This window comes from Schistocerca cancellata, chromosome 8 (assembly GCF_023864275.1).
Source record: "Schistocerca cancellata isolate TAMUIC-IGC-003103 chromosome 8, iqSchCanc2.1, whole genome shotgun sequence".
Lineage (NCBI taxonomy): Eukaryota > Metazoa > Arthropoda > Insecta > Orthoptera > Acrididae > Schistocerca > Schistocerca cancellata.
The window spans coordinates 182,705,953-182,850,131 of record NC_064633.1 but is presented as its reverse complement, the minus strand read 5'-3'; the positions used below and the strand labels follow the sequence as shown (position 1 = coordinate 182,850,131).

The 144,179-nt window shown below is 40.8% G+C and overlaps 1 protein-coding gene across 1 annotated transcript; it reads right to left on the bottom strand.

Moving 5' to 3' along the window:
* Nucleotides 1-33,856: 33,856 nt before the first annotated feature.
* Nucleotides 33,857-97,303, bottom strand: LOC126095145 (exosome complex component RRP45-like). Its single transcript, XM_049909865.1, has 9 exons — nucleotides 96,924-97,303; nucleotides 95,358-95,452; nucleotides 95,061-95,283; nucleotides 94,753-94,973; nucleotides 89,862-90,083; nucleotides 69,215-69,390; nucleotides 34,369-34,647; nucleotides 34,199-34,286; nucleotides 33,857-34,074 (listed from the first exon to the last, which is right to left on the bottom strand). Exons 1-9 carry the CDS (start codon nucleotides 96,987-96,989, stop codon nucleotides 34,002-34,004), a joined length of 1,443 nt encoding a protein of 480 aa, XP_049765822.1. The 5' UTR covers nucleotides 96,990-97,303; the 3' UTR covers nucleotides 33,857-34,001.
* Between the last annotated feature and the right edge of the window lie 46,876 nt (nucleotides 97,304-144,179).

The window sequence follows — 144,179 nt, the reverse complement described above, 5'->3', positions numbered from 1 at the left end:
AAGGTAATTGTTTTATTAAGTTTTCATTCCTTTGCTCAATAGTGTTGTGGAACATTCTGTGATACCAAGCAATTGTAAATCAATAAATGGGCTGTCAGAAAATATGATAGGGTGAATTGCTAAATTGTTTGTGATACAAATTCTTGTTGTAACTGTTGTTTTGAAGCTTAGTTACTGTATTAAATTTTTGCATTGTTCTTCTCTCATAAGCATGTACTACAAATTGTTCTGTGTCCTAACAATTACATGGTATCCCATGATAGGAACCAAAACTTAATGATAAGTCATTAATTCTCCAGGAACGGCAACAAATTGTTGAAAGTGTTTGCTTCCGTAACTGTGGTAGTTAAGTGCAAAGCTCATTTGTGATCTTAAAACATATATATTTTCATAACCTTATATAACATTTTGGGTTTCCTATGTTTTTAACAGTAGAATGTGGGTCAGAGTGACAGTGTAGTAAAGTTCTTACTTGAATGCAAAGTAAACACTGCATCACATGTTCAGGGATGTCCACATTTATGAAATTTAATCACTTTTGAGACTTGTTGTTGTTAATGTGTTTTCTTCAATTAATTGTTGAAAGCTTACAAGTAAATTTTTCTTAATTGGTTTGATTGATTTTTTAAGCATATGTTGTTCAATAAATAGTTTGGTCATGAATGATGTTCAACCCTAACTTGGGGTTAGACCTTCCCCTCCTAGACAGCCCCACACAATAGCTGGACACCATTTTAGTAACAGAGTGTGGTTGTCTTAGTGTGTAGGGGATTTGTACAGTACTGGACATCATTCGTACAAGATTTTTTGTGTAATTGATTGTTGTAACTAGGCAAGGTTGTTTTGGGTTTTGGTGCTGCAGATCCACAGCCTTTCAAATAGGGCCTTAAGCAGTGATTGGAATGTGGTGTTTGAGAAAGGAACAGCTACAGTATGAAAGTAAGATCCAAAACCTTTCAGACGATGTGGATGTTTTTGAGCTATCAGCACAACTGCAGGTGGCGGCGGGTGTTGTGGTGCAGGTAACGGCAGAGCTGGTTGGGCAGGTAAGCGTTGTCACACAGCACTGTGTTGCTTCTCTATCCATACTCGAGGAAAACTTGAGCCTTTTAAAAGATAGTGTTCCTTCAGATCATCGGATTTACCACATGCAGGCTCAAATTTTGAACTGGCTGCAGAGATAGAGAATCTTGTCGCGGTTGTTACCGATCCCAACCCATTATCAAGCAACTGCATAGCAAAATAATTAGCTTAAAAACTGATTTGCGTATCTTAGAGTGGGGAGGCAGCCATGTTGGTGGGGAGGTAGATTCTGAGGTTGTTGAAAGGGAGATAGTTCTTCTGGGACCCAGAAGTTGGGAGCTGAAGGATACGCAAATACCCTGCACTAAATTACCTGAACCTTTTTTGCAGGTGTTCCATGGAGTACACTGGCTCAGCATTGATATCCAGGAGGAATTAGTTGAATTTTTGTGGTTTGTTGTGAAGTTAGAGGAGCAAATTAGCATTTTCCAGCTGTCATAGGAAACTGTTTTCTGGTTCCTATATCCATTATGTAAAGAGTGTTTGGGGGAAATCTGTCTGCCAGAGTCAAAAGTGATCTTGTTGATGAACATTTCGATCATGTTCAGGATATCAACAAGAGTTTGGCTAAGTATGTCCAGGAGGTGTGTACTGCTACTGTAGTCTTTCATATGCAACTCGCTGAGCAGGAAATTGTTGCCACTCTCCTGCAAAGAATTAAGCCGGAAAATTTCTCTATAGTTTTGTTTGTAAAGTGCCCAAGGACTTACTGTGATTTGGATTATCTTGTCATGCTTGTGGAAGGAGCTAAGCATGTGGACCAGAGAAGAGACACATGTGAACTCCAATCCAGATGTTGGCTCTTTTAGTAAAATATGCACTGTTAGAGGAAATTGCTACAATTGTGGCCAGCCTGGCCATCTTACCCGAGAGTGCCAGGCAGACATTAGATGAGCTCCAAACAGTTGATGCCAGAGGAGCAGACGACAGGGGTGGGGGTTTCCTCTGTTGTTTCTACTCACTGAAAGTCATTGAAAGCAGTAACTATTAATCTTCTTCCCCTGTGTACCTTGGTCAGTTCAGGTAGTGGTATTTCCTTGATGAGCCAGTGATGGAACATTAGATATTGCCACATTTGTAAGTTTACGGATTTGCATTTGCTGGGTTTTTCTTGCAGAACTGTTAATGGTGAAGCCCTTCCCGTATTGGGGTCTACATTGGTCTTTTGTCATATTGGTTTTTTCTGAAATGTAAAGGTTTTGGTCATGAAGGATCTGAATAGTATTCTTTTACTAGGTTGTGATTTTGTCGGTAAAATGGGGCTTGTACTGAATTATGCACTTAGGAGGTTCTACTTTGGTTTCCATCTGGAGGTCGAGTGCCATCATCCTAAGCAGTGGCATTGTGTAGCAACCATAGTAGTGTGATCAAGGGAGAGAATTCTGATGTGGGGCATTTGGAACCTGAACTGGCTCAGGCTCTCTTTGAGATGTTGTGCGACTTCCCTGAGGTTCTAACTGACAAGCTGGGCGTTACCAACTGTATAGAGTGTAAGATTTTGTTGTCTGATCAGGTTCTGGTTAGGCTGTTGCCTTATCAGTTGTCATCTCCTAGAATGAAAATATTGCTAGAGTTACAGTCAATAATATGCTCACAGAAGGCGTTATAAGGATGTCCACCTTACCGTATATCTCACAAATACTCCTGGTTCCAATCAATTATTTGTGGCTTTAGGGCAATTGTTGATTATTGAGTTCTTAGTCACAAGATGATCTTGGAGTCTGTAGCTTTTCCCAATTTGCATGGGTGTTTCTAGTGGTTCCTGGGGTCCAATTATTTTTAGGTCCTTGACCTTAACCAGGCTTATACTAAAATGTAAACTTTCACGGCCGGAAATATCATGTCCATTATAATTATCCGGGCTGTTATGCCGTGGTCGGTTGATGAATGCTGTGGTGATTCCCAACGTTTCGTCTCCGACTGCGGGAGACATCTTCAAGGGGGTTCGTAGCTTGATGGAAGATCCAACACACACACTGGCTAGCTACTGACTGCCGCTACATTCCGTGTCCGCGCGCCCCCGCGCCGCGGCGTGACGTCACGTGTTTTGAAAACGTCAGTGCAATTGGCCGCTGTCCGTCGCCGTCGATCGCCGTTGCCATCACCCAGTAGTGGACGAGTGGTACACATCTTCTTTAACACCGGCATCCATATACCGTTTAATTTGACGCCCTCCTCCTTTCTGTTGAAATTATTTGGGTGTTTAGCGATTTCGATCGCCTCCCTGTAGAGCCTTTCGTAATATCCGCTCGTGGCCGCTAGTACTTGCGTCTCCTCGAAACGAATATTGTGGTTCCCCGGCTGGAAAGCATGCTCCGCAACAGCTGATCGTTCTGTTTCTCCTCTTCTACAATTTCCCTTGTGCTCTTCCAAACGTTTAGAAACAGTTCTTTTAGTGGTACCCACATAAACATCACCACAGCTGCGTGGGATCCTATACACTCCAGATTTTTCCAATGGTTTGCGAGCGTCCTTGGCAGGCCTAAGGTATTCCTGTATCTTCCTGGTGGGCTTGTAAATTACGGTAATATTCCGCTTCGTCAAGATCCTCCCTATTCTTTCCGTTACATTTTTAACAAACGGCAGGAAAACCTTAGATTTTGCAGTAGCCTGTACGTCAGTATGATTTCTGCGTGGCTGCCTCAACGCACGTTTTATTTCGGCGGACGAATATCCGTTCTTCGTTAGTGCATTGTGGAGATGTTCCATCTCAGCGTCGAGCAACTCAGGTTCACAAATATTTCTAGCTCTGTCCGCTAACGTCTTGATAACACCCCGCTTCTGTTGTGGGTGGTGGTTCGAATCCCGGTGCAAATAACGGTCCGTGTGCGTGGGTTTGCGGTACACTGAGTGGCCCAATCTACCATTTTCGTTTCTAAACACAAGCACATCGAGGAAATGTAGTTTGCCGTCTACCTCCTCCTCCATAGTAAACTGAATTCTTGGGTTTATACTGTTCAGATGTTCGTGGAACCGGCTTAGTTCCTCCCTACCATGTCTCCACAACACAAACGTGTCATCCACGTACCGGAACCATACATTTGGTTTCTTGCTGGCAGTACCTAAGGCCTGTTCTTCGAATTTCTCCATAAAGAAGTTTGCAATTACGGGACTTAGGGGGCTTCCCATAGCCACGCCATCCGTTTGCTCATAAAACTGTTCATTCCACTTGAAGTATGTGGTCGTCAAACAACACTTAAACAGCTCTAAAATATCGGCAGGAAAAATTCGATCCAGCTGTTCCAATACATCATTAAGTGGAACCATGGTAAACAGCGATACCACATCGAAGCTGACCAATATGTCCTCCGGCTGGACCACTATGCCATTCAATCTGCTGATGAAATGTGTCGAATTCTTTATATAAGAGTCCGAACGGCCCACATGTGGTTTTAACAGCGTAGTCAAAAACTTGGCTAACGAGTAGGTGGGCGAACCAATGGCACTTAGTATCGGTCTCCCGCAGTCGGAGACGAAACGTTGGGAATCACCACAGCATTCATCAACCGACCACGGCATAACAGCCCGGATAATTATAATGGACATGATATTTCCGGCCGTGAAAGTTTACATTTTAGTATCAGACGCCTCTACGGGGAAGAGATGTCAAGAGAAGTGCAACGCCTGGAAGGACTCCAGAAGAAGAGAGTGCAGCTTTTGTGTTCCCTCACATTCCTGTCCCGTTGCAGAGCCGTCGGCGTTATACCGAAGTTTCTGAAGATAAAGCGACTGTTCTATTCTGGAAAGGCACAACGCATTTTCAAACGAACTGAGGAGGCCTTACTACGAGAGCGCATTCAGCAGACCCGACGGGACTTGGCAAGCACAAACTGTAAGTTAATGTCTCTCCATATTACGATCAGTAATAAACTGTGCAGCGGTGACTGGGATAAAATTGATAGACTACTGCATGATACCATGGGGAAGCGTATGTTGACGACGTCTAGTAGACAGAAGAAGAAGTTTGATAATTTGCTACCTAATCAGACTGTTCGGCATTTAGACGTTTCCCGGACCGTTATCAATTTGTCCAAACGTTCGTTATCTGACGATGAGACATCTGTGCTTGCCAAGGGAGGAAATTTTGCTGTTAGTCCGCGTTTTGTGCCCACGGAAGAAATTATAGCCAATGTAGAAGCAGGAATTCGCAGTGTAGATTCGGTAACAGCTGAAGAAATCCGTATAGAAACAGTGAGAATATTAGCCAATGCAAAACCGCCGAAAAGTAATATAACTGTGGGTGAGAGAAGAGCTTTAAAACTCCTGAATGACGACGGTAGTATTTTGGTTCTCCCAGCTGACAAAGGAAGCGCAACGGTGGTTATGGATGTGGCCGACTATCAGAGAAAAATTACGGATCTACTGGATCCGCAAGCATATAGGAAGCTGAATAAGGACCCCACTAACAATGTTCTCAGAACTGTGTCGCCGTTAATAAAAAAGTCCTCCATTGAAGAGAGTGTACAGAAAGGTCTTTGCAATTCGGTTGCGCTACCACCGAGGCTTTATGGATTGCCCAAAATTCATAAAGAAAATGTTCCGTTAAGACCGATACTAAGTGCCATTGGTTCGCCCACCTACTCGTTAGCCAAGTTTTTGACTACGCTGTTAAAACCACATGTGGGCCGTTCGGACTCTTATATAAAGAATTCGACACATTTCATCAGCAGATTGAATGGCATAGTGGTCCAGCCGGAGGACATATTGGTCAGCTTCGATGTGGTATCGCTGTTTACCATGGTTCCACTTAATGATGTATTGGAACAGCTGGATCGAATTTTTCCTGCCGATATTTTAGAGCTGTTTAAGTGTTGTTTGACGACCACATACTTCAAGTGGAATGAACAGTTTTATGAGCAAACGGATGGCGTGGCTATGGGAAGCCCCCTAAGTCCCGTAATTGCAAACTTCTTTATGGAGAAATTCGAAGAACAGGCCTTAGGTACTGCCAGCAAGGAACCAAATGTATGGTTCCGGTACGTGGATGACACGTTTGTGTTGTGGAGACATGGTAGGGAGGAACTAAGCCGGTTCCACGAACATCTGAACAGTATAAACCCAAGAATTCAGTTTACTATGGAGGAGGAGGTAGACGGCAAACTACATTTCCTCGATGTGCTTGTGTTTAGAAACGAAAATGGTAGATTGGGCCACTCAGTGTACCGCAAACCCACGCACACGGACCGTTACTTGCACCGGGATTCGAACCACCACCCACAACAGAAGCGGGGTGTTATCAAGACGTTAGTGGACAGAGCTAGAAATATTTGTGAACCTGAGTTGCTCGACGCTGAGATGGAACATCTCCACAATGCACTAACGAAGAACGGATATTCGTCCGCCGAAATAAAACGTGCGTTGAGGCAGCCACGCAGAAATCATACTGACGTACAGGCTACTGCAAAATCTAAGGTTTTCCTGCCGTTTGTTAAAAATGTAACGGAAAGAATAGGGAGGATCTTGACGAAGCGGAATATTACCGTAATTTACAAGCCCACCAGGAAGATACAGGAATACCTTAGGCCTGCCAAGGACGCTCGCAAACCATTGGAAAAATCTGGAGTGTATAGGATCCCATGCAGCTGTGGTGATGTTTATGTGGGTACCACTAAAAGAACTGTTTCTAAACGTTTGGAAGAGCACAAGGGAAATTGTAGAAGAGGAGAAACAGAACGATCAGCTGTTGCGGAGCATGCTTTCCAGCCGGGGAACCACAATATTCGTTTCGAGGAGACGCAAGTACTAGCGGCCACGAGCGGATATTACGAAAGGCTCTACAGGGAGGCGATCGAAATCGCTAAACACCCAAATAATTTCAACAGAAAGGAGGAGGGCGTCAAATTAAACGGTATATGGATGCCGGTGTTAAAGAAGATGTGTACCACTCGTCCACTACTGGGTGATGGCAACGGCGATCGACGGCGACGGACAGCGGCCAATTGCACTGACGTTTTCAAAACACGTGACGTCACGCCGCGGCGCGGGGGCGCGCGGACACGGAATGTAGCGGCAGTCAGTAGCGAGCCAGTGTGTGTGTTGGATCTTCCATCAAGCTACGAACCCCCTTGAAGATGTCTCCCGCAGTCGGAGACGAAACGTTGGGAATCACCACAGCATTCATCAACCGACCACGGCATAACAGCCCGGATAATTATAATGGACTTAACCAGGCTTATTATCAAATTCCCTTAGCTGATAAATCCAAGCCAGCCACTGCCTTTTGCACTGACTGGAACCTGTATGAATTTAATCAGGCTCCATATGGGTTGTCCATCAGGGCAGCAGTCCTGCCAAAGTTACTTGATTTGGAGCTAGGTGATCTTAAGTTCAAATGTGTCTATAATTATTTGGACAATCTTGTTATTTATCATCCCAACTTTGATGATCATGTTCAGCACTTGCATTTGGTTTTTGAATGTTTAAAGCTGACTAAAGTCACTCTAGCTCTAAGGGAGATTTCCTTTCTTGGACATTTGGTTTTGAGGGGGGGGGGGGGGTAGTGTTGGAATAGATTAGTTAAGGCCTTAGGCCATTTATAGCTTTCATCTTCCCAAAACTAAGAAGGATGTGACATGGTTCATCAGGATGACCAACATTTCTGGAAATTGGTATGCAGGTTCGCCAAATTTGCAGCTCCTCTGAATCTTTTGTGCAAGAAAGAAGAGCCATTTGTGTGGATGGGCAGTCAGCAAGCTGCCTTTGACTCTCTCAAGTTTGCCTTAAGTAATACTCACATTTTTGCCATACCCGATTTTGACTGTCCCTTTGTCACTCAGACAGATGCTTCCATCTCTGGGGTGGCTGCCATTCTTTTTTGGGAGCAAGAAGGTGAGTGGTCTATGTTTCCCAATGTTTAACGGCATCACAGAAAAAATATTCTACATATGAGTTGGAGGCACTTGCTATTCTTTTCACCATCCTGAGGTTTAAGTACTATTTGAAACATTGGGAATTTATGCTAGAGACTGATAATCAGGCTCTCAGTTGGGTTTTGGCCCATCCTCATAAAACTGGATGCATTGCTTGTTGGGCAATTAGAATTTGCACCTTTTACTTCAATGTGCAACATGTAAAAGGGTATGATAATGTTGTAACTGTTGCCCTGAGTCACATGTTTGAAGAGCAAGAAGAAGAGGAGTGCTCTGTAGGCATCGCCAAGCCAGTGGAACAGCAGGTTAATTTTGTTCTTACTGATATTCCTGCATTATTTGGTGATTTGGTCAGGCATCAAGAGGAGGACCCAGAGCTGGGGTGTATCAGGAGGCAGTCTTCATCTGGCTAATTGGTCCCCAGGTATGAACTGAGGAGAAACATCTTGTGTCATAGTGAGGGTCAGGGGAAGAAGGCAAAAATCTGCCTTCTGGCCATGTTGATTCCAATAGTATTTAAGTACTATCATAGTTCAGTGGCAAGAAGCCACCTAGGTTTATAAAACTATCCATAAAATCCAGGAATCCCTTACCTGGCCTACACTGTCTGGAGATGTTAGGAGGATGGTTGCTCTGTGTTAGGACTGACAGATAGCCAAACCAAATCCTGATGGCCAAAGGGGGGCTACTTCAATCTACTTGAGCCGAGACACCCATGGAATGCCTCTTCATCAAATACACCAGTCCTCTGCCTCGTACCAGGGTAGGTTTTGATATATTTTTGTTGTAATTGATGGGTTTACCAAGATTAACTGGTTGTTGCATAGTAGGGGTGTTATGGCTGCACAGAATATTAACCATTTGAGAAGAACTTTTGCTTTGTTTGGTCCCTCCAGAGTTAGTGAAACTGCTTGTGCTTTTACTTCTAGGGAGTTTTGTAACTTTTGTTTCTGCTCCAGAGTTAAATATGTCACCACTATGCCCTATTATCACCAGCATCATTTGCAGAATAGGTCAATTGTAATTTAAAATCCTTGCTTATTGCCTTCCACTCTGAAGAAGCTCAAAGTAATTGGGACTGTACCTGGTCCCGGTTAAATTTCGCCTTTAATACTGCTAGGCGTGAAACCCATCAGCCTACTCCCACTTTGCTTATGATTCTCCCTTGGCCAACCTGCGACGCACACAAGATCTGCTCCCAACAACTCCACCATTAAGTCTATCAGGGACGTCTGGCATAGTATAATATTCAGTATGCCCATAGCAGGGAAGCAGCATGGTATGAGGTGTGTTTTTTAAGTAAGTATCATTTTGAATTTAAAAAAAGACGTGCTAAGATATCTCAATAATTTTATTTTTACATGAAAGCCTGTACCTTAATATATGCACTGACGCCATTACAGTCTGATTCTTCCTTGTGTACGTTGTGTACTGAGTGTTTAAGACGCCTCTGATAATCGTGAGTGGTGCGGACTGTGAAGTACGGGCTGTTATAAGATTTCTTAGTGCTAAAGGCCTAAAAGCGATCAATATTCATTGTGAGATCTGTGCAGTTTACGGAGAAAACATTATGAGTGGACAATAAGGTGAGAGAAAACAGACATTTTACAATTTCCTCCTTGCGGGATGACTTTCCTAATGTTTCTCGTGGTGTTTTGTATGGCATTTTGAGCGAGCACTTGAATTACCGAAAATTGTACGCACGTTGGGTACCGAAAATGTTGTTGGATGTGCACAAAACCAAACATTTAGACAGTGCATTGACTTTTCTTGTGCAGTACCATGATGATGGTGATGATTTCTTAAGCCAAACTGTTATGGGTGATGAAACATGGGTGGCCTACATCACACCAGAATCAAAGCAACAGTCCATGGAAGTTGAGCAAGGGCATCGTTTTGCTGCAAGACAATGCCCGTCCGCATGTGGCGAATCACATCAAAGATCTCATCACATATTTTCAATGGGAAACTCTAGATCATCCTCCGTACAGCCCTGATCTTGCGCCCAGTGACTACCATCTGTTCCTGCACTTGAAGAAACACCTGGGCGGTAAGCGTCTTCAAGACAATGATGAAGTCAAAATAGTGGTGATGCAGTGGTTAACAAGTCAGGTGGCAGACTTCTATGAGGCGGGTATTCAAAAACTGGTACAACATTATGACAAGTGCCTCAATATTGATGGAAATTATGTAGAAAAGTAGATTAAGGTACAGGTTTTCATGTAAAAATAAAATTATTGAGATATCTTAGCACGTCTTTTTTTAATTTCAAAACGGTACTTACTTAAAAAACACGCCTTGTACAACAAGGGGCGCCTTCCATGACTACATTCAGGTCAGGGATTTAGTCCTTCTCAAAAATGTTGGGGGCAGGAATTCACGCAGTAAGGTTCCTAGTAAGTTGTCTCCCCATTTTCTGGAACTGTATAGTGTCTTGGAAGTTCCCCATCCAATCCAATCAAACTCAGGGTCAAAAAGGGGGACAATGGAGATAAGCTCAGGATTCATCTGAGTGAAGTCAAATGAGATTAGAAATAGTTGAAGGTTTGTAAACCCTCACCCGGGGTACCAATTTTGGGAGGGGGTAGGGGGATCAACAATACCATGTCGATAGGTCGTAGTACATCTTCTGTGTGCCATCTTTGCCTCTACCGGAGGGCATGCTGTTTCGATGTAAGCAAGTGGCAGTGTGAGGAGTGAGTCAGATAGCAGCAGGCAGTGGAGCAGGAAGGGCTCTTCAGACATGGCATGTTGTAATTTGAGCAGTGCGGTTCATTGTTGGACAACTGGACTTCGGTATTCCGCTAGGGGCCACATGTCTGAGAATACGTTTTCATCCTGGTGGCTCCAGAGGACAAAAATTGGTCAAAACTATTCCTACTGTGGAAGCCTGTGATTGCAGTGTCTTGGTTAAGAGGGAAGCGTGCCATCTTAGAACTATAGTAGGTACCTTACTTGTGTTGAGTGAATTTGGTGACAGCATGACATTTGCAAAATGTCACTTTTTATTATCTTTCTCAGTGCATTACCAACTGCTTATGCCCCTTCACGGTGACTGGAATTCTAAAAATACTGGCTCAATCTACCTAGTCATGGGTACCTTGAGTGTAAGTTCAAGAGGCCTGCACATGTTTGTACCAATTGCTTATTGTACCAGCATACATTTATGATTTTCTGTAATCAAGATATACTGTGTTTTTAGTTTCTTGTATATGATAGCTTTGTGGACTTTGGTCTAAGTTACCTCATTTCTTGCTGTGAGTAGCTTTGATGCTTGCTAGTTAACTTGTTAATTCTGGGAGAAAAGGATTTGTGTCAATTGCTTGGTATTTAAGGCACTGTCTGCTAATATAATCGAAATTCGTTTGCAAACTGTGTTTATCCCCTCAAACCTTGTAAATTTTCTGTCCCCCATGGCAACCCGACTGTGTGTGTGTTGGTTTCTGCCCCATTGTTGCTATATAGGTGTGTGATTACAAGCATAGCCATGCTGTACTCAGTCCCATGATTGAGGAATTAAAGATCATTTATGATTTTATTATTTGTTGAACTTAAAGATCCTTTTTCTTGCCAAGTAATACTAGCACTTACTAGCACCATGTGCAGAATTGTCTCGACTATCCGGGACGTGTCTATATCTTATTTGCACTGAGTAACTAAATGGGTGCAGCTGACTGGATTCAGAGTTCATGGTTTGTGCTGCCTCTTGGTCAGAAGTACTGCCGTGGGCCAAAAACATTGCTTGACGAAACATTGCGCCTGTCTTGGTTTTTTTAATTCTTTTCTTGGTTATGTATTTTTGGAAACGTGTGTGTGCATCTTTTTGGGGAACTGAATGTAAATTTTAAGATCGTCGTTTTAGTACGTTTCCATTTCTTTGCTCAATGGCGTTGTGGAACATTCTGTGATACCAAGCAATTGTATATCAGTAAACAGGCTGTCAAAAAATATGATAAGATGAACTGCTAAATTGTTTGTGACACAAATTCTTATTGTAACCGTCATTTTGAAGGTTAGTTACTATATTAAACTTTTACATCGTTCTTCTGTCACATAAGCTTGTACTAAATATTGTTTTGTGTCCTAATAATTACATGGTATCTCACTATAGGAACTGAAACTCAGTGACAAGTCATTTATTCTCAAGAACTGCAACACATTATTGAAAGTATTTGCTTCCACAGCTGTGGTAGTTAAGCGCAAAGCTCATTTGTTGTCTTTGAATGTAGGTATTTTCATAACCATACATAACATTTTGGGTTTCCTATGTCTTTAACAGTACTATGAGTGCCAGTATGACAGTGTATTAAAGTCTTATTGGAATACAAAGTAAACACCGCAGCACATGTTCAGAGATTCAAACATTTATGAAAGTTAATCACCTCTGAGACATCACGAATGATGTTCAACCCTTACTTGGGCCTAGTCCTCCCCTCCTAGACAACCCCACACAGTAGCTGTGTGCCATGGATGACTAGTTTTGTTTGTTCCTTAGTTAATTGTGTGTGTTTTTTTTAAGACAGTGCAAAGCATTCTGCTTTACTGGTGGTAATGGAGTTTCAAATCTTGACTATTGCTTGTTCTTTGAATTGAGTAGAGCTCTCTGTTCCTAGCACAAGACACTTTAACCTTAATTTTGCTCAGTTTCACCATGATCTGCTTTAGGGGACAGAAAGATTCAAAGTTTTATAGTAACTGGTTTAGGAAATGGTTACATTTTCCAATAATACTGTCTTCTTTATAGGCTTCTCCCCACCACATTGAAATTCACTGAATTTAAAATAAATGGTAAGGTGTAGCTTGTAATGCCAGTGATGCTGCTATAGAGTGTAGCCAAACAATAAACAAGTGTGAGTTTTTTTAAAGCTCCTACACGAAAATTGTTGTAACATTGAATTGTATTTGTAGCATAGTGTGACTTTTTAATGCTGTTGGAGTTATCCAAAGACAACTGGTTAATTACATCATTGGACTAGTTTCGACAGATGCCCAATGATGAACCTTAATAACATACATTCAGGAGAGGCAATTAACTGTTGTGACTCGCCGATCATTCAAAGCGCCGCCGCGCAATTACGCGCGTCCTCTACGTGTGGCGCTGTCTGCCAGCCATGCAGCAGCTGCACCACCTAAGCGGCCAGCCGAGCAGCGGCCGCTAGACTGGGACTCAGTGCTCATTCGAATGCTAACGTGTACACATGTCTTGCTTGTCAACTTACTCTGTGACTTATATGTGTTGTGTCATTCTGAAATATATGTGTTAAACTTGACGTTATAACAATTGGCGACGAGGATGGGATTTTTCCTTTTCACCGTTGACCCACAGGGTTCCATGGCTACTGTCGAGCAACTATTGCAAAATCTCCTTGAACAGCAAACGCTTCTAACAGTGGCGATTCGCGATTTCGTCGCGGCGTCAAATGCGGGGCATTTCTTGTCGTTGGCTACACCTCCTTTTCCTCCTTACGACGAGACGGCAGAAGACTGGTCTGATTATGAAAAATGTCTTCGACAGCACTTCTTGGCATTTCATGTCACGGACGAACAACCATGTAAGTCTCTGTTCCTTTCCTGGATTTCACCTCAAATGTATCGGTTGTTGTCGCAATTGGCTCCTTTGAAGGATCCTGCGTCTTTGTCCTTTGCTGAAATGTGCTCACTTCTGTCTGTCTATTTTCAAAAGCAAACGCATGTGGTAGCCTCTCGTGTTGCCTTTTATCATTGTCAAAAACAGCCACATCAATCCTATCGTGCTTGGGCTGCTGAACTTCATGGCCTCAGTCAAAAGTGTCAATTTGTTACTGACGTTCACAAAGAATCCTATGCCGATTCCATGGTACGGGATGCTATTATCTGGTCGGCGCCCGACAAAGAAGTTCGGCAACGTGCCCTTCAGTTGGCGAATCTGACTCTATATGAAGTTCTCTCCATTGCCCAGTCTTTTGAAATTTCTTGCGCCGCTGGGGCGCAAAAAGAGGCGTGGGGTGATGTCGGGGAAATACAACTTCTGTGCGCTGTTGACGACGCGTGCGGTGCGTCCCCGCCGGCCAACGTGGCCGCAGTGCCTAGCCTAGTCGTAAACAACCCGCTAAGAAACTGCAGCAAAACCCACGGCAACTTCCTTCATGTCCGCAGTGTTTTACGAAACATTCACGCGAGGATTGTCCCCAACGTTGGGCTGTGTGTCACAATTGCAAAAAGAAAGGTCATGTGTCTTCCGTTTGCAAATCCGACCGCATACATGATGTTCATGAACATGATGCTGATTCTGATTCTGTGTTGTCTGTCAATTGCACTTCTTCCCTTTCAGGGAAGTTATTCCTCACTGTCCAAATCCTTGGTCGAGATGTTCGCATGCAAGTGGATACCGGTTCTGCTGCCACTATAATTAATTCTCAGACGTATCTTCAGTTTGGTTCTCCACTCCTGTCACCTGCCACTCGGCAATTACGGATGTACAATAAACAGAAGATTTCTTTCTTGGGACAGTTTAATGCTGAGGAATCTTACAAATCCGTCGTTCACACTGTTCCCATATTGGTGGTTGACCAGAGCAACGCAGAAAATCTTTTTGGTTTCGATGCCTTTCACGTTTTTGGGTTCTCCATAGATGACTCTGTCAATATTGTCTCTGATGCTATTCCTCATGCTCAACTGGATTCCTTGTCGACGACATTTTCGTCCCTTTTTTCTCCTGGGTTAGGCCATGCAAATGACTTTGAAGCTCATATCACGCTCAAACCCACTGCTCGGCCTAAGTTTTTTCGGGCTCGGCCCATTCCTGTGGCCCTTCGTGATCGGGTAAAATGGGAGTTGGATCGTCTCACTACTTCAGGGGTCTTGCTTCTTGTCACTTCCAGTGATTGGTCCTCTCCTGTCATTGTCGTTGCTAAGCCAAATGGTGATATTCATCTCTGTGGCGATTTCAAAGCCACTGTAAATGCTCAATGCCTCAATGACACTTACCCTATGCCCCGTCCTGAAGAACTGTTCACTAAACTTGCTGGAGGCCAGTATTTTTCTAAAATTGACCTGTCAGAAGCTTATCATCAACTTCCTCTCGACACTGCTTCCTGGCAGTTTCTGGTCCTTAACACGCCTTTCGGCCTCTATCAATACCAACGCTTGCCATTCGGGGTTGCTAGCGTCCCTGCTCTCTTTCAGCGATTCTTGGAACAATTATTGCTCCCTGTCCCTGGGTGTATCAATTACATGGACGACATTGTTGTCACTGGCTCCACCACTGAAGAACATGTTCAAAATCTCCGCACACTTTTTCATGTGTTACAGACTGCCGGTCTTAAGTGTAATCTTCAGAAATCACAATTTTTTCAGACATCTATCACGTACTTGGGGTTTCAACTCTCATGGGATGGTATTCGTCCGCTTCAGCAAACTGTCGCTGCGAACGACGCCCTTCCTCGCCCTACATCTGTTAAGGAACAGCAGGCCTTCTTGGAGAAAATAGCATCCTGTCACAAGTTTTTACCGTCTGCGGCTTTTGTAGCTCAGCCGTTGCATCGCCTGTTGCATAAAAACGTGCCTTTTCACTGGTCCGCGTCATGCGAAGCGGCTTTCCAGAAATTGAAGACTATGCTGAAACAGGCCCTGTGCCTGGCTACTTATCGACCTGGCCAACATCTTGTTCTTGCCACAGATGCCTCTCAATACGGGGTCGGTGCAGTCCTTGCGCACCGTTTTTCTGATGTTTCAGAACAACCCATTGCTTATGCCTCCAAAACGCTCACGGATGCCCAACAAAAGTATTCTCAAATTGAGAAAGAAGCTTTGGCCATTATTTATGCTCTTCATAAGTTTGGTGTTTTTCTCTATGGCTCAAAATTTCATCTTGTTACGGATCACAAACCACTTGTTTTCTTGTTTCATCCATCAACGTCACTTTCCGACAAGGCTACACACCGCCTCCAGCGTTGGGCTCTTTACTTGTTGTTTCAATTATGAGATTCATTTCCAGCCAACGGCTCAAAATGCAAATGCTGATGCTCTGTCTCGCCTTCCCATGGGTCCTGATCAGGCATTTGATAGGGACGAACTTTTGTGTTTTCACCTGGATGTTGCCAAGCAGCGGGTTGTGGACGAGTTCCCCATAACTGGGGACAGGCTGGCGGCTGCTACGGGTTCTGACCCTAACCTCTCCCTGGTTGTACGCTGTATTCAGAAGGGTTGGCCATATTGCCCATCCGCTAAGACTTCTGATCTGTTGCGGAACTACTACGCTTTGCGCTACCACCTCACGGCTAGGGATGGTGTTATCCTCCTCTCCACTGACAATGCTTCGCCGCGTGTTGTGGTACCTGCGTCTTTGCGTGCTTCGGTCTTGCGCTTCCTTCACCAAGGGCACTGGGGTGTGTTTCGCACAAGATCTCTGGTGCGCCGTCATGTGTACTGGCCTGGCATCGACTCTGAAATAGCACACATGGTCACTGCCTGTGGCCCTTGTGCGTCACAGGCCGCTGCCCCGAAGTCATCTTTGTCACTGTGGCCTTCGCCTGAGAAGCCCTGGGAGTGCATTCATGCTGACTTTGCGGGACCCTTTTTAGGTACTTATTGGCTCCTCGTAATTGACGCCTACTCTAACTTTCCTTTCATTGTCCGTTGCACGTCGCCTACCACCGCGGCTACCACCAGTGCCCCCGCCCGCATTTTTTCTTGTTACTGATAATGGTCCGCAATTTGCCTCTTCCGAATTTGTGGATTTTTGTGCTCGTCATGGCGTTATGCATGTCACGGCCCTGCCGTTCCATCCACAATCCAACGGTGAGGCTGAATGACTGGTCCGCACATTTAAGGCTCAGATGCGGAAACTTCTGACTTCTTCTGCTGCTGATGATGCGCTTCTCCAGTTTCTGGCGTCTTACCGCTTCATCCCCATTGGCGACCACAGCCCGGCTGAGCTCTTACATGGCCGACAGCCCCACACGCTACTTCATCTTCTGCGGCCTCCCACCTCACGGTCACGGGTGCCTTCACTTGGCCGGTTCACCGCCGACAACCTCGTCTGGGTACGGGGATATGGCAGGCGGCCAAAATGGAGCCCAGGTCGCATCTTAAGACACCGTGGCAGACACCTGTATGAAATCCAGACGGACACGGGTGTTGCAGTGCCTCATTCGGACCAGATTCGGGCTCGTGTGCCAGCAACGCCTGTTCCGAATGCCGCTACACCACCTTTGGCTCTACCTGACACTCGGGATCTTGGCATCTCTCAATACTCACAACGCAGCCCTCTCACCGTCATCGCGATGCCAGCACAAGAACGGACGCCACCAGGAGATGTGCCCATGCAGGAACCGGATGACCATCCTCTGTCAGAGCAAATCTACTCGCCTCCTCCTCCAACGGACGCCGACACATCGCCCATGTCTCCTGTCATATCAACTGGACTTGCTGCAATGGGCAGATTGGTGCATGGGGCCCCAGCAGATTCGACCCCTACGTCTCCTGTCATCTCGAACCGTTATCATCGGGGACACTTCCGTCCGTACGGAAAGCCTCCTCCTCGAGACTTTACGGTGAGTCAAACAACGCCTATGGACGTTAGCCATCTCCAGGACACTCCCATCAAGACCAGTGCAACAATTTCAAAGGGGGGAAAAGTGTTGTGACTCGCCGATCATTCGAAGCGCTGCCGCACAATTACGCGCGTCCTCTACGTGCGGCGCTGTCTGCCAGCCATGCAGCATCTGCGCCACCTAAGCGGCCAGCCGAGCAGCGGCCATTAGACTGGGACTCAGTGCTCATTCGAATGCTAACGTGTACACATGTCTTGCTTGTCAACTTACTCTGTGACTTATATGTGTTGTGTCGTTCTGAAATATATGTGTTAAACTTGACGTTATAACATTAACATACCAACATTACAAAATTGCTTATTGCATTAACAGGATTTTGTAAATTATTTGAAACAATTCTAACTACCCATCTCTCCTTGAATTTAATGAGTATTTCCTATTGAGTCCTGTTGAATGCACTATTGAATTACAAAAGGCAGAGAGTAGGTTCGCCAAATAAATCTGCCAAGGTATTTTATGAACCTCAGAGACTTCACACACCTCACTTTTATTTCCCTCAGGTGTGTTAACAATGTTCCTTATTAATATATCCGCCGTCCGCAGATAGGAAAATCTCAGAGTGTGAGTTGTAGCATTTTTATTTAAACTAAAGTCTTTCTTCAAAATTTACAAAACAATATTCGTGAGGTAGGACTGATACTCCAATCCTACCAATAACTAAATCAGAGATTCTTCCAAACATAAACTGTCTGTAGGAACCATACAACTTCACAGAACCAAGCCCCGGGCGTCTCGTGAAGAGCGGCGGGGAGTCCATGTTGCCGTCACGAGTAGAGGCCCTGCGAGGCTGGCTCTGGTACGCTGGAGGCGGTGGACGATGACGCGGCGGCTACGATGACACCAGTGGGCTCGCTCGGTGTGAACTGCCTCTCCAGGCTCCTGCGCCATCCTAATTACTGCTTGGCCCATGGATATGGCTGGCTCTATTTGCAGTCACATGTCGAGCGGAAGGAAAGAGGTCTGCGGCTGTAGCGACCTCTTGAGGTGCCGTGGACGCCTCCCGGTGGTCTCTGGGAAGCGTCTGTGTTTCCGGGACAACCGGCCAGGTTGACCCCTACTCGGTCCGGGGCCCACTGTACCGGTCTGCTTTGCGGGAAGTGAGAGTTGCAAGTGCTTAGTCTGGACACATTACTTATTGTCAGTGGTTATCCCCAAAAGTTGCATAAAGTTCTTGAAGTGATCCCTAATTGCAATTTGGCCAGATTAAAAATGAAATGTGAACAGATAAAAGCTAAACAAAATGGCTCCTTGGATGGCAACCTAAAATCACTCTAATTTTTTGTTCTTTCCATAAAGTACTGCAGACGTGAATCTGAATGAAGAAAATAAAATAAGAAAGTCATATAAAGAGGGAAGGGGAGGTGTGCAAGAGGGATGGTGTGCTTTACTTACTGGTTCCTGCACTTGCTTATGATGCAGAATTCCTTTGATCTAACACCTTAAATGGCCACTCCTCATCCACATGCATGTCCTAGACTAGGAAACACCATTCATCAGTCCTCAAGTGCACATTATCACTTCGGATAAAATTTTTGTAGTCAACTTTGAAAATAATTTTCAATACACTCTACCATCTGGAAACAGTTTCTTTGTTTCAGCACAATGATCTGGCAATAAAGCATTCAGTTTGCTCTGCTTAACACCTGTCACTGCACCTCCATTCCCATCTCTGCTCTCTCAGTGTGGATCCATGTCAGAAAGTAGTTGCTGAAATGTAAGTCTGCTGACATTTTCTACTGAGCAGCATCTGCAATTTACAGTCGTGAGAAACTTTTTTCCTCAGAAAACTTTTAACTCTTTCATAATGGATATGAATCCACTGTAACATAGAACTGATACAAATGGTTAGACCTCATTACTTGAAAGTATGTAGCATTGAATACTACACTAATGGGTTTGGAGCTAATTAATTCCTCGAGGCAAATTTCAAAATCCACAAAAGTCTCCTCCATTTGTGAAATCTGATGCTTTGAAACCGACGTATTCAAAATTCTGTTTAATTTGTTTTCTTCTGTCTACATGATTCCGTTTCTTTGGAGACAATTGTGATTTGGTTTGGGAGACATAAATGATTTGCTTATTCTGCCTGTTGAATAGTGTAGTCAGCATGGCAATAGTTGCACTGGACTCAGCTAAAATTTGTTTAAAATGGACAATAGGATTGTCATGTGTGCACTTTTATGGTTACATTAGCACTCACAAATGTGATTGTCTGCATTGTTATTTTAAAAGATTTAATTTGCAGAACAATTACTTTGAGAATATAAGTGAAATATATTCTAAAAGTATGGGGGGGTTTGAAAGATCCTATGTTCTTTCTTTGCTTCAGTATTGACCATTTGTACATCTTCAACATCTTACATAATAAAACAGTATCCTAATGTCATTTGCAGTTGAAGCAGTTACCCACATTAAGCCTTTGCCTTCAAACAGATACTTTCTGCCTTGGAGAGCTACATGTTAAAATTAATGGTTAATGTTCTTGCCAGCTAACCATTGCTTCTCCCATCAAAACTCTTTCCCTATATCCTGTTTTATCTCACCCAACTTTTTCACCATTCATATTTCTTAGTTGATACAACTACCTCATATAAATGAAAGGTATGGTACCTTTCACTTATAACTGGGTACCCCACAAGTCACAGTGTTAATGCTGCTGATGCGCGATGTGCTGTAGTTGTCTCTACCGAGTTTTTAGAAAATTTGTGGTAAGGTATTATGGGACCACACTGCTGAGGTCATCAGTCCTTGAGCTTACTCACTACTTAATCTAACTAAACTAACTTAATCTAAGGCCATACACACCCATGCCCATGGGAGGACTTGAACCTCCAATGAGGGGAGCCACCCAGGCTGTGACAAAATGCCTAAGACCGTGCGGCGAGAAATTTAGAAGTGGTCATTGCATCAAATTGTTGATTGCTTTCATTATCTACAAGCGCAGTCAGATGTTAGAAAGAGAACTCTGTCTTACACATATTCTCTTCTCTCTCTTGTAATTATGAACATTTTTTAAATATATTTTTGTGTTTACCACATAACTCTAAAGAATGACTGCCCTGTCAAGCTCTTTTGGTAGGCTGGCTGTTAACAATTTCAACAGACACAGGAAAGCATGACACCTGCCACAATGTGCTTGCTGGTGGCCACACAGACTAACATGTTTAGTACAGTACAAGGGTAAGTGAGTTATTATCCGCAATTTAGTTATATTTTTGTTTATTTTGGTAGTACTGTTGTTTTACATTGATGATGCATGCTTTGTTTATTTGTTGTTATATCTTTGCAATTTTCAAGCTGCTAGGTTAGTTTCATTATCACTGCCATGCTGTTAATCATGGCTGCTCTGCTGTTGATTTGCACCAAAGAAGAGCAACATTCAGTGATCCATTTTTTGTGGTCAGAAGGCGTATCACAGGCCGAAATTCATCAAAGACTTTTACTACAGTACGGGAACAGCCACAATGGAGTGTCTGCAAATGGATTGAAAAATTCCGAAATGGTTGCACACGATGAAGAAAGTGGATGATCAATTACCGCCACAAATGAAGAAACCATTGAGCGTTCACGTGAAATGATTCTTTTAGACAGATGATTAACTATTGACAAATAAGCACATCATTTGCAAATTAGTCACGGTTCTGCCTACGAAATCATCCACAGCAGACTTGGGTTTCATAAGTGTGTGCAACATGGGTCCCAAAACAACACACACAGTTGCATAAACAAATGCGCTTGGAAATCTGAAAAAACCATTTGGATTACTATGGTAACAAAAAGGACAACTTCTTAGACAGGATCATTACTGGTGATGAAACATGGATCCATTATTACGAACTGGAGAGTAAATGGCAGAGTAAGGAATGGAAACATCCAAATTTGCCGTGCAAGAAAAAGTTCAAGACCCTACCGTCCGCAGGAAAATTGAAGCTCACGGTTTTCTGGAACACACAAGGTCCAGTACTGGAACATTATGGAGAAAGGGGCACAACAACAAACAGTGTACTTTACAGTGAGATGCTCACTGTCAGGCTAAAGCCTGCAATTCAAAGCAAATACCGAGGATTGCTGTCAAAAAGTGTCTTGTTGTTGCACGACAATGGCCATCCGCATATTGCTGCTGACACTCCTGAAACACTTCAGAAACTCTAATTTGAAGTACTGGATCATACTCCATATAGCCCTGATCTTGCCCCTTCTGACTATCACTTGTTTGGTCCACCCAACAGGTATTAAGCGGCTGTCGATTTGCCTTGGATGAAGCAGTGAAAGAAGCAGTTCATTCCTGGCTCGCAGCTCAGCCGAGAACCTTCTTTTATGAGGGCATTAGGAAGCTTGTACAGTGATGGACCAAGTGCTTTGAAATGCAGGAAACTATGTCAAAAAATGATGTTCTTACTTTGTGGATAATAATTGACTTACCCTTGTATATAGCACACTACTGTCATTAATTTGTATTTCTTGACTGAGCTGACACTGGTGTACAGAAACAATATCTTGTTCAATGTTTTGAGTTTTGGTTTTTGCAACTTCATCTTCAACAGTGCTTTTTTAATTAATTCCCACAAAATTTCCTCAATCTTCATCCACAATAAAGTTTACTGCTACTTTATATTAAGGTACGAACAGTGAGTTTTGCTTTACCACATAATACAATCATAACTGATTTTAGTTTTAGCTCAAATGGATACCGTACCATCAACCAGTGAGATGGCACGACACTGTAAAATTTGAAAAATGCCTAGTTTCCCTCATGAAGAATTATATTTTGATTTCGGTGATCCAGTATTAACATAGTTTTCTGACACAACTGATGATGACAGCAGTGATAATGACGGCTGTGTTGGTAATGTTGACGGCAATGAACTGGAATAAATCTACAGTAAGTATAATGGGTAAAAGCCGCAACTAAGACCAAAGTTAAGCTGGTAACACTTCATCAACCCAAAACGGTCTCTACAGGGTACATTCATCTACAGTACATGTTTCATCAACAAGTTGCATGTTACTTTGACTATATTACAAACATGTCGTCCAGAGATACTGTACTCAACAGAGTGGAGGCTTGAGGCCACTGACGGACACACAGCATCAGGCGTGACACAGCAGAGTGTCAGGCGGCAGCCTCGTGGCAGTCAACATGTTAACAAGGTCTCTTGTGGTTCAACAAAACTGTGTAACTGAACTTCAGCTGATGCCTGCTAACAAACATTTTGCCTTAAGAACTATCTAATCCACAGTATACATTTATGAGTGATAGTAGTTTTAAGTGGGTTCAATCGTCCTTGCAATCCAAGCAGCCATTATTTTGAGAGTATAGACTACAGAGGTTATGGTGATTGAGGGCCTGGCACCAATGACTGATGCCCAACTTTCAAACCCTGGATTCACCAACAACATGCTGAGTTATATCAACTAGGAAGTTCTGAAATCAATCATGAAGCTTTACCAGTAAGGTGTCTGCATGTGATACAAACATATAATCCTCGAACAAGGCAAGGTTGTCATGAGAAGATCCCTGTATAAACTTCTAGTATATATGCCAGAAAGTCCATGTTCAAAGCACGATCAATATCCGAATAGCAGCTTGGCAATATTTAATTGAGCTCATGCAGCGAACTATAGTTATGAATGATGGTGGTTGAGTCCAGGCTTGCTCTGCAGACCTACATCATGCATTCTCCGACTGTCAAAGAGCATTCAGTAGTGTTTTGATACAGTACTGTGAACGTTGTAGGCAGTGCAAGTATTAAACGTGATCATAGTGAGATACACTATGTTATCAAAAGTACCCGGACAACCCCAAAAACATACATTTTTCATATTAAGCGCATTGTGCTGCCACCTACTCCCCGGTACTCCATATCAATGACCTCCGTAGTCATGAGACATTGTGAGAGAGCAGAATGGGGCGCTCCGCAGAACTCATGGACATCGAATGTGGTCAGGTGATTGGATGTCACTTGTGTCATATGTCTGCATGTGAGATTTCCACACTCCTAAACATCCCTAGGTCCACTGGTTCTGATGTAGTGAAGTGGAAACATGAAGAGAACGTACAGCACAGAAGTGTACAGGCCAACAGCATCTGTTGACTGACAGAGACCGCTGACAGTTGAAGAGGGTCGTAATGTGCAATAGGCAGACATCTATCCAGACCATCACACAGGAATTCAAAACTGCATCAGGATCCACTGCAAGTACTATGATAGTAAAGTGGGAGGTGAGAAAACTTGGATTTCATGGTCAAGCAGCTGCTCATAAGCCACACATCATGCTGGTAAATGCCAAATGACGCCTCGCTTGGTCTAAGGAGTGTAAACATTGGACGATTGAACATTGGAAAAATATTCTGCAGAGTGACAAATCACGGTACACAATGTGGCAATCTGATGGCAGGGTGTGGGTATGGCGAATGCCCAGTGAACGTCATCTGCCAGTGTGTGTAGTGCTAACAGTAAAATTTGGAGGCTGTGTTGTTATGGTGTGATCATGTTTTTCATGGAGGGGGCTTGCACCTGTTGTTGTTTTGTGTAGCACTATCACAGCACAGGCCTACATTGATGTTTTAAGCATCTTCTTGCTTCCCACTGTTGAAGAGCAATATGGGGATGGCGAATGCATATTTCAACATGATTGAGCACCTGTTCATAATGCACGACCTGTGGCTGAGTGGTTACACGATAATAACATCCCCATACTGGACTAGCCAGCTCAGAGTCCTGACCTGAATCCCGTAGGAAAACCTTTGGGATGTTTTGGAATGCCGACTTTGTGCCAGGCCTCATCGACCAACATCGATACCTCTCCTCAGTGCAGCACTCCATGAAGAATGGGCTGCCATTCCCCAAGAAAACATCCAGCACCTGATTGAATGTATGTCCACAAGAGAGGAAGCTGTCATCAAGGCTGAGGATGGGCCAACTCCATATTGAATTCCAGCATTACTGATGGAGGGCACCATGAACTTGTAAGTCATTTTCAGCCATGTGTCCAGATGCTTTTGATCATATAGTGTATTTCTATACCATTTGTTGCAAGTTATCACTGATATTGGTGGCAAGCAACAAATTCTACATCAGCAAGTGAGAGACGTAATTTGCAGGATACATGCTTTCTCCAAGGGAGTACGTGCGTACCACATCTGTCACTTGGAACTGGCATCAAGCTGGGCGAACTGCCATCGTTTGTGAATTGAACTACATACAAGACTGGCTCACAGCTGCTCATTTAGATTTAAGCTGCCATCAGCCTTACCCACGTGACCCTGTGATCACATCTCTGGCACCTTGCAGATGATAGCTGTAGTGCCTTTGATCCACTATTGGTCATGTCCGCAGACAGGGACATTAAATCCAACAATCAGTGGCCTTGCATTTTGTTCATTAGGAGACAGTGTGGGCCTGTCTTGAATGACTGTTGGAAGTCAAGGAACACAGCCACAACCTGGGTGCCACTATCTATTTGGGATCTCATGGGGAAAAAAAGAGCAAGTTGAGTTTCACAAGACCACTGCTTGCAGAATCTATGTTGATTCCATTAGAGCAGATTTTCATTTTCCAAATAGTTCAAAATACACAAGCATTAAAAGTGATATACAATACTACATTTCTTCAATTCACTTATCCACACAGCTGTGATCTGTAAAACTTAACTCAAACGCAACTGATTTCAGGAGTCTTAAATCCCATCCTCAGACACTTTCAGAGGCTACCAGTAACAGAACCCACAAACGCAATCCCTGTCATGACCTCAAGCTTGCTGGTTGGTTTACTGAACACTTGCTGCCATACTTTTGTGACACATGTGGGATTTTGAATTCAATCACTGGCATTCTCTAGAAGATGCTCAATTCTGCTATTCAAGTATCCCAAAATCAATTGCATCAATGGCTGGGCAAGCAAAGTGAATAAACGGAAGTCAATAATCACAACTGTGCTGCTTCCCTCTCATCTTGGTATGGAATCTGCAACACAAAAATTTTACATCACCACAATAGGCCCATAGCTACATGGGTCTGTCTAATGTCCCTTCTTGGAGTCTGCTGTTTTAATGAACTGTTAAAACTGCTGCTGGTAGGGGACTGACTGCTTAAGCACAATTTTGAACAAAATCGTAAAGCTAACCTATCAGGTCCAGTTGCTTTTCTCTGTCACAAAATTTTAGTTGATTTTCTATTCAACACATCATGTTTTACCCCCTTTAACACTTACATTCATACAGATTATTTCATATTCAGAATCTTTACAGCAATAAATATGCTGTCACCATCAACGTCTAGTCCACCTTTGCATTCAGGATGAAGATTCCCCATTCAACCATTCAGATTTATGCTTTCCATGGTTCCCCTATATTTTTTAAGGCAAATGCCAGGATTATTTCTTTGAAAAGCACACAATAAATTTCCTTCCTCATCCCTATCCATCCAGCCAGCCAGCCCCCCCTCTCGCCCCCCCCCCCACTTCCAATGGCCAACATACCAATTGTACTCTAGATGTCCTTAATAGTCTGCCAGTTATTTTCATGAAGGACTCCATTGTCTGTCTCTCAATGACCAACATGCCCACCCCCCTGTGCGTTTAGAACTTTGCAGGAAGATTTGCTTTAGTTCCAACAGGAGAGACACACCGACATATTAGGAGAACTGTGAAGGAAGTACATTTAAATCTACATCATAGTCCGTAAGCCACCTAACAGTGTGTGGCAGAGGGTATTTCTGGTACAACCAACTGAGCCCCCTACCCTGTTTCACTTGTGAGTGGTGCATAGGAAGAATGATCATTGGTAAGCCTCTGTATTAGCTCTCATTTCTTGAATTTTCTGATTGTGGACTTTTTGCACAATGTATGTGAGAAGAAGCAATATGTTGTATTACTTTTTCAGGAAAATGATCTCTTGAAATTTCAGTAGTATGTCTCTCTGTAATGCACAACACTTCTCTTGAAAGTCTGCCACCAGAGTTTCTTGAGCATCTCTGTAAACCCCTTGCGCCGATTAAACAAACCCAAGACAATACATGCTCTTTGATGGAGCCTACCTGTCTCTCTCTCTTGATCTGTACTCAACAATAGGCCAAACAAATGCCTTGGAAGCGACTTCCTTTGTGGATGAGCTGCATTTCCTTGAGATTCTTCCTATGAGTCTCAATCTGGCATCTGTTTTTCCTGCTATTTGTTTTATGTGATCATTCCCTTTAAGGTCGCTCTGTACTCCAAGATATTTTACAGTAGATACTGTTTCCAGCAATTTGCTACCAATAGTGTATTTGTACAGTAGTGGATTTCTTTTCTATGTCTGCACAATACGTTGCAGTTATTTACATTCAGGGCCAACAGCCAGAGCCAGCACCATTCATCAATCCTCGCAGGTCATTCTACAAATCAAAACTGTCTTCTGGCATTGCTACTTTCTACAGACAACCGCTTCATCTGTGAACAGTCTTAAGGAGCTTCCAACACTTTCTACTACATCATTTACATACATTGTTAACAGTAATGATCCTATCACACTTCCTTCGATTACTCCAGAAATTAGTTTTACATCTGCTGATTTTGTTCCATTAAGAGTCACGTGTTGAGTTCTATCTGCAAGGTCTTCAATCAAACTGCAAATCTGGTCTGATATTCAGTAATCTCATATTTTTTTCACTAAGCAGCAGTGCAGGACAGTATCAAATGCCTTCCTGAAGTCAAGGAACATGGCATCAACCTGGGCAGCACTGTCTATAGCATTACAGATCTCATGGAGGAAGAGAGCACAATTTGTATGCAGAATCCTCTCTGTTCTTCCAGTTCGGTGCCACTATGATCACTGAGTGAATGACTATAGGATTTTAACTATTTACTGATTTTATGTAAGACCAAAGCCTCTTAGTGTTTTTACTCAGCTCAGTTGAGAACATTTTACTTCCAAAGTAATTGACAGCTTCTCTTATTAAAAGCTCGTTTTCGCTTCTTTCAGCTTTTGTTTGGTAGCTAGGTTGTGACTTCTCCTGAATCTGTAATGAAGCTCTCTCTGTCTGCGTGGCAGTTTTCTAACACAATTATTGAACCACAGTGGGTCTTTCCCATCCCTTAGGACCTTGCTCGGAGCATACTCATCTAAGGCATACTGAATGATGCTTTTGAATTTTTTTTTTTTTTTTTGTGCTCCACATCTTCATCATCAGCACTGAGTATTTGATGCTGACTACTAAAATGCTATTCAATTTGTATCCCGTCATTCTTGTTAATAAAAATATTTTTCTACCTTTCTTAACGTTTCTTGTAAAATCTGTGGTCATTGTTGCTATCAAAGTCTTATGATCACTGATACCTTCCTCCATATTAACAGATTCGATAAGTTACGGCCTGTTTCCTGCCAGGTGGTCTAAGAAATTACCTTCATGAGTTGGTTCTCTAATTATCTGCTCAAAGTAATTTTCGGACAACACATTCAGAATAATGTCATATGAATTCCTGTCCTTGGCACAAGTTTTTCTACTAAGATTCTTCCAGTCTACACCTGGCAAGCTGAATTCATCCTCTATTAACAACAGCACGATCAGGAGAATTATTAACGATATTCTACATGTTCTCTCTGAAGCACTCTACAACTACAGCTTCCAACCCCGGCAGTCTATATAAACATCTGATTACCATTTTTCACTGACCTTTGATGCTTAACTTTACCCAGATTAATTTACATCTGGAATCCATGATAATGTCACTAGATGTTATTCTTTACTGCAGTAAATATGCCACCACCATTGTCAACTAATCTATTCTTATGATAAATATTCCACTTTTAACTTGGAATTTTGTTGCTATTCACTTCTGATTCCAACCAATTATGTGTTCCTAAAACTATATGGGCATTGTAAACTTCAATAAGTGATACTAACTACGAGTTATGAGATCTTACCTGTGATGCTTCTGCATTTTACTAATATCATATTAAACATTTATATATCCAATCTGCAATTGCAAAATTATGTAACCAGTGACTCATGCACATTAAATGTGCTTTTGTAATCTGTTAGAATAAGTAGGTTCATTTTCATACTTACAGTCAAATCACTGACTCACTTGACAATGGCTGGAAGGTTATCAGTTGAAATCTCAGACAATGAAATAAATATTACCCAGAAATTCACTCAACAACAAAGTGATAAGATATTCCATCTACAGGGAAATAATTAAAAACAACTGAATATTTCATCCACAGGGAAATCCTAAAGAAGGGCAACATATTGCTTCCTCGCAAGTCATCTAGTGAAATGTCAATAATGGGAAAAATCACAAAAATTTGAGCGCATTCAGAGGTGTGTCACACTACTCATGAATATAACATAAATTCTGTTGAGTCCACAGACGTATCAAGGCACTGCACTGAACAGATATTTGAATGTTGTGCAGGGGCAGTTGAATTTAGTGAAACTAAACTTCCAGGTCCCCTAACTCTGACTCCACAGCATTTCTGCTCAAGCTAGAGAGGGCTCTTGATTCACTTTGTAGGAAGTACCAGAAATTAGTTATATGTGGTGACTTCAATATAAATTTTATATATGATGGTGCACAAAAAAGGGTGTTGGTAGATCTCCTAAATTCATATGATCTGATGCAGACGGTTTTTCCAACTAGGGTGCAGGGGTACAGTAGCACAGCCATAGACAATATTTTTATTCATTCTTCATTAATAGATGGGTATTCTGTTAGTAAAAGGATAAATGGCCTTTCAAACGGTGACGCACAAATTTTATCACTAAAAGGCTTTTGTACTCAAACAAATGTCACATTTAATCACAAACTATGTGGGAAAGTTAATCAAACAGCAATAGACAGTTTTCTAAACCTTATTTAGGAACAAGAGTGGCAGGATATTTATAGTGCCGATAACATAGATGACAAACATAATGCTTTCCTTGACACATTTCTCATGCTCTTTGAGAACTGCTTTCCATTAGAACGTTCTAAACGGGGTACTAACAATAATAGGTAGCCCCTGTGGCTAACTAGTAGGATAAGGATATCTTGTAGAACAAAGTGGGAATTAAATCAAAATGTTAGAAGTAGTCACAATCAAGCTACAGTAGCCCATTACAAACAGTACTGTAAGGAGGAAACGTTAGCGACAGCCCCGGACATTTGCACAAGTCCCGCCCATTTACCCCCCTCCACACTTACCCCCCACCACACCAACCAAGAGCGCATCAATATGATCTTTGGTAGTCCTCATCGCTGTCGTGTTTTTGTTCGTCGTTTTTTGTTTTACCGTGTTTGTTCATACTAGCAGTGTTGTGCTGTTAGTACTTCTTAGCAGTTTGTGTAATACTGTCAAAATGAAACATAGATATGCACTCTCAATAAAGTTATCATACACAAGGTACCTAATCTTGACTGTTGTGGCCAACTGATGTCAAAACTGATACCTAATAGACATTAAAGTACGATAAGATGTGTTGGAATGACACTGACGAAATTATGTACATATGTTTAACAATAGGCAGCTCTAAAGCTCTCAAACACTGAAGAAGAATTCAAAATAATCTCGTGTCTGCTATAAGCAAGTACTCATAAGAGTTCACAAGTAAAAATTCACCTATTACACAGGCAAATATTAATGAAGAATGTCACTGTATAAATATCTGACTGCTTGCATTACGCATTTCTACATTATCTCACTCTTATATTCTTTAGTCTTAATGAGGTAATCAGAAATAAACCAAGACATTGACTTTGCCTTGTTTATGCACAACACTGACTTTAGACAATTGAGATAATGGACAGCATCCTTGGCGATACTACCAATTAATATTTCCCAACAGAATTTCTTACACTACGTGATGTGACGGAAATTTGCGCTCACTGCAGTTAACAAATATCGGATTTTTTGATATAGTGCAGATGAAAGCTCATGAAATAAAAAAAGACAGTGTGGATACCATTTTTATTTTTCTTTCTTATTGGTGATTTTTCAACTCGCATATTCAATGAACATATTTCTAATTCTTTTCACAATGGTACTGGAAAAAACTGTATTTCGTACTAACTACTGATTTTCTCCCTTGTTATGACTGGCATATATGTGATACGAACAACTTTGATGTCGGAACATGTGGCAGATCATGGGGAGCTTAGGATATGGATTGGTGTGGAGGGAGGTGATTGGGCGGGACTTGTGCACCGTCCGGGGCTGTTGCTAATGTCACGTCTGTAAGGTGCTTAAAAACGTTATTAGGAAGGCAAAGAGTATGTGGTATGCAATAAGAGTAGCTAATTCACAGGATAAAATTAAAACCATATGGTCAGTTGTGAAGGAAGTGTTGGTCGCCAGCACAAGGTCGACGATATAAAGTCAGTTCGTAGTAAAAATATTTCTGTTACTGATAAATCAGATATATATACAGTATTTAGCAATCATTTTCCGAGCAGTGCTGGTGAATTAAATAAAAATTTAATTTCTACAGGGAATCATATGACTTGGTAGGCAAATGCCTTTCTGCGACTGATGTCTGAAATACTCCTCTTTGATACAGACAAGAGGGAGGCAGGGTCAATAATTAAACCACTGAAGACTAAGGGCTCTCATGGATATGATGGAGTGCCTAGCAGAATATTAAAGTACTGTGCTGCACATGTTAGCCTTGTGTTTAGCCATATTTGTAATTTTTCCTTTAGGAATGGTCGGTTTCCTGAATGATTAAAGTACTTAGTAGTCAAGCCGCTCTGAAAAAGGGGGAAAGGGATAATGTAGACAATTTTAGACCTATTTCTATGCCATCACTGTTTGCAAAAGTTATTGAAAAGGCTGTGTGTGTAAGGATACTTGATCATTTTATGTCACATGATTTGCTATCAAATGTACAGTTCGGCTTGAGAAGTCGTTAACAACTGAAAATGCTATATTCTCTTTTCTCTGTTAGGTACTGGATGGGTTTAACAAAAGGTTTCGAATGCTAGGCATTTTTTTTTTATTTAACTAAGGCATTTGATTGTCTTGATCTCAAAATATTGCTCCAGAAGTTGGACCATTACGAAATACGGGGAGTAGCTCACAATTGGTTCACCACTTACTTCAGCAACAGACAGCAAAAGGTCATTATTTACAATGTTGAGAATGGCTGTGATGTGGGGTCTGAGTGGGGTACGGTCAAATGGGGGGGTGGGTGGGGTGCCACAGGGATCAGTGTTGGGGCCACTCCTGTTCCTTACTTATATAAGTGATATGTCCTCTAGATTAAGGGTAACTCTAAAATATTTCTGTTTGCTGATGACACTAGCTTGGTAGTAAAGAATGTTGTGTGCAACATTGGCTCGGTTTCAAATAGTGCCATTCATGACCTGAGTTCATGGCTTGTAGGAAATAAATTAATGCTAAATCACAGTAAGACTCAGTCTTTACAGTTTCTAACACACAATTAAACAAAATCTAACATTTTAATTTCACAGAATTGGCATACGACTATTGAAGCTGAACAGTTCAAATTTCTAGGTGTTCAGATAGATAGTAAGCTGTCATGGAAAGCCCTGTTCAGGATCTTGTTCAAAGGCAATACTGCCATTTTTACTGTTCGAAAGGTTTCTGAAGCGAATGATCGTTCAACATGAAAATTAGTCTATGTTGCTTATTTTCATTCACTTATGCCATATGGTATTATATTTTGGGGTAACTCTTCCCATTCTAAAAGGATACTATTGGCTCAAAAATGGGTGGTTAAGGCAATAAGTGGTGTAAATTCACGAACCTCTTGTTGACTTCTGTTCACGAGTCTGGGTATTTTGACATTGGCCTGTCAACTGTATATATTCCTTACTGTCATTTCTAGTTAACAATATTAGCTCATTCCCAACAATAAGCAACTTTCACTCAGCTAATACTCAGCAGAAATCAAACCTGCATTTGGACCGGACTTCCTTACCCTTGTGCAGAAAGGTGAGCAGTATACTAATGCAGCCATTTTTAATAAGCTGCCACTCAAATTCAAAAATTTTGGCAGTAATCCACAAGCTTTCAAATCAAAACTGAAGAGTTTCCCCATGGGTCACTCCTATTCTATCAAGGAGTTCCTTGAAAACTTAAGTTGACTCTTGTTGTATTGTTGATTGTGTTTACTTAAACTTATGGACTGATTTTTTCGGGTTCATAAACATTTTATTTTTATCTGTTATTACTTTTATGTTGTAATTTCATGTACTGGCATGTTGCATGACCTTGGAGATTTGCTCCTCAATTTGGACCTACAGAACTTGACGTGTAAATAAATAAATAAAATGAAAGGTTGCTTGTGAAGTTTGGATGGACATCTCCACCCATGCAATTGCTGTGACATTAATACCACAATACCTCAGATAGCCAAGTAAAATTTTATAAATTTGCTTCCTCTGCAGAGCACACTTAATAGGGAAAAATGAAGTCATTGCAAAGTTACTGGGAGGAAAGAGGATCAGTAATCTATCACAAATTTCGTTCTCAAAAGATTTAAATAACGGGATGTACTGAGAATAGTTTGTAATTAGGCATTACTTGCTTTGCTTCAATTTTATACATAAGCACTACTAGTGCATACTTAGTCTTTCATGAAATACACCTGTGTCACTGACTGAGTGAAAAGGTAGCTAAAGATAGAAACTGTCACGTCAAGAGTAGAAATGCCACACTTTGCTGGATATCCATTTGCAGCCACAAGAATTGTAGTCTTCTATTTAATCTCTTTGCTGTTGTGTACTTGAAATGGCTACCTGTTAATTGCACTTGCTGTGTGTGCCTGAATAAATCTTGTGAATTTGTACTTTATTATTTATTTTACTTTTGTCTCTATTATTTCTCCCATTATTACAATCTTATGATGGTCAACTGGTAAAGGTGTTGGATGTGAGATTGTTCAATGTTCTCTGAAGGCAAAAATGTCAGTTCTTTCAGAGCTTGATGTCATATTCAAATCCTGGATGACTTTCTTCTTCACTTTACCCACATCTTCAGAATCTTTCAACTGATGTTATGCTTTATTTCATCTAATGCCTTTAATATGATGCTGTGATTGCATTAGCACATAAACTAAGTTGCGTTGTCAGTATGACTGTAAATTGCACATCCTCTGTTGGCATGTGACAACTGTGCACTAACAAAGATTGAAGCAATTTCTTTCACTTATCTGAAGTGTACCTACTGCTGTGTAAGTATCAAACTAAGAATTATTTACAGTGTCAAAAATTAGACATGCTGAAGCAATATCTTTGAAAATGGCATTTACATGCAGGAGGAGGACAACATAGTATTTTAAATGCTACAAAATTATCTCTCAGTTAGTAAGTATTAATGTGCAAGGCTGGCTAATACACAATAAAAGTTTGTATCTCCCAAAAATCTTTATAACAACGAAGATGAAACATATCTCAGACAAAACGGTCAACATTACAATAAAAAATTTCACATTTTGTACACCGTATGACACTTTTTTGTAGGAAAGATATATTTGCTACCACTTTGGTTTATACCATCCTCTGCTAGGTGTTTCTTTTTCTTCTACTTCTTCATCCTTTACTGCTTTCCTGGAACCAGAAACAATGGATAAGCTATGAGTGTTGTGCAAAACAAACAAACACACACACACACACACACACACACACACACACACACACACACACACACACAAATAATTAGATAAATAATTACCGTGAACTCTTTCCCACTTCTATAACTTCATTAATGTCATCTGCGTGTAGAACACTAGTTTCTTCTTCTTCACTGTCGCCACTCAGTTCTAGCAAAAAGTGAAAATGGGACTCTTCAGAACAGATTGGTAAACAGGTGTAATAGATACAATAAATGTGGAAATGACATACCAATGCTATCAACTATTTTCAGCCTCTCCTCAAAGCTCACTTCCTTGACTACCTCAATGTCTGGTGAATCATCTTTCTCACGTGACTGATCACTGTTAATGCTAACTTCTTCAATACTGCTGCTGCTGGACACCTCCCACTTGCTCGGTCCTCCTGTTCCCACTTCCTCAACCTCTGTCTTTACATTGTTTTGTCTTTTTTCTTCTTTGACTTCCACCAGTTCAGCTGTGCCATTACCCAAGAAAATTACTTTTTCCTCCTTAGTCCTTTCCACTTCACCTGCAAATAAGGTACAAACATAATTAAGTCTTTGTACATTACAATTTCAAAGAAATTTAAAATTTGCTGTATGTCCTTTTTAATATGTCATGGCTTATATATTTTATTATGTCACTTTGCATAATAAGAAAACATCATCAGTCGTACCACACACAATGTTCTTACTCCTCCACAAGTTCTCATCATCTTTGTTTATAATTTTTAGTTTTGAGAAATAGTCTATCACTATTCAGTGACACTCTTCAAAGAGAATGCGCCAAAGGATGTGAAACTGGTAGCTGAGACATGAGCGTACCTCTAGCGCCAACAAATCTAGAGCTAGAGACCAGTCTTAAGACATATTCAATCTGATAGTTATTAAGTACAGTGGTTTTTGCAACCATACCAACCATCAGCTGCCTAACTGCTAAATAAGGAAGCGAACCAGATATTAAAAGAACATAAAAGTCTGTGCTGCAGTGAGGAGCTCTCAGCAACTGGATCGTAGCAGTTGGTTTTTGAGCACTCAATCTTGTTGTCAATAGCATTCTTCTAAATTTGATAATCTCTTAATTGTTAAGGAGCAGGCAAAGACAGTGAAGTAAAAAAATAAGTTTACATAATTAGGAAATTGAAAATCACTATGGATAAAAGTTAATACCACAAATACTGCATAAGTAGTAGCAACCAGTTTTTCTCTCATATCTTTCTTTCAGCATTCAGAGATTAGAGCTGGCCTCACACAATTTTACTGACAGTGTCTAGGGACCGATGACCTCCGCAGTTTGGTCCCATAGGAACTTACCACCAATGACAGTGTCAATGCCTAAATCAAGATGTACTGCTAGCTTTGCCTTGATGCCCACTGCTCAACACACGGACCACACACAGCCAAATCGTGGTGTACTGGTACGCTGGTGTCACAGAAATAATACTATACTGACTCTTCTACAGGCAGTAGGAAGTTACCAGTTTATGAACAATGCCTATATGAATATGAGCTAGAATCCCCTCATTCTGCCCAAGCGACTGGTTGGAGGTACACTATGACTGAGTGTTTGCTTTGGGAATATGGAGTCTATTCTCCACATTTTCAGCCACTCTCTTTTCCACTTCTCAATGACTGACCTTTTCATGAAGACATTCACAAATGTAAGGGGAAGGCACCTACAGCCATTGTACTTTTCTCCGAAGTCTCTTCAGCTACTGCACTTGCCATCCAATTATCATAGATTGCTATATGCCCCAGTACTTCATTGAATAGCTTTCCACTGTGGTTTTGAAGGGAGACAAGGGTGACGAATTTTTTCTATTGGGTACATTCACCAGATGTTCAGAAGAGGAACAGAGAATCGGATGAGAAATTTGTCTGCAATCCACACTGAAAATAAAACTTTAAAGCCATTGTGTCTCTGCTTGAACATGCTAATCTCTAAAAGAACTAGACAAAATCCCATGGAGTTTTCACAGGTAACTTGAGTGCAGCCTGGAACATTAGAAAAAGATATCTTAACTTAAAAGTCTTATCTATAATCATCTGCTCACCTTGGTGGTTCAGATGTTTAGTTATCATGGCATTGTACAGATGGTGCTGTTAGTTCTGAAGTACACCAAAAAACCAATATATATAGCACTGTTAGTTTCTTCTAACTCAGTGACATGTATTTTTGGAAGTTTGCATCAGTGACAGAACTACATGCAGCAATCATAAAAACAAACTAACAAAGAATTTACTTGTCCAGGACACAGAGATTTAGTGTTGCTTCTTTTGATAGGTTTCATTTATATTCTTTCTAGGAAAAACAAATTTCTTAAGTTTGCTTTGTGATTTGGGTGCTTACTCATTACATTTTGATTTTGTTTTGTTTACGAATAAAAATGCCTAGAAATGGTCAAGTCTCTTCAGTATACTGGAACAGCTAAAAGACTGAGGACTGTGTGGTCTCAGGAAACCAACGGAAACTCCTTGCAAAACCAAGGCGAGACTTAACTCTGATCAAGAATGTCATGCATTATCTCTCTCCTCAGAACCTTTCACTCACAGAGGTTTAAAGTTACTTCTCTTCAATCTCACATCATACGAGTTGAAATTCTGATAGCAAGTGGGACATATGAACGAGTTTTTACACCCCAAATCCTGATTATTCCTATCAATTTACCATTTCACTTTAAACGTGTACATATTTCCAGTGAGATTATGTTATGTCATAACCATATCCAAAACACAATGCCAGATACTGTGTTGCAGGCATGGACACCTTAGTGTCAGGTGCTTTTTGAGTTCCCAGCTCTGTGGGGCTCTCTCGTGTTAGTGAAGCAAACGAGCTCGTAATTCACATCCCCAATCATACAACTTCAAACACTGTATACAAAGAAGTTTTACAAGTAACAAATAAATTCCATGCATACAAAATCTTGTGCACAGTTATAAATAAATACCCAGGATACTCTGGGTTTCTCAGCTAGTGCAACAAACAATTTCTTGAGAGCTGCAATGGCTACATACAACTCTGCTAGAAAGACAGTAAAAATTACCTTCATAAATGTATTTTAAGGCAGACTATTAAGACCACTGCTTGGAGCCATCAGCGTAAACCACTGAACAGCCAGTATGCATGTTTAAAATAAAATATATGGGGCATACTGATCAATCATGATAGTAGTTTGTTCCATTTCTGTGTGAGACCCCCATGTCTATTATGCTCAGACTGAACATATGACGCTTCAAAAATGTTCAAATGTGTGTGAAATCTTATGGGACTTAACTGCTAAGGTCATCAGTCCCTAACCTTACACACTACTTAACCTAAATTATCCTAAAGACACACACACACACACACACACACACACACACACACATATGCTCGAGGGAGGACTCGAACCTTCGCCAGGACCAGCCGCACAGTCCATGACTGCAGTGCCTTAGACCGCTCGGCTAATCCCGCATGGCTATGATGCTTCCCTTGGATCCCTAAAAACTATGTATGTTTCCAGATGAACTATGTAGGTTGTAGGTGATTACTTAGTTACTTTATTGGTGGTGAGCAATGGTACTGTAGGAAACTCTGTAGCTGACATGGCCCTAAATGTATGTTTCACTGTACCATGCTGCCACCAGATTGTTAGCTCAAAAGGGTGGAGTTTGTCCTATAAGCCCCATCAAGAAGTCTTTGAATCATGATACACTTCATTTAATATTTTCAAATAAGAAGTTCGTTCCAATCCATAAGTGTTACACTCTTAGTCCACTTGGGAGTGAATGAATGTCCTGTAAAATTGCAGTAAGCTCGATCTGTCAGCATTATAACTTTTCTAATGGAAGCACTCCAGAATATTCATGGCCTTCAATGCTCTCACCTATGGTTGTACAAGGGTGATACCCAGATGAGCTTCACTTGTATATGAAGTCCAGAACCCTGAGAGTTGCTGAAACTGAGAAGGATGTCCTTATATCACAAGTGAGATAAGTTAAATATCCACCGCAAATGGCAGTAATTGACACAAACGTTATCCAGTGGAAAAAATAAAACTTGTTCTTGTAGCGCTCTCCTTATATCTCCAAAACACAAGTTGAAATTTTGATGAGTTGTCACTGTGACAGTATAGGAATAGCGATATTTCATAATATTGTGGCAAACAGCAAGCTTGTCATAGTGCTCTTTATTGTCCTGGTTATGTTATTTAGAGCAAAGAGAAGGGGGCGTAAAACACTACCTTATGCGACACCATTCTACGGAGTAAGTTTATCTGAGATCACGTTTCACACTCAACTTTCAAATAACTATTTTACGAGAAGGGACCTCAATAACAATGATGCACAGCCACAAATTTTCCTTCTTTTAGGTTGGCTCAGGATATTATAGCTTATATAACCTGGCAGAAAATCCAAAGAGATTCTGGTCGTATGCTAGAGGCAAGACACAATCAATGCCTTCTCTGCACGATGGAATGGAAACAGTATCGATGAAAGTGCTGCTAAAGCAGAGGTACTAGACACAGCCTTCCGAAATTCCTCCATCAAAGAAGATGAAGTATATATTCCACAATTCAAATCAAGAAGAGCTGCCAACATGAGTAACTTAGAAGGCCAACATGAGGAATTTAGAAGTAGATATCCTCAGAATACATCACTTAATCAAAGCAAATCTTCCTGTCTAGACTGTATACCAATTAGGTTCCTCTTGGAGTATGCTAATGCAACAGCCCCATACTTAACAATCATACACAACTGCTCGTTCGACAAAAGATCCGTACCCAAAGACTGGAAAGTTATACTGGTCACAGCAATAAACAAGACAAGCAATAGGCGTAATCCACTAAATTACAAGCTCATATCATTAACGCCAATATGCAGCAGGGTTCTGGAACATGTGTTTTCAAACATTATGATTACCTTGAAGAGAAAGATCTGCTGACACACAGACAACATGAATTAAAAAAAACATTGTTCTTGTGAAAGACAACTAGCTCTTTACTGACACTAAGTGTTGAGTGCTAGCGACAAAGGATTTCAAATTGATTCCATATTCCTAGTTTTGCAGAAGGCTTTTGACAACGTACCTCACAAGCAGCTTGTAATCAAATTACCTGCTTATGGAATATCATCTCAGTTATGCGTCTGTATTCGTAATTTCCTGTCAGAGAGGTTACACAGTTCATAGTAACTGGTGGAAAGTCACCGAGTAAAACAGAAGTGATTTCTGGCATTCCCCAAGATAGTGTCATAGCTCCTCTGTTTCTCCTATTTATATAAACAATTCAGGAGGCAATCAGAGCAGCCACCTTAGGTTGTTTCCAGATGGTGCTGTCGTTTATCTTCTAGTATCAGTGATCAGTGATCAGAAGATCGAAACAAACTGCAAAACTATTTAAATAAGATATCTGAATGGCGTGAATATTGTCAACCGACTCTAAATAACAAAAAGTATGAGGCTATACACATGAGTGCTAAAACGAATCCATTAAACTTCAATTACACAATAAATCCATCAAATCTTAAGGCTGTAAATTCAATTAAATACCTAAGAATTACAAATCTGAACAACTTGAGTTGGAAAGAATACAAGGAAAACGTTGTGGGCAAGGTGAACCAAAGAAGATGCAACAGATCTACTACAGAGACTGCCTACACTACGCCTGTCTGTCCTCTTTTGGAGTGCTGTTGCACGGTATCGGATCCTTACTAGATACGGTTAACGGAGTACCACGAGAAAGTTCAAAGAAGACCAGCACATTTTGTATTATCGAGAAATAGGGAAGAGAGTATCATGGACATGATACAGGATTTGGGGTGGATATCATTAAAACAAAAGTATTTCTCATTGCAGCGGGATCTTCTCTCACCAAATTTCAATCACCATCTTTCTTCCCCAAATGCGAAAATATTTTGTTGACACTCACCTACATAAGTAGAAACAATCATCACAATAAAATAAGGTAAATCAGAGCTCGTACAGAAAGATACAGGCATTAGTAGTATCAGAGCACTGTTCAAGAGTGGAATAACAGAGTATTATGAAGATGGATTGATGAACCCTCTGCCAGGCACTTAAGTTCGATTTGCAGAGTAGCCATGTAAATGTAGATGTGGGTGAAGCACATTGTGTCACATGCTTATCCAATATCCCTCTGAGATGTCACTTGTGTCTCTATATAAGCTGCTTCTAGTAGAGTCAAGGCTATCAGGGAGTGAGTCCTGAACTCATTGCAAACAACTGATAAGATTTCATCATTTGAGAATCCAAGTGCAGTACCATTTGATTAATAATTCAACACTCTCTCCTAAGCAGCTGTTGAGGGCAACAATGAAATATCTGCTTGTGGATTCCTAGCTTTAGGCAGGCAGAGAAGATAACATCCCCCGACAAGCTGGGATATACACTGAAGAGCCAAAGAAACTGGCACATCTGCCTAATATCATGTAAGGCCCCTGTCAGCACAAAGAAGTGCCTCAACATTATGTGGCGTGGACTCAACAAATGTCTGAAGTAGTGCTGGAGGGAACTGACATCATGAATTCTGCAGTGCTCTTCATAAATCTGTAAGATTATGAGGGGGTGGAGACCTCTTCTGAACAGCACATTGCAAGGCATTCCAGATGTGCTCCATAAAGTTCATGTCTGGGGAGTTTGGTGACCAGTGGAAGTGTTTAAACTCAGAAGAGTGTTCCTGGAGCCACTCTGTAGCAGTTCTGGATGTGTGGGGTGTTGCATTTTCCTGCTGGAATTGCCGAAGTCCGTCGCAATGCACAATGGACATGAATGGATGCATGTGGTTAGACTGGATGCTTACATACGTATCACCTGTTGTAGTCATATCTAGACATATCAGGGGCCCCATATCACTCCAACTGCACACGCCCCACACCATTACAGAGCCTTCACTGTCTTGAACAATCTCCTGCTGACATGCAGGGTCCACGGATTCATGAGGTTGTCTCCATACCTGTATATGTTCAGCTGCTCAATATAATTTGAAAAGAGACTCGTCCGACCATTCAACATGTTTCCAGTCATCAACAGTCCAATGTCAGTGTTGACGGGCCCAGGTGAAGCATAATGCTTTGTGTCATGCAATCATCAAGGGCACACAAGTGGGCCTTTGACTCCAAAAGACCATATCTATGATGTTTTGTTGAATGGTTCACACGCTGAAACTTGTTGATGACTCAGTACTGAAATCTGCATCAATTTGTGGAAGGGTTGCACTTCTGTCACATTGAACGATTCTCTTCAGTCGTCGTTGGTCCTGTTCTTGCTAGATCTTTTTCTGGTCGCAGCAATTTTGGAGATTAGATGTTTTACCGGATCCCTGATACGCTACACTCGTGAAATGATCATACAGGAAAATCCCCACTTCATCGCTATCTCGGAGATGCTGTGTCTCACTGTTCACGCGCCACCTATAAAACCATGTTCAAATTCACTTATATTTTGACAACCTGCCATTGTAGCAGCAATAATTTATCTAACTACTGCACCCGACACTTGTTGTCTTATATAGGCGGTTCTGATTGCAGTGCCGTATTCTGCTTGTTTACATATCTCTGTATTTGAATATGCATGCTTATACCAGTTTCTTTGGCGCTTCAGTGTAATAACTGTCCCAAAACTGGTTCCAAAGGCTGATGATACCTTGTAAAGTACTGAGTACCATTAGGTACTACAGTTGTAACTTTATCACAGATATGATGGATTCAAGTTCTCAAACAAAGAAGAGTCTTCCATTCTTCTTCATTATTGGAGCTGAGCAGAAGTCCAGATGTCCTCTCTTTACAGCCTCCTTCTAACACAGAAACACAGGCTATTTGCTTATTTCCAGATGTTATATAAAAAACTCCGGCAAGTGTGATAACACTCATGCTCTGAGGCTACCGTACAAAATTAATTATGTATATAAATAACGATAATAATTTCGAGTGGCTCACTGGCCTGGTGCACATCTTTCTGCTGGACACCACTTTGGCAACTTGTATGTCCCTAATCTACTCCAGTTATCCAACCAGGGTAAGGGACCTATAATTTAATGTGAAATCCAAACGACATGTTGTTTCTGATGACTCCTCAGGAAGCTGATAGGAGAAGGCTAGGTTAAAATGAAGACTGAAAAATCCGTATTCTGACAGATTTGATCCCATGACTTCTCTGTTTCTAGGCACTTGCTCTACCACTACACCACCACGCCCAACATGTGTATACAAGTAGACTCGTTCATCTATAGGCTCTGATGAGTGAGTGTGTATCAAAATGTGGCACATATAGCTACATCTTTTGATTGCACTGACTTAAAAGCTTAAATTTTTCACATTGCCAAATGACTTTTGACCTTAATATGTAACATAAATTTCAACTTGATACCTATACCTACTCCTGAGGAAAAGGGGTCTTAACAGATGGGCAACAAATGGGAAAAAAATATTTTTATGTGATATAATTATAAATTAACAATTATTGTATTTTTTTCCTTTACTTGTACTGTGAAACTTTGCTTCTCAAATTTCATGATCCTACATAAATGGGAAGTACTATATAGGTTCTGACGATTGTGAGTATTGAAACATGTGGCAGAAATGGCCATATATCATTGAGCTCCACACCACGTTGTGTGAGTGTTAAAATCTATTAGAGGAAATGGATGAGGAAGTTCTTTGATCAGTTCAATAAGAGCTGAACAGTGGTCAGAGATGGTCTTTTGGGGAGCATGAATAGTAACTGTAACTGGTTGAAAGTTGTTGTGGAGATTGAAGGCACACTGTGGCAAGTGACCTCGATGAACACAGCCATACCATCTTTAGGCTTCTCTGCATCATACATTCATCCTTCATGTGGATGTTGTAGCTTTTTACAAAGAGACACATGGCAATCAGATTTTTGTATTTTTTTTAATTCATAGTATTTTAAGTTCAGAAGTCACCCATAGCAGTTCGATGCCGCCCATAGCAGTTCAATGCAACTCTCAAAAACTCTCATGGAAACTGACTTTGTAGTTACCTGGGCGTCGTTAATGTTGTTGTTGTTGTGGTCTTCAGTCCTGAGACTGGTTTGATGCAGCTCTCCATGCTACTCTATCCTGCACAAGCCTCTTCATCTCCCAGTACCTGCTGCAGCCTACATCCTTCTGAATCTGCTTAGTGTATTCATCTCTTGGTCTCCCTCTACAATTTTTATCCTCCATGCTGCCCTCCAGTACTAAATTGGTGATCCCTTGATGCCTCAAAACATGTCCTACCAACCGATCCCTTCTTCTAGTCAAGTTATGCCACAAACTCCTCTTCTCCCCAATTCTATTCAATGCCTCCTCATTAGTTATGTTATCTACCCATCTAATCTTCAGCATTCTCCTGTAGCACCACATTTCGAAAGCTTCTATTCTCTTCTTGTCCAAACTATTTATCGTCCATGTTTCACTTCCATACATGGCTACACACCATACAAATACTTTCAGAAACGACTTCCTGACACTTAAATCAATACTCGATGTTAACAAATTTCTCTTCTTCAGAAACGCTTTCCTTGCCATTGCCAGTCTACATTTTATATCCTCTCTTCTTCAACCATCAACAGTTATTTTGCTCCCCAAATAGCAAAACTCCTTTACTACTTTAAGTGTCTCATTTCCTAATCTAATTCCCTTAGCATCACCCAACTTAATTCGACTACATTCCATTATCCTCGTTTTGCTTTTGTTGATGTTCATCTTATACCCTCCTTTCAAGACACTGTCCATTCCGTTCAACTGCTCTTCCAAGTCCTTTGCTGTCTCTGACACAATTACAATGTCATCGGCGAACCTCAAAGTTTTTATTTCTTCTCCATGGATTTTAATACCTACTCTGAACTTTTCTTTCGTTTCCTTTACTGCTTGCTCAATATACAGATTGAATAGCATCGGGGAGAGGCTACAACCCTGTCTCATTCCCTTCCCAACCACTGCTTCCCTTTTATGCCCCTCGACTCTCATAACTGCCATCTGGTTTCTGTACAAATTGTAAATAGCCTTTCGCTCCCTGTATTTTACCCCTGCCACCTTCAGAATTTGAAAGAGAGTATTCCAGTCAACATTGTCAAAAGCTTTCTCTAAGTCTACAAATGCTAGAAAAGTAGGTTTGCCTTTCCTTAACCTTTCTTCTAAGATAAGTCGTAGGGTCAGTATTGCCTCGCGTGTTCCAATATTTCTACGGAATCCAAACTGATCTTCCCCGAGGTCGGCTTCTACCAGTTTTTCCATTTGTCTGTAAGTCATTTTCGCATCTGTCAACACCTGCTTTCTTTGGGATTGGAATTATTATATTCTTCTTGAAGTCTGAGGGAATTTTGCCTGTCTCATACATCTTGCTCACCAGACGGTAGCGTTTTGTCAGGACTGGCTCTCCCAAGGCTGTCAGTAGTTCTAATGGAATGTTGTCTACTCCCACGGCCTTGTATAGATTTAGGTCTTTCAGTGCTCTGTCAAACTCTTCATGCAGTATCATATCTCCCATTTCATCTTCATCTACCTCCTCTTCCATTTCCATAATATTGTCCTCAAGAACATCGCCCCTGTATAGACCCTCTATATACTCCTTCCACCTTTCTGCTTTCCCTTCTAGAACTGGGTTTCCATCTGAGCTCTTGATATTCATGCAAATTGTTCTCTTTTGTCCAAATGTCCCTTTAATTTTCCTGTAGGCAGTATCTATCTTACCCCTCATTAGATAAGCCTCTACATCCTTACATTTGTCCTCTAGCCATCCCTGCTTAGCCATTTTGCACTTCCTGTCGATCACATTTTTGAGACGTTTGTATTCCTTTTTGCCTGCTTCACTTGCTGCATTTTTGTATTTTCTCCTTTCATAAATTAAATTCAGTATGTCTTCTGTTACCCAAGGATTTCTACTAGCCCTCGTCTTTTTACCTACTTGATCCTCTGCTGCCTTCACTATTTCATTCCTCAAAGCTACCCATTCTTCTTCTACTGTATTTCTTTCCCCCATTCCTGTCAATTGTTCCCTTATGCTCTCTCTGAAACTCTGTACAACCTCTGGTTCTTTCATTTTATCCAGGTCCCATCTCCTTAAATTCCCACCTTTTTGCAGTTTCTTCAGTTTTAATCTACAGTTCATAACCAATAGATTGTGGTCAGAGTCCACATCTGCCCCTGGAAATGTCTTACAATTTAAAACCTGGTTCCTAAATCGCTGTCTTACCATTATATAATCTATCTGAAACCTTTTATTATCTCCAGGGTTCTTCCATGTATACAACCTTCTTTCATGATTCTTGAACCAAGTGTTAGCTATGATTAAGTTATGCTCTGTGCAAAATTCTACCAGGCGGCTTCCTCTTTCATTTCTTAGCCCCCATCCATATTCACCTACTACATTTCCTTCTCTTCCTTTTCCTACTGTCGAATTCCAATCACCCATGACTATTAAATTTGCATCTCCCTTCACTACCTGAATGATTTGTTTTATCTCATCATACATTTCATCAATTTCTTCATCATCTGCAGAGCTAGTTGGCATATAAACTTGTACTACTGTAGTAGGCGTGGGCTTCGTGTCTATCTTGGCCACAATAATGTGTTCACTATGTTGTTCGTAGTAGCTTACCTGCAATCCTATTTTTTTTTATTCATTATTAAACCTACTCCCGCATTACCCCTATTTGATTTTGTATTTATAACCCTGTACTCACATGACCAATAGTCTTGTTCCTCCTGCCACCGAACTTCACTAATTCCCACTATATCTAACTTTAACCTACCCATTTCCATCTTTAATATAAAATAAAATGAGATCAATTTTTCGAAAGGCAGTGTGGCTCTGAGGCAGAGCGCTCGTATGCCACAAGTGCAGCACAGATTCGAGTCCTCGCAACAAAATTTTTTTAATGAAGTTTCATGTTCTATAGGTATTTCCATGAAGTGAAAAATACATAACAAGAGGGTTATACTTGAGGGGTGGGGGGAGTAGCACTCAAGACCGTTATATCACTGGTTTGAGTCTCGTTTCTGTCATTATTATTATTATTATTATTATTATTATTATTATTATTATTATTATTATTATTATTTCACCTGTTCAGTTCAAATACGTAAATCATTTAAATACAAAATTCATCTAATATATGCTGATTATCTGTCTTTTTATGAAAAATGCATGTCTTCTTATTGCTAATTACACATCATACACAAAAGTCCAGTTTTCATTGCAAATATAAATATTTAATTAGTGATCTTTTATAACAGATTGTTAATAGAAACAGTATAAATAAAAAAGAACATTACAAATTAAATTTTGCCATATTTATATATTTTACTCTTTATGGAAAAGCTCAAGAAACATGCATCTTTGTTTGAAATGTTATGATGGCTAAGAAGAGAACCAGGCTGTCAACATCACTGGCGAGCCATTTTACCAGAGAGCCATGCAGCGCACCGCAAAAATAAATAATATATATATTCCCCACATGGTCTCCTTTTAGCAGTGTGCCATCAGGCAGTTTGAAGTCTATCTCTTGGAGGCATAGACAAACAGATTTGTCAATGTTGCATCCTCAAGGGCCCACTCTACAACATACCTTTGTGCAGTGCTGTGTCACTGGTTGCATAATCAGCAGGTGCAACCAATCTGCAAGACTGACAGTGACTGCTGCCTCAAAAGGGCACCACAGCTGACAGAACTACTTTGCCATGGATTCTGCAGATGCCAATCACTCGCCTGATGGCATCACATTACACAGAGAACCAACAAATATGCAGCTCATCACCCAACCAGCACCAGTCAATCCTGTGGATTGAGTCTACTCCTCTGTGTGATAATACACTCAGCTGCAACAGGCCTCTACAAGTCAATCTAAAGTCAGTCGATGGCATGGTCAGTCCACGGCTGGAGTCTATGCTAAGGAGATAGTGGGCTACCGTCTACAATCATCCTCAATAAGTGGCAGCACTGCTAGTACAGCTCAGGAAATCATCTCAGAATATAACTTAGCAGATAAGTTGTTTGTAATTTAAGAGCCTAAATTTGATCAAAATTTCATTAAAATTTTTTGATTAAACTATAACCCTAAAAATCAATAGATAAAAGTATCTATGTTTTCAAACTACATTAAATGTATCAATGTTTTCTAACTACGTTAACTGTCTTTGACAATCTGTTAAAAGTAAATGAAGTAACAGAGATTGTTTATAGAAACCCAAAGCATAATAATGAATGGTTTTTATAATTATGATGACTGTAATATTCATAGGTTAATTGAAAATACGTAATACTTTTGACAGAACAAAAAAGAAAGTCAGGAATCCATTTTGGGTTTTCAACCTGCTATTGTATGGATGACCTACGCGCTAAGTGACGTGGGTACAATGCAATGGAATGGAATGAAAAAAACAGCAGTTGCAGGTAGGGTAAGCCTGTAGTGCACACATAGCTGTGTCGTGCGGCGATGATAATATTTTTTGAGTGCTAAAATTGTGCATATTCAAGCAAAAGTTGGTTTGAAAGCAGCATTAGTGTCATAAAATCATCTACAGAAATGGTGGTTTTTAGAAAGCAATAATCTCTAACATTAATCTATGATGGAATTTGGAGCCAATGCAACATGAAAAGGAGAATCGCTACCACAAGCAGCATGGTCGTAAAAAATTAATTCCATCTCTCAGCAGATGTGAAAAGGCTAACCCATTATCATTCTGCAACCTACAACTACAGTACAGTAACAGCCATGATAAATAAGGGAAGACTTTTTATTAAATTTAAGTAAACAGAATTGGGCCTGCTAGTCTCCCATCGGGTGCCTCCCCAGGTGGTGGTTAGGGGAATGTTCACCAGATATGGTGGACACCGAAGAAATAAAATACCCGGGGCGGCCCAAAACTAGCAAACTGCTGCCTTGCCTTGGGAGTTGCGCGTTTCCAAAGGCTAAGGGAAGAAAACGCTGAAAAAAGTTAATGTAGGGTTGACAGCCTACTCTGTAAAAAAAATATCTGTCACAAAACTTCAACAAAAAAAAAGCCAAATGGATAAAAGATGATAGACATGGCAAGGACGAGGCTATAGAGGAAAGGCAACCAAATGATGGGAGACAAGAAAAGAAAAGAAAGAAAGAAAAACAATATGAAGCATGAATTGGATTTATTCTTCGGTACTTGGAATGTGAGATCACTATACCGTCCAGGTGCTCTGAAAGTGATACTAGACCAAATAATGAACCTGAAGCAGAGCATCATAGCATTAATAGAAATAAGATCGGGAGTGGAGTCCTAGAAAAGAAAGTAGTAAACATATTTTGTAGCTGTAGTGAAAATAAATATGAGTTCAGGACAAGATTTTGGTTCATCATCAACTTAAGCACTTAGTAACTGGATTCAACCCCGTAAACCCAAGACTACTGACATTTAGGATAAAAGGGAAATTCTTCAATTACCCCATAATTAATGACCATGCACTAACTGAAGAATCAGAGGATAAGGAGAAAGAAGATTTCTATAAATCTCTGGAAATAGCATAGGACGAATGCTCCAGACATAATATAAAAATACTAGCCAGAGACCTAAATGTCCAGGTGGGAAGAGAACAGATCTATAGACGAAGAATCAGCATCTATTGTAAACATGCCATAAGTAAAGACTATGGGACAGGGTTGATATTATTTGCCACATCTAGAAACATGGTGGTAGGCTCAACATTGTTCCCACACAAGGAAATACATAAGGAAACAAGGATAGCACCAGATGGAAATACAATAAATCAGATCGATCATGTACTGCAATGAGGAAATTAAAGGACAAGAAGGCAGCAGAAACAGATGACAGCCCAGCAGAACTTTTCAAACCAGGAGGCTCTGAATTGGAAATGAACATCTCGAAACTGGTTAAACTAATACATGGGAAGAAGAGGAAATGCTCCAAACATAGAAAGGAGTTCTATGCCCTACATATAAGAAATGAAACCAAATAGGATGTGGTAACTTTAGAGGGACCACACTGCTTATCTGGGATATAAAATCCTCTCTAACATGCTGTACAACTGACTCCTTCCTATAATAGTTAGGGAAACGGGGCTGTACCAATGTGCATTTACCCTGGTAAGTCAACTATCGGCCAGATATTTAAACTAAGACAAATTCCGCACAAAACAAAGGAATACAGGGTTGGAACATATCATTTTTTTACTGATTTTAAAACAGTGTATGATAATATAGGCAGAGAGCACTATATCAAGCTCTTGGTGAATAGGGTGTTTCAAAAAAACTGATAAGGATAGTGAGAGAATGAGAGAAATGCAAAGTTGCATAAAAATTGGAGGAATGTTGTCCAATACTTCGGAAATTAAAAATGGAGTATAGCAAGGTGATGTGCTGGCATGCTTCATATTCACTGCTGCCTTGGAGAAGGCGATGAGAGAAGCAAATATCTTTAATAAGGAAACGATTTTTCATATATCTGTGCAGGTACTGGCCTATGCAGACGACATTGACATATTAGCAAGAACTCTGACGGCAATGGAAGGGACATTCACTGCACTCAAAAAGGCCAGCAAGATAGTAGAACAAAATATCAATGAGCAGAAAACAAAACACCAAGCTGCTGGGAAAGCACACAAGGAGAACATGTCAGGCGAAATAATGATGGGTAGTTATACAATTGAAAAAGTCAATCATTTCAAGTAGCTGGGTTCGACTGTAACCACCTTAAATGATATCTCATACAAAATAAAGCACAGACTAATTGCAACCAATAAAGTTTATTTCACCTTAACAAAGTTTCTATCTTTAAGGCTATGGACGAAGAGACAAAACTAACCACTTATAAAACACCGATCAGACTAGTGCTCACACACGCCACTGAGACCTGAGCTGTGACAGCAAAGGATGATGAATCATTGGATGTATTCAAGAGAAGAATACTAGGGAGAATCATTGGCCCAATTTGTGAAAGGGAAAGATGAGGGAGGAGATGCAACTATGAGTTGTATGCCATCTACAAAGACCAGTCCATTAGATTTGTGAAGTCATCTAGGCTGAGGTGGGCTGGACACGTGGCACGGGTGAATGATACAGAAATACCAAAAACGGTATTACAAGGAAAGCCAGGTGGACAGAGAGAACATGTCAACAGAAAACTAGATGAGAGAACAGAATCATACAAGATCTTCAGACGATGGGCTACAGGAACTGGAAAATGTTAGCAAGGGACCGGGATAAATGGAAGGAGATAGTCGAAGAAGCTAAGACTCATCACGAGTTGCAGAACAGCAGAAGAAGAAGAAGAAGAAGAAGAAGAAGAAGGGCAAATACTACAGTCATAAAATTCATATCTAATTATTGAACAGTTTACGTTATTTAAAAGTATGTATTAAATTCATTATCCTACAGTCAGACTGAATTCTAATTTCCTTGTCACTATGGTTAAATTATTTTGGGTACCATCTGACAATAGCAGCTGTGTTATGCTGCTCTTGGTCCCAAGCGACCTAGTGGTTGTCATTATATCTCATGGAGTATTTTATCTGGTTGACAATCATCTTATACTTTTACATCTTACACACATAAAAAAAAAAAAAAAAAAATTTTGCATCACCTTGGTTCAGAGAGTTCCGGAACTTATACATAAAATTGGAATAGAGATTAACATAAACATCATTTCCACCCAGAATGAGAATTCCACACTGCAGTGGAGTGTGTGCTGATATGAAACTTCCTGGCAGATTAAAACTGTGTGCTGGACCAAGGCTCGAACTCGGGACCTTTGCCTTTCGCAGGCAAGTTCTCTACCATCTGAGCTACCCAAGCACGACTCACGCCCCGTCCTCACAGCTCTACTTCTGCCAGTACCTCGTCTCTTACCTTACAAGTTTCACAGAAGCTCTCCTGCGAACCTTGCAGAATAGCACTCCTGGAAGAAAGGATAAGCACTTGCCCACGAAATGCAAAGGGCCCGAGTTTGAGTCTCGGTCCGGCACATAGTTTTAATCTTCCAGGAAGTTTCATCATTTCTGTCCTTTTTATTCTTCATGAAAACTACACATTGCATGATGTACCACCATACAGTAGTCCAGATTAGTGTACACACCGGTACCTCTAATATACAGTAGCATGTCCTCTAGCATTGATGCATGCCTGTATTCATCATGGCATACTATCCACAAGTTCATCAAGGCACTGTTGCTCCGGATTGTCCCACTCCTCAATGGCGATTCGGCGTAGATCCCTCAGAGTAGTTGGTGGGTCACATCATCCATAAACAGCCTGTTTCAATCTATCCCAAGCATGTTTGATAGAGTTCATGTCTGGAGAGCATGCTGGCCACTCAAGTCGAGCAATGAGGATATTCTAAGGAAGTCATTCACAAGATATGCATGATGGGAGTGCGAATTGTCGTCCATGACGACGAATGCTTCGCCAATATGCTGCCGCTATAGTTGCATTATCGGTCAGAGGATGGCATTCCATGACCACCAGCGGCTTACGTCGGCCCCACATAATGCCACCCCAAAACAGCAGGGAACCTCCACCTTGCTCCACTCACTGGGCAGTGTGTCTAAGGCATTTAGCCTGACCAGGTTGCCTCCAAACACGTCTCCAATGATTGTCTGGTTGAAGACATATGCGACACTCATCGGTGAAGAGAACATGATCCCAATCCTGAGCAGTCCATTCGGCATGTTATTGGGCCCATCTGCATGGTGTCGTGGTTGCAAAGGTGGACCTCGCCATGGACGTCAGGAGTGAAGTTACGCAACATGCAGCCTATTGTGCACAGTTTGAGTTGACATGACATCCTGTGGCTGCACGAAAAGCATTATTCAACATGGTGGCATTGCTGTCAGGGTTCCTCCAAGCTATAATCCATAGGTAGCAGTCACCCATTGCAGTAGTAGCCCTTGGACGGCCTCAGCGAGGCATGTCATCGACAGTTCCTGTCTCTCTCTATCTCCTCCAAGTCTGGACAACATCACCTTGGTTCACTCCGAGACGCCTGGACACTTTCTTGTTGAGAGCCCTTCCTGCCACAAGGTAACAATGCGAACGCAATCGAACCGCAGTACTGTCCATCAAGTCATGGTTGAACTACAGGCAACACGAGGCATGTACTTCCTTCTGGTGGAATGACTGGAACTGATTGGCTGTTGGACCACTTCCATCTAATAGGCCATGCTCATGCATGGTTGATTACATCTTTGGGTGGGTTTAGTGACATCTCTGAACAGTCAAAGGGACTGTGTCTGTGATACAGTATCCACAGTCAACATCTATCTTCAGGAGTTCTGTAAACCGAGGTGACGTAAAACTTTTTTTGATGTGTGTAGTTTTTATTCCTATGACATTTCTGTTTGATGAGAATACGTTTGCTCAGACATTTTAAACCATGATGTGATTACATGTATTCCATGTACCTTTTTATTCTGAAGAAGATCGCCCTAGTGCAATCGAAACTGTGGTCAACTGACAAAATTTTGTGCAACCGAAGTGGCTGTATACACATGCTGTAATTAAATAGCGTGCAGTTGTTGGATCACAACCAATAAAATGTTTAAAATTTCATAACTAGGTAGATATGGACTTGTCAGGGGGACTATCAGACTTACACTGCGTGTTAGGTTGTGGACTTAGTTTCTAGAAGTTATCTATTCCACGAAATACTATTTGTATTCAGTTATGTCAGAGTACTATAAAAAAAATGCAGTTGCTGTAGTTGGATTATTTGTTTGCGTAGTTATCTCCAACACTATGCCAGTGCACCCATTAACTGATGTTCCCATTCCTCAATGTATAGCATCACCTGCAACAGAGAACTGGCAGGCTATATAAGTGGCAGTTGGTCATTTTAACAGACAGATTGACCAACAAAGCAGTGGCCCAGTCGACACACATAAAATAGCCACACACAAAGATTTTATATTCACTAATCTAAAGAAAAACCATTGCACTATGACGGCAATTACTGATCTGCATGTGAATCTTTTACTTTCTTTTCATCATGCCTTTTTTCTTATTTCGTATACATGGACCAGAGAAAGTTATTGATACTTGAGCAGAGCTGATCCAGAAAGCTGGCAACTCAGTCACTGTTATTACAGCATGACTACAGCAGCAGCAGCAGCAGCAGCAGCTGTTCCGATCTGTACTGCATATACTGACATGGTTCCCTCTACAGGGTCATAATTAGCTTTATCAATTTTTATGCATTCTCTCTGCTCTCTTCAGACCATGTGTTGCAGAATAACAAAGCCCATTTTCAAATGAATCATAAAATTTAGATTACTACCCACAAACATAATTTGCAACTGTCAGATAACAGGCACCTCAGGCAGCAGAGCAATATGACAACAGAGAACAGGCGATGTGTGATTGTTGTTATAGTAACTCCCCAGTAAACAACTAGCTGTCAGTAAATTTATTACTCTGATCTAGTTACAGTAAATGTGTTTTTGATGGCTAGTGGTACAGTATCACCATATCAGAAGATTACACATTTGAAAATGTGACTTTGTGGTTACTTTAATGTGCCTTCCAAATCTTTAGAATCTAGAGACAAGTTTAGCTCCTGTTTTGGGATGCCAAATTATTACGCAGACACCGTAACACAGCTGTTTGAGTTGTAGGGTGTTCTGAACTACACTTGTGTTAGATACTGGTGGAGATCAGGCCTAAGTTTACAACCACTCTTAACCTCAGCGAGTTATTTTGCAGTAGCTGTTACTAAATGCTTAGTGTATTCCACTAAGTTGAGTTGAGCATTGTTTCTTGTTGTTTTGTTTTCTTACTTTGAAATGAAAAAGAGACTAATCATCGTGAGTCATGGTATTCGAATATGAATCCTACAACACCATAAGGGTTCTGTGATCCCTATCAGCAGGCAGAAGTTCTGCTTTTGTACAGATATATAAAAGAGGTGTACACTGCCAGCTCTCCGAGAGGGACGTGAGGCTTTTTTCCTTGAACCCCTCCACTCCTCTGGGCAGTCTACGTCTCATTTGTTTACACTCACTACTGACTACAGCTTTATATTGTCCGCACCATACAAATCAAAGTTCCAGTCATCAGGGAGCGGCTCCCAGATGAACACCGACTTTACTGCCAAACATTTGCTGACTGTAGTATCTTTTATAGCTCAAGAAATTCAATATATCAATGAAAATATAATTGGAATGACAACAAATCTACTCACCAAGTGGTGGCAGGAGAAAAAATGTATAAAAATTAAGGACATGTACAAGCTTTCAGAGATAGTGGTTCTGGCAGACCCCTGTAGTAGAGGAGCCTTACCAGATGGGATGAGAAGGAAAGACTGATTTCTGGGGACTGCACTGGATGAGATTTGAAAGCCTGAGAGCTTAGAGGTGGAGGATAGGGTAATAAGCAAGACGTTTATTACTGACAAAACATCTTGCAAGAGTTAAAGAGGAAAATTAAGTGCATGTTATAGTAGGTAGGCAGATCAGAAAATACAATAATTTTTTTTTAAAACTAAAATGAAAAGTACATAGGAATAGTTAATGAAAAGAAAGTAACATAAATTAAGGACCTGAGGTGACGAGAACCAAGGACATTTTGTAAGGCCAGTTCCCACCTGTGGAGTTCTGAGAAAGTGGTGCATGGGAGAAGAATTAAGTTCACACATCTACATCTAAGTGATTACTCTGCTACTCACAATAAAGTGCCTGGCAGAGGGTTCAATGAACCACCTTCCAGATGTCTCTCTACCATTCCACTCTCGAACGACACGAGGAAAAACGAGGACTTAAATTTTTCTGTGCAAGCCCTGATTTCTCTTATTTTATCACAATGATCATTTCTCCATGTGTAGGTGGGTGGCAATAGAACATTTTTGCAATCGGAGGAGAAAACTGGTGATTGAAATTTCATGAGAAGATCCCGTCGTAACGAAAAACGTCTTTATTTTTTTTTGCCACTCCAATTCACGTATCATGTCTGTGACATTATCTCCCCTATTTCGCGATAATACAAAACAAGCTGCCCTTCTTTGTACTTTTTTGATGTCATCCATCAGTCCCACCTGATGTGGATCCCACTCTGCACAACAATACTCCAGAATAGGACAGACAAGTGTGGTGTAAGCAGTCTCTTTAGTAGACCTGTTGCATCTTCTAAGTATTCTGCCAATGAATCGCAGTCTTTGGTTTGCTCTATCCACAATATTATCTATGTGATTGTTCCAATTTAGGTTATTTGTAATTGTAATCCCTAAGTATTTAGCTGAATTTACAGCCTTCAGATTTGTGTGACTTATCGCATAATCGAAATTTAGCTGACTTCTTTTAGTACTCATGTGAATAACTTCACGCTTTTCTTTATTCAGGGTCAATTGCCACTTTTCGCACCATACAGACATCTTATCTAAATCATTTTGCAAGTCGTTTTGATCATCTGATGACTTTACAAGACAGTAAATGACAGCATCACCTGCAAACAATCTAAGACGGCTACTCAGATTGTCTCCTATCTTGTTAATATAGATCATGAACAATAGAGGACCTATAACACTTCCTTGGGGGAACGCCGGATATTACTTCTGTTTTACTTGATGACTTTCCGTCTATTACTACAAACTGTGACCTTTCTGGCAGGAAATCATGAATCCAGTTGCACAACTGAGGCAATACTCCATAGGCATGCAGTTTGGTTAGAAGACACTTGTGAGGAACGGTGTTGAAAGCCTTCTGGAAATCTAAAAATATGGGGTATTGGTGTGACTTGAGCAATTTTTCAGTCTTTACGTACGGATCTTTCTGTGAGCGAGTGGTTGTATATAATTGCTCAATACGGAGTTATTTTATCAGCATACTCTGAGAGGAACCTGACTGGTATACAATCTGGATCAGAGGCCTTGCCTTTATTAAGTGATTTAAGCTGCTTTGTTACACTGAGGATATCTACTTCTATGTTTCTCATCTTGGCAGTTGTTCTTGATTGAAATTCAGGAATATTTACTTCATCTTCTTTGGTGAAGGAGTTTTGGAAAACCTTGTTTAATAACTCTACTTTAGTGGCACTGTCATCAGTGACTTCACTGTTGTTATCGCGCAGTGAAGGTACTGATTGCGTCTTGCCACTGGTGTGCTTTATGTAGGACCAGAATCTCTTTGGGTTTTCTGCCAGATTTCGAGCCAGAATTTCGTTGTGGAAATGATTAAAAGCATCTCACATTGAAGTATGTGCTATATTTTGAACTTCTGTAAAACTTTGTCAATCATGGGGATTTTGCATTCTTTTAAATTTGGCATGCTTTTTTTGTTGTTTCTGCGACAACGATCTGACCCGTGTTGTGTACCATGGGGTATCAGTACCATCACTTATTAATTTACATGGTGTATATCTCTCAACTGCTGTCGATATTATCTCTTTGAAAACATTCTACAACTTTTCTACACTTACATGATCAGATCGGAAGGAGTGAAGACCGTCTCTTAAAAAGGTGTAAAGAGAATTTTTATCAGCTTTTTTAAATAGGTATACTTTCCATTTCTTTTTGATGGTTGTAGGTGCTATGGTATTCAGCCTAGCAGCAACTGCCTTGTGGTCGCTAATCCCTGTATTTGTCGCAATACTCACTATTTGTCCAGGATTATTTGTTGCTAAAAGGTCAAGTATGCTTTCGTAACCATTTACACTTCAAGTGGGCTCATGAACTAATTGTTCAAAATAATTTTCTGAGAAAGCATTCAGTACAATTTCAGATGACATTTTATGCCTACTGCCGGCTGTAAACGTATAATTTTTCCAGCAAATTGAGGGTAGATTGAAATCACCACCAACTATAATTGTATCAGCAGGGTACTTATTTGAAATGAAATTCAAGTTTTCTTTGAACTGTTCAGCAACTATATCTTCTGAGTCGGAGGGGGGATAGGCGGATAAAAAAAAATAAATAAATAAAAAAAAAGAAAATTAAAAAAAATCTAAAATGAATTGTACATAGGAATAGTTACTGAAAAGAAATTAACACAAATTAAGGACCTGAGGTGACGAGAACCAAGGACATGTTGTAAGGCCATTCTCACCTGCAGAGTTCTGAGAAAATGGTGCCTGGAGGAAGAATCCAGATGGCACATGTGGTGAAACAGACACAGAGGACATGACTGCCATGTTGCAGAGTATGCTCTGCAACAGGATATTGTATGTTGTCAGTATACACCCTCTGCCTATGCCCATTCATCTTAACTGATACCTTGGCAGCAGTAATACCATTGTAGAAGGCTGAACAGTGTTATATAGCAGCTGGCACAGGATGTGTCGCTTCGCAGGTGGCACTCCCTTTGATACTACATGTTTTGCCAGTTACAGATCAGGCAAATACCGGGATGGTTCCTTTGAAAGGGCATGGCCGACTTCCTTCTTCATCTTTCCCTGATCCAAGGGGACTGATGACCTCACTGTTTGGTCCCCTCCCCCAAATAAACCAGCCAAACAGTTACAGAACTAGTACAGGTGGCGGTATGAGGGAAAGTCAAGAGTAGGGTAGGAAAATGGTTGCAAAAGACGCTACGGGTCTGATCAGGATATTGTGGAGATAAGGTGGGAAGGGTGGGGGTAGGGGTGGCACAACAAAAAGCTATTCTAGATGGGGTGGGCAAATTTCAGAGAGACTGGATCTCATTTCTAGGCACAATATTAGGAGGGCATAGCCTTCTTGAAGTAGCTGGTTAACACATTCAAGACCAGGACCGGATGTGATGGCCCAGGAAATCTGCTTCTGAACTAGACTGGTTGGGTAATTGTGTCCAATGATGCCTGAGGTAAGAATGATGGTGTACTGTCATAAAGAGTCTGCATCACTGCCTCGAATGCCAAGGCTGTTAGAGAGGGATCATTTGACATGGGAAGGATGGCAACTGTCAAAATGTAAGAACTGTTATTTGTTAGTGTGATTAATATGAACAGAGGTGGAGAGCTAACCCTTGGTTAGAATGAGGTCAACATCAAAGGATGTGGCACGGTGTTTAGAATAGCCCCATGTGAAATTTAATTGCAAGAATGTATTTGGAGATTCCAAAAATATTAATAGCTCTGTCTCACTATGAGATTATATGGATAATGTGTCATCAAAGTATCTAAGCCATACCAAAATTTAAAGGCTTATAGATCCCAAGAAAACCTCGTCCAACCAACCCATGAAAAGGTTGGCAGAGGAAGAAACCCTTCTCGTTTCCATGGCTGTGCCGCTAGTCTGTCTGTACATCTACCCTTCAAAGGTAAAGTAGATTGTCAGATGATACCACGCAACGAAATGTGTGAAGCAGGTAACAGCAGGATTTTGCAGATTGGCAGCTTGAGGGGCAGACATACAAGCACATCAGGAGCACAGGCATGGCCAAGGGAACCAGGATGGCTACTTCTTAAGCCATTGTTTTCATGGAATGCTCAGAGGATGCTTTCCTGCTGCTCCGAAAAAAGAACTTAAGAGTATACCTCTTATCACTCAGTACTCTCTTGATCGTGAATGTATTAATCAGTTACTTCATCAAGGCTATGAATTCTTAAAATCATGTCCTGAAATGAGATCCAGTCTGTCTGAAATTTTGCCCACCACATTTAGAAGAGCTTTTAATTGCCCCCCCCCCCCAAAAAAAAAAAAGAAAAAAAAAACATGTGTCCTGAGTAGGCCCTTAGTATCTTTTGCACTCATTTTTTACCCTACCATCCCCACTAACTACACCAGCTCTGTAACTGGCAAAACATATACTATCACAAATCAACATGTCATGTAACAGTGTTCCACCTTCTAAAATGGTATGACTAACATCAAGTTATCAGGCAGGATGAATGGGGATAGACAGAGGGTGTACACTGGCAACACACAATATCCTATTGCAGAGCATGCTATGCAACATGGCAGTTGTGACCTTAGTGCCTGTTTCACTGCATGTGCCATCTGGATTCTTCCGCCAGGCACCACTTTCTCAGAACTCAGCAGGTGGGAACTGGTGTTATAACATGTCCTTGGTTCCTGCCTCCCATCAGATCTTAATTTATTTTAATTTGTTCAGTGTCAGCATTTCTTTTCAGTAACTATTTCTTTCTACATTCCAGTTAAGTTTTCTATATATCTCATTTTCTGACCAATCTATGTTTCCTCTCTCCCCTCCCTCCTCCCCCTCATGACCTGTCAATCATGTATAATATATTTGGCTTTCTGTTCTTATTAACTCTTGTATGGTGTTTTGTCAGTAATCTCTGCCTTGCTTATTACCCTATCTTCCACCTCCAAGCTCTCAGGTTTTTGAAATCTCGTCTGATGCAGCCCTCAACAATGTCTTTCCTTCTCATCCCCTGACCTGTGGTTCTATACAACTTTTCCGTAACACTACCCCTTTTCCTAAGCGTCCCCAGTTCTTTTCCTTCATCCATCTTTCTCCTCCTTCAACTCTTTAGCCAGAAGGAGCCTTTGCTTCCAAAAGCTTGCACATTTCCTTAACTTTTATAATCAATTTTTCCTGCTGCCGCATGGTAAGAACAGGTGTCTATCCAATTATATTATATTTTGGTGAAAATTAATTTATTCTCCACAAAAAAATAATGATCTGGTAACAGTATAGCCCATTTCAACCCCAGATACACCTAAGATTTGTCCCTCATTGGTTGTCTGATTGTGAGACAGTATCGAGCTGGGTGTGTCTCATGATCTGGGAATGTCCAACAGAATGGGTCAGCTAGATGTTGTTCAGACTTACGCGTAATGTTGTTGTGACTTCACTGTACTAGCCCTGTTCTGAGGGAGTAATCTGTTTCCAGTATAAACCAGTCTCCAATACACATGTCAGTGGTGGTGTAGAGATAGTTTACAGAACAGATCAAGAATTCTCACCTTGGAATGCCTCATCCTGCTCATAAGGCCGGTATTACACTATCAAATTTCTTTGTCAAAGATTTGATCAAAGATGTGATCAAATATTCTGTCAAATATATTTGACAAAGATCTTTGACGTAGCACTAGAAGGGGTATTACACTGTCATCAAATTTTTCGTCAAAGTTCAAGATGGCTGACAACAACTTGTTATTAACCACAGCAGTTGTACGTACCCCAATTGCATTGTGCGCACATGCGGAAAAGAAGTGGGGGAAAAAATGGAACCATACATACGAGGTTGACAGTCTTAAAAGTCCTGAGATTACAACTTGATAATAAATTCAGTTGGGAGGAGCACATCCCAGAACTGCAGAAACGCCTTAACAAATCTGTTTGCAATTCGAGTGTTAGCAGACATAGGCAACATAAAAATGAAAAAGATTGTATACTTTCATTCCATGTCATATGGTATAATATTTTGGGGTAAATCTTCAAGTCAAACAAAAGTTTTCAAGAGTCCAAAAGCGTGTAATATGTATTATTTGTGGAGTAAATTCACGGACGTCCTGTAGAAACCTCTCCAAAGAACTGGGTATACTAACTACTGCCTCTCAATATATTTACTCCTTAATGAAATTAGTCATACATAATATATCTCTTTTTCCAACAAACAACTCAGTTCATACATACAATACCAGGAACAAAAATGATCTACACAAGGACTTAAAAGCACTTACTTTAGTTCAAAAAGAGGTCCACTACTCATGAACACTCATCTTCAATAATTTGCCAGCAAACATAAAAAATTTAGTTACAAATAAAGATCAGTTTAAAAGGAGCCTGAAAGACTTACTAGTGGCCAACTCCTACTCCACTGACGAAATTTTTAATAGAAACAAATTATGTATTGTATTTATTCATATTATTAGTACTGTTATTTCAGCTTTAAAAAATTGACATGTTCCACATCCACAAGGTTCTCCTCAGCACGGATCTATGGAACGAAAAACTAATCTAATCTGGGTGAAGCCGTGAGTTTTACGACGACACAATAAAAGCATTCAACAAAACTTCTTACATGAGCTTACAGTGGAAGACGTCAAGTGGTACATCAATTACTTAAGAATGGATGAGCATACATTTCTGTATGTTCTCAGGGAAGTGTATCCTATCACAAAGCACAATATTCACTTAAGAACTGCTACATCTTCAGAAGACAGGCTCACTGTAACACTCCGATTCCTTGCTACAGGAGAGCGTTATGTTATGTTAGGTTAGGTTAGGTTAGGTCAGGTCAGGTCTCGTCTCCAATCTTATTATTTTATTTTTGTATTCAGGGTGCCTCACGTTGTAAAGCGCCTCATCAGCTTCATACATATCTATTAATTTTGTAGTTGTTGGCACACACCAATTGTATTTACCGGCAATGTTTATAAAAACACTACAGACAACAGAACGCTGCAGCGATGCTAGCGCTCCATGTGGTAACATGTCACATTGCAGTGAACAGAAGACAAGCGATTTCTTTGATCAAATCTACAGCGAGGCCCTAGATTTGATCAAATATTGGACGACATTTGACTAAGTTCCTATTACACCATCAAATATCTTTGACAAAGATTTTGGACAAAGATATTTGACAAAGAAATTTGATACTGTAATACCGGCCTAATCTAAACACTTACAATCTTGGAGTGAAATTTGTTTCAGGATTCTCCCAAACAAGTCAGTTTTCATGTAGTCATTATTTTTCACTATCTTCTCTCTGCGTCATTTACATAATCTTCAATGACTAGGACAAAAGTCTTTGACAAACCATCTAGACATTACTAGCAAAATCCCCTGCTTCCAACAAAATGAATTATGCAACAAGTAATTAGAGAATAACAGAAGGCTACTCGGTACTTAAAATATGTTGCCAAGTAATCCAACTGCATTGTAAATGACTATCTTTGATAGAAATGATACTGCAAAAAACAATATAGCTGTGGTAACCAATAAATGGAGTTATTATGTGGACTATAGTGTGGCAGTCAGCTGTGACCATAAACAAATGAGAACTTAGACTGCCCGAGAGGAGAGGAGCGGTGAGGGGGAACAAGCCCTGCCTCCTTCACGCAAAGCTGCTATCCTATGTCCGCATTCTGTGCTTTCATGAAAGCAGAACTGACAAATGGTCATAGGAATCGCTGATTCCCTTTGTCGTGGTGAGAGTTGTATTCAAATTTCTTTATGCGCCAATATTAGTCTCTTACGCATTTCAAAATAAGAAAAACAAGCAATCCACAAGACAAACCAAACTTGAGTACACAATGCATCTGGCAGTGGCTACAGTGTAAATGTTTGTTGTGGTTGGTAGTGGTAGTTCAGGTTTGAACTGTACTGGTATCTTAAGCACCCATAGTTCAAAACAGTCCCCACCTAAAACTGCGCTACTATTAAAGTCAAAAGCCTTAATTAAAATAACAAGTTCCACTCTTCCATTCCCCAGAGAAAAGATCAGCCATATGACTGAGTGTTTACAAGGTACGTATGTTAAGATACACAAGAAGAATATGTATTATTAATTCTTCACTTATACTGAAAAGCTATTTGTCAACCACTGGATGATGTTGATAAAGGAATGAAGATCAATGGCACATGATAAAACAACATACGTTACACATAAGTGTCGCTGTGACACTCTCAGATAACATAGAAACTAAGTCTGTTCTAAACAGAATTAGCATCAGTAACCAAGGATTTGGATATCTTACCAATTACGTCCCCATTGACATTGGTTTTATAGGTATTAGGCCATCACCTAAGACATGTTCAACACCTAATGCTTCATACCCTACTATCCTTAGAGGCCATAAGATGTAATTACACTGCCTGACAAAAAAATTTGAAGCACCCATAAGACAAGGCCAGATGTCACAATAACTTCATACACACAAGCATACCCAGCAGGTATGTAAATGATTAGAGTTACAATTCTCTGTGACAGGTAAAATGGCCATGAGAGTACACTAGTGGCATGAGCAACATCAGACATTGAGCGATCACTATTAAGGACACATACATATTGCCTACTAGTGTGACACAGCGCTATCAGCACCTGACAGTTTGAAAGGGGCTACATTGTGCATCTCCATTTGACCAGCTGATCAAATTGTGCAGTATCTAGATTTTTCGGGGTTCACATATGATAGTGTTCCAATGTTGGACCACATGGGAATGAGGGTAAATGTACTCAATGCGAAGGTTCTGGTCGAACACATCTGACAACCACAAGGGAGGATCATTGTATTGTGCACTAAGCACATCCAATCCTTTCACTCTGTAGGTGTCATCTGAGAACAACTAATGGACACCTTCTGTGTCAAATGTCATTGTAACATAAAACTGTGCTTATGGTCAGAAACACTTAACAGCTAAGCACTCTCCATTGTCTGCATTGCGTCTGTAAGCACAGTGTGTTAATGGCGGCCCTACATCACGGGCCATGGGTGTACGTAACAGTACGCTCATGTTTCTGTATCTTGTGAGTAAGCCAACCATGGCTAAAAGTTTTGTTTGCTTCTTTTACCAAGTTTAAGGATACAGGTTTTTTATTTGTCAGGTGCTTCTCAGGTCATGTGAATCAACACAACTACTCACATTGTTGTAATTTATCATAATGCTGCTGCTCACAAGTATGCATGTCCTTTCTTTTCTAGATCAATCTGGTGATGATCATAATGATCAAAACAGTTAATTAAGCTACAAGGTGTATAACTTTGATTCTGCTGTTTTTCCCCCCCAACATTTTAGACTTTAATGAAACAAATTGGTTGCACATGTACCATTCAATGTATTTTCCATCGCTGGCCACCACTTTCTCCCATCTTTCCAGCAGTGTACGAATCCCATGTTGAAAAAATTGTTCATCTTTTGAAGCAATCCACAAATCGATCCAATTTGTGACTTCTTCATGAGATCAGAAGTGTTGGTCAGCCAGGCCACGCGCCATTGATCTAAACAGGTGATAGTCAGAGGGAGCAATGTCTGGAGAATACGTCGGTTGGGGTAGGACATCCCATTTTAACGTTTCCAAGTACCTTTTGACCTCTTTTGCAATGTGGCACCGAGTGTTGTCGTGCTTCAAAATCACTTTATCATGCCTTTCGCTGTACTGCGGCCGTTTGTCTTCTAATACTCTGCTCAAACGCATTAATTGCATTCGATAATGAGCACCTGTGATTGTTTCACTTAGCTTTAACACGTCATAGTACACAACGCCGAGCTGGTCCCACCAAATACAGAGCATGATCTTGGAGCTGTGAATATTCGGTTTGGCCATCGATATGGAAGCATGGCCAGGATATCCCCATGATTTTTTGCATTTAGGGTTATTGTAATGAAACCATTTTTCGTCCCCAATCACAATGTAATGCAGAAATCCTTTCTGTTTTTGCCTCTGAAGCAACGGTTCACAAACACACAAATTCTGTTCAACGTCTCTTGGTTTCAGCTCACACAGGAACCAAGTTCCTTCTTTCTGAATCATGCCCATTGCCTTGAGAAATTTTTAAATGGCTTGCTGTGTCACTCCCACTAATATTGCCAATTCTTCTTGAGTTTGATGCAAGTCTTCACTCGGCAATGTCTCCAATTCTGCATCTTTGAAAACATTCTCTCTTCCACCACTATGCCAATCTACGACATTAAAATCACTGTTCTTGAAGTGTTGAAACCACTCACGACACATTCTTTCACTAATAGCGTTCTTACCATATGTACTTGAGAGCATTAGATGAGACTCAGCCACTGTTTTCTTCATACTGAAACAAAACAGCAACACCTCCCACAAATGACGAGAATTAGGCTCGTAAACTGACATTTTCAATCAAGAAGAACTTTATGATTCAGACACAAATCGACAAATGTTTGAATGAGGTCTAACTGCCTGACGTCTGCGATCTGTTTCTTTCGGCCGATACTTACCATTATCGCCACCTTTCGACAAACGGCAGAAGCAAAGTTGTACACCTTGTAAATAAAGAAATTTGTGATCAAAGACTGTCTTCGTTTCTACAAATTCTGTGTCACCTCACATCACTGCTCAAACGTTAGCCACAGCCAGACTAGGTAATTACCATCCCATGCACGGGCTACAGTACTGGTACCACAACACAAATGGTTGTGTTCAACAATGAATCACAGTTCTGCACTATCTGGATGACCACAGTCAGTGAATATGCTTGCAACCTGCAGAGATATTCCATTCTTTCAATATTTTGGAGAGGCACAATGGTGTTGCTCCTGACACCCAGTGTAGAGAGCTATCTGGTATGGCTTCGGTCACAGCTGGTAGTGTTTCGGCAGCAGCAATTATCAATTACAGCTGGTAGTAATTGAGGAAACTCTGGTGGTACAATAGTATATCACTAACAGCCTGTGACCTCAAGTGTTACCTCTAATGTGATAGTTTTGTCATGCCATTTTTCAACAGAACAATGCTCGTCCACACATGGTACATATCTCTACAAACTCACTGCGTGATGTTGAGGCCAGCAAGACCCCTGACCTGTCCGTAATAGAACAAATGTGGTACAACATCGGATGTCCACTCTGTCTCAGTGCCAATATCCAGAATATCAAGGACCAGCTATAACAGTTGAGGGTCAGGTTGCCACAGGAACATGACTCTCTTCTCAATTGAATTAGTACATCCATTCAGACCAGACTGGGTGCCATATCATACTGATAAGTGGACTCATACTGTCAAATTTCTTGTAAATTTGCTCGACTTTTTAATCACTGAAATAACATCATATACCCCCTCCGTTTCCTCCTCCCTTTCTGGTTTTTTTCACTTTTCTTTATCAGGCAGTGTAGTTAATCCTCAACAGACTTGTTTAGCTACCGGGAACTGCCAAACTTTCCACTTTTTATTGCTTACTATCAAAAGGTTGAGTAGTGATGTCATCCGACTGCTGCCAAAGATTGCAGATTTGCGCTGTAGTGTGTCACAGAATTTGAACGCAAGAAGAGTTTGCACTGTTTGCTTTATTTAGCATTAAGGCCTACTACTTGTTTAATTTTTATCCTCTTTTTTTCTGTTAACCAATGACCTCTAGCATAGTAATGTTTGGACCATGGCAAACTTTAGGGTTAATTAAAGTAACCAGTGTCAACTTTTCTGTTGCACAATCTCCATAATACACATCATCATGACCCTCTAATCATGGGCAGCAGTCAGATTATGTCATAACTTGTCCACTGTATGATCACCAGTACACTACATGATGTTTTTTTCAGCTAAACAAGTTTACATTTGAAAATTAAATAACTACATATGTATAGCCTCTGAGGATATCTCCTACAATAGAGGACAAAACAGTACAGACAGAAAACACACCTTAGACCATGGTCTGATAAACATAAAACCAATGTCACCGAAGATATAAATAATGGTCATGATAGACTGAATTATACAATTAATGTATTTTTTTTTAAATTGTGGTTGTTAGCAAGAACGGGAAACACGGCATGATTATCAAGTTTTATGGGAAAATACTTGCAAACCACCAAAATCAGAAACCTAAGATGCTGGGTAACACAAAAATGGGATTATGATGAAGATATAAACACTAAAATTAGCACTGCATGGGTAGCATTTCAGAAACTCTTAATATGTGACATATAACATTGTGATTTTCAATTTGCACACACTGAAGAACTGTTAAGTGCTATGTGTTATCTGTACTGACACAAAGAGTAGAATCTTAATAGAATTAAAACCTCATTTGTGTATGAAGTTCGTTCAAATGAAACCGGGTCACTGTGTCTACCTTTGCCTTACACGTAAGGTGGCACCATGTAACTGTGTGTGACCCCCATCTATTGGCAGAGAGACTGACATGTGCGCATCGTTTGTTGTTGCATAGGGCCAGTGTGGTTTCACACCGAAGAGAAGGTGGTCACACAAGTTATTGTACACTACTGCACAGGCAGGCGAGTAAGCAGGATCAACAACGAGTGATTCGATTTTTGGTGGTGGAGGGAGTTGGAGGCCGTGAAATGTATCGACGGATGAAGGTTGTGTATGGTGAGTACAATCTGCGTTGTTCAAGTGCTGTGGAATGGCACAAATGATTCCTTTGGGGGCACAAGTCACTGAAAGATGATGCTCCTCCTGGATAGGCTCATCGTGCCATCACACCGGAAATGGTTGCAAAAGTGAATGCTTTAGTCTTGGAAAATCACAGAATCACCATGGATGAGATCCATCAGTTACTGGGTATTAGCGTGGGCACCACCCACACAATATACATCAACACTTGAATTTTTGAAAAATCTGTGCGCAGACTGCCGAACAGCGCAACACTTGAATGGTGCTGTCTTTGAGTCATCTGAAACGTTATCATAGGTAGGAATATGGCTTTCTGTCGTGTGCTGTCACAGGTGACAAAACATGGTGTCACCATTTTGAACCGGAAAGCAAGTGTCAGAGCAAGAAGTGGAAACATGCAACTACACCACCTCCAAAGAAACCAAAGGCTGTGCACACCTGTTCTGGTAAGGTCATGATGTCCTTCTGTTTTGACCACAAGGGCCCACTGCTTGTCAAGTTCATGAAACGGGGAACCACTATCAATGCCCAGCTTTATCAAGCCACTTTGCAGAACCATAGAGGAGCCATCAAGTCGAAACGCTGAGGCGTGTTGTCCAACGGCGTTATCTTCCTGCATGATAATGTCTGCCCATAAACGGCCAACGCCGTCAAGATGACATTGCCGCAGTTTTCGTGGGAAATGGTGTAACATCCATCGTACAGTCCCAACCTTTCACTGTGTGACTTTCACGTGTTTGAACCTCTAAAACAAGCTATTTGCACACATCAATTACAATGGGCGATGAAGTGTGTGACTGGGTCCAGGCCTGGATCCGACAACAGCCTACTAGCTTCTTCAAGGATGGAATCGACCAGCTAGTGACACAATGGGATAAATGTGCCATCAATTTTGGTGACTATTTTTGAGTATGTGTACTGTGTACAACTACATTTTTGAGTTAAAAAATCATTACCGTTATTTTACACTAGTGACTAGGTTTCATTTGAATGCCCCTTATATAAACTACAGGCAACTGACATGTGGCAGTATTGGTTCATCCTAAGTAAGTAGATCATGTGACCAGTGGCAAGCTACTTCACTATGCCGGCAAAAACTTGCAGTCACAACCACAAATACAGAACAGTGTCATATTTTGGGCACAGATTTTGAAGCAAAAACTAAAGCTCCATTCACGTATACACTGAAAGTAAGAAGGACTTGATTGGAGAAGAGTTTCATAGTTGCACTGACTCAACATCTCAGATATTGCCACATTGTTTAAAAAAGCTGAGAATAAATACGAAGACTCTACAATGATCATCAGTGCTCTACAAAAAGACAGCAGAGGAGAAGGCAGAGAAGGAGAAGTAGAAGAAGAAGAAGAAGAAGAAGAAGAAGAAGAATAAGAATAAGAACTCGGGAATCAGAAATCGCAGCACTGTGACCATGTATCGATATAAAGGGTTTATGGAAGACCTCTTTAAGTTTAGTTTAGCCACAGTGTTCTTTCTAAAAAGTTGTTGGGTAAAAATTCATTTATTTTACTTCACATAAGTTTGACTGGGTTCAGAATATGTAAATGAGGTGGTTTTGGAACACTGAATCAACCCTGAACATTACTTGTCACATGGGTGAGTAAATAATACTGCTGGAATAACCAGTTGTTATGAGTGTATGTGAACTGCATGGAAAAGACATACTTGGTCTCCTTGTACATTATGTGCAGGCTATTAACTGACCAAAATAGATTATTTGAGCTGAGCAAAGTATCACATGTGTATCTCTAGACAATGATAGCTACAAGGTTGGACATATTAAAATGAACCTCCTGGGGAAAGTACTTCATTTGCTTCCTGATATCTCATCCACACTATTACATCTGTGAAAGAGTTCTGACCACCAATCTACTCATTGTGATGACGTGTTGGTATAAACTGCCAGTGCCCACTTAGCTCGTGTATCTGTGACAACCATCAAAAATCTACTTGGGGTATGTAGTGTTATTGTGTCTAAGTCTTATGACAGCATATGGAATATCTGGAAAAACTACTGGCTAAATAAAACAGTTGAAAAATTTACTAAAAATACAGACATAAACACCGTAAATACAAGGCAGTTTTCCAAGATAATGCTTTTTGCACTGCTGCTGAAGACAACTAACTACCCATTAAGGACTGTTTTAAAGCTATTTAGGTGGATACATGCTGCTTACCATTATTCAAATCCAGATCCATATCTTCTCTAAAGTCATTCAGTTTGTCAACAGCATTCACTGCAGATGTCCTTAGCTCAGTGGCATCAAGACAGATGTGTACATTTTCACGCACTAAGGACAGTAGACTATCTTTTCCTATGCTTTTAACAAAGCCAACATCTGCTCCTTCAGTCCTGCAAAGAACAAGGTAAAAGTAATAAAAGATGATGAACGAAAGATGTCATATGATCAACAGCAGCAAGAATCACTTTGAAACACTGACAAATTGAGGATCTTCATTAGTGCTAATGAATAACACGATTGTCGAAAGTGTGAAATGGATACAAGTTGTGAGAAGAGGCAGGTTGTCATCGAAGCAGTGTAGAATTGATGAGACATAAAAACAATATTAGTTAATAAACACAAAAGATTACACATGTCAGGAATAAAATGTACTTAACGAGATGACTAAGGGCATCAAGCAAGTAGAAGGTAAGGCTAAAAAAGTGAACCCAGTCTAATTAAAAGAAGCAAATTATTGGAAGAAGTTGTGAAAAGTGTGCAAAATAAAGGCACACACACACACACACACACACACACACACACACACACACACACACACACACACGCATGAGTGCAAGACTCTTAGTTTATGCCTAATTGCCTAGTTATTGCAACCTACATCCACCTGAATCTGATCACTGCAGTCACAGCACAGTCTCCTCCTACAATTTTTACCCCCCCCCCCCTCTCTCTCTCTCTCTCTCTCTCTCTCTCTCTCACACACACACACACACACACACACACACACACACACACACTCTCTCTCTCTCTTCCCTCCATTTCCAAATTAGCTAGTCCTTGATGTCTCACAGCAACCAATCCCTTCTTTTAGGCAAGTTGTGTCAAAACACACTTTTCTCCCCAATTCGAATCAGTATCTGTTCATCAGTTACACAATTTGCCAATTTAATTATCAGGATTCTTTTGCATTACCACATTCCAAAAGCTTCAATTCTCTACTTCTCTGTACTGTTCACTGTCTACATTTCACTTCTGTTCGATGCTACACTGCAGGCAGATATTTTCAGAAAAGGCTTTCTAACACTTAAATTTGTATTATATGTTATGTTATAATATTTCTCTTTTTCAGAAACACTTTACTAGCAAGTAAAGTGTTTGAGAATCTGCATTTCATATTCTCTTTACTTTGGCCATACTAAATTACTTTACTGTCAAAATAGCAAAACTTGTCTACTCCTTTTAGGGTGTCACTTCCTAATCGATTTATCATCTGATTTTAATTTTACTATATTCAGTTACCCTTGTTTTACTTTTGTTAATATTCATCTCTCAACCTTTTTTCAAGATACTATCAGTTTCAATTATGGCTTTCTCATTGGTATTGTTTCATGGAAGGATTTTTCGTAGTTTAGTCACACGGTAAAAAAACTTTATAGCAATTACTTCATTATCTAAAATAATTTAAGTTCAAAGGTCAAGTTTACCACGGAAATGGTCAAATATACAGACAGATATTTACATAAGAGCTCCAACCATTGTTCACTGCAAAAGAGGGGTGTCATCGAAAGTCTCGTCCACAGAGCCAAAAGAATTTGTGCACCAGAGCACCTACACAATGAATTAAAGCATGAATTAAACATAAAAATGATAATTCCATAAAAGCAGTGAATAGAGTTCTGCAACCAAGTAACAGCAGCAGGCTGAAGGACAAGGATCAAAAACAATGCGGGAAGAATACAGGTTCTTTCCCTTTTATGAAAAAACTGGACAAGTGCAAGTATGACTCATGTTCTGAAGGTTCCATATAAACTTAATTATGTACATAGATGATGATGATGATGAAGATGATACAAATACGTAGTCAGACCAAGATTAGATCTGGCAATGTCTCTGTTTCCAGATATATGCTTTACCACTAGACTGGCCTGACAGTTATATGGCTAATCCATCTTAAGGTTTTGATGAATGAGATTGTATCAAAATATGAGACATATATGGCCATATCTTTTGACTGGATTGAGCTTAAATTATTTACACTGCCAAGGGTCCACAGGCATCAGTACCCAACATAAATGTCAACTTGATGTCTAAACCCATTCCTGAGAAAAAGAGATCTTAACAGATGGCCAGACAGATGGACAACAAATGGCAAAAAAATCTTTTTTATAGTTAAAAATTAACAATTTTTGAATTTTTTCCTTTCCTTATACTGACTGGGAAATCTTGCTTCTTGTCAAATTTCATGATTCTGGGTCAATGGGAAGTACAATCTAAGTTTTGATGAGTGAGTTTGCAAGTACTGAAATATGTGCTGTTAGTGGCCATATCTTTGGATTGGATTGATTAGAAGCTTAACTTTCTGCATCACCAAGGGACCGTAGTCCTTTGTACGTGACGTAAATATTAACTTGATACCTCTACCCATTCCTGAGAAAAAGGTGTCTTAACAGTCAGACATATAGACAGATAGTAAAATGATCCTATAAGTGTTCAGTTTTAACCAAATGAAGTATGAAGACCTAAAAAGTAACTGATCAGATTGGTGACATCTTAAAGAAATACAAACATCAAACCATTTTTAGGCTGACAAGAATAATATCTAAAGGCCTCCTCTGTTGGCATGTGGTGTATATAAAATTTCATGTATCTGTAGTAAAGTCTACATTGGAACTACAAACAGAAGTGTGAATAAACATCCAACAAAGATAAAAAAGAATCTTTACTGACTAGGGTAATTAAAAAAAATCAGCTGTAGCATAGCACCCTCTTAGGTCAGGCAACTATCAAGTGCAGTTTTTCAAATCCAAGATTTTATCTTCAATGATGAATTTAAGACGTGTGGAAAAACAGGCTAACAGCTTAGAGATTAAGTGTTGCCATCTGTTGCTGAGCAACAGATGGCAACACTTACTTCTAAGCTTTTACATTTGAGTTAGCCTATTTTTCCACACATGTCTTCAATTATTATCCAGAACACATCAAAATATTAAACATCTGGACCGTTTTAACAGAAAAGAAGCAGCCAAGAAACTTAGTAATATATGAAAAGCAGCTACATAGAATTAATAGATAGGTTTTATCTTGGTCTACGACAGTTTGTTAGTTAAGTTTTATCTTTAACTAGCATTATCTCTGCTGATCACATGTAAACTTCACAGTGGCTCCTTATCACAATATTTTTGTCGCACTCTGATGTCCAACATGTGAATAGGCAAGATTCAAAGGAACCAGGAGCGTCTCTGAAAATTCCCAACACAGCTCTGGACAAAATGTCAGGAACAAAGACATTCATGAAGCATTACCATACAACCCAGAAAATTGGTTAGCAAATATCTGTCCCATTCCACTAATCTTCCACATCCTCTTGCAGTCTCTGACAGAATTACAATGTCTTTGGTAAAGCTCAAAGATTTTATTCCCGGTCCTTGAAATATGAGGTCCTCTCCAAATTTTTCCTCTGTTTCCTTTGCTGCTTGCTCAATATACAGACTGCGTAACATCAGGGATAGGCTACAAGTAGTCCTACTGCTTTTGCATTACTTCTCCCCTTTCACACCCTTCAATTCTTTCCTCTACATCCACATGGATACTCTGCAAATCACATTAAAGTGCTTGGCAGAGGGTTCATCGAACCATCTTTACAATAATTCTCTATTATTCCAATCTCGTACAGCCCGCTGGAAAAATGAACTCCCACATCTTTTCTTGCGATCTCTGATTTATCTTACTTCATTATGATGATCGTTTCTCCCTACATAGGTCGGCATCAACAAAATATTTTCGCATTCAGAGAAGGAAACTGGTGATTGAAATTTTGTGAGAAGATTATGCCGCAATGACAAACGACTTTGTTTTAATTATGTTCACCCACGTCCTCTATCATTACAGTGCCACTCTCTCCCCTATTGCGTGATACTACAAAATGTGTTGCCCTTCTTTGATCTTTCTCAATGTACTCCGTCAATCCTATCTTATAAGGATCCCACTCCGCGCAGCAGTAGTCTAAAAGAGGATGGACAAGTACACATTGTAGGCAGTCTCTATAATAGATCTGTTACATTTTCTAAGTATCCTACCAGTAAAACACAGTCTTTCATTAGTCTTTGCCACAACATTTTCTATGTGTTCCTTCCAATTTAAGTTGTTTGTAATTGTAATTCCCATGTAATTAGTTGAATTTACGGCCTTTAGATTTTACTGATTTATCATGTCACCGAAGTTTAACGGATTCCTTTTTGCACTCATGTGGATGACTCACACTTTTCATTATTTAGGATCAATTGTCAATTTTCGCACCAAAGATATCTTTTCTAAATTGTTTTGCAATTTTTTTTTCATCTTTTGATGACTTTACTAGTTGATAAACGACAGAATCACCTGCAAACAACCTAAGACGGATGCTCATATTGTCTCCTAAATCATTTATGTAGATAAGGAACAGCAGAGGGCCTATAATGCTACCTTGGGGAACGCCAGAAATCACATCTGTTTTACTCGATGACCTTCTGTCAATTACTACAAACTATGACCTCTCTGACAGGAAATTACAAATCCAGTAACATAACTGAGACGATAATCCATACGCACACAACTTCACTACAAGCCGCTTGTGTGGTACAGTGTCCAAAGTCTTCTGGAAACCTAGAAATACAGAATCAATTTGAAACCCCCTGTCAATAGCACTCAACATTTTGTGTGAGTAAAGAGCTAGTTGTGTGTTACGAGAACAATGTTTTATAAATCCATGTTGACCGTGTGTCAATAGACTGTTCTCTTCAAGCTAATTCAACTGTTCGAACACAACACATGTTCCAAACTCCTGCTGCTTATTGGCATTAATGATATGGGCCTATAATGTTAGTGGATTACTCCTACCACCTTTCTTGAATATTAGTGTGACCTGTGCAACTTTCCAGCCTTTGGGAATGGATCTTTCATCGAGTGAATGGTCGTATATGATTGTTAAGTATGGAGCTATTGTATCAGCAAACTCCGAGAGGAACCTTCTGCAGTGTGCTTTCAGTACTAGCTGCAGATAGCCTTTCCTTCCTGTGTTTCATCGGCACTATCTTCAGAATTTTAAAGCTTCCTTCCTATCAATATAATCTACAGCTTTCTCTAAATATACGAATGCTAAAAATGTAGATCTACTTGTTCTAAGTGTACCTTCTGAAACAACTCATATGATCAGTATTGTCTTGCTTCTTTCTCCATTTTTTCCAGAGTCCAAACTGGTCACCCAAGCCAGCTTCTTGAAGTCTTTTCGTGCTTCTCTAGATAATCTGTGTTAATATGTTGTGACAGTGACTTGTTGAACAAATAGTTCAGTGATATTCGCAACTGTCAGCAATTAACTTCTTTGGCATTAGAATTATTACATTCTTCTTGAAACCTGAGGGTATTTCACCTGACTGGCGTAGCTGCCATATCAAATGGAATAGTTTTGTCATGACTACATTTCCCAAAGATCTCAATAATTCTGAGGAAACGTTGTCTACTCCAGGTGCTTTATTTCGACTTAGGTCTTTCAGTGCTCTGTCCAATTCTTGTTGCAGTATCCCCACATTTTATAGGTACTGCACATACATTAGAGTATTGTGATGTTTAAACAGCTTTAAAAATGAATGAATGGTTTAAAAAATTACATTGCATACTCTAATAACTATAACAATAAAACCTATCTAAAAAGAAAGATGATGAGACTTACCAAACAAAAGCGCTGGCAGGTCGATAAGACACACACAAACAAAAACAAACAAACACACAAAATTCAAGCTTTCGCAACAAACGGTTGCTTCGTCAGAAAAGAGGGAAGGAGAGGGAAAGACAAAAGGATGTGGGTTTTAAGGGAGAGGGTACGGAGTCATTTCAATCCCGGGAGAGGAAAGACTTACCTTAGGGGGTAAAAAGGACAGGTATACACTTGCACACACACACATATCCATCCGCATATACACAGACACAAGCAGACATTGTCTTGTGTCTATATATGTGCGGACGGATGTGTGTGTGTGTGTGTGTGTGTGTGTGTGTGTGTGTGTGTGTGTGTGCATGCGCGAGCGCGCACCCCCCCCCCCCCCCCCAAGGCAAGTCCCTCCGCTCCCGGGACTGGAACGACTCCCCACCCTCCCCCCCAAAACCCAAATCCCCCCCCCCCCCCCCCCCCCCCCCCCGACGAGGCAACCATTGGCCGCGAAAGCCAGAACCCTGTGTGTATGTTTGTGTGTCCATCGACGTGCCAGCGCCTTCGCCTGGCAAGTCACAGATCTTTGTTTTCAGATACATTCCCTCGCACGTGGAATGCTTATATATATATATATATATAGAGGGAAACACTCCACGTGGAAAAAAATATATCTAAAAAGAAAGATGATGAGACCTACCAAACAAAAGCGCTGGCAGGTCGATAGACACACAAACAAAAACAAACAAACACACAAAATTCTAGCCCTCGCAACCAACGGCTGCCCCGCCAGGAAAGAGGGAAGGAGAGGGAAAGACGAAAGGATTTGGGCTCTGAGGGAGAGGGCAAGGAGTCACTCCAATCCCGGGAGCGGAAAGACCCAGCCTAGGGGGAAAAAAGGACAGGTATACACTCGCACACACACACACATCCATCCGCACATACACAGACACAAGCAGACATTTGTAAAGGCAAAGAGTTTAGGCAGAGATGTCAGTCGGGGCGGAAGTACAGAGGCAAAGATGATGTTGAAAGACAGGTGAGGTATGAGCGGCGGCAAATTGAAATTAGAAATTAGCAGAGATTGAGGCCTGGCGGATAGCGAGAAGAGAGGATATGCTGAAGGGCAAGTTCCCATCTCCGGAGTTCTGACAGGTTGGTGTTAGTGGGAAGTATCCAGATAACCCGGACGGTGTAACACTGTGCCAAGATGTGCTGGCCGTGCACCAAGGCATGTTTAGCCACAGGGTGATCCTCATTACCAACAAACACTGTCTGCCTGTGTCCATTCATGCGAATGGACAGTTTGTTGCTGGTCATTCCCTCATAGAAGGCTTCACAGTGTAGGCAGGTCAGTTGGTAAATCACGTGGGTGCTTTCACACGTGGCTCTGCCTTTGATCGTGTACACCTTCCGGGTTACAGGACTGGAGTAGGTGGTGGTGGGAGGGTGCATGGGGGCAGGTTTTACACCGGGGGCGGTTACAAGGGTAGGAGCCAGAGGGTAGGGAAGGTGGTTTGGGGATTTCATAGGGATGAACTAAGAGATTACGAAGGTTAGGTGGACGGCGGAAAGACACTCTAGGTGGATTGGGGAGGATTTCATGAAGGATGGGGATCTCATTTCATTTGGGGATATTTGGGTTTTGGGGGGGAGGGTGGGGAGTCGTTCCAGTCCCGGGGGCGGAGGGACTTACCTTGGGGGAGGGGGGGGGGGGAAGAGGTGGGTGTGCGCTCGCGCGCACACACACACACGCACATCCGTCCGCACATATACAGACACAAGACAATGTCTGCTTGTGTCTGTGTATATGCGGATGGATGTGTGTGTGTGTGCGCGAGTGTATACCTGTCCTTTTTTCCCCCTAAGGTAAGTCTTTCCGCTCCCGGGATTGGAATGACTCCTTACCCTCTCCCTTAAAACCCACATCCTTTCGTCTTTCCCCCTCCTTCCCTCTTTACTGATGAAGCAACCGTTTGTTGCGAAAGCTTGAATTTTGTGTGTTTGTTTGTTTTTGTTTGTGTGTCTATCGACCTGCCAGCGCTTTTGTTTGGTAAGTCTCATCATCTTTCTTTTTAGATATATTTTTTCCACGTGGAATGTTTCCCTCTATTATATAACAATAAAATCTGTCGGAGCTGATATACCTTTCACGTATATTGATATTTATCAACAGAAAAAGAGAGGACTTCACTTTGCCTACATAGCCTCAACCTCTGCCAGCTATTTCCTTCAGTATTGTAGTTAAAACAACAGAAACTGCTTACAGCATGTGTCTTTAGGTATGATTTTATTCACTGAGTAAAATCCACTATCAGTCACTTTTGGATATGGTTTATTCAAAACACTACTGGTTCAAGGATTATGCTGATCTTCGAGTGATTAAATTCAGTTTTGTCTTTGCTCATAGAAAATCAGAGCACAATATGGATCAAGTTTCCAAATGCATATATGACTGTAAAGTAGTTATTTGAAACACCATATTTCTATATCCGTACACTAATTCCACTAAAAATGTTATAAGCTGTGGGTAAAACATTTTACATAGAATTAAGAGTGTGAATATAGAAATGTGATGCTTCATATGACTTCTTTGGAGTGAAAGATGAAATTACCCTCAAGATGAGCATAAGCCCAAAACTAATTGTGTTTCAAATAAACTGCCTTCAAAAGTGACTGACTGCAGATTTTCTTCAACATTTCCCGTTAAAGGAACAGTCACGGAGTTCAACAGCATCCATCATGGATAAAATTAACAATTTTATTCTTTTTTATCCCTACATAGATAGTTCCTGGCTAGATTTTATAAATATAAAATGAATCGTTGTTTCCTTTTTTGTATCTACTGAAAGTCTGAATATGACCACTGGCTGTTTGAAATTGGTTATGGCATTGTGAAATGCTTATGTGTATCTGTAGTGAAAAATATAAAAAAAGAAAAAAAATTTAAGTCAAACATTTAATCTCAGGACAGTACATCATTTTTTCCAAATCTACTTCTGGACTGCTAGATATCGATTTGAAACCTATCAGTCCTAAACATATGTAGTCCAAAGTCCTGATTACTCTGTCACCTAGTATGTTTTGTGTCAAAGGATAATGGTAGATGGGAGGGGATTACCATTACGAAGACATTCTGGAGAACAATGCAACAGTGATACATCCATATGCACAGTTTTACGAGTAATGTGATTACCTTGATAGCCAATGCATCTCTTTATTGTGGTGTCACCGCCAGACACCACACTTGCTAGGTGGTAGCCTTTAAATCGGCCGCGGTCCGCTAGTATACGTCGGACCCGCGTGTCGCCACTGTCAGTGATTGCAGACCGAGCGCCGCCATACGGCAGGTCTAGAGAGACGTCCTAGCACTCGCCCCAGTTGTACAGCCGACTTGCTAGCGAAGCTACACTGACAAATACGCTCTCATTTGCCGAGACGATAGTTAGCATAGCCTTCAGCTACGTCATTTGATACGACCTAGCAAGGCGCCATGACCAGTTTATATTGAGATTATATAATGTATCAACAAGAGCGATGTTCACCAATTGTGGATTAAAGTTAAGTATTCTACCAGTTACTCTTGTTTGGCTACCGTATTTACTCGAATCTAAGCCGCACTCGAATCTAAGCCGCACCTGAAAAATGAGACTCGAAATAAAGGGAAAAAAAATTCCCGAATCTAAGCCGCACCTGAAATTTGAGACTCGAAATTCAAGGGGAGAGGAAAGTTTTAGGCCGCACCTCCAAATCGAAGCAAAGTTTGTCCATTGTAATATGAGACTCAATTTAGGTCGAATGAATGACGATACAGCTACAGTAGTTTGGTTCGAGTCTAAGCTTAGCAGTTAAGCTTTACCACGTAGCCATTGCTATGCGTCAGGAGCTCCGTCCGTATTTATACGGGTGCCCTTCCTTTTTCACATGCTTCGTCTGGTTTGAATCGACTGCTTATTTTGCTTTGATCTGAAAAATGCCGTTTTCTTTGTTATAGGTGTTTGCGTCACTCTTAAGCTGAAAATGCATTACTGCACTGTGTCATGCATTGTTTGTCGCATTCTGATAGTGCGTGTTTACGGCCTGTCGCGGCACGCGGCATGGCTTGCTTTTGTACGCGCTACCGCCGCGTACAATTAAAAAAAAAAAAAAAAAGGAGGAATCGTCTCATTAGCGAAACAATGGCAAGAGACCGCAATTTGTTGTTACTTACACTGCTGCTTTCTTTGATAATGATCAACAAGAATCAAATAATAGACTGCGTATGATAGAACATGTTCTGAACGAAAGTTAGGCGAAAATTTTTCTCCGTCTGAAAATCTTTGCGGTCGCTTCTTTATTACATCAAATTCTGCACAGAAATTAGTCATTTTAGATTTAAAAATCTAGTCACTTGCCGTGCTTCATTTCTGACTGTATCACTATTAGGCATAAGAATAATACGAATATAAACATGACACGATACGTATATTCTTCCACGTTTGCTGTTGTCTCACTCTAGTTTCGTAGTTTATTAGGCAGACAGGATTTAAATGAGATAGCAGCAAACACGAAAGAATACATGGCAAAATGTTTATATTCGTATAATTCTTACGGTGAAGAGAATACTGTATATGATTCAAATTTCATCAGGTTCCTATTAGCAACCATCTCTTCTCACAGATAGGAAAAAATTCAGAACGTAGAGTTGGCCATATTGACAAACATCCCAAACAGTCTTGCCAGTCAGATTTTCGTAGTACACTGAAATTGTGCTACATTCGAAGATGAACAATACGGAATTTGTATTTACTTCGTTGGATAATGTATGAAAATGCAGTGGTCGAAACTCGCGGCGGAGAAAAAAAAGCTCGTCTTCCACTTTTTTTTTAAATTTATTTACTGACGCTGAGATTTTGGCGCCAGTATTTATCCTTGTGCCTACAAAACATGCCTGCGTAGCGCTACATATATTCGGCGGCAGAAGTTAGTTGTGGCGGCATGTACCGACATTTTTCATAACTTCTGCTTGCTTTGCACTCGATTCTAAGCCGCAGGCGGTTTTTTGGATTACGAAAACCGGAAAAAAAGTGCGGCTTAGATTCGAGTAAATACGGTAGTCTTATTTCTCTGACCTGTTCCAGACCTCACGCCAGCCTGCGTGAGCTTAAACGCGTGCTATTCGGCTACAAGTCATAGTGGATTGGCTGTCGGGTCAGTCCACTACATTTATAGTTACCACAGGTTCTGATCAGAACAATACTAATTTTATATTACATTAGTCACATAGCCTAAAATATTTCTGAAACTATTTATGATGCTGAAAGTTTTCAATCACAAACTGTATACAAGGAAGCAAGTGTTTTACTCTAGAGCCAATGCGGTAACATAGTTACCCACAAGATACTGAATCAACTATATGTTTCTTTCTTCTTTTTACACAAACTGAAGATTTTGAGAATTCAAAAGCCATAGGGTTTATTGAAAATCTGTCAGTGATTAATTATTGCAATCAGTAACACCATCATTCAATTTCGTTCCTACTGTGAACTTTCCAACTAGGATATGTAAATGGAATGAGATTTTCACTCTGCAGCAGAGTGTGCACTGATGTGAAACTTCCTGGTAGATTAAAACTGTGTGTCGGACCGAGACTCGAACTCAGGACCTTTGCCTTTCGCGGGCAAGTGCTCTTGCATCAGGCAACAAAATAAAAACTGTATGGGATATAGTGAACAGAGACAGCTGGGGCCATAAAGGAAGAGGACCAGATAGCTCAAAAAATAAATGAGACTTTGGTAACAAATGCATGTCATGTTGCAAACCTCCTAAACAAGTACGTATTTCACTTCTGTTACTGACAGATTGGGGTTATCAGGTACGGTGAACAGTGCAATGGAGTATCTGAGACCAGTATTTAAAAATGGAAGTGACACTCAACGTCTCTCAAAGAAGTAGCATCCATAATAAAATCCTTAAAATCGAAGTATTCTAGTGGGTACAGTCATGTCAACGAAGTAAATCAAAGTGCTCATGTGAGTTGAGTTCTATCTTAAGTTGTGTTATCAATCTCTTATTGGCAGAACATTTCCAGACTGGCTAAAATATGCTGAAGTTAAGCCTCTTTACAAGAAGGGGGATAAAGAGACACCATCAAACCATCAATGAATTTCACTTTTGCTGTCTTTCTCAAAAATATCTGAAAAGGCTGTGTTCGAGTGTCTCCTTAAGCATCTGACTGCAACTAAAATATTGTCCAAGTCACAGTTTGGGTTTCTTAAGGGTTCTGATATAGAGACAGCTATTTAAACTTACAGCGAGAATGTACTTAATTCATTAGATAAGGATCATTAGAGAAGGAGCACAAGCTCAGATTAGGAAAGAATGTGGAAGAAAATCGGCTGTGCACTTTCCAAAGGAACAATCCCAGCATTTGCCTTAAGCAATTAAGGGGAATCACAGAAAACTTAAATCCGGATGGCTGACAGGGATCACAATATATCAAGAATGTGAAAGACGTTAATTTTTTTATAGTACCTGTCTGTCTGTCTGTATGTCTGTCTGTCACACACACACACACACACACACACACACACACACACACACACTTAGAGTTCTTGAATGTCTTTATGTTCACATATTATGATCTTACTGGATACCAAAAATCTCTGTAGGACTCAATGTCGATTCTGCAACAAAGACTGTGTGAAACCCTGCTTGTTTCATTTGTCCATGAGGCCCTGAAGGCATGCTATACAAGTTTAGCACTGTCACCTAATAAAGGAGTGTACAATATATGAGACCAGCTTTGTGTTTGGACTGAAAAATTCCTAGCAAACTGTACACAGCAGGTCATTCTTAATAGAGAGAAATCTTCAGGGGTTAACGTAATTCTATACTACAAGAGAGTTATAGGACCATTACTGTTCCAAATATATATAAATGAACTAGTGGATAAAACTAGAAACTCTGTAAGGCTTTTCACAGATGATGCTGTAGTATACAGAGAAGTCTCAATGCTAGAAAATTGTACCGAAATGCTGGAAGTTCTGGAGAGAAGTGGAGCTGGGATTGGTAGTTAACCTTCAAAACAAAGAAACACAATGTACTGCACATGAATAGGCGAAAGACTTGCCATTTTATGATTACACAAATGCTGAACAATTGCTAGAAGCAATTGCATCCATTAAATATATAGGAGTATATGCGTGGGGCAATTTAAAGTGGAGCCACCACATAAGGCTAACTGTGAGAATGGCAGCTGGCAGACTGATACTCATAGGGAGAGTCCTCAGGAAGGGTAATCCACCCACAAAAAAGGTAGCTTACCCAAACAAGAGCAGCATGCTTCATCACAAGTGCAAAAGAGCCCCAGAGATGCCAACCCAATTCCAGTGCCAGATACGGTAAGTGGGGCATTCTGCATTATGGTGTGGTTTGTTGTTAAAACTCCAAGGGTGTACACTCCAACAAGGGTCTACAAAGATAAAATTAGAGAGATTCAAACTCATATGGAGGGCTACTATCAATCATTCTCCCAGCAAACCATTGTGAAGAGGGAAGGGTAAAACGACAGAGGTACACAAAATCCCCTCCACCACACACACCATAGGGTGAGTTGCAAAGTACAGATGTAAATACATATCAATACACAAATCCTCGAATGAAATATTAATGGTCATTTTATTCCAATGGTGGGAGATGGTATACAGCCAAGTTGAAACAATACTAAACTATTTCCTTCTTTTTGTTATTGACATTTCTTATTTCAATGAAATTGTAACATGAGTGCCCCTGATTACTGCATTACTTATTTTCAAACACAGGGTGTTTCAGAATACCATCAACAAACTTTGAGGGATGATAAGTCAACACAAAGAATCAGTAATTGTTAAGGATGTTCTGCTTCAAAGTGCATCTCAGTTGCTGTCTTTGTTTTTCTTTTTTTTACATTTAAGGTTTTAGATCCAGCATGGGCTAAAAAATGTTTGACTTGATTATGTCCTACACTGTGATGTGTGGCAATATCGTCATCTCTACAATCACCCATTTTGTAACAGGAGGTGGCCAACTACAGCATCTTTGCCGCACTTTATCAACACTTTTGAGGAAACACTGAGTCTTTGCCCTGAAGACATAGGAAGAGAAAAAGTTTAATGTGAAAATAACTGACTTTCAACATGCTGTAGCAAACAGTGGTACAACACTAGTGCATTGCCAATAATATCTGATATTCAAGTCATTCAAACAGACTTCAGAGCCAAGTTTGCGAATTTCACTGATATTAATCAAGAAGTAGTTCACCTTGAATTGGCATAAAGTAACACTGAACAGACAGTGAACATTAGCACTGAGCAGGACACTGATCAAAAATCAGATACTGATGTGGTGCAGCCAGATATTAGATAATCATCACATCAATGAAAACTGAAACCCAAATATTTTTATGATGATCTGGGATGTTCTGGTATAGTTTGAGAGCCAAATTCATATATAAAAAAAAAAAAAAAAAAAAAAAAAAAAAAAAAAAAAAAAAAAAAAAAAAAAAAGTTGTCATGATGATTGGCGAAAATGGAAAGATGCCTTAATTAATGAATATAAGTTGTTACTTAGCAAAGAAATTTGGACACTGATGATTTAGCACCACTCAAACAAACAATTTATTCAAAAGAGGTATTCGAAGAGCAAGAAATGGAAAATGGCAATACTGAATATTATAAGGATTGTTTTGTTGCAAAAAGTTATTCCCTCATACAAATGTGGACTTCGCTGAATCATTCTCATTTGTTGCTCATCATTCTTCACTTTGTAACCAGTTGGCTTTAGCAGCTGAACTTGATCTTTACACTGAACACATGGATGTTCAATGCATGTTCCTTCAGGGTGATTTCCGAGAAGAAGTTTAGGCTCACCAATTCATATGTTACACAACATACAGGGAGGAAATGAAGGATTCCAAACCAAGGAAAGAAGTTTATGGTCTAAAACAGGCTTCATGTATTTATCAGAAGTTTGGTACAATGTTAAGGAAAATGGACCTACAGAAATCAGACTTCATCAAAGACATAGTACAGGACTAACTTTCCAAAAAAGGTGAAAGACAGAAATTGAAAGTTTCTGCAATTCTGATTGTGTGTTGGATGTAAATGAAAAACAGACCATATTTTTAAGTTATCAAAGTGGTTCAAATGTCTCTGAGCACTATGGGACTTAACATCTAAGGTCATCAGTCCCCTAGAACTTAGAACTACTTAAGCCTAACTAATCTACGGACATCACAGACATCCATGCTTGAAGCAGGATTCGAACCTGCGACCGTAGCAGTTATGCAGTTCCAGACTGAAGTGCCTAGAACCACTCAACCACACCGGCCACCCTTTTAAGTTATCAGGGGCAGCAATTTCACGGAATCCAAAATGGCGCCTTCCACTAACATGGTAAAAGAAAGAAAAAGTCTTGGCATGAGAGCAAAGTGAGATAGAAAACAAGAGACCATTATATGGAAAAGCAGGTTTTATGAGCAAATTGCATTGATGAAATCTTCTTTGATTATCAGCCAAGCTGTGTTGATGTTTTGTCACAACATTTCAAAGAGTTTCCTATCTGGCGTCTTCAGGAGAAGTGACAGGTTCATATCCAACTTATTCCTTTGCAGATGCTAGACTGCAGACTTCACTCCTGAGAGTACAACAGGTGGGCCAATCACATGCCTCCAGAAGAGATGCAGCCAGTGGTGTTGCGCAGGGGGAAAGAGGGGGGGGGGGGGGGGGGCTCTAGCTGCTGAGTCCTGATAGATAGAAAAGCAGCACAAGAACTCAACACCCAGAGATCCACACACTCAGTGAAGAAGGGGGGGGGGGGGGGGGGGGGGGGAGGAGGAAGGGGCAGCCATGGTTGTGACATCTCTTCTGGAGGCATGTGTTTGGCCCATCAAACAGAGTAGTCTGCAGTTCAGCAGCTATTAGGAAACTAACTAGACACACACCTAGAACTTCAGCTGAAGATGAAGAATAGGCAACTCGTCAAAATGTTCGACGACACCATGTCACAACTCAATTGAACCCGAAAGAGCTCAGCAAAGAGATGCTCAACATCGGTCAAAGTAAATATGCCGGGAAAGAAATTTTGCACAGAAAATTGCAATCTGGTTGCATACTCTCTCAAATCTGTTTTGAAGCTACAAAAATGTGAAATAAATTACAGGTGAAGGAACTTCTATTCAGTCATATTCCTCACCAACAAGCTGGTGGTTCATGGCTCAAGACTATAAGACTGGACAATTGTATATGTTGTGAGGGTTGTAAGTAACCTCAGTTTGAAATTAAATAACCATTGAGATACAGTCAAATGAATAATTAGATTCATCAAAGACACAGTCAGTACAGGACTAACTTTCCAAAAAAGCTGAAAGACAGAAATTGAAAGCTTCTGCAATTCTGATTACGTGTTGGATGTAAATGAATAACAGACCATATCTTTAAGTTATCAGGGGCAGAAATTTCACGGAATCCAAAATGGCACCTTCCACTAACATGGAAAAAGAAAAGCCGCCTATAAAAGAAGTAGCAGGCAGGTATGAACTGATAAGAAGCAACTATCAAGTTCTTTTTTTACTTTAGAACAGCCTTTGATACTGTGATTTTGATATTTCATTCACCGTACTTAGCAGCTTAAATTATTCTCCAAGCATACTAGATGGTTTTGCTAATACCTGCTGTCCAGCTTGGGTCTACAAAGTCACAATGCAAACAGGAAATATAATGTATCCCCAGGATTTGGTAACAGATTCAATACGCTTCTCATTACACATCAATGACATATCATTTCATCTACACATGTGATGAGGACAGTATGAAGACTGTCAAAGCTGATCTATGACCATTATACAAATGGACATATAATAAAGGGTACAAACTCAATTGGCCGTTCTATTTACATGTGGTACCCCATGATGAAGCTTTAGGTCTCCGAAACTAAGTCACGCAATGAAAGATATATTATTCACAACTGAAGCAGATTTTCAATCTAATCAATATGATTTTCAGCTGTGGTTGTTCTTCAATTCAATATATGTTGAGACAAACAGATATATAATGTTAGCAGCAGTCCTGTGCGGCTTTGGAAACTTTTCTGCATGAATATCATGATACCATCTTACCAAATTGGTTCTGTTGTTATATTTGTCCTACAGCAGAGTGCAAATCAATCAGCTCTAATTGTGTTTCCAAAAGCACAGCAACTGGTATTATGGAAACTTAAGTGTTAAATAGTTTTAATTCATTTTGTTGTCTATGCTGGACCTTAATGCTTGTCTCAAAAGACTGACAAGAGTTGCACAATGTTTTGATAATAAGCTGTAAAACAAGAGTCTGAATATAACTGTAACATTCCCTGTAGCAAGCTGCCAGTCAAATAAATGGAGTTCGTCCACGAACATCACACACATTAGGAATAATCAAACCTTTCCCTTGGAGTGACAAATTTAGATTTAAGTGTCAGGAAGTCGTTTCTGAAAGTATGTGTATGGAGTGTAGCCATGTATAGAAGTGAAACACGGACGATAACTAGTTTGGACAAGAAGAGAATAGAAGCTTTCGAAATGTGGTGCTACAGAAGAATGCTGAAGATTAGATGGGTAGATCACATAATTAATGAGGTGGTATTGAATAGGATTGGGGAGAAGAGAAGTTTGTGGCACAAATTGACTAGAAGAAGGGATCGGTTGGCAGGACATGTTCTGAGGCATCAAGGGATCACCAATTTAGTACTGGGGGGCAGCATGGAGGGTAAAAATCGTAGAGGGAGACCAAGAGATGAATACACTAAGCAGAGTCAGAAAGATGTAGGTTGCAGTAGTTACTGGGAGATGAAGAAGCTTGCACAGGATAGAGTAGCATGGAGAGCTGCAACAAACCAGTCTCATGACTGAAGACCACAACAACAACAAGTGTCTAGTAATATTGGTGAGAAAGGTCAAGCCTGCAACCCATTTGTCCTCACTGTGTGCTGGCTGCGTCTTTGATTTTACTTTCATAAAAGTGTTGATTTCCTACCAAGTTGCAACAAATATGTTGAGAATTTTGCTTTGTTAAGCCACCACACGGCAAAATGATAAGGTATGTCATCATGTGCTGCTTCCAAATCTTGCAAAAATCGCTTTAACTGGCAGTGACTGACATTACGCCTGTTTACAAAGTTCACACATTGCACCACAACCTTCATGAAGTAACCATATTGCACACTTTTTTGCGCAAAGGACCTCTTGGTGGATACAATTGTGTATACTTGATATGTCTTTCCCAAACTCGGACTTGATTTCTTTTCTTTTATACGAAGCACAAAATCACTGAGTGAGATAGTCAGTGAGATGAAGAGATGGCACACTGGACTCACATTCAGCAGGATGTCCGGCCATCCAGATTACAGTTTTCCATGACTTCCCTAAGGCACTCCAGATGCTCTGTCTGTAATGACCTCATTGTTGACGGGGCATTTAATCTTGCTTCTTATCTTTCCCCCTCCCCCGTCTTTTTTAAGCTCCACAAAAACCTGTTGTTCCAAGTCAAAAACCTGTGCAAACAATGGAAGCTGCACATTGACTGTTACATCACTGGTTTTATCAAGTGCTAATGAATAAGGAAGAAAAGCCGGCCTCTTTCCGTCCACTGGTTCTCCTGTTCCACACCCATATCTCAGATCCAATGAGTTTTCTTGGAGAGGCCAACTGCTAGAAACTTCTTTACCTCTACTGGCATTAAGCACCCTACGATGGCCAGTAGATACAATATGAACAGGAGCCCACCGAAAATGGCACGTTGGACTGTGATATTTTTAAAAATTTCAAAACTCCGATATATCGATATTTAAAAAAATATCATTATCGGCTCGCTATATATTGAGAAAAAGTATTGATATATCGAGGGAAAAAATATTGACATACCGGCCCATAAAAATATAAGCTTCGCATTGTAAATATACTGCCAGTTTTAGAGCTCTATATTTAAGTATCAATTTATTATTACATATTCTATACATCAAAAACTAGCACCCTGCCTGCCTACCTCGCCCAGAGCAAGAATTAAAATGAAAACTATGCATCTTCACACTTGGCAATAACCACTTTGCTAACAAAGGTTGCAGGTAACTGGCACAATAAAAGTTGTCTGAGGTGTCTGTTGCTCAGTTTCATCATGTATTGGATTTGTCCGGAACACTTCATGTCAACTTTCCTGTTTCTTTTTTTTTTTTTTTTTTTTTTTTTTAATTTCTGTTAACGCCAGCAACCTAGCAGTTGTGTCAAAATTGTATGGTGAAGCTAAACGTTGCAATTTCTGTTGATAGCACCAAGTGCCGATAGCATCAGCATTTCCCCTTATACGCCTCTGCCCAACGCAAAGACCAATCTTCTCATTTAGCTTTTTTGTTCATCATTTTCAGCAACTGTTTTTGAAGACCGCCAGTGTGAAGGAATAGCACACTAGTTGAATTAAAAATTGTTTTTAATGCTACTTTTTCACATTGGAAATCTTGTTATGCCATTCGAACAACCACTCCCCCCCCCCCCCCCCTCCCCCCCCCCCCCCCACCTGTGCAATCGGACTTCTTTTGTGCTGTATATACTTACTTCACACAAAGAGAAAGACTGGATGTGGTGAAAACAAAAAAAGTAGTAAAACTCCTTCACAAATTATGTTCAAGAACAATTTCAAATATTTACCAAAAAAGGTGAGAAGATGTAACATAAAATAAAAATATCAGCACTTGATATTGCCACTTTGCTATTAACATATCAGGGGAAAATAACGCCGATATATATCGATATTTTTTGGAAAAAGTTGAATGGAAAATATCAATATATATCGATATTTTTTTGGAGAAAAATACGGATATTTCATTAACAGCCCTAATGGCAAGCCACTTGCTGCAATAATGTGTGCAACTTTGTAGCTTGTTTGTAATGTTGCACATCCCTCCATGTCATGATCTAAAATTAGTTGCATCAAACACATGTAACAACTGAAATTAATGAATTAAATTAACATGCAGAATGTTTACGTTATGACTTTTTTGTGCCTCAATATTACCCATTGCTTTACTTCGCCCTTCAGTGCTGTAATGAGTTGTTTCCTTGGAGTGCCATCCAACTCACCAAACTTTGTGGGGTGAAGGGACAAGTACTGTACTTCTTCATTGGATTAAGCATCATATGGCACACTGGAGACTGAGAGAACCCATCTTTTTTTTTCTTTCTCTCTCTCTCTTTTTTTTCTCTTCAAAAAGTAAGAATTGTTCTTCCCAACAATGGGAAAATGACAACGACCTATTTCGAGAAGTCATTGTTCTAGCTAAATTCATTAGCAAGTGTTAACCTTCATATGATGCCAAGCATCAGATGTGTCCATATGTGTACTCAACACAGCAGTGAACAAACAGAACTGCCTGGCAGATTGCCTAGCCAACCGGTGCCTACCTGTGGTTGAGCTGATGGACGCTCTTGTTCGATCGGTTGCTGCATTTGTAGACAACTATGGCTTTCAGGCAGTACTGATGGTAGCTTTTTGCACCTCATGCTCAAAGGTGGAAATGATGCTGCAAGCTGTCAAGGCTCTTTTGCTGTATGGATCTATCTTCCCTGTTTGTTAAATGTATTCATTATACTATCACAATTGAGTATCTTCCATTTACATTAGATCTTTTCATTATCATAAAGTCCCTAACAGGGGCAAGTAACCCAAATTTCTATCACAGAGCTACTCTTATTTTTGTACTTCCACTTACAAGTAAATTAACATTTACCACTGCTATCGCCACCACCCCACCATCACTATTAGCAATAGTATTGCTGTACTTTGTATACAGAATTTGAATTTTGCTGCCAGTAAACAAAGCAGTTGACACTCTCAATCCACTGGAAGTATTTTGATGAACCATAATGGCCTATTACTAAACTCAAGATGTTTATAAAATATGTTTGAAAATCACCTGGCTTTGGCATCACTTTCCAAGGCACTCCGTATTATCTCTACAACCCGAGATGCACGTACGGCAGCTTGAATTGCACACTGTATAATCATCTCGGGATTTGCAAGTGCACTGCCTCCCAAGTGAACGCCGCAAAGCTCACGGTATGAATTCATACCGAACACTATATGAGCTTCAGCAACACGCTCTTCTAGCTCCGTAGGATCTGCCACTACATGCTCCCTTAGAAAAAAGAAACAAGTCCACATTGTGATACAATATTGACAGTTCAAAAAACATTAGTATATTATAAGCCAATCCTTACAAACAAACAGAAATGAAGAAACAAAAAGACATTGACTTAACACGAAGTAAAATACTGTATTTAGTGAACAAAATTTATGCTGAATACCTACAAGGCAGGTTACAGATGTTTCAAATTATATTTACGGGACAGTTGTATTTAAACTTTCACTAATTGGGAGGGCCCTTATGAGATGCAAGTGATCATAGGGCAATGAAACTTTGTGGAAACATTTGTAACCACACGATGAAGAGAAATACTGAATAAACCATTGAAAAAAATAATGACTAAACCATTGAAAGAAACACACTTTAATTGTGTACCAAGTTACATCCAGGTTACAAACACTGCTCAGGGTGACAAACATCTGCATCCACAACAGCCTGGACATATTTTCACCATTGTTCACAGCACTTTTCAAACTGTGGACCCAGGAATGTATAGCCATCTTGTACAGCTAATGTACTGCATGAGGATCACACATTGCATTGAGCGTCTCTGCCATGGAAACAGAAGCTTCTTCAACAGTTCAGGGTGCAATTGGCTGTTGGCTTCTCCCAGAAGTAATTCCAAAATCACCTGTTAATTCGAACTTCCAAATCATGTTCTTCAATGCTGATGTGAAAAGAGGACTTGCCTGTATTCCTTTAATGAGCAGCAGCACTATTACTGATGTTTTGATAGGACAGCCTTTCAAATGAAGCCCTACATACCTTAACCACATCTATGTTGATTGTCTACAACTGTAATGCATACTAATGCTTGTGTTTCAACCCTACGTTGCTGTACCAGTACCGATGCCTAAGGGCAAGTCTCAAAGCTAATGCTACAGTGTGTTAACTTTTAGATGGCAGACCTCTCCCCAGTCCTGAATCAGTAGAAGTTGGTAAATGTCGGGAGGCTTCGGTAGGCATGCAGTTTCGACTGCTGCCGACATTACGTAGCTGACTGTGTTGTACAAGATAGCCATTGTCGTCTGCTTCGTTAATGTTTTGCGCTGTACTGTTCTGCGTGTTTTTATTGTGCAGTTGTGCTAAACATTATCAAAATGAGTGAAGAGGCAGTTGCTGGCCCCATCTCGGGAGTCACCAACAACTCCTACAGGTAGGCCTACGATTAGAAGGAAACCAGTATTACAAAGTGATGCTCACAAAATTATATTGCGTGTGATTGAATGCTGCGAAAGGGAAAGGGAAAAGAAAAAATTGCTTCACCCCATTTACAAATCTTCAGTGAGAGCTGCTACATACACAGGACAAAGCATGCGTAGCATTGGAAGATTCAAACAGTTTTCTAAGAATCATCCTGGCGTATCGCCACAAACGCCTGGAAAGAAAAGGTGAGTTCCATTTCAGATATTTTGTTCACGATCACTTTGAAGGAGCCTCCTATTTCGTCCGAATTACCTTATATTTCATTTTTCCTTGCTACCGTATTGCTTTGTATGGAAACACCACTGGTTACTGTATTATTTCAAAACACATCCATATTACAGTACATTTCCAAATTCAAAAAAATACATGCAGTCAAGAAGGCATTTTCTTATAAATCTTTCTCTCTCTTTTAACTTAGGAAAAGAAGTGGAGAAATCGAAGTAATGATCAATGATTTCAACCAACGTGTCATTTGCGACACGATAGCAGAATTTTATTGAGTGTGGAAGATTGTGCCGAGCCTGCGAACACCGCTTCCAGTTTTGCACGACAAAATTGGTTGGAAGTGGAGTATTGTCTCGCTGAGAAAAGTACTTTTGTGTATGGGATTCATGTAGCATAACGTGGAAAACAAGAGGAATGTGTTGTTAGAACGTCCACACATTGTGCACTGGCGATCTCGTTTCATTGTTGACATGAAGAACTTCAGGGAAGCAGGCAGAGAAATATTTTATCTCGATGAATCATGGATCGATAATAACTTAACATTTAATAAATGTTGGCAGAGGAAGGGTGACTTACGTGAAGAGAGTGTCATTGGTGTCACTGCATGGGGGAGCTCTTCGAGAAGACTGATAGTTGCAAGTGTCGGATCCAAGAATGGGTTCGTCAAGGAAGGGCAACTTATGTTCTGGGCAAAGTCAACAAAGGGCAATTATCAGGGTCAGATGAATTTGGCAAACTTTGCGAAGTGGTTCGGAGAGAGGGTACTGCCAAATCTCCCGCCTAATTCAGTAATAGTTATGGGTAACACTCCTTACCATAAAAGGCAAACAGAGAGAACTCCAATGAAGTTTGACATGAAAGTGCGAATGCTGGAGTGGCTGCAATGCAGAAATATCCCTTATGATAAGAGTATGAGGAAGGACGAGCTGTATGCAAAAGTACGAGCGAATAAGCCAGCTGAGAAGTCTTTTGCTGTAAACCTGTTGGCTGAAAGCAAAGGCCACCAGGTCATTCGCTCGCCACCTTACAACTGCGACTTAAACACAATAGAATTAGCATGGGCGAAGATAAAAAGGCATGTTAGGGAGCACAACATATCAGGGGACTTGGCTGCCACAAACATGCTGAATCTTGTGGACACAGCTTTCCAGTAGGTTACTGCCAATGATTGGAAGGGATATTGCAAGAAAGTTAAAGAAACAGAAGAAGAATATTGGGCACGTGATGGTGTCATCGAAATTGCTGTGGACAAAATTATCATTAACACAGCCACATCAGATGTAAGTGAGGAAGGCTCAGACACACAAACAGAAGACAGTGACAGTGAAAGCGACTGATCACATGGCGTGAAATGTTTTTACAAAAGATCACAGCTTGAATAAATAACAAAAACAATCTCCCATTAGTTTGTTGCAAATTGTATTTCTGTTCTATTTTAATCAAACACAGAAACGGAACATAGTGACAGTGAAAGCGGTGGACCACATGGCTTTAAATGATTTTACAAAAGCATGACATCTCGAATAAATACGAAAAACAATCTGCCATTCATTAAGTATTAAATTTTATTTCTATTTCAGACTGTTCCCTTTCCTTGTGATAAGCGTACTTCATTGCTGCAGTTAAGATATTCATTAAACACTAGCTGTACGCCCGTGCTTCACAATGGAAGAAATCTCGGAAAGTTGTTGACCGATTGATTTAAAATTTTGGCACAACGTTTTTTAGGAATACGCCCGTAGTTTTATATACTTTTTGTAACATGTTTGTGAAACGAGTTGCGAATAGTGTTAGTAGTGAAGAAATAATAGAACAAAATGTCATGCCTGACGTGGCACTTTTTCACGCATCTTGATGTTTACCACATCATATCTCCTGAATTATATGTCGTAAAGAGACATAAATTTGCCGGCGCATTTACTGATATATGTGGATACTGTATGCGAAATATGTTGCCATTAGAGTTAATAGTAACAAAATAATACATTAATACGTCATGCCTACTGCGGCTGATTTACGGTATGTACTGAGAAAATGTAGTAAGCGACAACTTTCTTTCCTTTCATTATTTTGTGGAGGGTGCCAGTGAGAAAATTTTTCGTAAAGGTTTGAAATTGTATGTAACGTTTGTTGCTAGTCACCAAGTGCTCTCATTCTCAAATAGTGGATGCATAAATCTGAGTATTTTCCCGCAGTGGCATCACATTGTTTATGACATCATATCTCCTCCAGAATGTGTTTTTTTTTTTTTTTTTTTTTTTCCCAGCTAGGAACCTTCGTGGGCGTACGGAGAACAAATCACCAAAATTTCATCGCAATCAGATGAATGGTTTGGGAACGCACAGAGGACAGACATACATACATTCATTTTTATATATAGAGATTGACAGTTACATTATACTATATGACCTGTTTAAGTACATTTAAATTTTATAATTAATAGTTTAACTAACATTGCAGGGAATGAAATAAAAGGAAAAAAAGAATTGCGAGAAGTGGGAATCGAACCCGGGTCCGCTGCATGACAAGCCTTTACCTAATCTTTTTTTTTTTTTTTTTGGTTCCACAAAAACACTAACAAAAATGGCTACAATGAAATAACATAAATAAGGTGACAGATAATTGCAGTAATAAATTACAGCATTCAAAGAATCAATTGCGCTACGCATGCTACTGTGACCTAACTGTTGAAATATTGTCCATTACTCTTTTCGGGCGTTTGGAGAACAATTCACCAAAGTTTCATTGCAATCGGATGAATGGTTTGTGAGTGCATAGTAGACAAACATACATACATTCATTTTTATACATATAGATTTGAATGTACATGACAATTTCAGTTTCGTTTACGAACAACATTTAAAGCGAGTTTTACTTCCAAGCCTTTCGTCTGCTTTCATGTAAGCATGACGTGCAATTTGTAGTGCCAGCACTGCAACCGGTAGGTGTGCCTTGTCCCCCCCCCCCCCAACGGCTCCTCTACCCTCGCCAGCCAATGCTTGCTTCCTCCTCTCCCTGCACCCCCCTCACAACTCTGCCATCTTACAGTTAACACACTGTACTAACAACACAAATCCTGTACTGCACAGTCTGATCATCAGTCCTATAAAATTGAATACTAATACAGTAAATAGTTTTCTGTCTACACTGGTTCAAGTAGTGAAAATTTAATTATAACTGTCCTGTATTTATTTGCTTTAAAAGAAAGCTGAATAGAGAAGTCACCCACCCATTGTTGAACACGGCAAAGGAGACACATACTGGGTAATGATGAAGCGTTATTGGTACTGTGTCTTTCTCTTCTGCACTATGGATGATTATTTTGCCACCCTCAGCAGTAAAATCTGGGCGCTGAAAGTGACCCAATGCTGTCAGAGCAGCAACAGAGGCAGCATCTGCCAAATTTCCTTCATGGTTTAATACTGTTATATCTACACGAAGTGCCCACACCTGCGGGAAAAAAAAAAAAAAAAATGTAAACCTGACACTTGTTTACAAAACAGCATCAATATACTTTCACACACATGATTAATATACTTTTTCTTCACTTTTGATGCACAGAGACTCCAAGTCAACAGCCCTGCTATCTTTAATACATTTCTCCAAAACCCGGCTCAACTGAACAGCAAGGTCTGATGGTCGTCCTGCCTCAAAATCAGGTGCAGCCATAGGGCTCAATTCCACATAAACTAGAAGCAGACCTTCCTCTGGACGGGTTGGTTTGGGTTGTTGAACTTCACAGGACACCTGCGCTATAACTCTAAAACAGTGAATAATATTTACATGAGGCAAAAAACCAGCTGAAAAACAAATGTAATTTTAAGGACGTCATACCTGGTCAGCCCCAATAAAACTTGACAACAGCCTAGATCACTGCCAAAAAAGATTTTCAGATCTCTGTGCTGATTAAAAGTTCGCCCATCAAGTCTCTGAAAGTCAAATCATTACTGATATCAGTAATGTACAACAACACTAAAAATTTAAATTACAGGTGACTCAACAAACATAAGCCCACTCAAATTCTTATTGAATATTGTCAACTTTTCTTAATGATGTGAGAATCTCATTCTGTCCTAATTTCACTCACAAAGTAGACTGAAAAATATTGTCAACTGTCAGCAGAATAGGTTTGTGTGTCCTACGTCCAAAAAATCCTTAATTTTTACCGTGTTTATGATGGCAGTCAGACTTTAATAAGAGAAGTACCTGGATTTTTTTTTCAATGTACAACTTCCATTTTGAAACCAAGGAGATCTGAAATTCTCACTCTAGTAGCAGCACCAAAGTTTCATACTTAATCCAATATTTACTGTGTAACAATAACTTGCTGATAAAGCAGTATAACAGAATGAGGCACAATATTGCAAGTATCTTCAAACTAAATATGGGGTCCTACTAATCCTTGCGAAGAAATGAAGCCCAGTGTGACCTGTATACAGAAATTCTAATTGGCAGAATCAGGACACTTTAGTTATGAAGAATCACAGTAAATTCTGAGCACGCCTAGAAGCCAACCAATATACTCTATGTATAAAGGTGTCTGATGTCTCCTAAATGTGAATAAAAATCTCTTTATTAAACAAATTGTTCCGAAGGATTTATATGTCCTGATGGAAATTTCGAACTACGTACTATCTCTCGAGACACTTGGTAAAATGGTACCATATCAAAATAGTTACATTGTCATGCTACAATCAAAAAGAACAGAAGTCAGTTTCATTAAACAAACTGGCAATCGCAGTGCCAAAATGGGACTCTTCAACAATCCGGTAAGTAATTCAATAATCCGTTAAAAGGAACAGATGCTCTAGATACTGACCACTTACTTAAACTGCATGAAGACTTCAGTACATTCAAATTATGCCTTTAGTGCCAGAATAATCAAAGAAATACTGATTATACACTCTCAAAATTATTTTCTCTGACTGGCAGCATATATTTCAAACAATAACATGAAGTCATACATTAACATCGATGACTTTGCAGCAGATCAGTTCCACGATGTGTGTCAATGAAAGGCACGTTGGTGACAGCAGTGCAGGGAGCTCTTGAAAATAATGCCACGAATAAGTGCTTATGTGATTATGGCAAGAATTATTGTTGTGTAATGTGCGCTGATACGTAAATCTACGAAAATTCAATAACAATTATGGCATATAACAACCAGTAGAATTATTTTCAACAAACGTGTGATGATCATTTTTTTCGCCTCTGATTACGCTGAGTGCTATGCTTGAACCATAAATGGGAGCTATACAGTCTCACTGACTGTAAAAGTGTTGTAGAAGGCTTTGCTGTCTTCATATTAAAGTATGATGCTGTCTGTCTGCACCAAAGTAGTATACAACGTGGATTTGTTATTACAAACTTTTGGCAACTACTGTAATGCCATTAACTCACCCTCCCTTCAGTCAAAGCCTGAAGGACAAACGACTTCTCACAGCTGGATAACACACCGCTTTTCATGTTTACTTGTTACCTGATGGCTCAACTACATAACAACAACATATAAACAGCGTCCTTTACGACAGTAAACATGAAGCAAAGCACGAACAGCAAAGATATATACAAAAAAAACAGTACTACACAAATGATAGGATGGGCGATCTATTGAGATTTGTGTCTAGCTGAGTTGTCACAAGCTGCTGCAAAAATTATAGAATGAAAGTAAATGCCAGAATTAGTATCCTTTCCAATTTCACTGTCTGCATGTTGAGCTCTCGCGAGACCTGTTAGCTCTCGGCTACGAACTGTGATACCAGCTGAAGAGTATACGTCATTTCACACTGATCGTCACGTCACACCACGTCACGTCACATCAAAACATTCCACAGTGCATTTCAAGTGGCAGCATTCGCATAGGCCTGCAACGGACGGCCATGTCACGCCAAGGTTACTCCGGATTAGAATTTTGACGCTATTGTCGTCTATTAGCATCGGAAGTTAACATATTTTCGCCGCGCTTACTCCTGTGATAGTAGTGGATTTTGTATCTTAATCTTTTATTGTGATTTATTTTTGTCGTAAACTGCAAATGTTGCATGATGACTTGGATATTTTTCTCATCGGCCATTCTTTTACAGCTGAAGTCAGATATCTAAAAGCGAAAAATTGTTTTACTTTTACAGTACTTGAACAGAGGCGGTACCCGCGCTGTATATAAAAGAAGAACATACGTTGATCAAGTAATTTTCATTAAATAACATATTAACTGAACAAATTAGCAACAATGAAGGAGGAAAATAGAGATGTTTATGACATTGTTAGTTATGGTATATAAGAAAAAACATATTGGATAAGGTTAAACAGGCTCTGTTTATACCCTGATAAATCTCCTTTGATATGCTTGTATGTGTACACTTCCACTGGAAAATAAAAGTCGATGGTTTGAAATGTTATTTCACTTCTCAGCACTTAACCACACAAAACTGATCAAGAACATAAGTTACGAAGTTTGCTTTGGCCATTATTAAACTTCGTTGTTGCTAGTTGCTCAGTTCCGATTTCTACCTCTTCTTTTAATCTCACTTACACCGGCTGCGACTGGGATCAGTGAATTGACGTGGCATGATGTGACATGACGGACAGTGTGAATACACACTGATTTGACGGTATTGAGACATGATGTGACACGACGCCAATGTGAACTGGCCTTCTGCGTACCCAGTCTGACACAAAACTACCATCGCAGACATAGTTGACAAGGTATTACATGAAACGTGTAGGGTAACTACAAGTTGTTTGAACCTTGTCACTTGTAAAACTTTACCATCTCACAGGCATAGCACCATTAGATATTTGTGGTAAATTAGCTGCCAGTGTGGAGACAACAAAGCAGGCCCATCATTAAAACCACCCATTATGTGGGCATGTTCCAGCAATCCCAAGGGTGAGGTACCAAAGTGGTTGCCTCAAGTCACTCCAGTTTTGCAAACAACAGCAGCTACAGGAAGGAAACTATTATGGATTTCTCGACTTGAGCATAACTATACCTGGCATCTCCATTTGGAAATCCTCACAGCTCAGTTTGAGAGTAATGGAGGGCGTGGATGTGACTCAACTGTCTTTCTTCCGACACTGGAAGATCCAGGAGTAATCTCCACAAACAGTGTTTCTCTGCTGATACCACCAACCCTGACTGCAAGGAAGCACACACTATGGACACCTACCGCATTGTCAACTATGCCCTGCATCATGCATCATGCAAGGAGATCTACTGCTTGTGATTCTCAGCACAATTGAGGTTGCAGGATTTTGGTCAACAGTAGTGTACCTTGATAATTCTTTCTTTCATTACCTTCCATGCCTCCCTGGCGTGTGAATATCTTTTGTGTTGCTACGGGCAACTACGGACGCTATGATTTCTTTTATTCCGTGTATTAAGCTTTATGTGCGTAATTCATGTAACTTGCTTAATCTATTAATAAACTGTTCCAATCAGAAACTGCCTGTAAATTACTCTGCTAACAGGTTATGGGCCCAGAATTATAAATCGGAGTAATATTCTTAAAAAAAAAATTACGAGATCACCATCTCAGGAACATTATTAGCAGTGTGTGGTAATTTGGAACGACATAATCGCTAAAATCATGGTGTCAGTAAATACCAATTCATTGCCTACGATCGAAAAACTGATGGGAAGAGAAAACTACAGTACCTGGCAGTTCGCTATGCGAACATATCTAGAACACAAACAATTGTGGGGATGCATCAGTGGCGAAGTACAGGATGCAACTAAAGTTTGTGCAGCAAGAGCCAAAATTATACTTTCTGTCCATCCGTCGATATATGTTCACTTGCAAGATACATCTACAGCAAAAGAAGTGTGGGACAAGCTAAAGCAAGTCTATGAAGATTATGGTCTCTTCAAAAGGATAGGATTATTAAAAACGTTACTGTCGACCAGACTGGAGAATTGTTCGTCAGTAGAAGAATATATGTCAAAGATAATTTCCACGGCACAAAAATTAAATGGCTTGAATTTTGAAGTTAAAGAAGAATGGATTGGGTGTATTCTGATTACAGGTTTACTGGACGAATATAAGCCTATGGTTATGAGCTTAGAAAATTCAAACGTGCCAATCTACATCTACATCTACACCCATACTCCGCAAGCCACCTGACGGTGTGTGGCGGAGGGTATCCTGAGTACCTCTATCGGTTCTCCCTTCTATTCCAGTCTCGTATTGTTCGTGGAAAGAAGGATTGTCGGTATGCTCCTGTGTGGGCTCTAATCTCTCTAATTTTATACTCATGGTCTCATCACGAGATATACGTGGGAGGGAGCAATATACTGCTTGACTTTTCGGTGAAGGTATGTTCCCGAAACTTTAACAGAAGCCCGTACCGAGCTACTGAGCGTCTCTCCTGCAGAGTCTTCCACTGGAGTTTATCTATCATCTCCGTAACGCTTTCGCGATTACTAAATGATCCTGTAACGAAGCGCGCTGCTCTCCGTTGGATCTTCTCCATCTCTTCTATCAACCCTATCTGGTACAGATCCCACACTGCTGAGCAGTATTCAAGCAGTGGGCAAACAAGCGTACTGTAACCTACTTCCTTTGTTTTCGGATTGCATTTCCTTAGGATTCTTCCAATGAATCTCAGTCTGGCATCTGCTTTACCGACTATCAACTTTATATGATCATTCCATTTTAAATCACTCCTAATGCGTACTCCCAGATAATTTATGGGATTAACTGCTTCCAGTTGCTGACCTGCTATTTTGTAGCTAAATGATAAGGGATCTATCTTTCTATGTATTCGCAGCACATTACACTTGTCTACATTGAGATTCAATTGCCATTCCCTGCACCATGTGTCAATTCACTGCAGATCCTCCTGCATTTCAGTACAATTTTCCATTGTTACAACCTCTCAATACACCACAGCATCATCTGCAAAAAGCCTCAGTGAACTTCCGATGTCATCTACACGGTCATTTACGCATATTGTGAATAGCAACGGTCCTATGACACTCCCCTGCGGCACACCTGAAATCACTCTTACTTCAGAAGACTTCTCTCCATTGAGAATGACATGCTGCGTTCTGTTATCTAGGAACTCTTCAATCCAATCACACAATTGGTCTGATAGTCCATATCCTCTTACTTTGTTCATTAAACGACTGTGGGGAACTGTATCAAACGCCTTTCGGAAGTCAAGAAACACGGCATCTACCTGTGAGACTCCATAAAAAATAAATTACTGCAAGAAATAAACGATGAAGCTTGTAATAAACATTCGATTAGCGGTGCTGTTCTGCGAGTCAACAAGAAAAAGAGCGATGTAACATTAAAACAGGATCCTAGGTGCTATAATTGCAACAGGTATGGGCATCTGGCTAAAAGCTGTTGCAGAAAGAAGAAAAACGACAAAAAAACTTCGGCCAAGACAGCCAACTACCAGACGTTTCTCGCAACAGCAGCTGCAGGTAAAGATACACGGACAGTATGGTACGTAGAGTCAGGTGCGTCAGCACACTTGTCTAAATATCATTGTAATGAAAGTAGTGTTGAAGCATTGACAGGCTCGCATGTTTTAATAGCAAATAATGAAAACTTACCTGTAAAAGGTAAGTCTTCATTTGTAGATGTTCTCACTGGTAACAAGAAACCTAGAATCAAAGTAGTGGATATTCTGTATGTGCCTCAGCTAAGCATAAATCTACTGTCTGTTAGTAAAATAGTAGAATAAGGTCATTCTATTTTATTTGACAACCAAGGTTGTCGTATTCACGACGCATGCAAAAATATGGTTGCTAGTGCGTCATTAACAAACGGACTGTACCGACTAGACCAAGCATATGATCGAAATTTTGAAGCAAAAATCCGTATTGCAGGCAAATAGTGCAGACTTGTGGCATAAAAGACTAGGTCATCTGCTTTCTGAAGCTATGGATGCACTTTGTAATGGCCTGGCTAGTGAAATTTCATATAAGGGAACAATAAATACGCCCTGTGCAATTTGCTTAGAGGGAAAACAAACAATACTTCCTTTTCTACGATCTGGCTTAAGACCCACAGAAATTCTCGAGCCAGTTCACTCGGATCTGTGTGGGCCGATGCAAACTAGACCATTGGAGGAGCAAAATACTTCCTCACTCTACTTGATGTTTATTCCAGGAAAGTATTTGTGTGTTTCCTCAGAAATAAACATCACATTGTACAACTGATGAGAGACTTCAAAAATCTAGTAGAAAGGCAAACTGGGTAAAGGATCTGCACTCCATGCACCGATAATGGCACAAATTATGTGAATGATCATCTGATAACATTTTTCAGAAAGGAAGGAATCCGACATCAGACTACAGCGCCATATACACCAGAACAAAATGGAGTGACTGAGCATTACAACCATACAATAGTAGAAAAAGCAAGCTGCCTGCTCTTTGAAGCAAATTTGCCAAATAAATTTTGGGCAGAAGCAGTCTCCACTGCTGTTATTTAATTAACAGGTCCCCAACTAATTCACTAAAGAATAAGACCCTAGAGGAAGCTTGTACAAACAAGAAGCCGAATCTTAAGCATCTTAGATATGCTCACAATCTAAGAGCCAACAGACGAAAATGGGGAAAAAAAGTGTTGAGTGTATTTTGGTAGGATACTGCGAAGATTCAACAGCATACAGACCTTCTGAACCTAACTGTCAGAGAATCATAAAAACGAGAGATGTGATTTTTGTTGAAGATGCTTCGAACAGTGTAAAGAGGGAACTGAGTCAATGGAACCAAGTCGACTGTTTCTCCCACTGACAGAGAAAAAGCAAGATGAAGTAACTAAAACTGCATTAGAAGAAATTGAACCTGAACATGGAAGTGTAACATCAAGTAGCAGTTCAATGAATACTAGCAGCAATGATGAAACAAGTCCAGACGATCCAATTAATGATAATGAACAACTGCAGCAAATACGAAGCTCATCAAGAATTCCAAAGCCAAACAAACTGCATGACTTTGTAACTTATCAGTCTAAACAGTCATGACTCTGATTCTTTGACATTAGAAGAAGCGATGATGTCAGACAATGCTGAAAACTGGCTGAAGGCAATACAAGACGAGTTACAATCTCGCAAAGATAGCCACACGTGGGAGTCTGCTGATTTACCTTCATATAAAAAACCATTAAAAGCAAAATGGGTATTTAAAAGAAAGAAAGATATGGAAAGTTTCATTGTACACTACAAAGCATGGCTAGTGATAAAAGGTTGTGCTCAGAAGCAAGGCCTGGACTATGATGAAACATATGTGCCAGTCATAAGATATAACTCATTAAGATATTTATTTGCTATGGCTGTTAAACATGATCTTGACATTGATCACTTAGATGTTGTCACAGCTTTCTTACAAGGTGACTTACATGAAGAGATTTATGCAAAAGTTCCAGAAGTAGATCCAGTTACAAAGACAGTGAAAGATAATGGTGTAAAAAGACTGAAAAAGACAGTATATGGATTGAAGCCAAGTGGTCGCTGCTGGAACTTGAAATTAGATGGTACACTATTGAATCTAAACTTCAAAAGGTCAACAGCTGATTCTTGTGTCTACCATAAAAATCAAGGTTCAGACATTTTAATAGTTGCTGTTTATGTGGATGATATGCTCATTTTTAGCAACAGTTCACAAGACATATACGCTTTTAAAAACAAACTCAGAGAAAAATTTAAGCTGAAAGATGATCTTGATGAAGTTACAAACTGTTTAGGCATCTGAATTACTAGAAAGCACAAAGAAGTTTATTTGTGGATGGATCAGACAGACTATGTGGAACAAATTCTCAACAGATTTAATATGAAAGAGAGTAACTTAATATGTGCACCATTGGACAGTAATCATATGCTCACTCATGATATGTGTGAGCAAGAAGCTATGGAGAACATACCCTATTGTGAAGCAATACGTAGTTTAATGTATGTTCAATTAGGAACAAGACGAGACCTAACGTTTCCAATAGGAATTGTTAGCCGTTTTTGTAATAATCCAGGCATACTGCACTGGTAAGCAGTCAAAAGAATCTTCAGATATCGAAAAGGTACTAAGGATATGAAACTTTTGTTTTCTAAGTCAGAGGGCTGCCACATAGTAGGTTACTGTGATGCAAATTGGGCTGGAGATACTGAAGACAGAAAGTCAACAACTGGATATCTCTTTAAATCTCAAAGAGCAGTGAAATCTTGGCAATGTAAGAAACAGCAAACAGTGGCCTTATCTACAACTGAGCAGAATATATGGCTCTGACCTCAGCATGTCAGAAGGCTCTATGGCTTCAAAGGCTATGCAATGAAATATCAACAAACCCCCCAAAAGACCCTGTCAAACTATTATGTGACAACAAGGCAGCAATTGACCTGTCTAAGACTAGCGGCTATAAGAGTCAAACCAAACATATAGATACAAGACACCACTTCATAATGGAAAAAATAGAGTCAGCACAAATTACTGTGGAGCACATACCTTCAGACCAAATAATGGCAGATATGATGACAAAATCTCTGATGAAGGCACACCATCATCTGCTACTGCAAGATTTTAACTGAGAAAGTAGTTTTTTGTTGTGTGTGTGTGTATCTTTTTTGCAGGCATAATTCTAGTGGGGGTGTGGGATTTTAGAATCTATGCCTCCCTGGTGTGTGAATATCTTTCGTGTTGCTATGGGCGACTACGGATGCTATGATTTATTTTATTCCATGTATTAAGCTTTATGTGCGTAATTCATGTAGCTTGCTTACTGTATTAATAAATTTTTCCAATCATAAACCACCCGTAAATTATTCTGCTAACATAGTTACCACTTATTGCATTTGTTTCTGACTTGCATTAAAAAAAAATGAGCGGTTATCATTGGCATCATGCCCATTATGGCAGTAAAGCTGTGCCAAGAACTAAATAAGAGGAATATAAAACACAAGTGTTTGGTCCAAAAGCGGATGACACACCAAAATAGCACATATTTATCAAATACACTGATGAACACAAAGATTAATTGTATCAAATTATGAGGTATTGAGTTTTCTGCAAGTTTCAAAAATAGAACTTGTCATTTACGTACCGATTTTTTGGTTTTTAGCTGCATCTACCTCTCAAAAAATCATACTCATATACTTGATATGTATGTTTTTTGAGCTGTTAATTTACATTGTACTATGATGACAAATCCTCACTCTAAGATACTCTCTGGGTGAATGATTAAATCGAAGCAAACGACATCTTGAGGTGTGATGAACACATTGTTGAAATGGGATTGTTCTATTTATGCAAGTCTAAGTGGGAAATGTGCAGGCATGAAGGTGCCAAATTGGATGGCCAATAGCAAAGAGATACTTATCAGTAACAGGAACTGGACTTTGTATCCAGAGATTTATTGGCCCTTCACCTGAATATTTTGTCTCGACTATCAGCAAATTCTTGGGTGTGGCCTGGTAGTGCTACTTGGGTGTTTCCAGACTGGAAATGACAACATGACGTACGACATCAAATTGAAAGGTTTCATTGCTTCAGAGACCATTTACTGCAAGCAGAAAAGTTAGAAGATAAACTTTGTATATGGACTATGTACAACCTTACAGACAAACCTCCGTCTGACATGGTGGTTTCAGTCTTGGGGAAAGGATTGAACTTTGTACCCACCCTGAGGACATCACCCTTTCTTGACACTTCAGCTCTGTTGAGCAGGGAATACTGAAACTGTCGTCTAGTGCCATCCCATTCTGTACCACATAATCCTGCTATCATGTTCGAGCACCAAGTCATACAATCCCATTTGGGTGATGCATTGTACTAATCTGTCTGAGTACCATCCTGCCAGACTACCCCATCAGAGTATTATCGTGTACTGCACCATACTAACCCATCTGGGTACTACTGATCCATAAGATCCCATCCGGGTAGTGGTAAGAATATAATTTGAGTACACATTTTGTCTCTTCTAATAACGAGCTGCTATGTCCAACAGCAGCTGAAAAGTTATGAACTGCTAAAAGAGCGAAAATGTGTGAACTGTTTGTTCTAGCGTAACCACAAGCGCTGGAACGAAGATGCAGAGCGCAAGAGGAGAGAATGAGGTGAGGAAATGGCGGCCAGTGGTGCGCAGAATTGGACCGCGCTGCAACAAGGGCGACATCTGGAAGCAATGAATGTAAGTGACGCTCCTGCTAGCCTCGGCGTCAGATCGGCACTGGATCGTGGGTGTTATTTATCAGTGACGTGTGTCAACTTGCCAGAACAGTTCACATATCAAGGACTCTAAATTACATTGTTTGTCACCCTTCGTTTGCAACTACTACTTGTAAATCTCTAAAGTTAAGTATTGTCAATTGCTTTCTAGAAATAAAACTACTAATGTTAGTTGTTTCAATTGTTGAATAGCATTCGGAGAATGCTGCTTCCCTTAGGCACCATATTAGTGACGAGTGGGCAAGACCCCACAACTGGCGACAAGTCATCAACCGAACTACGTGCCAATGGCCATGGCCATAATTTTTGCAGGTGCCTTGATTCTCTCTTGCCTTTCTTTGCAGGAGCGCATGTTTCTTGTCGTTTTTGCTAGTAAGTGTTTTCAGGTGGGCATTGCAGAAAATTTCTTTGATTTTGTCGTTCTTTACCTTGTTTGCCTTGGATACTTTTTGCATTTGTGTCTTCCAATATGGCCACCCCAACTGTCCTTCCCTTTGCTCAGGCGCCGCAGCCACAAGCGTTAGAGGCAACACAACTAATGTTTCAGTTCCAGACGAATCAGATTTCTACCCTGCTCAGCACGGTGCAGCAACCCAACCGAACAAGCACCGCCTACTACAGCTTCTATACCACCTTTTCGGCAGTTTAGTGAACAAGACGAGGAATGGCTCGAGTGACTGCACCAGAGTGGGTAACAGTTTTACAGGGTATGACGAGAAAATGCAAATTCAAATGTGCTTGTGGTTCTATATACCTAGATGTTATGTTGCGTGATGCGATCGCATACAATATGCCTGATGTCAAGATCAGAGAACAAATAGGTAGTGCAAACATTAGATCAGTACGATTCCAGTGCCTCGTCGGCTCATACATTTGAGCCACCAGCCATTTTTGGGTTGAGTCCCTTAAGCTGGGTTCACACAGGCAACAAAAGTATCGCCACTGCGAATGGCGAACTGCAGTTGCTTTGTAGTTGCATGTGTGAACTCCTAGTTTTCGGTGGCGCCATTTAAGAAGCGCAACTTTTGTCACGCCACAAAAAGTTGAACTTGGTTCTACTTTGTTGCGCCATTTTGCCTACTCCACAATCGAATAACGTCTGCTACCTCGCGGCTGGATTCAAACCTTTCTAGTGCGTATTCGTTCGCAGATAGTGCTTTTGTTTGTGCGTTTGCTATTAATATGTCGAAAAAGTGGTCAACAGCGACAGTTATGAGATTCTTGGAGGTGTACCAAGAACGAGAATGCCTTTGGAACCACAAAAGCGAATCATACAAAGACAGAAATTTGAGAGATGCTGCATTAATTGAAATAGTAAACAGTATGCGTGAATATGTACCTGGAATTGATGTAGCTACAACAAAGTTAAAAATTCGAAGCATTCGAAATGCTGACATGAATGAACATAAAAAAGTACTGAAATCACTTAAGAGTGGTGCGTCTACAGACGTTATTTATAAACCCAGCCTTGCTTGGTTTGAAGCTGCAGACCGTTTCTTAAAACATGTAGTCGAGACAAGAGAGACAAGAAACACTTTGGTAAGTAATATTTTACATTTATTATGTTTCCAAAACATCTTATTTAGTAATATGTACAGGCGTTTAATCAGCTGATACAGGTGACGCCATTTTGGAAACTGCGCATTTACGAAGAATTTGTGGCGTCCTGTGTGAACGGTAGCTCACAGCGCCACTTCAGAATGACTTGACTTGTGGCGATACTTTCATTGCGTGTGTGAACCCGGCTTCAGTTGTGATCGCCCCATTCCGCACTGGCGGCGTGTGCTAGCCACGCTGGGTTATCAATCCTCCACAGCTCGTACGCAGTTCACTAAACAGGTGGCTACATAAGCGAACAGAATTAAGTCTTGCCCTCGCTGTTATACATAGCACAAACGTCAAGACTGCCCCTCCCAACAAGCTCATTGTTACACTCGTATTAGGAAAGGGCATGTGCAATCCGTATGTTTGCAATGGAACAAACATGAGAATTCAGCCCGCTCACTAAACTCTCGTCACAAGTCCTAGGTCGTTAATGCAGTATATTCCAAGTTTGCAACTAGCAAGCATGCAGTTTCTACTTTGATACGTTACTCAAACAAACTTTCTGTTCATTTACTTATTTGTGGGAAACGTGGGAAATTTTAGTTGGACACGGGTGCCTCTGTCACATTGTTAAATCGTCACACATATGAACTTTTAGGCTCTCCACGCCTGTTTAAAAGTAGCAAGCAACTGACAGCTTATAATGGGCAAGACATTCCCATTCTCGGAACATGTAGTTTGCCTGCCATGCATCGCTTGCATACGCGAACAGTGACTTTTACAGTGCTACAATCACGCGAGTGTGAGAACATATTTGGACTTTTTCGATTTGTTTGGCTTTAATATTCAGGACAATGTGTTGTCAGTGTCTGCATTCAATGTCAAAGGCAGTGTAGCTAGCTTGCTGAAAGAATTCTCAGAACTCTTTTCTGAAGGGTTGAGCAAAGCTAACAATTTTTTTGCACATATTACGCTGAAAGACAATGCTCAGCTGAAATTTTGCCAGGCCAGAACTGTTCCCATTGCATTTCGGGACAAAGTCGTGGCTGAACTTAATGACTTGCAAGATAATGGAGTTATTGCGCCCGTATCAGCTAGTCAGTGGACAAGTCCACTGATTTTGCTGCCCAAACCTTCAGGTGGCATTCGCCTCTGTGTTGACTTTAAGTCTATGGTCAGCCCACAAACGGTCATTGATACTTATCCATTGCCACGCCCAGAGGATCTCATGGACAGATTAGGCGCTGGATGCTACTTTTCAAAAATTGATTTGCGCGACGCGTATCTTCAAATACTGCTCGATGAATAATCTCAAAAAGTGTGTGTAGTAAATACTCATCTGGGCTTGTTTAAATATTTGTGTATGCCTTTTGGCAGTGCTTCCGCACCCGCGATTTTTCAACGGTATTTGGAACAGCTGACTGCACAAGTGCCAAACTGTTCAAACTATTTTGACGATATTGTGGCCGCAGGTCGTACACCTGAAGAACATATTGCAAACTTATGTGCTTTGTTTCGTGTGTTATCTGCTGCGGGACTAAAGTGTAGACTGAACAAGTGTGATTTTTTTAAACCTGAGTTCCAGTATCTTGGTCATGTCATAAACAGTCAAGGTGTACATCCTCTGCAGTCTCATTTGTTAGCCACACGAGACTTGCCGGTTCCCCGCAATATCACAGAATTGCATCGCTTGCATCGCAAGAATGTCCCCTCTGTTTGGACAGATGAGTACCAAGTAGCTTTTCAAAAAATTAAAGATGCATTACTCAATGATCGATGCTTATTTCAGTTTGATCCTGAAAATCCAGTTGTGTTGCAAGTTAACGCTTCCTCTTATGAAATCGGTACACCGCTTTTGCACAGAATTGGTGGTAAAGATGGCCTATTGCTTTCGCATCAAAAGTGTTGTCCAAAGCTCAGTGTAATTATTCACAAATTGAAAAAGAGGCACTGGCTATTGTGTATAGCAGGGCTTCACAACATACGTGCTCGCGGAGCAAGCTGTGAGTAGCAAGGCGCGAGCACAGAGCAGTGCGAGCACGCTACCCCCACTACCGGACCAGAGCGGAGAGTGGGGAAAGTCACGTGGGGCACACAACAGCTGCCGCCAGTCAATGTAAATCCGCGGCCACCTGCAGGGATATCACTCACGAATTATTACTGCGACAAATGAAACAAATAAAGGAGAATGTACACATGCCACATAATTTTATTAGCTTAGTGTATGCCTCTACATTCGCATTAATTTGTGAACTGTTACACAATAAAAGGTGTCACTGAAGTGTGGGATTCTCGGTTATCTTGTACTTTTTGCCCTTTACAATTGCGTCTATGTTCGGAGTAATTGTTCTTGTGCATTTTAGGCGCAGCGTGCAGTTTAAAATGTCGATCAGACAATGCGTTTCTCAGGCGCGTCTTGTTACATTTCATTGCAGAGAACAGTTGTTCACGAACATACGTGGAACCGAACATTGATATTATTGTAGCCACCAGTTTGTGCAAACGAGAAAATCTATCCTGAGGGAAGTGTCTGTAGAATTCCAAAATGTTTTTCTTGTTCTGAAATTTGTCTCTGTATTCTCTGTCACACTGCAGGTCAATAATTTCTTGCTGCAGCTCAGGACGAATCTCTTAAATATTCGCTGAATATGGAGAGAACAGGTCAAAATCACTGTCTAGTGCTGTCAGATATTGAAAGCGCTGATCAACTAAACTATGTGAATAACGTTCACAGTCTTTGTGAACATCTTGCATGGATGATAATTTAGGAAAATGAGCTAGGTTTCCTGTTTCCAGCTGACTCACCCAAAGTGTCAATTTCATTTTAAAAGCTCGTATTCGAACTATGAAATGAGTAATTAGCAGATCTTTACCTTGTAGTAAAATGTACAAAGCATTCAGATGGCTAGTTAAATCTGCTAAGAACGCGAGATCACATTCAAACGTGCGCGCGCATTTCCCCTCCCCCTTCCTACTCCGCGACCTTACACCTGCTCGCGAGCACGTGCCTGAGCAGACGCGAGTACTCGCGCTCAAAACCGGCCAGTTCTTAAGCCCTGATGTATGGTGTCACCAAATTCCACCACTATTTGCATGGCAGAAAATTCTACTTACAAGGGAACCTTCCCATCGCACTCCCCTCAGATTTAGTTATAAGTTGGCACAGTGGATAGACCTTGAAAAACTGAACACAGATCAATCGAGAAAACAGGAAGAAGTTGTGTGGAACTATGAAAAAAATAAGCAAAATATGCAAACTGAGTAGTTCATGTGCAACATAGGCAACATCAAGGAGACTGTGTGATCAGCAACGCCGTGGTCCCGTGGTTAGCGTGAGCAACTGCGGCACGAGAGGTCCTTCGTTCAAGTCTTCCCTCGAGTGAAAAATTTAGTTTTTTTATTTTCAGACAATTATTATCTGTCCGTCCGTCCGCCCGATGCGAGGTAGCTGCGCCGTAGTATAGCGACGCTACACATAAACAAAGATCGAAACACACTTTTTTGGTAGTGGTTATCACATTCACAAGAAAACCTAAATCGGGCAAGGTAGAAGAATCTTTTTACCAATTCGCCAAGTGTACAAGTTAGATGGGTCGATAACATATTCCTGTCATGTGACGCACAAGCCATCACCAGTGTCGTATAGATTATATCAGACGTGTTTTCCTGTGGAGGAATCGGTTGACCTATGACCTTGCGATCAAATGTTTTCGGTTCCCATTGGAGAGGCACGTCCTTTCGTCTACTAACTGCACGGTTTTGCGGTGCGGTCGCAAAACACACACTAAACTTATTACAGTGAACAGAGACGTCAATGAACGAACGGGCAGATCATAACTTTGCGAAAATAAAGAAAGTAAACTTCTCACTCGCGGGAAGACTTGAACCAAGGATATCTCATTCCTTAGCTGCTCACGCTACCCACGGGACCACGGACACTATCCTTGATGTTGCCTATCTTGCGCATGGACTACTAAGTTTGCATATTTTGCTTATTTTTTTCGTAGTTCAACACAACTTCTTCCTGTTTTCTCGATTTACCTGTGTTCAGTTTTTCAAGGCTTATCCACTGTGCCAACTTATAACTAAATCTGAGGGGGGTGCGATGTGGAGGTTCCCTTGCTAGTAACGGATCACAAGCCTTTGCAGTCCATGTGTAATCTGACGAAACCGGTTCCTGTATGAACTGCTCAAAAATTGCAAATATAGGCTTTGTTGTTGTTTCAATACCAGTATGAGTTTGCGTATCGTCCGACGGCTCAACAGGGTAAATGCGGACGCACTTTCACGCTTTCCGACTGGCCCTGACACAGAGTTTGAGGCTTCTGCTGCAGCTTGTTGTCACACCAGTGCACAGGGTTCTGAACTGCTTCAGTCTTTCCCGCTAAATTATAAGAAAATTGCAAGGGTTGCGGAAGCTGATCCAAATTTGAACGTTTTGCTCAAATACATTCACACACCTTGACCTCACTCCTTGACTAGCATAAAGAATTCTGTAGCGCTCCGATACTTTGCATGTCGGCATAGCCTCGCTGTTCAGAAAGGTGTAATTCTTGTTCAAAGTGACAGTGGACAGTCACGTGTGTTGATCTCTAAAGTTTTGCAAAAAGAAGTGTTGCAGTTACTTCACCAAGGACGCTGGCGGATTGTTCGTACGAAACAGCGCGTCGACACTGTACTTGGCAGCGTCTCGACGCCCAAATAAAACAGATGGCGTCACAGTGTCACGTATGTGCGGAAAATCAGTCAGCTCTGCCACAAACGTTCTCTGCATGGCCTAAGTCGCAGTCGCCACGACAACGTGTGCATGTATACTTTGCGGGACCCTTTTGGAACACTCGCTGGTTGATTGTGGTTGACTCATATAGGAAGTTTCCTTTCGCTGTGCTCGTGAACTCGACATCGTCACGTAGCACAATTCAGGTGTTGTCTTCGATTTTTTCGCCTAGAAGGCTTACCTGAAGTAATAGACAACTGACCTCAGTTTACGACCCATGAGGTTGAAAAATTGTGAACGCAATGGCATACTGCATCTAACTAGTCCCCCTTTCCATCTACATCTACATACATACTTCGCAATCCACCATACGGTGCGTGGCGGAGGGTACCTTGTACCACAACTAGCATCTTTTCTCCCTGTTCCACTCCCAAACAGAACGAGGGAAAAATGACTGCCTATATGCCTCTGTACGAGCCCTAATCTCTATTATCTTATCTTTGTGGTCTTTCCGCCAAATGTAAGTTGGCGGCAGTAAAATAGTACTGCAGTCAGCCTCAAATGTCGGTTCTCTAAATTTCCTCAGTAGCGATTCACGAAAAGAACGCCTCCTTTCCTCTAGAGACTCCCACCCGAGTTCCTGAAGCATGTCCGTAACACTCGCGTGATGATCAAACCTACCAGAAACAAATCTAGCAACCCGCCTCTGAATTGCTTCTATGTCCTCCCTCAATCCGACATGATAGGGATCCCAAACGCTCGAGCATTACTCAAGAATAGGTCGTATTAGTGTTTTATAAGCAGTCTCCTTTACAGATGAACCACATCTTTCCAAAATTCTACCAATGAACCAAAGACGACTATCCGCCTTCCCCACAACTGCCATTACATGCTTGTCCCACTTCACATCGCTCTGCAATGTTACGCCCAAATATTTAATCGACGTGACTGTGCCAAGCGCTGCGCTACTAATGGAGTATTCAGACGTTACAGGATTCTTTTTCCTATTCATCTGCATTAATTTACATTTATCTATATTTAGAGTTAGCTGCCATTCTTTACACAATCAAACGGCGAAGCGGAACGTTTTGTCAGAACATTCAAGCAGCAGATGGTCAAACTTTCCTCCGCACACAGCAAGGGTCAAGCATTGCAACTGTTTCTGGCCTCGTATCGTTCGCACCCACGAGATGGACCATCGCCGGCGGAATTGCTCCAAGGCCGCCGCCATCGCACACTGCTCCACCTGCTCCACCCTTCTCAGCATCCGGCGCCGAAATCAGCCGCAAGTATCGCTTCGCGCTGCATGGTATTGTCTTTTACAGGATTTATAGCGGCAGCAGACGGTGGGAGCGAGGCAAGATCGACGATCGACTTGGCGCTTGCATGTATCTTGTTTCAGGTCCAGATTGTTTGCAGCGCCGCCATCAAAATCAACTTCGCCTCTGTCACGTACACCATGATCTTTCAGCCTCTCTTCCCCCAGATTCACGGGTCCAGAGGGCAGCGCGGCCACTGCAGCCGCCAGGGGGTGTCATCACGACACCACGGGACGATCCCATGGAGACGAAGCCTTCGCCTCCTCCGCCTCCTCTCGTCCTACTGATGGAGCTGGACCCGCCCACACCGCAGCAATCGCCGCCTTCATCTGGTTCATGGCAGCAGCAGGTGGACGCATTCCATTCTAGTCGTTTTCCGCTGGACGTTTCCGCCGAGCGCAGGCTGGATGGCGGGGTACGGCCAGAAGCTGGAAGTCCCCTGCAGCCACAGCTTCTGGTCCATCAGAGCGTCCACGCTCCTGCATCCCCTGCCGTGGTCGCACTCCATACACGACGACGGTCCGTCGCTTTGGGGGGGGGGGGGAGCGGGGGGAGAGGAATGTTTTGGCGTAACCACATAGACCGGAACGAAGATGCGGAATGCAAGAGCAGAGAAGGCGGTGAGGAAACGGCGGCCAATGGTGCGCGGAATTGGACAGCGCCACACCAAGAGCGACATCTAGAAGATGCAAATATAAGCGACGCTCCTGCTAGCCTCAGGGTGAGATCGGCGCCAGATCGCGGAATTTAGTTACCAGTGATGTGTGTCAACTTGCCTGAACAGTTCACATATCAAGGACTCTCAATTATATTGCTTGTCGCCCCTCGTTTGCGACTACTACTTGTAAATCTCCAAAGTTAAGTATGGTCAATTGCTTTCTAGAAATAATACTACTAATGTTACTTGTTTCAATTGTTGAATAGCATTCGGACAACGCTGCTTCCCTTAAGCACCCTATGAGCGAAGAGTGTGAAAGACCCCACACTGTTAATTCTCTCACTCTCTCTGACATTGCAGTAGTTGAACTGTTAAGTTTCATCTCGTGTAAAGCGTTCCGAGTCTCTTCAACATAGCAACAACTTGGACTGTAAAGTCTCTCTCTCCAAGTGTAATCCTATGCTTTTACAGACATTATGTACTGGTTGTCTGAGGCGAGGGGACGAAAAACCATGACAGCAGGGGTAGGGTTAGGGGGGGGGGCATGTAGGGGTGGTGGGGGAAGACTGTGCTAGTCAGATGTTGTATAATACCTTTAGCCTTTATATAATGAAAATACGTCCACATCTATCTCCTGAACTAACGCTTTTGTGCTGTTCAGTTCATGATGTTCACATTGGATCATCTCAGCCTAAATATAAAACACATGAGGCAAGGCTAGCATCCTTCGATGGCTGGTCTTTAGCTATTAAGCAGTGTCCAGACAAACTCAGTGAAGCTGGATTCTTTTATACATATAACAGATCAGACTATATATTTGTGCTGCAGTGGAAGCATTAAAGGCTTAGAAGAAATGCATGATCCATGAGCTAAAGGGTAAAGATATTATAGGTACTGTATGTCAGAACAAAGATGTATTAATTACAGCAAAGTATGCAGCTAATATTAAACTTATTCCAAAACCTCCAGGAAACTGTATTGGTTGTTAGTACGCAAGCATCAAGTGCATCACAATCTGAACTTCATATGACTGAATGTTACTAACAACATTTGTCTGTGTAAAATTTATCTCCTTCAGCAGAAGGGGTGTTACTCTTTCTATGCAGACACATTGCTGTTTGCATTAGTTGAACACCTTTCATTTCCTCATGTGCTGTTTCAGAATCCTACTTTAGCTAGAGCAATAGCGGTTTGGTTGTAATAAATTCATTATCAATTAATAATTTTGACATATAAAATATTTAACTGCATTGTATTCATTCCTCATTTGTCTCTTCTAGTAATGAACTTCTAAGCCCAACAACAACTGAAAAATGTATGAACTGCTAAGACTCTCTCTCCAATAACTGAATGACAGAATAAAACATAGTGTAACTTGTAAAATTGTTCTGTATTGTTTTACGTAATTTGATGCAAGTTTTGTACATTGTTCATATGCATATTTTGTACTTTGCTATCTGTGGAATCTAACTACTCATCATTAAAACTTTGTCACTTTTTTCTGCATCAGACTCATTCATCACTCTGCAATATTTTCCAAATAACTGTTTTTTTATGCCTTAAATTCAGCTAGGTTTGCAATCAAACCAGTTGGAGTTGCTAATAGACATAGGTATGTTGTCTGTAAACTCTGCTTGTATGGTATTTCTGTTTATAGGAGTAATATTAGCAGACGTAGGTATAATACACATATACAGACTTATACACTTCTCTAACTCCCTCCTCCTCATGAACTTTGTATTACATGCTCGACATCATCGAAGAGTGCTTTAACATGTGCTCTCCATAGATTAAGTCCATCCATGTTGATCAATATTGCAGCATACAAGCCGCACAGCTTCATGACACTTCAACGGTATAAAATATATGAACTGTGGTGGGTCTTGAGAGATTAACTTCAATTAGCCCCTTGTGTGTTAACGAGCACTTCGCTCTCATTTAAGTATATGGCTGAAAGAGACCGCCTTCCAGGAACTGTGAAAAGAGTCCTGTCGTCCAGGACCGTGTGCCACAAAGAGCACAGATTCGCCACGAGATGGGGAAATTCACAGGCGTCTGTTGTGCTGAATGAGGCCAGGCTGATTAGGCCTAAGCGCTGTAGTGTGCGAGTGAGAGAAAAGAGAATCTATGTCGTAGGGAAACCTCGTAGGAGCTGTTTGTGCCCAGGGAGGCACAGCAGTGTTAAATATGGCAGACCTAAGATCGGCCATAAAGGGAAACATTTATGAAAACTATTTAATTCTGTAGTAATTCATCGAATGAAGCCACAACAATTTTAATCTACCGTCTTTCTTACATTTTCATGGTGATCCCAATAAAACTTGAATATTGATCATATCTGTAATAGTTTAGGATTTACTGTTAAAGTGAAATTAACAAGTTTTGTAACAAAGACCGAATACTAAAATCTGAACACTTTGGTCGATCTTTACAAACGGCATTTCATACAAAATGCATCATTAAAAAGACAAATGTTGTAAGCATCAACTCTGTATCTTTATTTGTTTAAAAGATATAGTAAATTTAAATTATCAGTGTTTTCAGTTAAGTATCACGTCATCATTTACTCCTCACAAAACACATTAAACAACAATAGCATGACACCTTATTGAATCATTAGGTAACAGAATATTTATCTATCACTTGAGCCTTGTCCTGCAGGGTCAGCCATCGTTAATCGGATTTGGCATGTTAATGTTGAAGGGCTGGCCAGATGCCCTTCCTGCCGCCACCCTGCACCCCCAGGACGGAATTAGTGTACCCAACTGTCTGCATCGAGTGTAATCCATGGAATAGTATGAATGTGTTCAAATGTCTGCGAGCCGTGTAACTGAAGCAGAACATGGGGACCAGACCGGTATTCACCTAGCGGGATGTGGAAAACCGCCTAAAAACCACATCTAGGCTGGCCGGCACATCGGCCTTTGTCGTTAATGCGCCGGGCGGATTCGATCCGGGGCCTGCGCGCCTACCCGAGTCCAGGAAGCAGCGCGTTAGCGCTCTTGGCTACCTTGGCGGGTCATTAGGTAACAGAATATTTGTTGTAAAGTTTAGTGCATAATAGCTACTTTTGTTCCGTATTTATTTATCAGGAAGCACACTGGAGCAAGGCTACTGGCCGTGACATTCAAAGTTAAGAAGAAAATTGTATTGGTTTTATGTAAAAGAATTTAATGTTTATTATGTAAAGCATATTATTGTTACTTTATTTAGAACATGAAAGTGGTCAAACTTTGATTATTTAAATATTTTAAAATGTAAAATAATGTAGAATAAGTTGTAGCCAATCAGATGGACAGCTTCAGGGAAGGGAACTGCAGTAGTCAGTTGAGTGAGGATGTTCGGCACGCGAGAGACGGGCGGAGGGACAGTGCTGATAGAGAGGCGAAAGCGGACAGTTCGGTTGGAGACACCAAAGTGGACAGTTCTGGTCTAGACACTAAAGGGTACAGCCCGGATTGAGATGTGAAAGCGGACAGTTGGTCTATAGGTAGCTAGCAAGTGAAACGACTTAGAAAGTCTCGCATTGTGTGGTACTGCGGGACTTAGCCTCTGAGCGGTGAGCAGCCGCGCATCTGGTGTGAATCTTAACTTTTCGTGTAGGTAACGAGATGGAGTATTGGATTTGTATTTCGCGATGAGATTGTGAATGATCGAACTGTGTCAAATGGATATGCGCTCGAGTGTAACAGTATTTCTAAATACGACCACTTTCGCTTTCTGAATAAACATTATCCTAACCAAATAGCAACTGTGTGGCCTACATCATTTATGGGTCGTTAATTTAGTTCTTGATATTATTATTACTGTTATTATTTGTTATATTAACTTTGTATGTTTCATATAATTTCGCAAACGTGCCATCAGCCAGACAATTTAACCAAAGGGTCACAAGTGTCTAATTTAGGGCGTGTAATGCGACACGTGCTTTTTAACCCCTAGACGAGTTTGAACCAATACATTTCGACGAAGACGAACCGCCTGTTAACCCGAACATCTTTGGGATGTTAGCTCGTAATTGGGTGCTCGTCCGGGATAGGAATTTGGAAAGTATTAGTTGAGGGATAAGAACCTTCCAAAGTGTTGGAACAGAATTGGGTTTTGGAAAGTGTTAGTTGCGGAATATGAACTCTGGAAAGTTTTAGAACTGGATTTGAACTCTGCAAAGTGTTTCCGAAAGTATTATCTGAACTTCGATAGGCAGGGCCTCTCGCAAAAGTTAAATGTGTGGTCGGTTCAGGACTGAAAGTTAGGTTTCTATAATAGTTGTGAAATATCAGTTGCAATTCTCACAGTTAACGGCATTCTGTGATCTAGGTCCCAAGTCCGTGGCAGTTTAGGCAGTTTTCATGGGGTCTCTAAGCTACGAATTTTGTAACAGTTGTGTGCACCGGGTTTTAGCAGTGGTTAGGAGTGATAAAAAAGTAATGCGGAAGAAGAGGCGACATCGAAAGCGCGTGTTTCCAGCCAGCACCGGCATCTTCAACGGTGGTTCATCGCGCAGCGACGGTTGCAGTACTACAGCAGAGGCTACGAGATCTTCAGCGTCGGCTTCAACTGCAACATCGGCAGCAATACCGTGGCAGAAGGATCCAGCACGACAAAGCTAAGTACCTGCGCTGATTGCGAGATTATGTATGATTCTGTAGTTCAATCGCTTAATTTGGTCCCACGGAACACTAAATAAATAAATAAACAGTCTGGCACCGCGTGACCGCTGCGGTCGCAGGTTCGAATCCTGCCTCGGGCACGGATGTGTGTGATGGCCTTAGGTTAGTTAGGTTTAAGTAGTTCTAAGTTCTAGGGGACTGGTGACCTCAGAAGTTAAGTCCCATAGTGCTCAGAGCCATTTGGATTTCACTCAGACTTGATACACATACTCTTACTACCTGGAAAGAAATATCGTGGGGATCAAAACAACCAACCTTTTTTTGGCTTGGAGGTGGGGGTGGTGGTAACGGGATGATGGACAGAGAAAGCGAGGGGAGTGGACAAAAGGTGGGAGATGGAAGAGAGCATAGAGGGGGGTTAGATGTGCTGAGAACAGAGAGGGAGGAGGAGAGGAAGAGATGACAGAGAGGGGGCGAGGAGGAGATAGACTAATAGAAGACTGAAACAAAGAAATATGCTAACAACGTTATTATTTCAAAGTGAATAATGAAGCAATTGTGAGTTTATTGTGGGAACTATCTACAGCTCCGAAAAGGCATTTTCATGAGATATTTAAGCATATGAGAGGCACATGTTTACTGTCAGAGAAGCGGGCTATAAAGAACAAATTTTGTGTGTAGTGAGTCGAAAGTATGAGGAATATGTTCATGTATTCATTTCAAATGCTGTTACCTTCATCATGTTGTGTCATGCATTAATGCTAGTATTTGTAGCACGGATTACGTAAGATAAAGACGTAATCAGTGCCACAGTTTTATGAAATGGTGACAATAGTAATGATCTTTCAAAAATAATGTAGTTTCTGTCAGAAATGAGAATCTATGCCTCTGCTGGTGTACATTAATCTCCATGTACGTTCTTTATTCTTGTTCATATGTGTATGTTATGAATACTATGTGTGCTTTAGTATAATAAAATTTTTTATGTGTGCTACTTCGAACCATGATCACTTTATTTAAGGGCTTTACTGAATATTGAAGCAAAAAACAGGTTATGGGTCCAGTGTACCCTGTCTACGCAATAAATGCAGTTGGCTAAAAATTACGAAATTAATAATGACAAAATTCAGCAGTGGCGGCTGCTGTGAAAGAGCAAACAGGATGTGAACACCCTAACTTTAGACACCTTGAGGATTTATTGGTTATTTTTCTTTGAATGCTGTTAAACGTAAAGTAGATGCGGTAATCTGAAATACGCGGTACTAAATCTGACGCGCTGTGCTACATATTTCTCCTCTAGACTCAGTGAAACTTGGCATCAGGGCCATGACCACACTTTCACAACTGCACTTTTCAAGGCTCGTCTACATATGTACAACTGCCGTGACGTAATTGCCTTAAGAGCCAAATACATACGGATTTGATAAACAATGTGCACAGTGCGCTGCGTGCACTTTCTCTCAACTGCCAGTTTGCGTTAATGTCTCCAGGTGGTAGGACACTGCAGCAGACGTTTATCTACGTTCACTCGCATTAATCCCGCTAGGCGGTAACACACTTCACAGATATGCAAATCCAACCAGTACATAGTAAAATTAGATCGGATATCAGTATATCCGTATATGTTGTAGTTACACTGATAGAAAAACTTATTTTTTGGGATTTTGAATGAGATACACTATGTGATCAAAAATATCCAGACACCTGGCTGAAAATGACTTAAGAGTTCGTGGCGCCCTCCATCAGTAATGCTGGAATTCAGTATGGTGTTGGCCCACCCTTATCCTTGATGGCAGCTTCCACTCTCGCAGGCATACGTTCAATCAGGTGCTGGAAGGTTTCTTGGGGAATGGCAGCCAATTCTTCACGGAGTGCTGCATCGAGGAGAGGTATCGATGTCAGTCGGTGAGGCCTTGCACGAAGTCGGCGTTCCAAAACATCCCAAAGGTGTTCTATAGGATTCAGGTCAGGACTTTGCGCAGGCCAGTCCATTACAGGGATGTTATTGTCGTGTAACCATTCCGCCATAGGCCGTTCATTATGAACAGGTGCTCGACCGTGTTGCTCTTCAACAGTGGGAAGCAAGAAGGTGCTTAAAACATCAATGTAGGCCTGCGTTGCGATAGTGCCACGTGAAACAACAAGGGGTTCAGGCCCCCTACATGAAAAACACGACCACACCACAGCAACACCGCCTCTGAATTTTACTGTTGGCACTACACAGCTGGCAGATGACGTTCACTGGGCATACGCCATAAACGCACCCTGCGATCGGATCGCCACATTGTGTACCGTCTTTCGTCACTCCACACAACGTTTTTGTCTATGTTCAATCGTCTAATGTTTAAGCTCCTTACACCAAGCGAGTCGTCGTTTGGCATTTACTGGCGTGATGTGTGGCTCATGAGCAGCCGCTCAACCATGAAATCCAAGTTTTCTCACCTCCCGCATAACTGTCATAGTACTTGCAGTGGATCAAGTTGGAATCTAAAGCTCTACCTGTGAAGGGGATAGTGAAATATCTAGGGGTAACCTTAGATGAGAAGCTAACATGGACCCCTCACATTAAGAGTATCTGCTCCAAGGCAAAAAGTACTCTAGTGAGTACTAGAAGGGCTTGTGGCAAAAACTGGGGCCTAAGCCCCAGGGGTATGCACTGGATATACACCACAGTGGTCAGACCTAGGATTTCCTACAGGGCTGTAGTGTGGTGGAAGAACAGCGGGTTGCAGCTAAGGAGCTTGATAAGGTGTAGAGATTGGCCTGCTTAGTCATAACAGGCGGAATTAGCAGCAAACCAACCGCTGGAGTGGAAGCCATGCTGGACATGCCTCCACTACACCTTTGGGTCAAGATGGAGGCAGCAGCTGGGGCACACAGACTTAAACCTGGCAAAAACTGGGTCTCATTCGGATATCCAGAGTCACACACTAACATAGTGAGTGGGGTATATATAAGAATGGCTGGGGAAATGCCTGCCGACTATATAATAACTCCCAACTGCTTCGACAAGCCTTACAATATAATAATTGGAAGCAGGAAGCAGTGGGAAAAAGCTGTTCGACGGGGGACATCTTTGGTTCACCGATGGATCGAAAATAGACCAAGGCGTTGGGGCAGGGGTGTACGGGGTTCAGCAAGACCCCTGTATTCCAAGCTGAAATTACTGCAATTAGGGCATGTGTGGAGGAGAATATGGGTAGGTACTACAAGGACCGTAGCATCTACATCTATTCAGACAGCCAGGCAGCCCTGAAATCATTAGCAGCTCCTGTAACAAGGTCTAAGATTGTTGCAGATTGCCACATGGTTCTGGTGGAGCTAGGTGGAAGCAATAGGGTAAACCTAGTGTGGGTTCCTGGCCACTCAGGGATCTGTGGCAATGAACAATCACCAAGGCTATGATCAAATTAGAACTGCAGAACTAACTTAGGAAACAGCACGTAGGAGATTGGACCAACGTCCATAAACAAAAACATGGTAAGATAATGATGCCCAAGCCATGTTTTTAAAAAAGCTCTGTAATCCTAGGATTAAACAGGAAAGAGATCAAACTCATGACTGGACTGATGAGCGGCCATGGGAATTTCAAAATACACCTACACACAGTAGCTATAACAAAAGAGGACTGTAAATGTAGGATCTCTGGTGAGGATGAAGAAACTGCATCACACCTAATTTTCGAATGCATGGCATTGGAGAGTAAAAGATACAGAATCTTCGGGACACCTAGACCTGAAGAAATTGTGTCTAACAAAAAACTGGTAGAGGTACTCTTTGCACTATTGAAGGGCACTGGTTGGCTTTACTAGATATACAGGGAGCGATACCGCACAATAAACTTATTTTCGGTGCGGGCAGTGACGGTTTAGACCTAAGCTGTTTTAGCTTACCTGTTAAAATCAAATCAAAGCAAAAAATCAATCCGTGGCGTGCTCTATTCTGCTCTCTCACGACGTCTAATGACTACTGAGATCGCTGATGTGGAGTACCTGACGGTAGATGACAGCCCAGCGCACCTGATACGAAAAACGTATGTTTTTGGGGATTTACGGATACTTTTGATCACATAGTGTATATTAAGTTTTGGATTTTATCCTAGAGTAGTCCATTTGCCAATTGTGAGACTGTAGCATTTATTCATGCTTCTGACATCTGTTGATCTTATGGTGAGCCACGTTTATCTGTACTACAGGTCCACATTGAACATAAAAGTTAGCATTCACGAAAAGCTGTCTCGCTGGTTTCTCTGAGATTCATTTAAATATGGTGGGTCGAAGACGCTGTCCTCTTGTACCTTACGGCTCTCAGCGCATCATTTGTATTATACTCAAGTGACCTTATTGGTAGATAGTACCATTTGAATTCAATCACTTTCGCAAACGGCAGTTTGTGTTTGGAGTTGGTTGTCTACTGTGCACGAATCGGCTTTCCTGTGGAGTGTCAACACGAACTCTATTGAACCTGTATTTAGCGCCAACAGAAAAGAAAATTACAAAGAAAAGTTAGCCGCAGAGAAACTGGGGCATTTCAAACCAGATACGTTGTCTGAGAAAGTGACGAAATTAAATAAGTGTGACAACAAGCGAACATTTAACAAAGAGGTATATTAGGAGCGTAAGTTGTTGTGTGGATGCTACGTAAGAATGCCTGATTTTCAGCCCAGAAGTTAATTCGTTAACTAATACATGAATTAGGTATCTTGTACACTTGTCCACAAAATAAGAAAGCACGAAAACTCCCACTTATATAAAAATGCGAAATGGAGAGTAGCGTAAACTTAAACATTATTTCGTTCTTGCCATAAACTGTACTCAACTATGTACAAAACAACAAAATTTCACAAAAGCAATTCTTCCTTGTTTCGGACAAGTTATTATTATTATTATTATTGACAGCGGCTGTAGTTGTATAAATATGTTGATAAGTATAACTGTTATACAGCAGATGCTATTGATTTCGCACTCTCATATTTAACTGAATTTAAAAATTTGTGAACACCCAGCCTTTATACCTACAAGCCGCCACTGAAAATCAGCGATCTATTTGAAGCCGGAATTATGGCATTATATTCGTTGCCGCTTATAGAGAAACTGAAAGGAAGAGAGAACTACAATACGTACAATTTGCAATGAAAACATGACATCAACATGAAAGGCAATGGGACTGTGTTTCAGTTGAAGTAAAGGACGAGTCGAAAGTGTGTGGTCCTGAAACCAAATTAATTTTGTCAGCTGATCCAGCAATTTACATGCGCCTGCAAAACACAAAATATGCCTGCGGAAAATTAAAACAGGTACATGAAGACTCTTGAATGTACAGAGGTATTGGTTTGCTGATTACACTCCTCAAAACTCAACTGGAGAACTGTTCGTCAGTAGACGAATATGTATCCAAAATAATTTCCATTTCTAATAAGTTTTAAAGTGAAAGGTGAGTGGATAGCGTGCTTTTTTAGGCGGGGTTACCAGACGACTGTAACCAACGCTTATGGGCCTAGAAAATTCCAATAAGAGAGTAACTGGAGGCTAATAAAACTGAATTGTTGCAGGAAGTGAAAGACAAGAAGCATTGCCCACTCTATGAATAGTGACGCAGTTCTACGAGAGAAGGAGAAGATACGAAAAATTTTGGGCACAGTACCTCCAAGTGAGCAAGATGCTATAATTGTAATAAGTTTGATCATGTTGCAAAAGGCTGTGGTAGCAAAAGCAAAGGAAGTAGAAAGTCACTGGGAGCGACTTCAAATTACAAAACTTTTTAGTTACAGCAGATAAATCTGTGAATAATGACCGGTATATCGACTCTAGTGCTTTAGCACACAAGTGCTCTCGTGTGAAATGAATTCATGTAGATCGATATTAAATTCGCATGTGATGGTGGCGAATATGGAATTGAAGACACACACATCGATGCCCCACTTGACTGAAAAAATACGAAAATGAAAGTAATAGATATTCTTTACATGCCACAGTTAAGTGCGAGTTTACTTTCTGTAGGTAAGACACTGGAAAATGGAAATACCGTTATCTTTAATACACAAGGCTGTCACATTTAAGACAAGCAAAAGAATTTATTTGCAACAGCAACGCTTTCTTATGGCATGTACAAACTGGATTAACCAGATAGTTGTTTAGTTAAAGCCACTTTTAAATGGGACTAACTTGTGGCATAGAAGATTAGGATATTTAAGCCCTGCAGAATGGAAACTTTGCGGAACTGTATGACCTATGGCATTATACGGGAACATTGATTCTCCATGTGTTACGTGCCTGGAAAGCAAACGGACGAGGTTACCTTTCCAACATTCTGAGTCGAGAGCGAAAAGTACCCTTCAATAAAAACATTCTGACTTGTGTGGGTCGATGAAAACAAAATCAATTGGAGGCGCCAGTTGTTTCTTGATTCGATGATTGTTCGAGGAAGATATTTTTGTATACACTAAGTGGCGAAATCAAATACCGAAAACTGTTGGAAATTTGAAGAAGCTAGTGGTAAAAAAATTCAGTGCAAAATTCGTGTCTTGCGTACAGACAATGGTAGGGTGTATGTGATTCGTGAACTAGCAGACTTCTTAATGAAAGAATAATTCATCAAACAACAGTGCCTTACATACCAGAATAAAACGGAGTAGCAAAAAGGTATAATAGTATAACAGAACATCAGTAGGAAAAGGTGGGTGCTTGTTATTTGATGCAGGCTTACCAAAAGCATACTGGGGGAAACGCCTTCTACAGCTGCTTATCTCATCAATAGGTCATCTACAAAATCATTAAAAGGCATGACATCAGAAGAAGCATTTACCGCAACAAAAATAAAACTTTGGCATTTAAGAATATTCGGCAGCAAGGCAGTCGTTCCTTTACCTAAAGCAAGCAAGTGTAAATGGGATAAAAAGAGCATTGAATGCTTACTGGTAGGATATTGTGAATAGAGCAAAGCATATCGGCTATTTCAACCCAACCAACGAAAATTAATAAAGGCGAGAGAGGTGATATTTAAAGAAAATACTGCTCAGAAGAACGATGATACTGTATAACAGTGCCTAAAAATTCTCGGGAGCAGGAAATTATTCCCGAAATTGAGCAATATGTAACAGAAATAGTTGAGTCGGAGCCTATTACGGATGAGAATAATCATGCGGCAAAATGTATTTTATCTGGTCAAAGCAGCTCCGATGAAAGCACCTCAGAAGATTCAAATAAAAGTTCTGCATCCTTACAGAGAAGTCAAAAGCTCAATGTTTAAAGTTCTCAAATGCTCAAAAGTTCAGCAAGGAATAAGAAACCAGTAAGGATGAATGATTACGTAACATATTACTATGTGCTCACAGAACATCATATCCGTCATCCTTAGAAGAATTTTTACCACGTAATGAATCTATCAATTGGCTTCAAGCAATTACAGAAGAAATGCAGTCACATGCTGAAAATCAGTCATGGGGAAAGGCTGAGATTAACCCTCGAGCGGGCTCGCTTCCATCCACTACGCGATCGGGCACGTGCCGCACTCTGTGCGCCGTGGCGCTTTTTCTGTTTCTTACGTCTCATTTGTATTTCTATTGCTGTTTACATGGATTTATGAATGACAAAAAACAGAACACATATATTTGGGTTAGCAGAAGATTGTATTCCATGTCTTACGTGTAAAACACTAAATAGTACACGAGACAGTGCAATGTTATTTCTTTATCGTAAAGATCAACTATAAAACTTTACATTATTATGAAAGTGAACAATGCACACACATTTCTTTGTAATGCCTTATTCTGTGTCGACATGTTTACAGTTTTCACATATGTATCTGATAGTCACATGCCGTTTGCAGACAAAATTGCGGCAAAAATCACATTTGATTGTAGTGTTTACGTTTTTAGCATGTCCGCAGTTTACGCATCGTCCAAGCTTCTTTGAAGAAGACTCTCCAACTTTTGCTACTTCTGCTTCTTTGCTATTTGGAAGGAAAGCTGAAATGTGAGACGGTAGAGATGGAATCTTAGTTCTCTGTAGCAGATGTGGTTCCATTAGGATATATGACAAGCCTTTCAGGAATATTCTTCATCGAATTTTAGGATGCTTAGAGTATGCATGGTAAATTGTTTGGGCATTGATACCTGCAAGTCCATCAGCGCAAAAAATATTTCCAAAGGCCATCTTCTCGTATTCTTACTGCAGAACAGGAGGCACACATTTGATCAACAATTTCAACTCCTCCTTTTGTGACATTATAGTCCATAATGACTTCAGGCTTGTTAGTTTCTTTACTGATAGCTGCAGTATCACGCACGTAGATAGGAGAATCACAGCTTTATTCTTTTTAGGTACGTAGGACACCAAAGTAATATTCTTTGGTACCCAAATAAAGATGAATTTTTGGTCGGAATTCTGGCGGAATCTCACGTTTATTTTTCCTAATTGTTCCAATGCATGTGAGTTTCCTGGTCAGTAAGGAGAATGCTAGTGCGTAATTATCATATCAATTATCCATAGTCTCATTCCTATTGCTTCCTTTAATATGACTGGTAAGCATGCTGACCACATCTGAAGGAGAATTTGAAACAGTAAAGGCCCTTGAGGTTGCTTGCCACAATAGACCACCAAGTTACTGGTTTAAAAAGCTCTCGCATCACAGAGAGCAAACATCTTTATCCCATATTTCGCTGGTTTATTTGGGATATACTGAATGAAATTACAGAGTCCTCTAAATGCTTGTAACTTTTCATCCACTGTTACGAATTCGCTCAGGCTGTAACTGTTTTTGCAGTTTCCAATAAACTCGTCAAGAATTGTTCAAATAGCGGCTAACTTGTCGTTTCTTGTCTCGCTTGTCGTATTCTTTTATCATCAAATCTGAGACACCTAATAGGAACAGAAAACGCTTGGAGCTCATCATAGCTCTAAGTATCTGCATGCCTGACCCATCAGTCGTCCAAAGTTTATTCACATTTGTATGGCTAGCCCTCTTCGTTCCGAAGATGTACATCAATCCAAACAACGCCATTATTTCATCTCTCGTCGTGGCTTTGGCATCGTTTTCTTGCACATAATTTACACTAGTCTTTTTATGTTGAATATACATGTTAGTACATTTGACAACCTCATCGATCATGTCAATGCTGATTATTTTGTGAAGTGCACTTATATCATCCTTGACATCCCTGGCTATGGCTTTAGGTCTGGGAAGTATCTTGACAATGATCTTACTTTTTGTCTTTGCTGCGGCTGTCCTGCAAGGTTTCTTCCACTTACACGTTTTGTCCCTTCTAATAGAATACTTGTCATTTGAAAGATTCGACATCACTTTCTTCGGCTTCAGAGGCACATTCTTATTTACTTGTTGAATCATGGTCACTCTGTGTGATCACTTCTTCTCCTTCTTCTTCGTCCTCATCTTCACAATCACCAAACTCGAAATTTGATACAAGAAAAACTGGATCCTCATTGAGTAGCCACTCAACCTCGGCGCCATTAAGGCATCTTTTAGTCCTATAAAAGCAAAAATAATTACAAAATATGTAAAACAATTAATTACTATAACGTTAAGGTTTTGTACAGCACATAAAACGAAAAAAAAGGAAAACTTACTGGTATCGGGACATCAGCAGGCGCGCGGCGCACTTTGTGGAAGAAATATGAAATAACTCCACTTTTAACGGCCACAGACAGAAATGATTGCTCACAGCAGAAGTCAAGACAACAATGAAAGAATACACGAGAGAAGAACACAGAGGTACCAACTGATTGTATTTTATAGAGATTTCTTAACGAGTGGAGCACTCCGCGAGTGTTAAGGGGAATGGACACCAAATGGATTTTAAAAACTAAAAAGAATCTCTAAGGACACATTTTTAGCTGAAAGGTACGGCTAATACTTTAAGGGCGTGCACAAACAAGGGGTTTAAACTACGAAGAGACATATGTCCCAGTGATTCACTATAATTCATTAAGGTATTTGTTTCCTGTATCTACTAAACATGACCTAGACATGGATCTCGTAGACATTGTTATAGCATTCCCAAAATTCTATCTGAAAGCGGCAATTTACGTCAGAGTCCCAGAGATTGCTTTTAACACCAGGAATCTTAAGGATAATGGTATCCATCGAAGACATGCAGTCTGTTGACGAGTCCACAGACATGTTTGTCACTTTATTTACAGATGTCCATCTTGATCACAAATGTTATACAACTCACTTACCGGTTTCGGCTTACTGTCATTATCAAATCTGATCTGATGATGACAATAAGTCGAAACCGATAATGTGAACTGTATAACGTATGTGAGCACGACGGACGGTTATAAAAAAAAAGTACAAATATATCGTGAGACTTAAGAAGCAGTTTACAGATTAAAGCAACTTAGTCGCAACTGGAATCGTTACAGAGCGGATTGACGGTGTCTTGGTGCTTGATACCACCTGTATGTGAGGAACGTTGAGTAAAATTTTTTTGATTTAACATGGATCAGAGGCCATATGTATAGCATTTCGAACATCTGTCTTACTGTAGCTATGTTACATTACCTTAAGCAAGATTTGAACGACAAACCGGAGCTGGCGTCCAGGCAAATTGTGCCAATCGATTAATTCCCTTTGCAAAAGATTTTAATTGGACAGAAATTAACGTTCAGCAAATGGCACCATCTGTATACGCACCGTTCAGATTTTACGTGCAAAAACAGTACGCTTGTTCGGATTTTACGTATAAAAACAGTCACCCTTTAATAATCCCGGACTGGAGCGCGATTGATGGTTCCAATTTGGTACACCAGTGTCTAAGATAAGTTTCAACCATTTAAAAATATCTTGCTTCTTTCGGATATTACGTGCAAAAAAACACGTTTTTCTGTGAATTGGTTCAGACTTCGCACGAAGGTAGATTAATGGATAAAATCAAAACAATACTTTTTTATCCAATAACCTTTACCCGACGTCGAAATACGATGGTTTAAAGTCGAGTTAAATGTAATACGCAAATGTGAATTGAATGAGCAGAAACGTTTTAAAGTGAGTCAAATAAAAAGAAACATTCTTGCGATAAAATTGAAAACTCGTTTTCAAAACTCTAGCTTCATTTGTATTTTACTTGCAAAGAAAAACCTTTATCGTGAGTTTTTTTACGCGCGACAAATAGTGTTTCAAAATTGTACGAATCAGTTCAAATTTCGCAAGAAGAAGAGAAATACACGCAATTAATGATCGTCCTGTAATTTTGTGAAAGCTTTATCCGTGGCCACGATGTAGGCAGCATTGTTCGATCGGTCGTACAAAAGACTATACCGGATCAATCGACGCCGGAGTCAACAAGAATCTACATCGGTTGGGGGTCCAAATTATGGTAGAGTAAATGTTGGAAACCAGAATGAAAAATTCTCCTATCGTAGTACAAAAAAAGGCGAATATGTCCTGGGTAGAGTTATGAATGTAAAAAGTCAAAACATCTTGACTTATTCGCACTTTTTTCACGAGTTAACTCTACTTCCCCAGCGCAGTAAGCCCTCTTAGCTGCCAGGTGTTTGCACATCTGCGTGTTGCGCCAAGTCCATGATGCTGTTCCCAAAAATCCAGAAGATTCACCAGCCATAGTAAACAATATAGAATATCATATGGCTGAAGAGCATACTTGTAATAGGTAAAAAAGTTTTTCTGAGGGGATAAAATTTCTGTGGGTGGATTTGCTCCTGGGAGGGATGAAAACCCATTTTTTGATTTCTGAGTGGGGTGGGGGAAGGATTGATTTTCTCCCCGAGGGGACCATTCCTCCCCAAACCCACCCTCAGTTATATGTATGGTGAGGGTGTAAGGACAAATAGGCACAAATTTTTCTACTGCTAGAGAGTGATATGCATTTACAACAGGGAGTATCCAAGAGTAGGGGTGCATTTATAGTAGAAAGTATCCCAGAGTGGGGCTGCATGCATCCTTAACTTAAATGACATGTGTCATATTGCACGACATGACAATTGTCATGTTGGATAACGTGATGGCATGTATCATGTTATTCGACATGACATCACGTATCGTGTGGACACAATGTTTTTATTTTACATGACCTGAGTGCTAATGCTAACAAGTAAAAAAATCGATTATATCAAGATGTTTGGGTTTAAATGTCTTTGAAGGTGCCATATAAGTCGAAAAACTAGCTACCTTCTTTTGTATCTCTAACTCTGGCCAGGACATATTCGCCTTTTTTGTGATTTAATAAGAGCATTTTCCATTCTGGCATTAAGCAACATGAAGCACCCTTAAACTTGAACTTTACAATAGCTGATCGATGTGTTTATCAGAACAATAATAGGAGTAACATATTAACTACTGAAATTTATGTTGACGACCTGTTTGTTATCAGTAATAACCTACAAGAGAAGGAAAGTTTCAAGAAGAAACTCAAAGAGCAATTTAAACTCAAAGACGCAGGAGAAGTCAAATTCCTTGGGCATCAGAACAATAGATCGCAGTCACTTGGCTCCCTCCCCTACCCGCTCCCCACTCCCTCCCTTCCTCATTTTCTCTAGACACTTTTACCGTATTAGTTTTAGCTACTAATTGTGATAAGCATCGTATACAAATCTTGCACATAGGTGCCCCTTGCGAAACTCGCAGCTTGGCGCCACAAGCTGCGGTTTGTATCGCTTGTGCTTAAAAACCGGCGCTGGCCATGAGAAATGTCCCCTACAGAGAAGCTATAGGCAGTTTGATGTATGCGGAGTTATGAAGCAGACCTGACCTCGCATACGCAATCGCAGTTGTAAGTCGCTTCAACAATGAATTAGGGATGCCTCACTAGCAGACAGTTAAAAGAATCGTCAGATACTGGAAAGGGACTAAGAACCTAAAACTGCAATTTAATGGAAAAGAGAACCAAATCATCACACTATATACTGTTGTAGCTTTATCAACTACTGAAGCTGAATACATGGCCCTGGTTCGATCTGTCAAGAGGCACTCTGACTACAGAGGTTAAAAAAGGAAATCCCTTCATGCCCTGAAAATGACCCATTACACTATACTGAGATAACACAGGTGCAGTTAACTTAACCAAAAGAAGTGGCTACACTGTAAGAATAAAACATATTAATACCAGACATTATTTTATTAGAGAAAATGTGAACTCAGCTCAAGTTACAGTAGAATAGATCTCGATGAAGCTGATGCTTGTTAGTACGTTAACTAAATCATTCGCGAGAACAAAACATTATCAAATGATTAAGGAATGCAGGCTGACAGCATACAGTTTTCTAGTGGATTGATTTTAGTAAGAGTGTCAGAAATCTGGATCTATGCATCTACTGTTATACAATGTAAGACAAAAAACGACGCACCACGATGGAGTTATCTGAATGTTACGAAAATCGGTAGATGTCATGTACATGTACAGACAAAAATCTGGGTATAATTTCAGAAAAACTGGATGAATTATTCACGAGAAAGAGCTTCACAAATTGAGCAAGTCAGTAACGTGTTGATCCACCTTTGATGATTATGTAAGCAGTTATTCGGCTTGGCATTGATTGACGAAGTTGTTGGATGTCCTCCTAGGAGATATCGCGCCAAATTCTGTCCAATTGGGCTGTTAGATCGCCAAAATCTCGACATGGTTGGAAGGCCCTTCCCATAACGCTCCAAAAGTTCTCAGTTGGGGAGAGTTCCGACAACCCTGCTGGAGAAGGTAGGGTTTCGCAAGCACGAAGACAAACAGTAGAAACTCTTTCTGTGTGTGGGCGGACTTTTCTTGCTGAAATGTAAGCCCAGCATAGCTTGCCATGAAGGGCAAAAAAAAAGGAGTGTAGAATATCGTCGACGTACCGCTGTGCTGTAAGGGCGCCGCGGATGACAACCAAAGAGGTCGTGCCATGAAATGAAATGACGCCCCAGACGACCACTCCTGGCTGCCGAGCCGTATTGCAGGCGACATTCAGGTTGGTAACCCACCACTGTCTGTGGCGTTTCCAGACACGTTTTCGCTGGTAATCGGGCCTCAGTTCGAAGCAGGAAACATTACTGAGACAATTCTACTCCAGTCGACCGAAGGCGTGTCTGGAAACACCCTGGGATACCAATCAGATTTTCGCCGTCCATACTTCGCCCTCCATATGGCCTGACAGCCAAGAGTGATCTCTGTTGATCCATTGTGGATGTGGGACAGCGGCTGGTCAAATATCTAACAAAGATATTCGCCAAACAGCCGTGCAAATTGAGAAGGTATTTTATTCTATTTTCGCTACCAGTTTCGGCAATTCAATGTGCCTTCTTCAGGTCCCATATGTGCCTCTCAAAAATTATCGATACCGGCATACTGGGGCCAACTGCTTCTGGATGTCGTGAATTCTCAAATTCTTCCTTCGAAGTCCTGACTGCAACTGACCAGTCAAGTCTTCGAAGGAAGCACTTGAGAATTTTGCTAGTATTATATCACAAAAGAAAATATTTTTCTTTAAAATACATATACACTTATTTAGTAGTAGTAGTATGGTATTCTGCCTTACGGCAGGTCCTGTCATGGGTCAAGCCTGTTCCACTTTTGTCTGTTCAGCATTTGATATCTTCTTTTCCCCTTTTTCCCTCCACCATTCCTTCTATTCCTTCCTTCAGTAAACAGTCCCTCCTCAAACAATGTCCAATCCAGTTAAATTTTCTCTTTCTGATAACTTTCAGCATGTTTCTTTCTTCTTCTTAATACTTCTTCATTCCTTACTCGGTCTTTCCATTTCACTTTTTCCATTCTTCTCCATATCCACATCTCTGGTGCCTCCAATCTTCTTTCATCTTCCTTCCTCAATGTCCAGGTCTCCTCACCATATAGTGCAACGCTCCAGATGTAACATTTGGCAAGTCTTTTCCTCAGATCTTTACACATATTTAACACACAGAAAAAATTCTTAATTATATGTTAATTAAGGGTCACAGAAATATATCTAACAGCTGATTATATTCAACTGAAGTCTTTCAAAAATGGTTCAAATGGTTCCAAGCACTATGGGACTTAACATCTGAGGTCATCACTCCCCTAGACTTAGAATTACTTAAGCCCGGGGCAGGATTCGAACCTGCGACCGTAGCAACAGCACGGTTCCGGACTGAAGCCCCTAGAACCGCTCGGTCACAGCGGCCGGCTTGAAATCTTTGTTGACATCAGAAAGTCATACAGATCGCCATGAAAGGATCACTTTGGGCATGCATATATGATATGATGAAGAGTTTGCCCTTCTGCACCACAATCACAACTGGGCGATGTTGTTACCCCATTTGTACATTGAGTCAGAACATCTTCCACAGTTTTTCCTTATCCTGCTGTTGGCTTGGACTAGACGCAAGGCAGCTTAAGCTGTTCTGAGGTAGCGTTGTTCTGCCACATTTCTGTCCATCGGTTTGTTGCTGTCACTCCACTGTCCACCAAAAACTTTGCACCTTGTAGTATGGATGACAGCAGCAAAGTCTGTTTTTATTGAGTGCAGGAATGTCTTCATGCACAGGAAGATAAGGATTACCAACTATTTTTGTAAATTCCTATTTGGGGGCGGACTCTCGCCTAAGAAATGGGGGAGCTATATGGCTTAGAATAGGCAACCAGAAAGTTGGAGTGTTTACAATGGTTCCTGTGATGATACACGTAGTCCAACTGAGCTGTGTGTCGATGGGTCTGATACGGTTTGCTACGTAACTTTCTGCCACAAGGGTACACAAGTCCAAGAGCAGAAGTTCTTAGTTATAGAGCTGATGAACCCCTGTCGTGCCACGAAATTTTTACAGGATGTTACTTCTTGTTTTCACCTTAGTGGCCCATGGATATCGTGGAATTCAGCTATGCCTCAATTGTTTCCCTTCAAAATATATCTTTATTTCTTTGTTGGCGGGCAATTTGTTAAGGTAGAAACTGGTTACTTTGTTTTGGCAGCACTTGCCTGTTACCTCCAATTACAGAAATATTTGTCAACAGACTCAGTAACGCCCTTTGTGGCTTGCAGCAAGAGCCCTGTCGTCAGCATACCCACATTTTCATGACAGTGCCTTATTATTATGCGTGTCTGCAATATACAGGGAAAATAGAAGAAGAGTTAGCACAGAACATTGTGCAACGCCATTATTAAGCTTCATCAGAGGACTCATCTTATTGCCCTTCAGAACTCGGAAGCTTCTATTGCTTAACATAGCATTGATGAGGTTCCCAAATTTAAGACATGGTATGACTGGTAAAAGTCTAAATATAACGTCTTGCCTCCACACGGTATCATAAGCTGTGTTAGATTTATAAGGACAGCGAGGTATTTTATTTGTTTTTGGAACCCAACTTCAGTAAAAGTTGTCAATGAAAGAACCGTCTCGATGTAGCTGCGGTCTGGGCGGAATCCTGCCTGTTCAGCAGCAGGTTTTGGAAAATTTTTTGGATGATTCTGTTATACAGTATTCTTTCCAACTAAAGCAATGGGTCGGCAAATTTGCGGTTTGTCACTTGGATTATCGGTTTTTAAGATGACTATGATTCTTCAAATCATGGAGTATGTTACCAGTTTGGAGAAGATCAGTAAAGAACAGTACCACCCTATTTTTTACATACTTCTCACTGTTGACTAGGAATTCTAAATGGAGGCCATCAATACCAGGTGCATTCTGTGTTTTCATTTCTTTGAGAGCTTTACTGCTGAACGGTATACAGTAGTCTGACTCGGCTTTAGAGGCTGGTTTGAGTGCCTACAATTCCTTTTTGACCTTAATTGTATGTGATCAAACCTGATAAGTTCCAGAGGTGGACTAAATGTTATTTACATCTTGCTCAGAAGTAACAGCCTCCTTGTGCAGTCTGGTTGGTTGGCACCTCCTAGTTTTCTCATCAAGGATCAGGTGCTGCTTGAGATGTAGAAGTCTAAGATCTTAACTGCTTCAGTCCACGTCGTACTGGGAGGTATTATTGCTGTAACCAGTAACTCAGGTAGCGAGGCTACGCACTCGGTAAAACAACCGAGGCGCCACGTACACAACACAGGAAGCGAGCACACCGTTAAGCCGTCGGCACACAGATCGTTCATTCGAACTTTGAGCAATGAGCGTGTCGAGTTTCTGACGTCTCACCTTGGAATATGCACGTCGGGGAGTCTTTCCGAAAGATCAGAGCATTATCTAGCGTGTAATTTTTTTTTAATTACAACTACCAGTCACAAACTTTGTCAACTATTGTATTACCTATTAATTTAGCGACATGTTTCGAGGGTTAAACCTCATCTTCAGGCTAAATGGCATTACAAAAAACAACTTTACAATAACGTCATACTGATATTACATAGCTTTTTCGTTAAGTGCTGTGGTCATCCTGTAGAAGAAGAGAAAACATAGTAAGAGGCGATGTCACTTTGGAAGCTGGACTGATGTTTGCACGAAAATGTTTTGTAACTGTCACTCACATTTACGAAAAGTTATACAGCAGCATATTTTACCCCTTCTGTGCCAAAGACAGGTTAAGTAGAGGATAATGTAAGTCTTTCTTTCTTGTGGTATTATAATCATGAATGTCACTGTTTTTTTAAAGTGGTCCATCTTGTTGAGAACAAATTTCATTACTGAGTAAATGTACTGTGAGGCTGTTGTAAGCATTCCTAACCTTTTAAAGAGATGCCTACAAGATGTGCGACTGTGAGTCCCACACATTATTCTAATCACTTTCATTTGAGCAGTGAATACTTTTTGCCTAAGTGTTGAGTTATCCCGAAATATTATTCCGTATGGTATCAGAGAGTGAAAGAATGCAAAATATGCGAAGAATGTGTATACCCTCAAAATTAGCAGTCATTCAGATTGCAACAATTGCTGAACCTAGTTGCTTTAGAAGATACAAAATATGAATTTTCCAATTAAGATTCTCATCTATATGCACAACCAGGTAGTATGCTCTACCCTGGCTCTGAGTTCTGTTGATGTGTTATATTTATTGAAGGACCTGTGCTCCTTGCAATAGAAAATTGAATGTACTGTGTTTTTTCAAAGTTCAGAGCAAGCCCATTCACAGAAAACCAACCAGTAATTTTTCCAAAGACACTATCTGTATCATTTTCTATTGGAGATTAATAATGATGATTGTATCATCAGCATCAGTTTAGCTTCCTGTTTCAAATAAGAAGGGAGGTAAGTTATTTAACGCCACTACGGCGACTTGCGAGTGAAAGAGAATGAAATGATGAAAGACACACAACACCCAGTCATCTCGAGGCAGAGAAAATCCCTGACCCCGCTGGGAATCGAACCCGTGACCCTGTGCGCGAGAAGCGAGAACGCTACCGCAAGACCACGAGCCGCGGACGAGAAGGGAGGTCATTCACATACATCAAGAACCGAAGAGGACCTATGATCGAACCCCGTGGAACGCCTAACGTAATTTCACCCCAGTTAGAAGAAGTGGAAAACTTCCTCAAATCCCTTAAACCATAAAAAAACTTTTTGCTTCATTTTCTGTAGGTATGACTTCAACCACTTAAATGCTGCTCTATTTATACCATAGAATTGTAATTTCTGTAACATAACGTCATGGTTCACACAGTCAAACGCTTTGGACAAGTCACAGAAAAATTCTATTGGTGACATTTTACTATCTAAAGACTCTAGTATGTGGGCAGTTAAATTGTGTATTACTGTCTGAGTGGAACAACGTTTTTGAAATCCAAACTGTGATTTATTAAGTATTACATTACTGCTGAGATGGCTAACCACTCTTGATTACATTACTTTCTCCACAATTTTTGAAAATGCTGTGAGCAAGGATACTGGCCAGTAATTATTGACATCTGTGGTGTCCCCTTTCTTGTAGATAGGCTTGACAATTGCATATTTTAACCTGTCTGGGAAAATACCTTGAGCTGGTGATGGATTACAGATGTGACTCAGAACATCAGTTGTAACTGCTCCACATTGTTTTAATATCTTGTGAGAAATGTCTTCTACTCCAACAGAACGTTTTTTTTTTTCAAAAATTTAATGATTTTCCTTATTTTACAAGCGGTTGTAAGTTTAAAATTAATCTGATTAGGATTTCTCAAACTCACTCTTCCATGTGCTACTTTGAATATGTAGCACAGCGTGGTAGATTTAGTGCTGCGTATTTCAGATTACCGCATCTACACTACTGGCCATTAAAATTGCTACACCAAGAAGAAATGCAGATGATATATGGGTATTCATTGTACAAATATATTATACTAGGACTGACATGTGATTACATTTTCACGCAATTTGGGTGCATAGATCCTGAGAAATCAGTAACCAGAGCAACCATCTCTGGCCGTAATAACGGCCTTGATACACCTGGGCATTGAGTCAAACAGAGCTTGGATGGCGTGGACATGTACAACTGCCCATGCAGCTTCAACACGATACCACAGTTCATCAAAAATAGTGACTGGCGTATTGTGACGAGCCAGTTGCTCGGCCACCATTGACCAGGCGTTTTCAATTGGTGAGAGATCTGGAGAATGTGCTGGTCAGGGCAGCAGTCTAACATTTAGAAAGGCCCGTACAGGATCTGCAACATGCGGTCGTGCACTATCCTGCTGAAATGTTTCGCAAGGATCAAATGAAGGGTAGAGCCAAGGGTCGTAACACATCTGAAATGTAACGCCCATTGTTCAAAGTGCCGTCAAAGCAAACAAGAGGTGACCGAGACGTGTAACCATTGGCAGCCATCGCCGGGTGATACGCCAGTATGACGATGACGAATGCACGATTTCAATGTGCGTTCACCGCGATGTCGCCAAACACGGATGCGACCATCATGATGCTGTAAACAGAACCTGGATTCATCCGAAAAATGACGTTTTGAAGTTCGTCGTTGAGTACACCATCGCAGGCGCTCCTGTCGGTGATGGAGCGTCAAGGGTAACCGCAGCCATGATCTCCGAGCTAATAGTTCATGCTGCTGTAAACGTCGTCGAACTGTTCGTGCAGATGGTTGTTGTCTTGCAAACGTCCCCATCTGTTGACTCAGGGATCGAGACGTGGCTGCACGATTCGTTACAGCCATGCGGATAAGATGCCTGTCATCTCGACTGCTAGTGATACGAGGCCGTTGGGATCCAGCAAGGCGTTCCGTATTACCCTCCTGAACTCACCGATTCCATATTCTGCTAACAGTCATTGAATCTCGACCAACGCGAGCAGCAATGTCGCGATACGATAAACCGCAATCGCGATAGGCTACAATCCGACTCTTATCAAAGTCGGAAACGTGATGGTACGCATTTCCCCTCCTTAGACGAGACATCACAACAACGTTTCACCAGGCAACGCCGGTCAACTGCTGTTTGTGTATGAGAAATCGGTTGGAAACTTTCCTCATGTCAGCACGTTGTAGGTGTCGCCACCGGCGCCAACCTTGTGTGAATGCTCTGAAAAGTTAATCATTTGCATATCACAGCATCTTCTTCCTGTCGGTTAAATTTCGCGTCTGTAGCACGTCATGTTCTTGGTGTAGCAATCCTCAAGGTGTCAAAAGTTAGTGTGTTCACGCACTCTTGTGCTCTTACACAGCAGCCTCCACTATCATTGCCGGCCGGAGTGGCTGCGCGGTTCTAGGCGCTCCAGTCTGGAGCCGAGCGACCGCTACGGTCGCAGGTTCGAATCTTTCCTCGGGCATGGATGTGTGTGATGTCCTTAGGTTAGTTGGGTTTAATTAGTTCTAAGTTCTAGGAGACTGATGACCTCAGAAGTTAAGTCGCATAGTGCTCAGAGGCATTTGAACCATTTGAGGCATCCACTGTCATAGAGATTGGAGAACGTCAACTACGTCGGATGACGCCATCCCTGTTTAGTACAGAGTCGTGAGAAGCCACATTGGCTTTCAATTGAAGCCTTTATGTATATATGCCGTTTATAAGCGCCAGCATACTGCAGATCACTTGAAAACCCGTCGTTAGTTGAACGATTTGTTGTAATAAAATGACGCGAAACGTCATGATGGTGGTTTAAGAATTATTCTAACTTGCGTATTATAAAAGTATATCGTTTCAGGGCAACAGAATAATGAGGATCCGTTGAAACGCATTGCTCTTGATACAGTTTGTTATAATTAAATGCCAGTTAATAACATATCTACGATTGAAGCTTTCAGGAGAGGGTAAGATGCAAAGAACAATCGACAAGGTCAGGGTAGTGTAATGAGTAATGGCGCGGATTAGTGTTGCTCCTTCCTTCCCACTCTATCCAAATACATCTTTTTACTAACTTCCGCGTTTTCTAACAGCTTGTGATAGTTTATTATTAGTTTAATAGCAGAATATACTGTAATATTCGATTTGATATAAATATAAGTGCTCTCTTTCTAAGGAGTGAGTTTTTTCGATTAGCTTTTTCTACAAAACAGCTTGCATTACTTGCAGTAAGATATTTTGCACTCTCTCGTTTCAAGCTTTGTGTTTCACATTATGCGTAAAGATTTTGCTACCATATAGGAAGAGCGATCAAGTAATAATGAGATTAGGATTTTACTAAAAAATGAGAATGATGAAATAATTTTCATCTAATGTGGAAAACTATAGTCAATTTGCATCGCATTTGTAATGGAACTTTTCACTGAAGAGCCAAAGAAACTGGTACACCTGTCTAATGTCGTGTAGGGCCCCTTGCAAGCACGCAGAAATGCAACATGACGTGGCGTGGACTCGAATATTATCTGAAGTACTGCAGGAGGGAACTGACTCCATGAACCCTGCAGGGCTGTCTATAGATCCGTAAGAGTACGAAGGGGTGGAGACCTCTTCTGAACAGCATGTTGCAAGGCGTCCCAGATATGCTTGATAATGTTATGTCTGGGAAGTTTGGCGGGCAGCGGAAGTGTTTAAACTCAGAAGAGTGTTCCTGGAGCCCCTCTGTAGCAATTCTGGACGCGTAAGGTGTCGCATTGTCCTGCTGGAATTGCTCAAATCGGTCGGAATGCACAGTGGACATGAATGGATGCAGGTGATCAGACAGGATGCTTACGTACATGTCACCAGTCAGAGCCATATCTAGACGTATAAGGGGTCACATTTCAATCCAACTGCACCCCACACCATTACAGAGCATCTACCAGTCCCCTGTTGACAAGGAGGGTCCGTGGACTCATGAGATTGTCTCCATACCCGTACACGTCCATCCGCTCAATACAAATTGAAACGAGACTCGTCCGACCAGGCAACATGTTTCCAGTCATCAATAGTCCAATGTCGGTGTTGACGGGCCCAGGTGAGGTGTAAAACTTTGTGTTGTGCAGTCATCAGGGGTACACGAGTGGGCCTTCAGCTTTGAATGTTGAATGATTCGCACACTGACACTTGTTAATGGCTCAGCATTGAAATCTGCAGCAATTTGCGGAAGAGTTCCACTTCTGTCAAGGCGAATGATTGTCTTTAGTCGTTATTGGTCCCGTTCTTGCAGGATCTTTTTCCGGCTGCAACGATGTCGGAGATTTGATGTTTTGTTAGATTCCTTATATGAACGCTACACTTGTGAAATGTTCATACGGGAAAATCCCCACTTCATCGTTACCTCAGAGATTTTGCGTCCCATCACTTATGTGCCAACTATAACACTATGTCCAAACTCACGTAAATCTTGATAACCTGCCATTGTAGCAGCAGTAACCAATCTAACAACTGCATCAGACACTTGTTGTCTTATATAGGCATTGCCAACTGCAGCACCATCTTCTTCCTGTTTATGTATCTCTGTATTGGAATACGCATCCCTACACCAATTTCTTTGGCACTTCAGTGTGTAAGCCGATGTCCTTATTGACTGGACATAATACTTTCCTCTTTGCCTTACATTATTTTCATGGGTATCGAAATTTTTATTTATGTGTACAGACAGAATAACACGATAAACATATGAACAAGGGAGGAAATATGTGTTTTAATAGAGCTAATATAGAAATTTTACGCTCTTCCATTTCGTAAACTATGTGATTTGTGAGCCATTTACAGTCGACAATTGCCGATGCAGCTTTCTGGGATTGCATATACCACATCAAGCCACATGTGCAATATGCACAAGTCGCATAGTTTCTGAGCATTGTGCAGCATGTTGAGCTCGGCACACTCAGTGCTAATGTATGAAACCACACTCCGTGTGCCAACAGCATAACGGTCCGCCTCTGGCATGGGATAAAGCAGTTAAAGCAGTTTGTACAGAGACAGACATATTCTGTCTGCATTCTTACGACATACATGCTGACTATCTTCTTGTTGATGTCTAAAGTTGCAAGCTTGGTCTACATTTGGCATTTGAGCGTGGCTTGATTTTTTTGTAGCAGTAGGACAGTAGTGGGACAAATACAGCGTCAGCCCACATTGCATTGTTGCCAAATTTATTCAAGATAGCAGATCCAAGATGGCGGCAATAGATGTGGCAACATTGCAGAGATGTCATGGCTGGAAGTTCACATTTTGGCGGGAAAATAGGTCAATTGTGCTACCGCCACTAACCAAACCCCTTCCCCTCCCCGCTCTCCTCCCCCCTCTTCTCCTCTCCCTCCTGCAAATTGATGGGGAAAGGACTCAGTCTGTGATGGGCTGCCAGACAGGATGGACATAAGTCTTTGTATACATTGCTTCCCTCCCCTTCTCTCTGACATCTGGAAAATGGTGGGAAAAGGACAGTAAGTGCTGGGCTGCTGGATAATATGGATGTGTGGTATATTGGTTATTTAAAGAATTTGAATTGTCATAGACAGTAACTCCATCCAGTGTGTTCGCCTTGAGGTCCAGAGTCAACTGGTCTAGTTCACAGCACCACCACCAGAGGGCGCTGTTACCCCTCCCCCTCTGCCATCCTGCGATGTAATCCAAGATGGTGGTCAGTGGAAAAAATGTCAGGAAAGTGACTCAGTCTGTGTCTAGCTGCTGGACTGAGAAAATGGATGTAATTGTTTACTGTGTTCAATGGATGAGATGTCTGTGCTGGAGAAGGAGGAGTATATTAGCTTTAATTGTGCATCCGAGGACTTTGTTGATAGCAATGATATTTCATGAAGATGAGTTCACTTCATGAAATAATGAATATGCAGCAGGATGGGGCTAAGTTACACTTCGCAACTTATGCTGATAAATGCATGTGCTGTAACTGTAGATCATTCGATACATGTCCAGTCAGCCTTCCAAAGCGCAAGATGCAAGACGTTCATTCTGGTGCATGCATCCTGCTGGAAGAGAGGCCACGTGCCGAGCTCCCTGCCCCAAGAGTCTCTATGCCGACTTATGGTACGGCCACGTGGTAGCTTCAGGGCCGCGTGCTAAGGACTTCCTGTTGTGTTGGAAATATCCTCAGCCCTTCTCCTACTTCCCATCGCCGGTGCACAGATACAATTTGTCGTTGAATATGAACTGCTTCAGGAGTTGTTACACCTGTTGTTGTGGAATATTGTTACATACATAACCTGAAGACATCACAGGAACTAAATGTGCCACTGCACAAAGAGCGAGACAGAGCTTTGCAGATAACGCGAAAATATTTAAACAACTACACATTTTATTCTGAGAATACCACCACCGCCAAACTTGAACACGCACCTAAAAACATTGCGACACACTTGTGAAACCATCCGTTTGACACTTCGCGCTCTTTTTTAAGAAATACCCTTGTCTTTGTGCATGAGCTGCTTTAGGAGTTACTAAATCCAGTTAAGTGTGTCTCTAATTATACTTCAAAAACATCGCTGCACATTAATTTGCGTCAATCTTGCGATGTATACCGCCACACTTGAACACGGAAGTTAAAAAGATTACAGCACACTTGTGGAACCTCTCAGTCTTCCTCCACAACTCTGGAGTATTTGCGTGCGTAAACAAATTAGGTAAAGTGTTTAACGCCTCAATACATTTGCAGATGTTGGTTTAAGCAATTTGTTTCAAATACACTCACACACAAAACATTTCACTTTATTTCCAGGTGTACGTGGAACAGAAATACATTACAGCAAAATACACTTGAAAAATACATTGCTAAAATAAATGATCGCAAATACACCGCATCCAAACTCTGAGTACATTCCTGCAACACATAAAAAATATTGTTAAATACACGATCACAGTAGTTTGCTACACGAGGCACGGTCGTAACTGGGGGACTCCCAAAGCGACGGCGCATCCGTCAGCTACAGCAGCTCGCCACAGAGTGAAGTGCAGACTGGAAGAGGGGTTTTCTGGCTGGATCCACGAAAATCATGGCCGGCATCAACTGCTCAGACCGGCATTCATCTGCAGTTGGGGTAGAGTGTCGAAACTCTTTTGGCTTCCTGGATAAAATGGTGGGTGGGTGGGGGTTTAGGTCATATGAAACCTCATAGTGGTGCAGTTGCTCTCATTCTGCTTTCGTCAGTTCACCCGTGTGCTTGATTGTGTGCTTATCAGCATTCCTAGTCTTCCTTTATTCGCTTGTGTGCTACGTATTTACTTTACAAGACAAAACGTTCAGCCAGCGACAGCGTCATCAGCAGTAGCAGCAAACGCCTTCGCCAGGACAGACTACAATGTAAAGCAATTGTTCCAAACATTCAGTGCACATATGCATGCCCCGTAATTTTAGTACCTATGAAACGTAAATCTAAACAGCCTACTTACACCTATCACAAAACTTGTTTAGGTCGTAGTCGGTAGAGGCAAACCTCCATTCTCTTATGAAAG

Bases quoted from the DNA above. Each gene is read 5' to 3' on its own strand.
- LOC126095145 (XM_049909865.1), bottom strand. From the start codon at position 96,989: ATGAAAAGCGGTGTGTTATCCAGCTGTGAGAAGTCGTTTGTCCTTCAG. The intron at 95,284-95,357 runs GTATGACGTCCT...TCACTGTTTTAG, and splicing joins GTTTTATTGGGGCTGACCAG to AGTTATAGCGCAGGTGTCCT. The intron at 94,974-95,060 runs GTATATTAATCA...TTTTTCCCGCAG, and splicing joins GCATCAAAAGTGAAGAAAAA to GTGTGGGCACTTCGTGTAGA.